Below are 120,113 nucleotides of genomic sequence, written 5' to 3'. Positions count from 1 at the left end.
ATCCTGGACTTAGTTGTTACTAATAAAGAGAAAGTGACTGAAAATCTCAAGACTTACATTTTGAAATCCATGAGTTCCTATAACAGGGAGAATAAACATCAAGTAGTATCCTCGTGACCAAAACAGAATGAAGGACAACTTGTTTGAAGAACACGAACTGCACGTGAATTTCAAGCAAAGCTGTTACTGTTAGACGACGACATTTTTATGATACATATGTGACAATCCTGTGTAGGAAAAAGACATAAAAAGATTTTGGTCATACACACAAAAATTGAAAGTAAGGACATCATTCATTCATAGGAATATATGGAGAACTGGAAGTACTTACCAATATTTGAGCACACTATGAGATAGATCACTGCAAATATGGATACTGACGAAAACAGGGCATCCTACCGATGCTCTGCTGCAGGAGCAAATGAATGGAGTTGCTACTAGATTTAAGTGCATTCCAGAAAGGTACCTTAGATATTGAGTTCCCAAGAAGCAGCAGCTGGCTTTACTGGAGAGATGTTTGGCAGCACAAATCATAGAAGAAATATTTAGCTTCCCTGGATTTTATTAAGGTGCCAATTTTATCTGCCATGATCAACAATACTCCTTGTTATTGGGGTTTCCCCCTACAGAATTTCCTTTAAGTAGCTTACACGGACAATGAACACTTCAGATTTCCATCCACAATCTATACTAATCCCACAGAAATTGCAAACATCTGACGCTTATAACCTGTAATGAAGGTTCAATTGAAATTCACATCTAAAACCAGCCAGTGATAATTGTTACTTTACTTTCACTAGAGACAACCTTTGGGTTACACTTGTAGGCTTTTTATTAAATGCCACTGTTGGATTAAAGGAAAAAGGAACTAGCTTTAAAGCACTCACACACACCCCCTCCTGCATGTGTACACTTACGCAGGTGAACTCATGAAGCTGAAGAATTGCATAGAGACAGTGGAGGAAGCCAAGGCATAATGTGTCTGCCTAAAGTCACAAATCCAGGGAAGTGAGTTGATCATAGGACCCCCTTGTCAGCTTGTTCTCTCTTATCAGCACAGTACTTGGGAGCAGTCAGTACCATCCATCATGGGAAGAGGGTGTGGGGCCAAGGGCCAGGGCCCTGGAGCTCGTCAGCCAGCTGAGACTAACTCCTGTAGAGTGGTGATGGCAAGAAGAACCTCCAACCTTATAGCTTTGCACCCATCTTATATGTTTTAGTCCATAGCTCCTGTCCTGTTCCACTGCCCCAAGACGCTATCTGACCAGGAATCATCAGGTAACAGCAGATGGGACTTTGATCTTCTCTTGATGGGGCCTCTTTCTTGGGTGGGTTCTTTTTTGCAGAGCTCAGCTACTATTATTCTCTGGACATCAAGGTGCTACTGGCAGCTGGTTGTCCAGACACATTGGCTTCGATGACTAATTTTATTGCATACGTACCCACACTCACACTTTCCTCACTCACACAAAGGAAATCTCACTTTAGAGAAAGCCATTTCTTCTACAAAGGAACAGCCAGAATTTCTTACAGACTTATGGTATTCATAAACAACTTCTTACTAACTTGTAACACTTAATATAGACCGAGCAGTTGCTACAAAACAAAGCTTACAGAAAGTTACAGGACTTAAAACCAGCAATAACTGAAAGTTACAGAACTTACATCTGCATTGTACTGGATTGAGCAGAGGCTTTGTACAACAATAATCTCAATGAAATCAATGATCAGTTGATCATTGTGACCCCTTTTGTTGGACAATACACATTTGGAATGACACAAAAGGTAAACCTGGCACAGATGATTTCTTGTCTAGTTCTTGTCGCTTTATGAAGAGAAAACAGACTAGCAGCTACTTCAATAAGTACATTAGCCCTTCTCTCCATGTGGCCTCTGGTTCTGCTCTTTAATTGTACAAATTTCAGACAAAACTAGAGCATAACCCGTAGCGCTGATAATGTTCTCTGAAGGAATTTGCTACGGCACTGAGAATGCTCAGAAGCACTGTAACTACCGAATAAATCCTGAAGACACAGCCCATGGCCAGGGGCAGATAACATGGCCCCAAGGTTCCCCCACACCCAGACCCTAACCCTTACTCCCCACAACACCTCAAGCCTCCAGTCCTGACTCCACATAGACCTCCTGACTCTCCCTCACACCCTCAGACCTCTGTCATGACCCCCTCGCCCCTCCCGCCACACGGTCCCAGGCCTGACTGACTCCCTTGACACCTGCTCATCCCACAGCCCAATGTTCTGCCCTGAGCTCACCACACAAATTTCTTACAGGCATTGTCCTTTCGCAACTTCCTCACTTCCTGCTCTGACCTCCCCGGTGGCAGGTGTGTGATAGAAAGCACTTGTAGGAAATTTAAGTTACTTTCACCCGCTGAGTACAGAGTACTTGTTCCAGCAGCTCGAGAAAATCACAGTAATGTGAGAACCTTGCCACATAGCTCTTAGTTCTACTTATCACGAGGTGGCACTGTTTCAGGCTTATCTACCTTAAGATTTCTGTCAGCTAATCCCGATAATGTCCAATGGACAGCTTTTCAAAAATGCCCAGCCTCTGGCAGCAGCTTTTGAAAACAATGGGTGCTGCTGGGTACTGGTCCAATTTAGGGCTGGAGAGTCACCCAGAACATTTATATCATATCTAGAGAGAAGACACAGTGTCACCAAAGTGAGTTTCAGAAACTTCAGACAAATGAGACAGACAACAAACCAGCATACTACATTAAATCAAGCTGCTGCCTCCTGCCATTGGGCTTGTCACTTGCCCTCTAGGTAAGATCATCATCTGGCTGTACAAAAATCTCATCTCTCTCAAGTTTCACTGAGACCCAGGAATGGTTACCGTATGTTGAGTTTTTGCAGAAGTGAGAAATTAGTTTATCTAGGTAGGATTCAACTGCTATCTTCCAACAGGAAGAAAAGATGGTTTATGGAAGGAATGGCGCTCTCCTATAGGGATCTGAATGGACAATGAAGAAACGCCTTTAAACCCTTTAATAGATTCTTAGTGTTAATAGTGTTAATTTCCTCATTTTCGACTTTGATGACCAGTTCAGTGAATTAATCTTTTAAAACGCTTTGGATCTTTCATATGTAACGAGTCTTTCTTTGCAACATCTTAGCTGCGTCTACACTAGCCGGCTATTTCGAAGTAGCCGTGCCAACTTCAAAATAGCGCCTGCCGCGTCTACGCATGCCAAGTGCTATTTCGAAGTTGAAATCAACGTAAGGCGGCGAGATGTTGAAGTCGCTATCCTCATGAGGAGATGGGAACAGCGCCCTACTTCGACGTTGAACGTCGAAGTAGGGCACGTGTAGACGATCTGCATCCCGCAACATTGAAATAGCGGAGTCCTCCATGGCGGCCATCAGCTGAGGAGTTGAGAGACGCTCTCTCCAGCCCCTGAGCTCTATGGTCGCCGCATGCAGCAGCCCCTTAAAGCTCCCCGCCCCCTTATTTCCTGTGCAGGAATCTGAGAGCTCGTGCAGGCAGCAGCACAGCCATGTGCACAGCCTGCACGGACCTCAGCAGCCCCAATCCAGCACCCTGCACCCCATGGCATCCAGCCAACCCCCCCAAGCGCCCACAGGGCACCCCCCCCAAGGGTACCCAGGGCTCCCAGCCTGCCAGCCAGCGGGGGAAGAGGCAGCAGGGCCCCTCCTGGACGGCGGCCGAGATCCAGGACCTGCTGGGGCTCTGGGGTGAGGAGGAGGTGCTCCAGATAATGGGGAGCAAGAGGTGGAACGCGGATGCGTTCGCTTGGCTGGCTGAGGGTCTGGCTGCCCGGGGTCACCCTGCCCGCACTCCTGACCACGTCAGGAGTAAGGTGAAGGAACTGCGTCAGGGTTACACCTGGGCCCGGGACGCGGCCAGCCGATCTGGGGCCGACCCCGCCACTTGCCCCTTTTACAGAGAGCGCAGGTCCATCCTGGGCCCACGGCACACCGCCTCCCCCCCGGCCACTCTTGACACATCAGCCGACGAGCCCCAGCAGGCCCCGGAGATGGAGTCCGCCCCGGAGAAACGCCCTGCACCCCAGCCCCCCCCCCCAGAAGCCCACCCCGGGACACCGGAGAAGGAGGAGGGGGAGTCCTCCAGCTATGGGGGGGCTCCACATCACCCTCCCGTCCCGCAGCTCCAGAAGGGCGTCTGCCCAATGGGTGTCCCCTGAACGTGGGAGCAGACTGTCAGGTATGTACCCCCCAGGTGCACACCCCTGGGGTTAAGGGGCGGGGACAAGAGACATGACCAGGGCCCTCCACACGCCCAGATGACCATGGCCCCAAGGACAGCAGTGGCATGTCCCTCAGAAGAGTGCATCAGCCCCTGCCCCCCAGCAGGACAGTGCCATGCCCCATCCCTGGGGATGGGGGGGAAGCAGAACCTAGGGTCCCCCGTGGGGGTGGGGAAACCCAGCAGCAGCAGCAGCAGCATCTCCAGGGGGACGGGGATGGGGAACCAGCAGCAGAGGGGTGGGGGGACAAGGGCCACAGGTCAGGGCCCACACTAACGGCTGTCTCCACTCTTGTTGCCCCGTGTTCCGCACCTGCACCATCAGAGGGCCCGGAGAGCACTGGCAAGGTGTCCGTGGACCCGGAGAGCCCACCGGGGCCATCCCAGCAGGCCAGCCCCTTGGCAGACCACAGGCCAGCCCAAGACAAGGCCGACAGAGGAGGAGCCACCCACAGACGGCCACGGACCCCCAGCTGCTTGCGACCCTCCACCGTCACCTGGAGGTGTCGGAGCGGCGCCTGCGGGTGGAGGAGTGGCGGCTAGAGCTCCAGGAGCGAGCACTGGCCTGGCACCAGGAGGCTTGGGGGGCCTTCATGCACATATTCCAACAGATTGTGCAGCACCTGGCTCCCCGCTGCCGCTCCACCCGCTGTGCCACCTGCCGCTCCACCCACCCCTCCACCGTCTGCCACCCTGGGGCCTGCTGCCAAGGGGGACCATGGGTCTGTGGATACCGGCCGGCCCTATTTGCCGGTTCTCCCGGCCCCCACCCAGCCTTGCCCAGGGCTTCTGCTGAGACTTGGGTCGCGCCCCCCCCGCCCCAACACCAGGCGCTGGACAATAGGGTGTGGGGCCGAGGATGTTGGCCCCCCCCTTTGTACATATTCCTCCCATGTTTGTAAATAGTTTTTGTTCTGCCCCCGCCATGTACATAGTTCTCCCCTTCCTTCTGTTAATAATAACGTTGCACTGTTTTGTTTCAAAAAACATTTCCATTTCTTTAAAAGAAAAGTGTGGGGGGGTGCTCTCAGGTGCTCTGTGGTGGGGGCAGGGAGTGTTGTGGAGGATGGGAGGGTGCAGTGGGTGGCTCACCAGCAGCTGGCCCTGCCAGCGTTCACCCCGCAGCCTGGTCAAAATGGGCCCACAGGGCCTCCCAGACCCGGATCCCCTCAGGGTCGACCTGGCGACTGGGGGCAGCGGGTGGCTGGACATCGGCCCTGCCAGCCTCCGCAGCCCAGCCCTGGAAGAAGGCCTCTCCCTTGCTCTCCACCAGGTTGTGGAGTGCGCTGCATGCGCCCACAACCTGGGGGATGTTGGTGGGGCCTGCATCCAGGCGGGTGAGGAGACACCTCCAGAGCCCTTTGAGGCAGCCAAAAGTCCGCTCAACCACCTGGCACGCATGGTTCAAACGCATGTTGAACCGCTCCTGGCTGGCTGTGACTTGGCCCGTGTAAGGGTGCATGAGCCAAGGCCGGAGGGGATACGCCGCGTTTGTGACGATGCAGAGGGGCAGGGTGGTGTCCCCCACAGGGCTGTCCTGCTGGGGGATGTAGGTCCCCGCCTCCAGCCGGCGGCACAGGCCCAAATTTCTGAACACCCAGGCATCGTGGGTGCTGCCAGGCCAGCTGACATAAATGTCCAAGAGGCGGCCCCAGCTGTCCACCAAGGCCTGCAGGACCACGGAATGGTATCCCTTCCTATTGAGGAAGCGTCCTCTGCCGTGCTCCAGGTCATGGATGGGGATATGGGTCCCATCCAGAGCCCCAAAGCAATTTGGGAAGCCCAGGCTGGCAAACCCCGCGATGGCGGCATCCGGGTCCCCAAGCCGTATGAGCCTGTGGAGGAGCAGGGCATTGATTGCGCGGACAACCTGCAGGGGAAGGACATGAGAGAGCACCGGTGAGGGGTGTGCAGGGTGTGTCCGGCCCTCCCCACAGGGCTCCCCTCCCTCCCCCTGGGTCCTCTTACCTCCATGAGGACAGCTCCAATGGTGGCCTTGCCCACACCGAACTGCTGCCCTACAGATCGGTAGCTGTCTGGAGTTGCCAGCTTCCAGACAGCGATGCCGACCCATTTCTCTACTGTCAGAGCACGTCGCATGGGGGTGTCCTGGTGCCATAAGGCAGGGGTGAGCCACTGGCAGAGCTCCAGGAATGTCTGTCGGCTCATCTGGAAGTTCTGGAGCCAGCGTAATTGTCCCACTTGCCGAGCACCAGCTGCTCCCTCCAGTCCATGCTTGTGGGGTGTCTCCACAGCCGGCGGCGTGTGCGGTTGGGGGGGGGGGGCTGGGAGGGCAGCAAGGTCTGGGGCTGCTTCTTCATCCCCTGGGGGCAGCTCCTCTTCCACAAATAAAAGATGGTCAGCTGCCTCCTGCATAGCACTGAGCAGGGCAGCTACTGGTCCTGCAGGGGCGGGTGTGGGGGCCTCTGGCTGCTGCTGCTGGGGGGTCTGTGCTGCTTACTTGGGGTGTGCAGGCTTGTGGCTCTGCAGACCGCGTGCTGTGCAGGCTGTGTGTGTCTGGGAGGGGCCCTTTAAGGGAGCTGTTGCCCCGGAACTGCTAGTCCACTCTGTGACCCTGTCTGCAGCTGTTCCTGGCACCCTTATTTCGATTTGGGCTGCTTTGGTGTGTAGACACTCCCCTGCAGCACCTACTTCGATGTAGTGCTGCCCAACGTCGACACTGAAAGTCGACGGCACCAGCCCTGGAGGATGTGTAGATGCTATTCACTGAAATAGGTTAATTCGATTTCGTTACATCAAAATAAACTATTTCGATGTAGAGTCCCAGTGTAGACGTAGCTCTTGGCTGCAGTCTCATGCACGTGAAGCTCTCTACCTGCTGTAGGACGAGCTTTATTTTTTTAACTTGTAGCACTGACACTTTTGACATTGACTTGTTTTTAAAATCCAGGTTGGGCTTTTTGGGGCTCACAGGATGGGGGTTGCTCTTTCCACTCTGCCCCACACATTCCCTCTGCTCTCAAAAACAGATCCAGGCCTTCTGGTGGCTTACTGCTAGATGCGCCCAGGCCCACCAGACTTTGGAGGAGCACCTGTAGAGACTTTTCCTCCCATAACCTAGTGGTGGACCCCATTCTTCCTCCCATTCCTTGACCCCAAACTCTGTGCTATGCTGCTGCCTGCTGCTCTGCTTGGATTTACTTCTGTGTGGGCATCTAACCCCAGGAACATCCTGTATTAACCCACCCATCAATATTGTACTTACTTTCTCCCCAGAGCTATTGCATCCTTAATGCACATCACCCAGTCACCATCCCGCTCACAGCAGTTTTTCTTCTTCTCATGGTCAGTGAAGCATAAAAATGCTGGTGGTTCAGTTGTGCACTCAGAGTGCTGCTCCTTAATTAAAAAGGCATTTGCATTTCTGTGGTCTATTTGTGGCGATGGTATCTGTGGTATTTCCCCATGACAGACACGAACACTGGACCCTCAACAAAAATGTGAACAAGCAGCCTCTGCCCTAAACCTGCCCTGTGACCCCCCCAACCTGCACTTTCTGTGGGGCTACTTTTGGGGCATGTTCTCTGCCTGTAGACACTAAGTTACTTCTCATACTACCTGGCATTCTTTTTCTTTTTGGCCACTCCTAATGGTAAGGAGCACTACCTAGCAGCCGCTCTCTCACAGAAGTACTTTACTTAGCCATGACCATGAGGCTCCTCCCTGCATTCCCAGCAGCACCTTTCTTTTTTTCCTCATACAAAAGTTCTTCTGGGGATGAACTAACTCTTCTGGGCTACCAGGCTCTCCTTCAGCCTTACAATAGTCCTGCTGTTGAAGCTGCATCATGCCAGCCACTTCCTCCCTTCCACCTGTGCTTCCTAAGATGAATAACAACAATTAATAAAATCAGGTCTTATGCAAAGTAACAGTGTAGCCTCTTCTAATTCCATCACCACCTATGACTAAATGTTCAAGATTCTGCATGCTCACACCAGGCTTTTGGCCTTTTTTATGACTCTGCCCATACGCCAAGGCCCTGATGCTGCTCTGTGTCCTCTAGTAATCCCTGCACATGGACTGGGAAACAGGCAGCTGAAGAATTAACTTGCAACAGTGAAAGAGGGTGGGTTTTTAATGTATTCAGTCATTGCTGGGCCCTGTTGGTACTTGAATTAAGACTTGTTCACACTGGAAACATGCACTGTGTTAACAATGTGTTAGCTGGTTGAGGTTAACATATTTTTAAACATTACTGTCCTCATTGACAGTAAGGGCTACATAGTCTTTAGCCTTCTGTTAAGCCCTTTCTAACAGGAAGCATTTTTTCCAGTAGAGACAGGTCCTAGAAAGGATTGCAACTGTATAATGCTCTGGCTGGCACGTTATCTGATGCAAAGCCTTTGGAAATACTAGGTCCTGTGCTGCTGCATAAATTGCAGGCGGCCATTGATGCAGGAAACAATGCAAGAAGAGATTCTCAAACTAATTTCATTTCCTGATTTTGGTTTTGTTGGCTCCATCACGATGATAATCTCTCCCATGCCATTTCCTGTGAGTTCAGCATCAGCTAGCCAGAGAAGTGAATTAAAGCTGTTGACATCTGAAACAACAAGACCTGAGGTAAAGCAAGACCTGAGGTTTGGCTTGACTCTGGTTTGCCTCTTTTTTGCTGTGTGCTCCAGAGCTGTGACAGGCAGCAGCATCGGCTGCAGCAACAGTGTGCTCTTTCTCAACTCCACATTAACTAAGCCGTCACCTCATTCCTTCCCACTGTGTGTTTCTGGCAACAGCATTTTCCCTCATCTCACTTACAGGCTGTGTCTAGCTTGCCGAGAGCCGTAGGCAAAAGATATGCAGATTGCTTAATGCATTTGCCTGTCTTTGCCAACAGTTCTGTCGGAAGAGGCTTTTCCGACATTTGGCCCATTCGCACGGGAGGTGGTGGACACAGATTGGCAGTGGAAGTGTTGGTAATGGGCTAGACAATATTGACCTTGGTGGTGTGGCAAATTCTCTGGTTCAGTCAGGTCCTGAGGCTGTTGGACTAGAGAGGTTCAATCTGTAATTTGACTTGAGGTTTGCTGTTCATGTAGATGAAGTTGCTTAACTTACATCAATTGCTAGCATAGACTAGGCCTCAGGGTCCCACTTGTGAATCAAGCCATTGGTTCTCTGTGGCAATTTTCAGAAAGGTGCCTTAAACCTGTTTTGTATTCCCACCCCACCCCCAACTTCCTCTGTCATTGGGAGAGTTCAGTAACAACAGTCACTTCCTGAATTTTATTGTGTGACAGAGGACAGGAAGTGACAATAGAAGAGGGATCATATTCTCAAGGGCCTAACAAGTGGGGATGTGCAGGGATCAGTTCTGTGTCCAGTTCTGCTCAATATTTTCATCAGTGATTTAGATAATGGCCTACAGTGACCACTCAGAGTTTGCAGACTATACCAAGCTGGGGTTGCAAGTGTTTTGGAGCACAGGGTTATTATTTGAAATGATCTGGAAAAATGGGAGAAATGGGCTGAGGTAAACGGAATGAAATTTAATGAGGACAAATGAACCAAAAGGAACAGCAAAGCTAAAACATAGGGCAGGGGCAGTGAGAGATGCTCCCCGGCTATCCCTATGAATAGGAGCTGTAGTGTGTGTGTGTTGGGGGGCGGGGGGGGGATAATGTCTCTGCTTCCAGGAGCCACGCAGAGCCAAGACAGGTGGGAAGCCTGTGTTAGCCCTGCAGCTGCTAGGGTCCCTTTTCAACCAGACACCTGACAACCCGAAGTAAGTGGGAGTCATTTGTCCAAAGAGCACACAAAATACAAACAGATTATACATGTAAGGGGTGATAAAGGGAATGGTGAGACAGTCAGGTAAAATGACATACCTGAGGCCATCCAACAGACCAGTAAACTAGTATTAAATAGAGCTAGGCCTGTGCTGAACAGTTCACATCCAAGTCCAAACTTCCCCAAAACCCAGGTATACAGAGGGAGGTGTGCCTTGCTGTCAGACCTCAGCCTTTGTAAGGATGCTGCTGGCTGGTGGAAGAGAAGATTATCCACACTTCTGTTCATAGCTGAAACATCTGTGATGTGCTTTGTTGTTAAGAAAACATTACTCCCTGCAAAGGACAAACACAGCAAGAGGACTTCTCTCTGACTGCATTCAAAGTAAAGATAGGTCACTTCAGAAGAGGCCAAAGATGAGTATTAAAGTGTGTGTGCCACATAACTGAACCTCCCTGCAGTTCTGGGGAGTTCAACAGTAAAGCTTTGCTTCAGGAGCACTTAAACAGGAGTTTGTAGCTCCCCTCACCTCCCTCCTGCCATGAGCTACTGGCTCACATGTAGTTAAATCTTTTACAACTAATTTCCATGTTTAAAAAAACATACAAAAAAAACTCCTTGCCCTCACTGCCACCCAGCATTGCATTAAGATGGACACTGGGTGCTAAATAATAATTATATGAAAGATGAATATAACTAGGCATACTCAACATTTAATTTCTATCTGAGCTCCAGGTTTGTCTGTAGCTAGTCTCCTACACGGAGGCTATGTCTGGAGTACAGGGATTTGTCAACAGAAGTTTTTGTCAGAAGATCTATTCCAACAAAACGTCTGTTGACAGATCGTGGACAAACTGTCAAGTGGATTGCACGAGCAATCTGCTCTCTCAACAGAGAGTAGCTGGACTGCCCAACCACTCCATTGGCAAAACGGCCAAACAGAAGCACAGAAGACAGGGCTGCCTGTTGTCCCAGAAGCCCTTTCTGTTGACCTAGGGCCTCCTGGAACGTCCAGACCGGCTTTCTGTTGACAGCTCTCTATCAACAGAGGTTACTCCTCCTGAGGAGCAGGGTACAGCTGGTGACAGAAGTGCTACGTTCTGTCAACTTTCTGTCCACAGAACATCTTGGGAATCTGGACTGTCTGTGGCTTTTGTTGGCCAAATGGCAGTTTTGCTGACAAAACCGTGACTGAATAAAAGCTAAACTAAGTACATAGGCCTCTAAAAGGGTATTGTAGTCACTGATGCCACATGAATGACCTTTTGAAATGGATGTGGTCTGAGGAACTTAAAAAGAATATATTTCTTCCAATTTTGTAGGTTGTGATTAATGTTATAGTTTCACAGTTTAGCAAGTGATTCTATTAAGGCTTGCAGCCAGAAAGGACATATAGAGTAAAACACTAATAAAAGGTTCTTTGCTCCTAAGAAGCTGTTTGCTCTGGAATTTACAGCAAAGCTTCTATGGGACTTCGATAGCAGCTACATCCAGATGTAGAAAAGAATAGTATTTTGGGGGATATGTAAAATCTGAGATTTTAGCATTTTCCAAGAGCTTGTCTAACTTGTGTTAGAGCTTGGCAAATGCCAAAATGGGTGATGGCAGCACATTGCAGCTTCCTTAAAATTTTCTCTTGACATGACAGTTGTTTCAGTATTCTTTTTCTGTCCTAAGCTACCTTGTCCTACTTCTACTGATGGCTGTAACTCAGTAATGTAGCAACTGAGGGAGGGATAGCTCAGAGGTCTGAGCATTAGTGGTCTCCACCCCCCGAACCTCCACTTTGTAAGTTCAGTCCTTGAAGGGGCTATTTAGGGATCTGGGGTTGGAAAAAAAATGGTGCTTGGCCCTGCCAAGAGGGCAGGGGACTGGACTTGATCACTTCCTGAGGTCCCTTTCAGCTCTATGAGATGTGTATCTCCACATTAAAAAAAATCAGAGTAGTGTGTGTAAAATTTAAAGTACTTTGGATTCCTTTGAGATTAAATTTATTTTGCTGGCTGAAATGCTTTTCTTGCATAAATGCATTCTGCCAAACACACACAGCTCATTAATAACATGGGCATTTGTGTTTATTAGGTTTCCAAGATACTCTTACTTCAGTACTAAGACCTTGATCCTGCTAATACTCAAACATGTAATACTTTACTCATGGGAACTCATTTACACACATGGCTAGTTTTAGGAACAAAACATCCATTTCACACTGCTATAATGGTACAATATAAACTTTGCTTCCTTCCTTTTATTTCTTATGGTTTTGGTGGAACAAAAGGATATTAAATTGTAATTGGTTTTGGTTGCAAGTGTTTTTATAAAAATCTAAAAGGAGAATAATACAGGCTGCAAAAAGAGATATTAAAGTTACTGTTGAACAGTAAACAGGGCCACCTTTTTATGCATGGACAGTAATATATTATTTATATTATAATAATGCGTAAGGGGCCTATTGTGGTAAATGTGCAAATAAGAAATGAAAGATAGGCCCTTCCCCCAAAAGCTTACAAGACAGTCACATCACACCCTAACTACAGCCATGTGGTACTCTCTAAAAGAACCCATCATTTTGCATGGGTTTTAATGTCTTGCGAAGTGCATTTCTAAGCTGTAGATATGAGACAACTTGACATTTTAAATATGCTATTGTGAAAAAGAGTTGGTTGTTATCTCTGAAAACTGAAACAAGAAGAGACAAACCTGTTCTCCTTCATGGCATAACTTTAAATAGGCTGTAACATTAGCCAATTTATTTTTATAATAATACATTTTAACTAGCTCCAGGCAGTGTAGTGGTATTCACATTATGTCTGCATATGAAAGAAAGGTTTTACTGAGTTAGATCCAGAGTGTTACTTTATTTACGAATTATTCCTCTGAACAGGTAAGCATACATTCACTGTTTTGGAATATTAGCCACAAGGCTGTTACAAATAGGAGCCATTCATCAGAAGAAATAGGATGTTCCATGCCTCCATTTGCCAGGTACCACATGATGACGACAAAAGAGACGGTCCATTCAATTTTCCTTTTACTTTTTTTCCATCCATATGTAAAATAACTTTTTTAAGCACACTGAGGCATATGCAGATGTGCACCATCAGTAGAGAAACATGCTGCTGGCTGTGAGAGCTCTGCCAATCTGCTGTATGTCTCCTGATTCTCTCCTGGGTGGCTGCTCAAGCACACAGCTTACAGGGAACACCGGTTCTGACCATTGGGAAAGTGCAGAAGAAGAGGCAAGAGAGGATCGGCTGAAGTTACACTCAGAACTCACCTTCCTGGTAACAATGAGGCTTCTTTCCCCTTTCTCATGCCATGGATGGTCACTGACAGGACTGATAACCACAGCCTGGCCTTCATTGGCAGACAGAACATCACAGGTGGGCTGGAATACTGCTACCCCTCCTAGGAAATTGGTTCGGAGATGGAGAGACACTGGCTAACTGCAGTTCTGCAGGTGCTAGCCAGGGGCATGCTGGTCTCGGGGAATCTCTGAAGTAGGCTGCAAAAATAGCTCCTTCTGAACTAGCTCAAGTGCTGCAGTGGCCACTCTAGACAACAGCCCAACACAAAAGTTCACGGCAGCCGCAATGCTGAGCCTCATGCAGCTGAGTTAGAGCCTAGCTGAACAGAGCCTGGCCTAGGCTTGCAGAGGTTGTTGGGTAGTGATGACAGACTGTATGAGGCCCCAGTTAATGGAGGCTGAGGATCCCCGCTGCAGGAAGCCACCTGGGCTGGGAGGCACGGATGCCCTCTGAGCTAGGGCAGCAGGCTCCTTCCCAGGGCAGAGCAGGGCGAGGTGCCTGTTTCATAGCCTGCAGTGACACAATCAACAGCCTGGCAGGAAACATGGTTTTCAACTGTTAACGATTCCTACTCCTACTGGACAAGATTCCTGCCATTCCTGGCTCCAGCACCCATACAGCCAGGTTGAGGCAGCTGGCCCACTCATCCACGTTTCAGGCGCAGCTTTTTATGTAACTCACTGACCCAGAACAGAAATATACTTCCCACATTGCTGCTTCACGTTAAGAAAATGATTATTCTCCATATACAATAAAGTGGTTGACTCCTCCTTTAAGTACAAGATCCATTCAATCCTGCAGCCAGCACCTCCCCCATACAGACAGGTAACTACTGAAAGAGACTACTTTGTTAGGGCAGGCAAAAAGAAAGATATAATAGGAGAAACCAAGGCATGCATAGGGCTAACAGCAGCTACTTGGCAAGCTCTCAAGCAAATCCTGGCCATGTGTTATTGAAGCGGAAATCTGCAAGTCATTTCTGGAGCTAGAGCTGCGGTTAGGAGGCATGAACAAAAAATCTGGGGAAGAATAAGGTTAATATTTTGCAGGTTTGCTCCCATACAGCCACCCCTGGAACAGCAAGAGTTCAGCATATCTATCTGTCTATCCATCTGAGGGTAGACTTATGCTTTGACTGTTCATACCATGTTTTTTCTTACTACACTATGTAGGAGATTATGCTGTGCAATAGCATAATAGCTCATGGCAATTTCTTGTATAAATTTTTTCCTTCAAAGGAAAAGTGATTTAATCATCCAGCTTTCATTAAAGAAACAGAGATCTGCTGCCAGTGTGTAATGTGAGTGCCTCGTTCCAAGGCAGAGTTCCAACACCTTCACTTGAAAAAAAGTCTGCTGCATTCATAATTCACAAAAGCACTGGCATCAATCCCGTTTCAGTAACAAAGGAAAAGAAATGTTCTTATTCTCAAAACATTTTCTCCCTCTTCTCTGAGCTATTTATGTGAGGATCGATCATTTTCCCAAGCTCAAATGTGACCACAATGTGTCCATGCAGCCTAACTCCCCAACCATGAAACCTATTTTCAAAAGAAAAATGCTGCGCTTAGAGGAACAATTTGCAAGCATCATACGTTTCTCAGATTTATCATTTTATTCACTGAACTGTGAGCAACATATTTTCAAAGGCAAAACACTGTCTTTACATTTTTCTCATACTTCACTCCACTTTTTTAAAGTGATTGCTAAGGAGTTTTACTACTGCCAGTGTTTTCAGTAGCAGCTGTAAACCTTATGGTAGTGTTAGAATTCCATCTCAGTTCATTTCCTTCTTTTTCTTTTCCTTGTCCACATCTTCCTTAATGTTATATGATTCTGCATGACTACAAATTTGAAGATATTTTAATTTCTTGCTCACACAGCTGACATACCAAACAAAATGCCGCAGCCTGATCTGGAGCCAGCTCTTCCTGCCAGTGGCTGAGTTTTTATACTGCACCCAGGGTATCTAAGCACCTTTACAAAGGATTAAAGGGACTTCATCTAATTAGGTGCAGCTCCTGCACTTTGCTGGTTCATGATACTGATTTGTTAAAATTGCTTTATTGCTCAGGAAGAATTCCCCCAAAGAGAATATTTTCAAGCTTCAGAGCTAATGACCTGTTCTAAAAGAGACAACACAGGATTCATTTTAAGAAAGTAATGAGCTACTTGTGGAATCAAGTGCTACTCAGCATGAGTAAGGGTGATGCAATCTGTCCCTATATTATGTGCTGATATAAGTGTTTTAAAAAGGCCTGAGATAGATAGCTGCATTGTACTGAAGTGGCTGAGAAATGCAGCACATTCAGTGAGGAAATGGATCCAGTTGAGATAAGCAGAAGCAAATTGCTTCCAGCACTCTACAAGAAATCCCACAACCTGATGCCAAATGGCCTGAAATGCTGTCTTCATACTTGCTGTGTTACAGTCAAAAATCCATTCTAGGACTGATAGCTGTAGACCAGGGTAAGCAACCTTTCCGAAGTGGAGTGCCAAAATGTGACCTTTTGACCTCTGTGACTTTTAAAGTCACTAACAGTCATACTTAACAACAGCTTCATTCATAAATAAATAGAGATGCAGAGCTTCACCATTTGAGTGGTGGTTGATAGCATGAGCTGGTCTTTTCTCAAACCAAAAGGCAGACCTCCCTAGCTTCCTGCTGCCTTAAATAACCAATTTACATCTTTCACTTCTTCTTCCTCATTACAAAGCATGGCATTTTTGGAACAGCCCCCAAATGGTGGTTTGGGGCTAGATGTCAGTGAAAGTTCAGTGAAGGCTGCAAGATCAAGAGGAAGGTGCTCCGAAAATCTGACCTACAACTGAATCCTGTCCCTGACACAATCTCTGCACCCTCTGGCCAGTCAGTGGGGAGTGTTGGGGATGGGGCAGAGGTTCAGAGCCTTGAGGAACTAGGCCCCGCCATATCTTCAAAGATATTTATACACTACTGTCCTTTGAAACCTAATGGGAGCTGGACATAGAACTCCTGTAGGCGTTTTTGAGAACCTCAGACTTGGCCTCTCTGTGCCTCGGTTTCCCTGTCAGTAGAAGAGGATAAATGGTTCTCTCACATTCCTTTCTAGTGAGCTATGACGAAGGATGGGTTTCCAGTCAGGACCAAATTCAGCAAATCACTTGAACATGTGCCGAACTTCCAGTCTATATCCCTGATGTCAAGGGCACATGATCAGGTGGTGGAAGTTGAGCAAGTGGGTTGAAGTGTGCTGGGGAATCAGGCCTCTGTTCGGAGACTGTGGGGAGTAGGGGAACACAAATATTTGAATAGTAAGTAATCATTCCAAATCACTATGTGTTGTATGTGGATTCACGTGTCACCAAGGAGAAGAGGCCACCTGCCTCTTGGCGAGTCTGTCCGTGAATATAAAGGCAGGGGGAAACAGGGCAGGTTGAGCACACAGAGCCAGGGAGAGCTGGCTGGGGGTGCCTGCTGCCATCCATAAAGTGAATGGCCCCAGTGAATAGGAGTCAGTCAAGAGAAATCTGTCTCCACTTACCTCTCGCAATAAGCGACAGGCCAGCAGAGTGCCCAGTGCCCCTCAGCAAGCCTTCAGAACTTACGGTCTGAAAGGCGTGAAGCACTGGCCAGGGGCAAACTTCCCTCCCCTGCCCAGGACTCATGCTGGCCAGCAGAACCTGCAACCCTTGCAAGTGCTTCCCTGCCTGTGGCAGATGCTCCCTGGGCCCCTTTTCCCAGCAAAACTCAGATATCACTGGCAGCTCCCTGCAACTTGTGCCAGGCTGCCCTGACGCGCTGCATAATGTGCATCGCAGCATAACTTTCAGCAAGCTCCCAGCTGCATGGGAGAGAAGGGGTGGGGCTGAGCTCCCATCTCACATGCCAATGAAAACTGGATTGCATGCCAGTCTTGACGCATGTGCCAGGGGTTGCCTACCCCGGCTTAGACCAGGGGTGAGCAAACTTTTTATGTTGGACCCGACTTTTCATCCATGCAAATAGTAGGTCCTCCAATTTCTCTAATGTAATCCAAAGCAACAGAAATTTCAGTTACGTTCATATAAAAAACATCGCTCTTTTGGCACATGTAAGAAAATAAGTCTGTAGAATGTAAAAATTTGATTAATCATATAAATGTGAATACACAGATGTAAAAAGAGTAACAGATTTCAACATTCTAATGAGCTGGATGAACCTGAGACCCAGTAGTCAATCGTGGTGCGTCCCCTTACATAATTTCATGTCCACAACAAGGTGGCCCGCACCCCACTTATAGCTGGAGAGGAGTGGGGCAGGATGCAAAGTATCTTCTGTGATTAAAGTTCTATCAATGTCAATTACAAAGTTTCTGGAAGTGCCTGAAGAGTTCTGGACACAAGTTAATGTTGGCTTGTGAAATCCAGTTGGGAAGCAGAGAGAGAGTCTGTCACCGGAAACGATCTCCAATGTCTCCATTCAGTAGGACTAGTGCTACAAAGGGGATTTGCTCGGCTCTTGCTCAAGAAATTCTCTCAGTGCTGAGACTCTCATCAACTATTGACCTTTCTTGACTGCTCCTCTTCAGTTAACATTAAGAGGCTTGTGGTGAAGCAATTCTGTAAAACCTGAAATCTTCACATTTCCCAGATACCCTGAACATATTTTGAGCTTGAAAACTGTATGGATCTTGTTGGCTGATGATCCTCTTCCAGCTAGGGCAGTAGACCAAGTATCCACACCAGTTTCTTTAGATTCATGAGCAGCTGTTGAGATCACTGACGACAAGTTCATGTTGACATGACTTTGACCTTAGCAGGAATCGAGAGTTTCTCATGAGTGGCTTTGCCCTTTTGGGTCTGAGATGACTTGGAATGTAGTAAGCACTCCAGAGGGAAGTGCCAAAAATTAAAAATTTTAGGCACAATATTTTAAAATTCGTCACATTTTGTCAAAATAATATAATCACGCCATTTTCAAGTATTTGCTGAGAAGCATTTTGACCACAAAAGTATGCAGAATTTATAGAGTTGTAAGATTTGTAGTAATTTGGCAAAGAATTTTTAAATTTTGGTTCAGAATTCCTTGAATATTACCAGGGTTCTGGGTGGCACAGCTCAGGGAAGGGCCAGGGCTGGGGGGAAAGAAGGGACTGGATGCAGAGGGAGTTGTAAGGGAGGAGTGGGGGTTCAGGTGAAGGGAGAATGCGACTCTGCACAGGAGTCCAAGTGAAGGTGACTAGAGCTCGGTGGTGGTAGTGGGGCCTTGGTGCGGGTGGAGTGAGGGTCAAGCAGGGGGTTTGGGTCCAAAGATGTGTCCAGATACATGGGGGTTGAACGAACAGGAGAAACAGCTTCTCCCAGTGACCCCTCCCCTCGTGCCTGAGGAGTGATGGCACCAGAGTGGGGAGAGGGGTTACTGTACAGGGAGCTTCTTCCTGCCAGGCCAATAACCCACATGCATCAAGACACCCCCTTGCACTCAGTCCTCTCATTGAGCCTCACCCCCTGCATCCAGATCCTCCACCCAACTGAGCACCCTCAACCCCCTCCCCTGGTGCATAGCGTCCTCCAGCTGGGCGAGGTTTCTGGCTGTTGTTCAGCCCTATTCCAAGCTGCTCTGTGCAGAGAAAGTGGGGGAGGAACTCCGTTTCCATCCTCCCCACCCCAGGCAGAACTTTTGCCTTTGTGTGGCTGAGGCATTCCAAGACACATGCCCCCACTGTGGTAACTTACCTCTGCCTTGGCTGCCGGAACAGACGCACCCATGCTGCCAGGGAGGGGTGACCGAGCGCTGATGCAGCTTCTCTGTGAGACAACGAGAATCTGCAGAGGGGACACGAATCTGCATGTGCACAGTGGTGCAGAGAATCCCCCAGGAGCAAATAAGTGATTTCCTTCGCCTCATGGGCTCTCTCCTGCGGTGTACTTGCTGGATCATATTTTGTATGTCAATATATTTAATGTATTTTTGAGCTCCTTGAAATAATTCCTAACGAACAGAAATCAGAATTTACGTCCAATCACAATGAACAATATGGAAATCATGTTAACTCAAACAAACACTAAAACAGATCTAACAGAAAGAATGGAAAAGGGAACCATGATGAAAAAGCTACAACAGCATAACAGGTTGAACCTACCTAGTCTGGCACTCTCTTGCCCAGCATCATCCATAATCCAGCATGATTTTAGTTGGCCAGACAACCACTTACCATGGGTGTGGGCAAGTTTCCTGTGGTGCCGGAAAGTTTGCTCACAGTCACCCGTCCTGGCTCTCAGTGTTCTGTGCTGCTGTTTAGCTCTAATTTGCCCCTAAATATCTTCTAAGAGCCCAGTAAGCGGTTGAAATGTGCTAGACACTATTGACCTCCCAAGGTCCGGGTCTGGTAAATGCTCTCATCCAGAATCAGTCCAGTCCCAAGGGTGCTGGACGAGAGAGGTTCAACCTGTATGACGCTTTAAGGGACTGCTTTAGAAATTGTAAGCAATTGTAAAATGCTGAATTGTACTGTAAAAAACATATCCACGCTACATAGCCTAATTTTAAGAATACATTTAATATAACAAATTTAAGGGTGGGGTATTCCAAAACCTTTAGTATTTATTATTCTAGTCTAGTCCTGCAACTCTGCTCTTGGTAAAATGATTTAAACAAAAGCAAAATTAGGCCTACATTGACCACTTTTAACATTTCCATCCCAAACGTTTTACCAAAACATCTCAAGGCTTTAGCACAATAAAACATAAAATCAAAATAAAAAGGCTCACCAGTAAAACCAGTCTTACTGATCAGAAAGTTAATAATAAATCATTAGGGTCAAACCATATTCCTAAGGTACATGAACTTGTATGCAATTTTCAGTGGTTGGACTTACACCTAAGAGGCTCAGATAAGAAGACTTTAAAATTATGTAATTAAACTAACAGTCTTTCATGTGTATTTTGAAGTATTTTCAGAGAAAGAGGAAGTTACTCACCTTGTGCAGTAACAATGATTCCTAGAGATGAGTGTCCCCATGGGTGCTCCACTCTGGGGTGTTGGTGAGTTCACACTCTGGCAATTGGAGATTCTTCTATAGCCGTGGTTCCCACACTGCATATGTGCAGTAGTGTCTCCTTGTGCTATCTGGTTCATGCATGGCATGGGCCCCTCTGTTCTTTCTCTACTTTAGTGAGCAGAGCAGGAAGCAGAGGAAGGAGGGAGGAAAGTGGAGTCCCCATAGGGGGGACACATCTTGAACAGCCATTGTGAGCGGAGAGGGTGAGTAACCTCCTCTTCTCCTTTGAGTAGCGTCTCCAGGGGTGCTCCACTCTGAGTGACTATAAAGCAGTAGTTGCACTTTGGCGGTGAGTTCGGAGCCCACTGATGATTACAACAAACAGAACTGCTTGACCCTTTTGTATAGGGAAGCAACTGAAGACGAAAGAGTGTAGTGCTGTGCAGACATGTTGCTTGAAGAACACTTCACCACCGCGCATATACCCGTAAGGGGTACATTCTTGAGAAAGGCAGTGGTGGAAGACACAGCCCTGGCAGAATGGGCAGTGACAGCACCTGGAAGGTCCTTTTGGTGAAGAGCGGAATGTGTGAATGCAGGTGGAAATCCACTTAGACAGCTGTTGAAACAAAACAGGACGGACCTTGGATCGCTCCACGAAGGAGAGAAAGCCTAGGAGACTTGTGCCAAGGATTTGTGCAATCAGTGTAGAGGCCCAACCGCCGACAAACAGCTGAAGTGTTCCACACCACATGCACAGGATCAGAGTGCGGCTTCAGGAAGAACACAGGTAAGTGGATCGGTTTGTTGATGTGAAATGGAGAGGGAACCTTAGGGAGGAACTTAGGATGAGGGTGAAGTGTGATTCTATCCTTGGTAAACACTGTACAAGGAGGTTTAGCCATCTGAGCGGCAAGCTCCCCAACCCTCCTGGCTGATGGGATGGCAACTAAAAATGAGACCTTCATTGACAGATGGAGCCAGGAACATGTCACTAGGGGCTCAAAGGGTGGCTTCATGAGATAACTGAGTACATGATTAAGGTCCCAGATGGGGACCAAAGGATGAATTGACAGAAAAGCATTTTGCAGACCCATCAAAAAGCATTTGGTCCAATGGAGCGGCATGTACCCTGATGGTATGGAGGGCTAGGCCTGACTTGTGCAGGTGCAGCAGATAGTCAAGGAGAACATGAAGAGGTGCAGTGTAAGGAGTTATAGGGTTATTAGCGCCCAACCACTGAGAGAACTGCATCCGCTTGTAGAGCTAAGACTTGCAGCTGGACTCTCATTTGCTGTTAACGAGAACCCTTTTCATCCTCTCAGAGTATGTGATTTCAGCATCCTGGATCTATGAAGAAGCCATGTGTGGAGGCGCAGCCTGAGTGGATTAAGGTGAAGGGTGTGGCTGAAGTCCTGAGACAGAAGGTTGCCACAAGGAGGGAAGGGATATGGAGTCGCCACTAACAGCTGGTACAGGTAAAGATATCAAGTTTGTCTTGGTCATGCCAGGGCTATCAGGATGAGACAAGCTTGATTCAGTCTGACCTTGACCAGAAGCTTGTTAATCAAGGGGATGAAACACGCAGAAAAGGGGTGCATCCCATTTCATGGAGAAAGTGTCCCTGAGAGAATGCCTATCCAGATCCACTCTGGAGCTGTATGGATGGCACTTTCTGTTGACATGGGTTGCAAACAGGTCTATAGATGCCTGGTCCCACAGCTGGAACACATGGTTGATGGCCATTGTGCTGATTTCCCACTCGTAGTGATTGCTGAATGAACAACTGAGGGCGTCCATATTCATGTTCAGTACGCCAGGGAGAAATGTGGCCACCAAGGTGATGTGGTGCTGAAGGCACCAGGTCCACAGTTTTATAGCTTCTGCACAGAGAGACGGAGATATCCACTCTGACAGTTGATATAATACATGCATTGTCTGTGAGGATGTTAACAGTTCTGCATGCAAGGTGGTGACAGAAATGCTGGTGAGCACAGCAGACTGCCCTGCGTTCCAGCCAATTTATGTGGAGCACTTGCTTTGTGAAGAACCACTTGCCCTGGACCATAAGGGAACCCAAATGGGTCCCCAACCAATAAGGGAGGCATGTGTAGTGAGGGTAATAGAAGGGGGCAGCTGGTGGAACAGCACCTCAGTGAGATCGGTGTCCGGACACGTCCACCACTGAAGGGAGGCGAGAAAGCATGGCAAGATGGCCACCGATTTGGACAGCGCGTCCCTGGCCAGGATACAGCATGTGGCCAGCCAAGCCTGGAGGCACCACGTGTGCAGTCTGGCCAGTTTGACCATGTACGTGGTGGCATCTGTGTAACTGAGCAGCTTCAAGCACACTGTGACAGTGGGAAACAGTTGCACTGCCAGGATAAGGTCCCACAGAGCCTGGAATCTTTGGCCTTGGCAGTAGTAGTGTTTATGTGGGCTCCAATGAACTCTAGAGATTGCATGGGTCAAAGCGCGGACTTCTTGTATTTTATGTGGAAGTTGAGGCTGAGCAGGTCACCTGTGGTGACCCTTACCATGAGCCCTTTTACAAGACAGTTTGTCCAGCTGCGGGAAGAAAACGACCCTGTGATATCATAAGTGGGCAGCAATGACTGCCAGAGCCTTAGAGAACACCCTGGTGTAGCTGATAGCTCAAACAGGAGGGCCCAATATTGGTAGTGGCGGGACACCACTGTAAAATAAAGGAAGTGCCTGTGTGCAAGGTGGATTGTGATGTGCAAATAGGCATCCTGTAGGTTAAAAGCCGAGAGCCGGTCTTTTTTGCCCAGTGCCAGGATAATGGTCATAAGTTACCACCCTGAAATGTTGATAGAGGACGTATTTATTAAGCCTCCAGAGACTGAGGATGGGGCCTTCACCCTCTGTTGTCCAGGTTAGGGAGTACATGAAGTAAAACCCCCTGCCCTGAAACTCTGCTGGGAATGGGTCAACGGCGCCCAGGTGGAGGAGGTGCTGCATCTTTTGCTCAAGTAGATTCTTGTGAGAAGGGTCCCTGAACAGGGACAGGGTAGGGGGCAGTTGTGGGGGATAGAGGTAAATGGGATGGAATAACCTCAGGCCACTACTTCCAGCATCCACTTGTCTGAAGCGATGGAAAAAGGGGGCACAGGTGGTGGTGGAATGGATGGCAACAAGACTGTGAGACAGCTGCAGTTGGAAGATCTTTCAGGCTTCTGACCTGGTGCTGTCAATGAGGTTTTTGCCATTACAACCTTTGCCATTGGTCGGGTTCATAGTGTTGTGGCTGTTGTTGGAACTGCTCCTGTGGTCTTTGGTAGGGAGAGTACTGACCCTAATTAAATGGGGGAGTGCATATCCCCAGTATGTGCAGCATGGTACAAGAATCCTTCATTGCTGAAAGACTAATGAGGCCTTGCACTCAAACAGGTGTTGCTTATTGAAGGGAAGGACTAGCGTGCTGTATGGGCGATGGTATGTATGCCCTTTATGTATGTCACTCATGAGGGCTCGGTGTTGCCGCTCAGGGAAGGAGGGAACCAACTCCTGTAGCTTAGAGTAACTGAGGTGGTCATAGTTAGCCAGCATGGCTGAGTAGCTCACAGCAGCAACATGCCTGATGAATAAACTTTGCACCCCACGACGTCCCACTTTTTGCTTGCCTTGTCCTCAAGAATGGAATGAAAGGACTTGGACTTATTACAGACAGCATCGACCACCAGACAGTCTGGTTGCAGATGGGCGAATAGAAACTCTGCATCCTTGGAGTCCATGAAATGTCTCTTATTGGCCCCCTTTTTCATGGGAGGAATGGAAGCCGGTGTCTGCCAGATGAGGAGGTGCAATTGCGCATGCGCAGTGTGGGAAACCACGGCTATAGAAGAATCTCCAAGCGCCAGTGCGAGGATGCATCAACACCTCAGAGTGGAGCACCCATGGGGCCACTACTCAAAGAAGAATGGGTATATGATTTGGAGATTTCAGAATAATGGTCTGAGAAAAATATAGCATGACAGATTATTTTTCAACTACATGAAACACATAGGAGCCATACATAGTACACGATTATTTATGGTAATTATGGAACCTAACTCTTCAGAAATGTTTAGATTCATGCACACAAAAACATCGACCGAAATGTTTCCATCAATCTTGCATGAAATAAGATGGAACAGTGGGACTTATTTCACATAAGGCTCTCTTGGTAGTAACCTTTTAAGCAAGTTTCGAACAGAAATTAAGTTAGGAGAAGGTGTGCTGACAACATCTGGTTTGGAACTCAACCATGAAACGTGATCTTGAGTAACAAAGATTTGTAAGCATGTAAATATATAAAAAAGTACCTATTAATTGTTTCATCTCTCACACCTTATTTGCTACTTCTCTGAGATCAGGATATTTGGATCTAGCACAAGACTTTTCTTCTTTACACTTCAAATTATTACTGAAGCTATGCCCTAATACTTATTGCATATTCTGTCTTCTGCTGTAGGGGAGAAAGCAGCGTAATGCTTGAACTTTCATACTGCTTTTTACAAACTTAATAAAAAAATCAAGAGCAGTATATATGATGTCATCTACAGCAATATTTTTAATGAATGGCCCGTGGACCAGTGCCAGTCCCTGAGATTTCCCTGATACAATTTAGAAAGGCAACAAATTAGTCCCTGGCAAGGTTGAGAAACACTGATCTAGAGGAAATTTAACATACTACCAGCAACCACTTAACTCTGTAAGTATTCTACCATGACTCTCAAAATCTTCTACAGAAAGAACACAACATTTTTTAAGATAAAACGAGGGCATGCTGATCTTAAGACCTAGGAAAACCCATTTCCAATTGGTTTTGAGCATTGGTATGACATAACTTTAAAAGTAGGTTTTGCAAAAGTTATTTTCTGAATGAAGTTTTCACTTCTGGATACTTTGTTCCTTTCAATATTAATTGATTATTAAAGCCCTTCAAAAAGAGATACCTGTGTAGCAAGCAGTCTTCATCTTTCATTGTTCTAACAACATCATGTGTTTATCTTTGCTCCCCTTGTTTAGGTCACTCCTTGTGTTATGTTTAATTTAAAGCCAGATCCTGTGGTTAGCCAAGTGCCATAAATGACTAGGACTCTCCACACCTCTAGAAGGCACTAGCCATCTTACAGAAGTGAAAGTTAGATCAAATACTGCAACAAGAGACTCTTTGAAGCTGGCTACCTGCCATTTAATCGGTGTATAAAGCCTAAATGATTTGATTGGAAACTAGGAAAGGTGAATTCAAATATTTTTACAATCTAGAGAAGTCACATAAACCAAAGAAATTTTTATTGCACAAAATAAATTATATAGAAAACAAAATGCAACAAAACAACTTATATTTGTAGGCTGCACAACAGATATTACAACAGGAATATATTTATTGCTTTCAGAAAGGAACAATTCAGTGCTAGTAAGCAGATTAGTTATGCTTCTTGCTCATCTAGATTTTTCATAGGATTAATTCAACTGGGCTAGAGGCATCTTGCCACATATGGACCATATACAATTGTAATTTACTATAGCAGTAATGAAGATGCTGTGGACACTTGACGTTAGCATGGAACACTCAATTTAACATCGTGGGTACTGAAGCAAACGTAGTGACAGTGAGAGAAACAGTTACATATCACATATATTTCGTATGAATTTTTTTAAAGGTCCATTTACAGAGTTTGAACGATTTACTGTTCTAAAAAGTAGTAGAGACAACTCCAAACAAACTCACTTCACTCTGCATCAAAATACAACACAGAGCAGATTATGCCAAAATGAAGTCTAGGACCAACTCAACACATAATTATTGAGGGGTTCACTAGTTCTATTGTGAATATGGGTTTATCATCCTTTTTTCAGGACAAACTTTTATTTTTTAAAAAAGGTTATAACTCAGCTGGAGAGAATATTCCAGAGTGACCTTTGGCAGAGATGGGAAAACAACAGGATTTGTTTTATACATTTTTATAAAAATATATAGGGTTGCAATATATATTTTGCATATATATTACATTTAAAACTCAAACAGGTTTGAGATTCTAAAATGCTACTTTGCGGACCTTGATGATGAGCTCTTTATAATTTAATAGGGACACACCATTAACAGCTATTTAACAAGAAATTTAAAAAGTGTAAAATATTTAAATGGTAAGATATTTTAAAAATACTGGCCACTTTAGGAAATCAAGAAAAACATAACTGCACATAGTAATGGTTTTACTGAGTATCTATAGTCTACTGAATGAAATCCTCTCATCATTTATGTAAAATGTTTATACACATTTAGGACTGCAATACTCTAAATTATTCTGGACTCCTGGTCTTTTACTTATAAAACTTTACAAAAATTATGGAATACTAACACAAAAGATTAAATATAACTAATATTAGAGATCCAATAAACCCCACAAATGCTAGAAAATACAGAGTTAAGGTGGGAACTATTGACTGTAGTCAGATCCCAATTACATGAATGTAAAAGCAAAGAAACACAATTAAAGTAAAACGCAGAGCTCTGACTCCACCTCAGTATCTCTTAGTGTGGCCCATTCAAAGTCCCATTGCGTGAAGACTCTGGTTTTACACACATGGAACTGATATGACAAAATTTAGTCATGTGTCTTTTAGAGTGAGCTGGTAGAATTAATTTGGAATGGGGTGCATGTGTGTTGCTGGGTTCTTTTTGCTAGTCAGATGTAATGCAGTACAAACATCAGAAAAGTGGGTTAAAAATAGCACGTCAGCCGTCATTTCCATTTCACCATTTTAATTCCTGTGGTTCTGTGAGATTAAATACCAATGTTCTTTTTTTTTGTATTTTCAAAAAAGTTGTCTAAAAGAACCATCAGTACAAATAACTCAAAAGGTGCAGTTTGTAACATGCATATGTTCCAGTCTCATTTTCCTATAATTCAAAAATATTGAGTTATCACGTGTCCCACTGCACTAGGAAAATATTTGTTTCACATATCTGGTACGTCGTTTTCATTTAGTGGGGAATTTTCTATTCAATACAGATGTTTAGCAAATCTCTTGTAATTTTGGGAAATTTTATAACTTGCAGAAACTATAAATGGACTAGGTAAATACTGTATACCTTAAAGCATCCATTGGAATGTGACCTTCACAATGAAATTTGCTGTATCACAACAAATACAATAAAGTAGGAATGTTATAAGGGAGGAAGAAAAAAGAGCACTGTCATATGTTATGCAATCAAATTGTTGATAACACAGACTTTTTTGTCACATGGTCAAATATACTTGGCTAAGTCCAGGTATAAAATGCATTTAGCCCAGCTGTAACAACTATACACCTTTGCACAGAAGAAACATTCCATACATCAACTGAATGCATTTGAGCACAAAAATAAAAATATTTAAGTGATTACCTAAGCAGCATTTTGTTTTTTCAATACATAAACATAGATTTTGGACTGATTACATATCTACAAGTGCTTTTCCTTTACAAAAATACATATATTCTTAATAGTAGGATAGACTAAGTCATTAACAATGACCTGGTATTTTTTTTTCACTTCAATTTGAATGATTTATAAGCTAAATTTTACAACCACAAAAAGGTTTATTTGTAATAAGGTGTTACCACTTTTGACAAAAAGCTTAAAATATTTTATATTTTTAAAGAAAATTAGCAACATAACATTACACTATGTTCTATAATCTCTAAGTATTGTGAGGGCTACTGTGTTAAGAAGTGATAGCCACTGACCAGATGCAAAGAAGAATTAGAACATTGTTACTGCCCACCACAAGCTCCTTTCTTATCCTTACTTGGATCACAGCTGATATAAGGACACTTAGGCCCCCATCCACAAATGCCATTTAGAGTACTCTCTACAAACTATTCAGTAATCAAGAATATCTAACATATCAGGCTTTGCACTGGAGTTTTTTAAAATGCAAAAAGTTTCCTTTGCGTTTGCATTTGGGACAAATTTACAAAATTATGCACTGCTTAATGTTTATTCCAGGAAGATTCCAAACCAGAAAAAGAAAATAAATAAGAGTTACTGCAAACTTTTAAGTCATAGAGTTAAAAATCTTTAAAAAAAAAGTCTAATTAGGACAATCCTGGAAAAGAAATGTAAGAGATTTCTCTTTTCTTTTTATTTATTACCGCATAGCACATAAACCACATAAAATAATCTACTGGTTTTTTTTTGCTAATCAACAGCCTGATGTTACTGAAAGCAATGCCATTTGCTTTAAAAAAAAAGGTATAAAATTTGTAAAATATACTTTAACATCTTTGTGTGATCCTCCAAGACTGTCCTTTTTAACCCTCCAAAAATCCACTGAGCTGCAGCTAGAAGACCCAAAAGCATCTTGTTGAATGTTTTGTCCTTCAGAAGGTTTATTAAATTGACAGTGCACTGAAGTATTTTACTAGTTCCCAGAGCAGATGTAGCACAGACATCAGTAATGCAAGCCTTTAGGATGCTGTTTGTTAACAGACATTACCCACAATTCAAAAGGGACTACTCTTTCTACCCATGACTGGGGAAGTCAATCTTTATGCTAATTTCCATATTTTAGCTGTTATTTAAAAGCTCATAGGTTTGCCAAATTGTAGTTTTGCAATAAATAGCTAAGACCAGTAACGTACGTTTGTTTGACACAAGATTTTATACCTAAACAGCTAAGACCAGTAACATACATTTGCTTGATACCAGATGCACTACACTTGACTACCTAGATGTTCACTGCACTCCTCAATGGAAAATTACAATGCTTTATTCCAAGCCAGTTTCTGGATGGCTGACCTTTGGTATTAAAAAGTCCCTTACAACTATTAGACAAGCAAATTAGTCATAAAAATATAGTCATTTTTTAAAAATAAACAAACAAACTTTGTGAATGAATTAAATGTCTGATAGGCAGATGCAGAGTAATTTATGTCAATCAGAACTCTGTTTTTCAGTGGAAAGGTACAGTTAGCAACTCTGATTATACTGCACCAAAATCCCTCAGACACAACAGCAACATCCACATTGCTAATCAACTGTTAGGATACAAAACACAGAATATCAACACAGAATAAATGCATTTTACTTTGACAGTAAACATTTTTGCTTCACCTTTGTTTGCAATGGAAAACAGACTACAGCCAGCAGCACAAAAATGGATTAACATTGTAATAATTTTATATACTGCACCTTTCTCTTTATCCTAACCCTGCTTGTTGCTCATCACTGAAAGGACAATAATAGCAGTAAAAACATGTTCATCCCATCCATCCTTTTACATGTCACATACTAAGCTCTCTTTAAAAGTATCTGCTAGAAAAAAAAAATATATACACACACACACACACACACACACAGTTTACTGTAAGAAAAAATACATATAGCAATATGAAAATTCAATCTAAAACCTCTCTTTGGTTAGTTAACAACCATGGAATCTTCATCTTCTGGGAATTGCCTCACCTGCAGACAAACACTAGAGCTGTATCTCTCTTTCTACAAATACAAGAGGCAGCTCACGTTTACAGGCTTTTCTGCACCCGTAATGCCATGTTTGAAGCTGTAGAAAACATGAAATGGCTCACTAGTAAAAGGTAAAAAAAATTCTTAATGGTAATGACTGTATTTAGAAGTGGCCATTGTGGACACACCAGAAGAATGTGTTGCATCCAAGGAAGTCCCATCAGAAAAAAAACCTCCCTCCTCCCACCCATCTGAGACATTTGGGACATAGTGAACAGTCCAGGGAAAAAATAGCTGGGAAGTAAAGATGAATAAGACAAAGGAAATATTCCCCCCTCTCTGAAATTAGTAGCATTAATCTATTCTAGGATCACTGTTTGAGGCACAGAAGGATGCTTTAGTTGAGAAGTGAAGATCGAGCCAACAGTGTTCTATGGAAATGTTGATAGACGACCAGGTGAAAAGCTTTTCAGATTTTCTCTGTGGTGGCTCAAGTTCTCTCATCCCTAAAAGCCATCATGGAACATGTTAAGTAGGCTTTGATCCCTTCTAGAAAGAGTCTATAGCTGGATAGGTTTTGATTAAACAGGACAAGATCCACCTGGCTAGGGTGGATTTAGTTGGCATAAGCCCAAGCCTTAAGGGAAAAAACTAAACAATATTTTTTCTGAATTGATCAGTTCTACTAAAGTTTATTAGAGCCGTAGCTGTTAGTCTGTATCCGCAAAAACAAGAAGTCCTGTGGTACCTTATAGATTAACAGATTTATTGGAGCATAAGCTTTCTTGAGGAAAGACCCAGTACATGTATCTGACAAAGTGGGTCTTTGCCCATGAAAGCTTATGCTCCAATAAATCTGTTAGGCTATAAGGTGCCACAGGACTGCTCATTGTTTTTCATGAAGTTTATTTTCACTATTCTTCTCACATATCAGATATGCCACGCATTCTTCCTCTCTAACTGTGAGGTATTAGACAAAATGAATGAATGACCTCTTCTGAAGTACTGACAGGTTAACCTTGTTCATGCACGCCTCTAAAGTAGAAAGAGCTTTTTGTCTTCTGAGCCTCTTCTGGCTGACATGACGCATAACTATTGTAAGGAAATAAAGGGAAGCATGACTCTACCCTGTTGATTAAAAGGGTTGGATTGTGAAAGGATGCAGCTCCTATGTTGTTTGCTATATTGGAAAATAGATGCATTTATTTTCAGGAGAGAACCTGCATTACTTTGGCATTTAAATTTGATTTTTTTGTGTGTGTCAGGTTATATATACCACAGCCATGACTGAACTAGAACATGCGCCTTCCCTAAGGCAAGCACTGAAGTCTCAAAGAGCCAGCCTGAAGATTCCTAAATCTAGGAAAATGATGCTCTTGAGCTGCCCCTACCCCCATTTTTTTAAAACACTTGTAGATTCCCAGGTGTGTGTTCCATCCTGAAAGGCTGATACCAGTGGTTTGGATTTTGGGATCTGGACTTCAGAAGGATGTTGCTACTAGAATATGGGCTACCCAACACCACAAAATGAAGCACTCTCTCAACAGTATTTGCTTGTTGTGACAGTTCCAGGCTCAGAAGAGAAATGTCTGATGTTCTAACAAGCGCAGTCTTAAGGCCAGAAGACCAGGGGACTGCAGTTATGCACAACAGAAAGATCACTGAATGGACTATGCTCGAGAGGGCTTCACAAAATTCTCCTAGCTGAATATTTTGTTTGTCATCAACTCATTCATTTCCCTTATCTAAGGCCACTTGGACTCTCCTGATCCCTTTCTTACTCTGAAGAATATGAAATAAATCCCCAAACTTTTGAGAGGCAAGTTCTATTGCTTCTCACTCCAAGCGTCTGACTGAAGCAGGGCATTCTTCTTCAGGTATGAGATCTCTGATGTTTACAGCTCTCTTTTGAGGTTGGAGATGGATGAAGAAGGGATGTGGAGGGGTCTGGAACACCAGGGTGTCTCTCTGCTTCACTATGTTCTGAACTTACACATATGAAAACAATTAGAATGAGTTAAATGAAAAGAGGAATACTCTGCTTCCTAGACTTACTTTGGATAGAAGGAAACTGTTTCAATCAAATTTATAGAGCTGGAAGGAGGGATTAGACTAATTTCCTGATTTGAACTTTCTTCTTGTGTTCCTGCTCACTTGTGGATAAGAATAAACACATCTACTTTCTTCATCTTGCCTGGAATGATAGCAAACACTTTGGCTAGTTCACCTAATTGGTTAGCACCTTATCTTGCTTTTCTCCAAACATGATTCTGCCTGTGTAATTTGAAACTCAGAGACTTGGCACTGCCATGTAGGACTTAAATTAGTTGGGGCTTGTCTGCTTTATGGCAAGCTGGGGCATGAATTTATCCTGTTTTATTTACACGTTTTTAGTGTGTAGTTGAGTTGGCTGTTGTGGTTTTGCTGCAACTCTATGGAATGCCTTTCTGTGGCTCCTCAGACCTTATCACAGATAGATTGCTTCAACCTCTGGGGTGATAGGGACATGAAAAGCAAATAGAGCAAAAGACTCAGTGGGTTGTCCCACTTAGGGAGAAAAGCCCTACAAATTTTGGTTCAGAATAGGATAACAGAGAGCAAATGATTTGGATTGCTACTGTCCCCAAATCAGCATTAACAGATAAACACTACAAAGGATAAAGTTGGAACCCCGTCTACCACTCTGTATTGAAGAAAGCGAATTAAAGAGTGTGCCCAAACTCTAAACTCTGATGGACAAGTCTGAACTGCCTCTGATATTTGCAAGAAGAGAATACTGTCAAAATATCTCCGATTAGGAAAAAGGATAAAGATCCAGAATTCAAGATGACTGCTTATGGGGAAAATACAATTGACTTAACATAAAGGTCATCCTTTTAAAATAGGTTCCAGTGTGTGGATACTATATATGTCAATATTTAAACTGCCTAATTAACAGAAAATATTTATTTGATGTCTGCTTGCTTCACTTGAAAGAAGGTTCTTCTGTGTATAGAACTACTATTACTGGAAGCATTGAGACCATTCATAATACACAGAAAAATATTCTCATTTAAAATGTATGAAGTGGATCTAGAAGATATTCTGTACTACTAATCCACCGTTTTCCTTTAAATAACATTTTCAGTAAAAGTAGAAGAATCAAAATAATTTAGAATACAAAATTTCATTAAAAGGCCACAGCTGCATTTTTTGTTGCACATTAACGGTTTCCAATCTGAGCATACCATACAATACTAGGGTCTGATCCTGAAAACATTTGAGTAATCCTTAATGCAGTGATGAATTTCTCTGAATATAAGGGGGCTCCTCACACAAATAAGAATAATTTACATGTTTGCAGGATTGGCCCTTTAGTCAAGGTAGCTGACTAACCATGGCAATCTACTAGATTTGTACAATACATACTTCTGAGAGCTTACAAAATTCCACTCTGTAAATTCATAATTTACTGCACATTAGAGGACACATATTCCATACAGATTTCTAGTCTAACAAAAGGCATTACATTTTAATTCCATTATTGGGCAAACTGGACGAAGAAGGCGGATGTAACTTCTGGATCTCATTTTAGGAAAATACCTCATTTTGTGGGATAGAGTTAAAGAATGTACAATTAGGGAAAATGTCTCATTTTAAGTCTGGTAAACCCCCACTGCAGTTGGGTAACACCAATATGGAGAACTGCAGAACAGTTTACTGTGGGCTCAGCTATATTCTGCCTTTCTGATTGACTTTTTGCAGTGGTGACAGTGATCAACCATGCCTGTAAGTAGTAATGTCCTTTTTTTATTTGAACACGTTGTGTGATTTTCATTGAATATCCATGTTCTAATTGCATTATAACCTAACTTTGGCACTCAAAGGTTTCTATACGTGCCCTCCACTATTCTTACACTTTTAATATGTTTAATTGGCACATTGTAACAACAGTGACAATCACACTACATATCTGCAAACATGTTACACCTAAGCAGTATAAGAAAAGAGGACTTTACTATAGCAAAGACAGCACTTGTGTTAAGTAAGTTGCCCATATATGTAACAGTTTGCTTGGTTTCTAACCCTAGGACAAGAATTAAATCAATCCACAAGCAGGTAGTATGCTGTCATATCAGAAATTCATTGTAGGTAGCTAGATTGTACATTTATAAAAGCACTGAAAGCTAGGATTTGCAGCTGAGTATATTGAAAATGTATCTGCCCTTAGTTTTTCTGCTTATAGTAAACACTTCACTTCCCCCCGCATCCAGTTATGAGCTGGATGAAAAAAAAGAAATGTTTCCAAATAAGACAAATTGTTGGCTCCCTGAACTGAGAATGCAGAAAAATCTTACAAAACATTCAAACCTCTATTCTTTGTCAGTCATGGGCCCTCAAAATCTTTTAAAAAGAATTTTGAGTGGCCATACTAAGTCACATTTAAATTTGTTGGTTGGGAGCAAAATTCTATGTCACATACTTAAGCATGGATGTTTTGTGTTAGACAAGGTAAGTGAGGGAACATCTTTTGTTGGACCAACTTCTGATGATTGTCACAGCCAAGTACAAGATGTAACAGACTGTTGAACATAAAGTTAACAAATATCAAGAGATCATTCAAGATAAAAAGGGCAGTTAGCACCTCTGCTGTGATAGGGCATATTGTTGCAATGAGCCATAAATCCAGGATCTTAACTGAGTTCATAGTTTTTAGTGTTGTGCCCAGCAAAGTTATGAATTTAAATTCTGCCAATCATATTCGAAAGATGTTGTGATGGCTTCCTTTGAGAACATGGAGTGATCATTTTGTGAAAACACGCTGACTCACAGGTAATATGGGGTTTCCATATTGGAACCTGTGAAGGGAATCAATAACTACAACCCATACTCAACGGGGATCACATCCTGAAAGAAATCTTTCCTGAACCCCTTCTTCTGGCCTTCAAACAACTTTCAACCTCACCAAGATCATCATTAGAAGCAAGCTCCCCACAAACAAGGACACACCAACTCATAGTGGCATCAAACCGAGAACAACAGATGCAAACCCAGTTGATGTATCTCCACTTCTATGATGAGTAATCCATAACACACCTTTCAAGATCCAGGAGTCTAACTCACACGACGTGTACTTCATCCATGTCATTATATTCCTCAATGACAACTGCATGTGAAATGACAATCACTATACTCTTAAACTGATTCACACAGAAAAATGATAAAGACAAAAAATCCCAAAACAAAAGGAAAACAAAAAAACAAACTCGATGCCCATATCATCCATGGCCAAACACCTTTCACAAAGCAATTATTCCACATCTGACCTATCCTCATCCTGAAAGAAAGCCTACATAATGCCTTCAAAAGTTGGAAAAACACACAGACTATGCTAGGCATTAAAAATCATGGACTGAGTAAAGATAATGGATTTGTGGTTCATTATAAACAATCTGTGTCCCAGTAGCCCTCCATTCCCCATGACTGCAAAGATATTAACTGCTTTTGTATGGTTTCTTGCAAGGAGTTATTGACTTATGTTTAGCAATTTGTTTCAGATGGTATTTAGCTGTGATACTATATACTTTTCTCAGTCCTGAAGAAGAGCTATGTGAGCTTGAAAGCTTATCTTTCACCTACAGAAGTTAAACCAATAAATATTACCTCACTTACCATTTCTTTCAAATATCCCGGGACTACATGGCTAATACAACAATGTGAACAAATTTTCTGCTCTTGTGTTTTTTAAAACAGCTTGTCCAAATATATCAAACCAGCAAATACACAGCTGAAGAAATACACTGTAACTGAAATCAACTAAAAATTAAACTTGACAAAATTGCTATTAATTTTATGACTGACTGAAACCAAGATATTTGAAACAAACCTTCATTTTAACTCAAAGGCACTGATACTCCATGGGGATCACACCCTGAAAGAAATGTCTTGGGAGCCCCTTCTTCTGGCCTTCAAACTTCACCAAGGTCATCATTGTCTTGAAAATACTCCTGGCATAAAAACAACACTTCTATGACATGAAGGATATAAAAATTATAAGGTGTCACATTTGTGCATACATGTAGAAAGTGTGGAATAACATCCTACTGCTACTTTGTAATAGAATTTAGTATGAGGCATATAACAATGATACGCAAGAGAAATTTGGACCCTGCTCCTGCATGCTGACCCACATGGGCATACCTCTGCATCTGCAAAGAGTATCACTGCATTTGTGAAAGCTCTGTTTAGGAGCCTAGATACAATTAGCACGCCAGAGACTTGCAAGAAGCATGCCATCAACTGAAAGAATAAGAGATGATTAGCTTTTGCAACCAGAAAGAGCAACAATCAATAACCTGGGCAAACTAGTTCCAATATCAGTCAGAACACTGTGCCTGTACAAAGGAGACTCAAAGTGTTTTCCATGGCACCCTGCCTCAGAACATTATGTGCAATCTTGATCTGCAATGGCAGGATTCCTTAACAGAATGCCCTTTTGTTACGTGGCTTTTGGAACACAAAGGTAGAAGCTGACTCAGTGTTCTCTGTAAAGTCAATAGCAAAACTCCCACTGACTTCAGGGGTCAACATTTTACCCATTGTGCATGTGTGTTTGCATGCCCTATGCATATAAACTGTACTGACATCAAACTCTATTGAAGCTATTTTCCATCATCTATCTTTTATACTTTGATCTTGTGGTCTTATATTTAAATTTTTTGTTTGATTTTCTAAGTACAATTGTACAAGTACATTCAATAATAGGTTCTGAAAATCAATTTGTTTCCTTTCTGTTGTATACATAAAATCATGTAAAAATAAGTAGGAATGCTGGTAGCTGTGCATGAAGTAGAAATTATACCAATTATTGAACAGTAAGTATTTCTGCAGAGATTGAAGTAAAAACAATCCACTTTGACTTGTAAACTAAGCAAATACAACAGAAGACTACTGAAAACATATGAACTATAATGCTCCCTGAAACAAACACTAGAAACCTTAACACAATTTTCTACACTAGAACCAATATGTGATACCTAAGGCGAAAATCACTTTCCCCCCCACCACTACCAGGTCTGAGAAAAAAAAATGCCTTGAACAGCTTGCATTATTTTCATCACACTGTGTGACCTATATCGCATGACCTCTGGTTTTATGGAACTAGCTTTAAGGTGAGACAGTAACTAATTAACATAATTTGCAAACCCTTCTGAATTACAGCTAACAGATATTTAATGCCATGAAAACTATGGTTTTTGAAATATGTTAGTTTGTATTATTTTACTTTAATATATGCTAAATTTAGACACATCTAAACCCAGTCCTTAAAAAGAAATCCCTAATCTGAATGGCAACAAATATCTATATATAGATATATATATAGATACACACACACTTTTGCCATATGAAGTAATTTTAGATAGGATTTTATGCTTCATGTTAAACATCTAAATGATTTTAACCTCACCTTTACATTGACTTTATTAAAAATAATGTAATTTGACCAGCAGCCATTATCCTAAATAGTTGTATATCAAATCCCGATTTTCAGACGTCATACAATTTTGCACTCATGAGGGCTATGATGCTATCAGGTGGTACTGGCAGAAACTATTTAGATCATTTAAAATGGCTCAGTTGAATTACTATGTTCTAATATTGTTGCAAAGATAATCTTAACTCACTGCAAAAGGACTGCTGCATACTCGTGAGCGAGCTATACTTGGACACATGAAAAACTTAACAAGGAAAATGTAGTGGCACAATCACCACTGTTCTAAATATATTTTCTATACAAAATATTTTAAGGTATAATCCTTAACTTTTGTACAGTTCTCTATCATTTATATAACAATCAGTAAAATAGTAAATATGTGACAACTGCACTATCACATGGAATGAGCATTCTGCCATTTTGCTAGTGTAATTAACATTAGGACCAGAAAACTTTGCTAACAGGCAGGCAAAATATTCTCTAGTTTCTGAATCTTGACTATACACGTCATGATTTTGGCTATGACTTGCAGCACAATTTTAAGATACCACAAATATCTTATGCACATTTCAGTAGCAGAATGGCACTTGGATTGCTCTAATAGAAACAACAAAGATGCAACTGACAATTTTAAGAAAGACAATGTCCTTATTTGCATGCTGAAAATCTGGTTGTGTCCTCTTAATCCAGGCACATCCATTCATTGTGCAATCTGTCGATGGGTAAACAAATAGTGCAGGATTCATCTCAGTGGGATCCGGCCCTGGTCTAACCAAAGTCAATTCTGGGTCGATACTGCAGTACCATAGGGTAAGACTAGAAACAGAAACAAAAACACAACAACAACAAACAAACGAACAAAAAAATAAAGAAGACAAACAAGGATAACATGAATGCTTCTTTTATATGAAATGCAAACAAAATACAATTATACCACACTGTAAGGAAAATTAAAATCTTACCTCCAGGGTTAACAACAGACTAATGTGGTTTTATACATTTCGATAAAATTTAAATCCACAACCAATTTTTAAAAACATAAGAAAAGTTTCTTACACCATGGTGAGTTAAGGAGTCAGATTATAATTACATCACCCATATACAATAATAGGCTACATAACTTAAGATGTATGTATGACATACAATAACTACATGTGTGATCCTAGAAATAGTTCATTTAATCCTGTGCTGTTAGATTTGACAAAAACATTCATAAAATGTGTTTATCTCACATTCATCAAATCAATTCTGAGATGACATGCTGGCCTGATATTTCAGAAGCAGATTCAATGGCTCCCATTATAACCAGTACTAGCCAAGGTAAGCTGCAGTTACTTAGCTCTTTTAAAAGTCAAGTCAACCAGAGTCACTTGATTTAATGAAATAAATAAATAAATAAATCAGGACTCCTATGGCACCTTAAAGACTAACGGATTTATCTGGGAGGAAGCTTCTGTGGGTAAAAATCACTTTATCACATCTATCTGACAAAGTGGTTTTTACCCACCAAAGCTTATGTTCAAGTGAGTCCTGTGCCACAGGACTCCTTGTTATTTTTCCAGATACAGACTAGCATGGCTACCCATAAGAGACTTGATTTCATGAGATGGGAGGATTGAAATCTCCTGAAAATAATTCCCTCATCTTCATATTCACTCAGGGCTACATTTTCAATAGCTCTCAATCTTGTATTAAAAAATGAAACACAGTCATCTAGATACATAAATTGAGGATCGCTGTGATTATAGAAGGAAGGTGGAACTTCTAGTTAAGTGTAGCTAAAAATTCCATCAGTCTGATGCTTTCCTTACTAATTAGGAATGGTCTATTACATCATCAGAAGCAAATGATTCAAATAGCCTTTGATTTCACTAGCAGAATGGACTACAGATGAGGTACAGACTTTTTAAATTGTGTAGGTGAAATTACTGAGAAGTTTTATAAATTATCCTTAGCAACAGAAATATTGCATTCTTTTTCACTCTTCAAAAACAACAACAGATGACTCTCAGAGACAAAAAAACAAAACAAAAAAACAAAAACAAATACAAAAAAAACACTTATGTAATACGCTACATAACCTTCCTGGCTATGGGAGAAAAAAGGGTCAGAAACTGGAGTGATCACAACTGTGGACTTATAGGTGTGGAATTCTTCAAAATCAGAGCAAAGATATTTATAAAACCCAGGGTATCTTGAACAGACAGAAGCATCTTGAGGGAGTTCCTGCTGTAAGTAGTAACCATATACTCAAATAAATTCAGTATCAGATTATTTAGTGTGAGATACGATTACAACAAAAAGGAGACCATCTCATTTTACGTTTAAGAATCTTTCACACTTCAAACTAATGCTTGGTCCTGAAGACTATGTATTTGCTTCTGAACGCAGGCACCTAACTTCTATTAACACTAACGGGAATTGTACATAAGCAGTGAGGACAATTACCCCCATAAAACTTAGTACAAAACTATACTGTTCTCAGAACTCCAGTGCACAAGCTCCGCATACTACTAAAAGGTTGAGCTAACTGCACAAATATGAACTGTGATGTGCAAACAGAAATGTTTTTCTATAACACCCTCTCACTTTCCAGTGTTCTGTCCTCTGTTACACCCAACTCACTCAACTTAAATCAGCACAACTGCAAAGTGTACTTTGTATCAGAATTTGACCTATCATTAATTTTGCTTCTTCACGTGAGAAAAATATTAGTCCATATTAGGATCATTTTTGAAAAAACAACAACCACTTTTAATAGAGACAGGCTCAAACCAAATAATGGAATGGGTCCAGATCCAAATTTGCAGCTTGAAATCTTTCAATACAGCCAAATTAGAACTCTTGATGTGAACAACAGAAACACTGAGAAATGTTTTATCAGATTTCAATTCCAACGTTCTAGATGTTTAGAGCTGGAGTTTTGTTTGATCTATTAGAGTAAGCCCATCTCCAAATTTTAAAGAAGTAAAAAGGAACACAACGCAATACAACATTAGAAAATCTAATATTTCTTTGCACTCTTAAAATGAACATAGGAATTGTTATAGTAAAACAGAACAATGGTCATTTGTTCCCAGATTCTTTGTCAGCAGCCAATTTTGGATACCTGAGAGAGGTATAAACTTCCATTATGTCCCTAACCATGCAGTACTACACATCATGATTATGTTTGCACGAGAGGTTTTTCCTGGCAAAACTAGGCTTCTGTTGGGAAAAACCACAGAGTGTCTAAACACCAAATGTGCGTTGTTGACAGTCTGTCGACAAAAGCCGGCACATATGCTGGCAGCATTATACCTCTCTCCAGTCAGGTATAACACCGCTTTCAACAGTGTTGAGTCAACAGAACATCAATGTGGATGCTTTGGTGCCCTTTTGTCGACAGGCAGGGCTTCCAGTACACTAAGAAGTCCAGTTTGAAGAGCTATTGGTCGGCCGTTCTGTAGAGAGAGGGCAGGGCAGTCTGGCTGCTCTCTGTCGACAGAGCGGATTGTTCTTTTGATCTGCTTTTATGTGTAGATGCAATCTGTCGACCGAAGTTTTGCAGGGAAATCCCTTCCAACAGTGACTTCTGGCGACAGAAGCATCCCGTGGAGACGTAGCCCCTGAGGGGAGATAAGGGAGAAAGAGATGATTGGGAGGCATCTTTTAGTATCCTACTGGTGATCATTTTACACACTGAAGCATGATAATAAAGAGCCTTTATTTTAAAATCACAAACCTTATAACTCCTAAGTATACTTCATTCATTTCATACAAGCTTTACTGAATGATTATTTAGAAGACTTAGACCTTATATGTAAGTTTTAGCCAGAGGAACACAGTGTTATAACCTCCACGAGGGTTTCAAATAAAATGTTGACAGGCCCTGTAACATGTACAGTCGTGAGTGCCTCTTACCTGATAAAAAGTGCCATCCTGTGAGGAGACTTGCGAAGATGAGCAGTTCTGACACCGAAACTGCGGAGGAGATGATTTTCTGATCAGATAAGAGGCATCCACAACTGGACACATACATTTATCATTTAATTATTTTTGTTTCAAATGAATTAAAATTATTTTTAAAGTAGGAAAGCATTTTCCAAGGGATAAATGATAATTGTTTCTTAGACTATATATAACTCTCTTAGCATTCACGGGTGTGTCAATAAAAGCTCACAACGAACAGTGTCATACACAAAGATAATGGATTTACCTGATCTTCATCCACCAAAGGAAAGGATTATGAACTAAGAACCAATTTTACTTTTGTACCATATTTTCACTTAAAATGAACTGAATCAGATCAGGGGCTAGACAACCACAAAAGAGCAAACCTCACAGGGCTGCCTTGCTGTAACTTTCTTAATAAATCCCCCCTCCCCAAAAGAAATTTCCATACAGGTTAAAAATTGGAGAGTTTGTTACCAAAAATATAAATTTCTAAAATATTTCATCCCCATGGGACTATCATCATGAAGAGACTTCAGAGATGACAATATCATACATTTTTATAATTTCTTTTGTTTTGTTTTGCAATCATGGTTTATTAAGGGTAATTTATAATATTCCAAATGAAAAGGAGGCTGCATCACCTGGAGATTCTGTTTGCCTATGAACATTCAATAAAATTGCACTCACGATTTTCAGTAACATCATATATACTCATGAAAACTTTTTTTTTTACATTTAAATTTAAGCTGGTGCAAATATGGACATTTGACCAAACAGTATAAATTATTGCCCTCAATTCAATACAATCATCAAGAATCTATGTGTTGACAAGAGCTAGTACTTTCAGACATAATGAAAGCATTCTATTACTGTTATTGCCTCATTTTTTCTCAACATTTCCTTAGAACATAAACAATGTTAACAAAATACAGAAGGTTAGTAAAACAAGTAGTAACTGGATTTAAGGGCAATATTACTCTTGGATTAAAACATTCTTTGATAGTGCAATACTGCATTCTTGATAGCCATTTTAATCTCAGGGCAATATTCTGTCAAACTCACTCAATATTTGCTATGCACAAATTATTTTTTAAATAGTTTTTCTAGATTTAAAAATAAAACTGTCATAGTAGTTTGTGAGTTGTTTGATCAACACTGTGCTTAATCCCATCTCCTCTGCCAGTGCCAGTGAGTACTTCTAAATCAGAGAAACAGAGTGATTAGTAAATTCCAGATTTCACTATCACTCAATATGTAAAACTACATCAGCACCTAATCTTAAATGAATCCACATACAGCTTCCCCTTGCACTGAAATATGACCATTCTGCACACAAAACAAAGCACTGCAAGACAAACTAAAATATACAACTACATATATGAATGAATTTATAAAATACAGACAAAATAAATACTACAGATGATAACATGATTTCTGACAATGAATGACCAAATGCGGATATTTAATGGTCCAAAGCAAATCTAAGGATTATTAACTCAATCTGATCATTGATCTTAAGAAATCCTTCAGCAAGACAGCTACTGTTTTGTACACAATGTATGTGGGTGAAATAATTAACTGTGCTATCTGTTCTGGACATTATTATATGTTAACTGTACATGACATAAATAGAGAACTAAGTAATGTCAAAATCATTAGATGACTCAATGATTTCTCAATGTCCTTTCATATTACAGAGAAAGCATTATGAATACAGATTGATTGGACACACAAGCGCCTAGACTTTGCAAGTTAAGAGATCATATTATTTTTACTGAAATTTCCAGGACAAGTAAGTGTTTGAATTCTTAAATGAAATACCTGAAACGACAGAGTAAGAACTTAGATTCAAACTTTGTATTCCTGCTAATTGTGAATTTCAACATCTGTATTGTAGGCCTGTTGTAGTGTTTCAAAAAACAAATCTTAGAATTTGTTTATTGTGTAAAAAAAAAAAATCTAGATCTTGACAGAATCCTTCAGCATACTTCCAGGAGTGTAACCAAGGTGCTTATTGTCACCTTTCCTGTTCTTGATCTCAATGGTCTGGATTATGCGGAGGACAGCAGATAGCCATCAAGGGGGAATTCAGTGGACACTTTTCAAACAGCTAGAAGACATTGATTCTACTGATGATGTCTCCTTCCTTTCACACCAACATGAAAGCATGGAAGAAAAGGTCGCACCACTAGACAAAACTGCCTTAATGACTGGGCTGAGCATTAACAAAGGAAAGACCAAGACAAGGAGAATCAACCAGTTCAACACCACCACCACCACACTGGGAGGGGATGACCAGAAAGATGTGGAGCAGTTCACCTACTTGGGGAGTATTACGTGCAGAGATGGAGGAACAGATAAGGATATCAGTGCCAGGACAGGGAAAGCAACAGCTGCATTCAAGACTCTTCATCCCATATGGAGTTCACAAATAATATATGTGAAGATGAAACTGCGGAACTTCAACACAAAAACATGAAGAGTGTGTTCTTGTATGGATGCAAGACCTGGCATACTAAAAAGTCCTCAAATCACAAGCTACAGACATTCTTAAACAGATGCCTGAAGTACATCCTTCACATCAAATGTCAAGGCTGTCACAAATGAGGAGCTTTGGAACAGAGCAGGACAAGAACCTCTTGACATTCAAATCTAGAGAAGAAAGTGGGGATGGCTAGGCCACTTTCTCAGAAAACCATCATCCAACACAGTCTGGCAAGGAAAACACAAAAGACTAAAATGTCGGACAACGTGTCAAAGATCTACTGACATTGAAGGACAACTACTGAGGTACTCTTGGAGTCAGCTGGAAGATTTGTCCTGAGACAGAATGAAGTGGAGGAGACTTGTACATCACCTATGCTCCACTCAGAGTACAAGTGTTTAAGAGTAAGAGAAAAAGAAATAATCTAGAGTGTATGAGAGATTATTTTTTAAATACAGATTTTATAAAGATCACAGAACACTTTTTGGATAAAGCCAGGATGCCATACAAATGCTATTTAAGAAATATATTTGTAGATAGGAACACATAATTACACGTAAAAATCATAAAAGTACTCACATTTTCTCCTCTTAGTCTCCATCTTGTCATATAGATGAATTCCATAGTATGATCCTTCCCCATGATTTCACCATTGCATAGTACATCCAGCTTAAATAAAAAATTAAAAGTCCAACAGATATGACATTGCTGCTTTAACTTCTTAATAATCCCCTCTGAGACTCCTAGGCTACATATACATGAGAGGTTTGTAGACAAAACTGGGGTTTTGTCAACAAAACTTCCAGAGCATCTACACATAAAAGCTGTGTCTACACTTGAATTCATCTTTCTGAAGAGGCAGACAAATGAGGGAAACTGAAAATACAAATGATGTGCATATTTACATAACTAGCATATCGTTTACATATTCTTCTTCTGAAAGAGTTTCTTTCGAAAGAAAAGCAGAGTAGACATGGCTCTTTTGAAAGTAAACTGATCTACAAAAGAACCATTCTTACCATAAAAGAAGGGAAGAAGGGTTCTTTTGAAGATAGGGTTTACATTCGAAAGAGCTGTGTCTACATTTTTCTTCTTTCGAAAGAAGAGTATGCAAATGAAGTACTAGATATGTAAATATGCACCTTATTTACATTACGATTTCCCTCATTTGCATGCCTCTTTCGAAAGAGGAATACAAGTGTAGCCACAGCCAAAATGCATTTTGTTGACAGAAACTGTTCACAACAAAGCTGTGTAGATGCCTGGGGGGCCCGTTTGTGAACAGAGGAGATCTAAAAATCGATCCACTTTTGTGTGCACACACAATCTGTCAACAGAAGTTTTGTCAGAACATCTCTTCTGACAGTAACTTCTGTAGACAGATGCTTCTAGTGTAGATGTAGCCCCAGTGAATGAACCAAATGTTGACTTACATATGTTGATAAATGTCAACGCAAATAAATTTCTCCCTAAAATATTGGTTCTATGATTCCCATACAGTTAACTAAGTAAAGAGAATAGCTTTACAGAGGGAACGTACACTGAGCGTGGCAGTACTCTTTCAGTCCTAAGGATATATTTTTGATGATTACACTTTCTTGCTTGTTAAAAAATTAAAGACAAATCCAAAAACGCAAACACCATTCTTCTTTAACTGAGGACTCAGAGCAAGAGATGGAAGCAATGTGATAAAGTGAGAGTCTACTGTGAGAAACATTTCTACAAAAATCACAATGGGCAGCTCCCATTTTTATTGTTTTTCAGATTTTATCTTCACTAGGCATTTTAGAAATTTAGACATTGTTTAGCAAAGGAGCTGCTCCACTGGCTAGTGAATATTGCTTCCCCACCTCACATGGGCAAACAGATGTTAAAGATCATGAGATGTTTAGTTATTACGGCAGTAGAAGCCATAGGAGTACCTAGACTAAGGAACTCGTCTCCTTTTCACATTACATAGTGAAAATGAAGGATCACTAATGAAACTGCAGAATGCTTTGGTGGCATCTAGTCATCACTTCTTTTCCAGCACTTATAGCTTTAGAGATCACTTTTGTTGTTACACATATAAAAGGAGGTGAAAAGGGAAAACATATACCTGTACATAAAACGACTGAAAAGATAATTAGTAAATAAGGATATGATTCTGTTAGGGACATCACGGATTCCGTGACCTTCCAGGACCTCTGTTATTCTTATGGGGCAGGGCTGGTGCAGCGGTCAGCCCTGAGCCACCTAAGCATGTGGCTGGGTTTGGGTCAGCTCTTACCACAGGAACAGTGGCAGGGCTGGAGGTCACCTCCAGAACAGCTGATGGCGGCTAGCCCCCAGGGCTCCTGAAATGTCTAGCTAGTGACTAGCCCTGAGGCACTGGAACAGCTGGCTGGGGATGAGGTTGGATCAGTCCCTGGTGCAAAAGCAGTGCCAGGGCTGGAGCAGCCACAAACTCCCAACAGCTCTCTATCTGTGCCCCCTGACCCCCAACCTCCAATTCAGGGTACTCTTGATATAACACAGGCTCAGGTTTGCTTGAGCAATTCACGGAAGCCTGGCCGCACCCTGTCCCTGACATTTACTGACAGGAGTCTTAACTTTATGGATAAAACAAAGGGATGGTCACTCCAAAGTTGAGCAACAAGCAATATTTATATGAAAGTGCCCTGACAATAACTGCAGTCAGGTGCTCCACTGGCTAAATGCCTTTCAATGGACATGACTCACTTCTAGGTTTAGGAAAGCTTGTATCAGAGACTGAATACTGCTTTGTATCCACTGATTGAGTCATTTAAAAAGTCCACTGGTTAGTTGAGGCTTAAATATTACATTTTGCATTTGGGTGAGTGTGTGTTGTGGCGGACCCCACTCCATGTTTTATGGAAAGTGGGTTATGAATATAAATATGCATAACTCAGAAATGCTTTGTACAAATGTACTTTGTGACCTATCATTTTAAATATTATACTCCGCTGGATCTGTAAACCCTATTTTTGTGAATGTAACATTTTTGTAGTTGAAGTTTTAAGTATTGTCTGCAGATTTGTGTTCCAAATGTTTTTCTCCACGAAAACCGCCACAGGAGGTATGGCTACGCTACTGTGAGAGTATGGTTTGTGAAGGGATAGCGGTACTTAGCCAATAAAGGGCCTTTAATGAGTGTCAATCCACATCTGAAAAACTTTGCCATCTATAGTAACAGAGAGGTAGCTGTGTTAGTCTGTATTCTAACAAAACAAATGAGCAGTTATGTAGCACTTTAAAGACTAACGCAACGGTTTATTAGGTGATGAGCTTTTGTGGGACAGATCCACTTCTTCAGATCTACAGCATTTCCAGTCCAGATGCAGTTATATAGCCCAGAGGTCCAAAAAAGAGTATTGGAATAAAAAAATGACAAATCAAATACATGGAAGTGAAGGAGGAGGTGAGTGGTGGGGGAAGTTAAGTATCTTGCCTGAGATAACTGCAAACATCAAAGGAATTCACTAGTATCTCAGGGAAGATTCTTAACTTCCCTCACCCCCTCCGTCACTTCCATATATTGGATTTGCCAGTTTTTAATCACAATTTTCTTTTTTTTTTTTGGACCTCTGTGCTACATAGCTGTGTCTGGACTGGAAATGCTATAGATCTGATGAAGTGGGTCTGACCCACAAAAGCTTATCACCTCTTAAACTATTTTGTTAGTCTTTAAAGTGCTACATGACTGCTGTTTTGTTTGTGCAAATCTTATGCACAGAGGCAGATTTTTGCAGGGTTTCGATCCCTTCTGGGGGTTGACTTCCTGGGTGCTGTGTTCTAGAACTGCATCCACCCAGAGCTGTGGGTAAAGTGTCTGCATTGCTCTGGGTGGTGGAGGGTTGTGGTAACCCGAACTCTGTGCCTTGGCTAGGGGAGACCAGAGGATATGGCTCAGCAGGAGAGGGTGGTGGGGATCCCCAAAGAGCAAGAAGTGTGCGTGTCAGTGGAAGAGCAGCATACTGGGGAACACCTCAAGGGGTGTTCTGTGACCAGACCCCATCATGTGTATGTGTGGGGGGAGGGGGACTTACCTCATATGAACTTGGAAGCTTTAATTTTAGACTGAGAAACTTCTTGATGGTTCCCACAGTCACTCGTGTAGAGCAGCGTATGAATTTCTTCATTAACCCCTAAAGAAACAAACCAGAAAAAACATGTTAGATATGTTAAAATTAAGCACCCCAACTCAAATGGCATGCAAGCAACATTTGATACAAAAATATGTATTACAGTTGGGCATGTTTACAAATTATGAAATATTAAAGGGTTACAAATCAATATCAGACAAAACATTACAAGACTGAACTTCTGATTTAAGAGACATTATACAGGAACACAGGCATCAGAAGGCTCTGTATAACAGGATGTTACCATTGTACGTCATGAGCAACATCACACCTATTGCTTCCAGTAAGTCCAGTGACTGGGATGAAATCTCTGATTGAACATATTTAATAGAAAAACACAACCTATGAAATGTTAATATTAAAAATTGGACAGATGATGTTTTCTGTACATGAATGCACTTTTAGAGAGTCCTGAATAAATGGCAACCAAATACCTAAGATTTAGTTATCTATTTTGCTGGGTACGTAACTGTTGTATTAACTTTTCCTTACTAACAGTCTGCCATAATTTTTGAACCACTCCTCTACAGTCGAGCTAATTTGCCTTTTTCCCCATGAGAGGTCAGTAGCCAAGCAGCTACCAGCAGATGAAAAAAATAAATTCTTCACTTCTTTACATGGGACCAGTTCTGGAAGGACACCCCAGGAAAATTACCAAAAGATTATTTGGTAATAAATATCCAACAACTGTGATATTTGGACTACATACAAATGCTTTCTAATGACTGCATATATTTGTCATGTATGCACAAAAATCTCCTTTTTTTGCAACCACAATTTCTCCAACATTCATCCTTATTTCATCTATATATTTTTAACTTGACATGTGAGGAACCACTGAAATAGTAATGTGATACAGACTGAGTTTGCTGGTGTACACTTGCAGATGGAACCCTGTAATGCACTTTTTCTGTCAGGTCCTTTTCCCAGCATAGCAGATACAGACGTTTTATGCTAAGATATTTGTCTGCAAAGAGAGATATAAACTGTCATAATTTTTATTTCCTAGTAAGCTAGACAGCATTGCTTCTATTAAAGTCAATTTTCTACATAAAAGCATTTTTTTCCCTACAAAGTTGAGAAACATTGCCTGACTTGAAAGTACTGATATCAGGTAAAAGTGGATCAGGTGTTAAAGTTAAGTTAAAGTAAAGTAGTTTATTTAATAGCTGGTCAATCATACGTATTCTATGGCTCTCCGGGCTCTCGGGTTTGTTATTTGGATTAAAAACTTGACTATACACAATGGGTGTCACTGGTAATGGAAAATAATTATGTTATCTCCAGTTCTAGTCTAAAAAGCGAGCAAATTTCTAGAAGGCATCTTTTAATTAATCCAGGGTAGCCTGGTGACATTTACACTGCCATACATTTCTTATTCAATAAATACAGAGATGTAGCTGTGTTAGTCTGTATTGTTTTATTCAATAAAGATGTAGTGTTTGGTTGGGTTAGTGTACCTCAATCTGCTAATGTTTCACATCCCAATTTAATAGTGCCATATGCATTTGAAATAGTAGCCCATCGTGTTCACTAGGTCAGTATAAAGAATCTGCACTCAGTTTTGCGCTTACTTGTTCCACGTAAATTCTAATATTCTTTGCATTCCTGCAAGGCTTTGATTTTGAAACAAGAAAGATATTCCTGGCAACACATTTATTTTGACTGTGACGATTCTTCCTAACCAAACTGTATACTTCCTCCAATCTGTTGCATCTTTTTTCCATTTCATAAATTGGTTCTTTGACATTTAAATTATAGAGTTCTTCTAGGTTGCCTGAGATTTGGATTCCCAGGTAGCTTACAAAATATATGGCTTAATTTGTTCTTTAACGTTTTCCGGAGCAATGACTTTTCGGAAGCTGGCAAATTCATAATAAGCACTTCAGATTTAACATTTACTTTCAATCCAGACACTTTCCCAAAGTCACTGACTTCTTTAGAAATTAATTTTAGGCAAATATTTAGCTTAGCTAAAAATAATGCAATGCTAGCAACGCCCCTCTGCCACGTTCATTGGATAAACTGGAAAGTCCCTGTGCCAAAGGAAGAATGGACATAAATCAGACATCAGGAATCAGAGTACACATAAACCTGCAGAGGGGAACACTTTAATCTCAAAGGACATACAAGAATGAACTTTAAGGTAAATATCTTGTTGAAAAGAACTTGAACACCAGATTACAAAGGGAAACACCTGAATTAGAATACATTTGCAAGTTTGAAACATTTAACCAGGGTCTTGGCGGAGATCTCCATTGTGCATTACAAGGACAATTTCCCAACCTTTGATATTTGCAGGAATGGCACCTATCCCACTTAGCTTAATGTACACTTTCCAGAGGTCCTATTAATGATAGGTGCTTTCTCACTGTTTTTCTTTTCTCTTTTTTTCCTTCTTCTTTCTTCCCCCTTCCCTAATTTTATACACACACAGACACAGACACTCTGTTTGCTAGTTTTTGCTCCAGAAACTGATGAAGTGGGTCTTACCCATGAAAGCTCTTTACTTCAAAGGAAACTTAATTTTTGGGGTGCTACCAGGACTGCTTTTTTTTTCTCTAAATATAGTCTGCCATTTCTCTCTCCTTAATGAATCAAGTTTGATCTGGACCGAGAGCATGGACTTTTGCAACCAGCTACCTAGAATTTTTGCTAAAATATTTACACCAGGGTTCAAGGTCCCCTCCATAACAGAAAAAAGGCAAAAGGTACCACTCAAGGGACCCATTAATACCTTCTTAAATACTTTGTAAAATTCAGCTAGAACACCATCAGATCCTGAATTTTTATCACTGTTCATGCGTGCTTTGCCTGTAAGATTTCTTCTTTAGTTATTTCTTTATCTAAAATTGCTTCATCAGTATTATCTTTGGCAAGCCTGCTACATACTGATATTTCTGAATAGCTTCAGAGCTTGGATTATCTGACATGCTGAGGCTTTTCTAATAAGCAGCAAGAATAGCACATATGTATAAGGGTGTGTAATTTTCTTTTGCTGATTGTTTTACTTAGTGGAATAACATGTTACTGTTGAATCCCTGTATGCTTCTGAGCCAAAAGACTCACTTTTATTTTTTCCCAAAACATCTGCTTTGGATACTTACAGGCTTCTTCAGTGACATCTGTCATGAACATATTCAATTTCCTCTCACATTAACTAATTGATGCTATTTTTTCCTTTGGAACCTGTTTTTATGACTGCCCGGGAACCTTTTTATCTCCCATTCTACCTCTGTTTCTTCTTGAGCCCTTCCTTCCTTCCATAGGTTCTGCTTATTCAAATGACCCCTAAATATAGCTTTACATGCCTCCAAGGGAAGATCTCTTTTTATATTGCTCATATTATTAATCTGAAAGTATTTAACAATGTCCTCTTACTTCTGGAACTCAATATTTGTCTTCAAGAAGAAAGCAGCCTATTTTCCAAAAAAGTGACTTTTTAACACCTACCCCACCTATCAAATACTTTTAGTGCAACATGATCTGACTGGGTAATGGTGCCAACTTGTGCAGACCCTGTCTGCTTCATTAAGGATTTAGACAGGAAAGAATAAATCTAGTCTACTGTGGATATGCATAAAATGTATAATCTTTTTACCCACGGATGAAGTTCTCTCCAATAATCCAAGATTGAGTTATTATCACAGAGAAATCAGAGAAATTGTACTTGTTTCCCTACCCCACTTAACTTTTTTGTCAGATGTCTCCCCTGACAGAATCAGTGTGGAACTGACATCTCCTCCAGGTATAATTTCTTACCTCTGAAGTGCTACAATATTTTAAAAGAAATCCTATTTTTCATGCTTTTAACTGGGAGACGCTGAGCCCACTTTTCTAAATGACCTAATAATTGTGCCCTTTAACAAGCAACATTTGTGCATACCTCTTCTTCTCTTTGGTTGAAGAAAAAATATCTGCTGAAACCAGTTATCTTCCATGCCTGTAATTCGCCCCCTTTGAAGCAGAATAATCTAGAAGTGGGTTTTTTAAAATTTGACCAGACCTTTTTCCATTTTAATTACACTATTCAGCTCACTGACATTCTGAGATGTTATTAAAAAGGGAGAGCAATTGAGAATAACTATTTTACTTACTGAAAACCTTGAAATTATTGTTCCTTTTAGCTGTTGGATGGCATGACCCTTCATGTTTCCAATCTCTCATTTTTGTGTTGCATTTGTGATAGTTTGCTTGAAAATGGCTTGATTTGTTTGTAAATTTCCTTGGTTATTACCTGGAACACTTCCCCTCTGCCTCCAAACTTCTGCCTTTCCCCGAGTTTCAATCCAAATCCAAGCTATCACTCTAGCACATAATCAGTCCACAAATGAGTGTTTTGCTAAATCTGAATACTCTGAACTTTTCAGATCTGAAGAAGTGGGTCTGTTCCACAAAAGCCTAAATTAATTTGTTAAATAAATTATTTTGTTAGTATTTAAAGTGCTACAGGACTGCATTTTTGTATATTCAGAAGTAGGTCCCTGCATCTACTATTATGCACAACAAGTGGGGGAAAAACTCCCTGCATCCTCTCTCCACTACTTCCAGATAGCTCAGAATTAACAATTCTGAAATTAAAATTGTTACATATAGTCGGATTTCTCCTTCGGGGTTTTCATAGAGTTCTTTAATTCTCTTGTGGTTCCTTCTCATTGTGCTCCATCAATGCTGTATGTTAAATAAAACCCCGAGATACACACATTCAAGTTACACGAAGCCTGTAGCCTGACTCCCAGCTTCCCCGTGGCTGGGAAACTGACCAGATCTTCTGCGCTGGTCAGTTTCCCTGCTCCTGTGAGTCTGGATCCCAGCTCTGCACTCCTTACAGGAGACAGGACACTGACCAGCGCTACTGCACTGGTCAGTTTTCTGGCTCCCCCGAGTAATGTGAAATTTGACTTATACGGGATTGCTCAGGAACACAACCTCCACGTAAGTCGAGGGTCTACTGTATGCTTTTGCAGCTCTGCCTCTCTCTCTCTTGCTTTGCAGCCATGTCTCTAGTTCAGTTATTTCATCTTCCAAATCAGCGACTTCTTTATTGCCAGATCATTTCTTGTGGCTTTAACCTCAGTAAGCAACTTCAAAGTGTCCACTTTGGTAGCCATGAGATTTTCTTCAGCCCTGATATTTCTACTTGATTTGGTCACCATGAACTTCTTTGGAATCTGAGAAATCTCGCCACACTGCAAACTGGAAACACTCTTGTTAACGAAACCCCATGCTCTGTTTTATGGTAGGAGTTAGTAGGTTCAGCAAGCTGATGGAGACAGTTTACTTTGTTAACCCCTTAGATTACAGGCTTCAGGAAGCTATTTTTGTCCAACACCCTGCTGATCCTCTACCACATTGCTTTTAGCTTTCTATTACAGCATTAAACAAAACCGACAAAGCAAATTCTTCAGACGTATCACTATTATGTAAGCTTTTGAAAAAAAAAAAAAACATAAATGAAGAAAATATAAAAGGGACATTAGCTAACAGGAAAGAGACACAGACGGAACACTTCCTGAAACATCCTTGATTCATAAGAGCAAAAGACTAAAATCGTTCACAAATAATTCAGTGAAAACTCCAAGGCCCCAAAGATGAAAGGTGATCTCTTACTGCAGACCAGAGCACCTCTGCAGATAATACTTTTCACTGAATCTGCAAAATATGGAGACCTGTCTCGGGAGAAAGAACCATTTTGTGCCACACATGACATATTAAGCTGAGGGAGGGACATGGAGAGACAATTCTGGTGATCCTGGGTCAGAACAAAGACTTTTCTACTGCATAAGAGCTTCAAATATTGAGCATGATTGTTTAAAACACACAGTTACACAGTAAAGCATTCTGTAGTACTTAGCTAGGTGAGTATTAACCCTTTTATGACTTTCTACAACAGTCTGATAATTTAACAGTGAATTCAGCAAAGATTCCTAAATAGCTTACTCCCCTTAGGAAGGGCTTAGACATGAGACAAAGCAAATGTCCCTGAGTACTGGAAGATTGGTAAACATCCCCCATCACGTCCATTTTTCAAATGGAGAAAGTAACTTGCTCAAGGTCACAGAACAAGTTAGTGTCAAAGCCAGGTTTAGTGCTCAGGAGATTTGGTTCTCAGTTCTCAAGCAATCCTTGGGTTAAAAACAACACACACTTTTTTTGGAGCCTGTTTCTGTAAGAGGACAAACCACAACAGGTGGTGATGTGATACATTGTAATATTATGGTGTAATATTATAATGTTATGGTCTAGTTGGTATTCCAATTCTCCTGTTTTACCACAACATGTGATAGTTCTATAGCTTCCTGAAATACTTAATCACAAATGAGTAATTTTATACAGTTAACTGTGAGTATTGTCAGGTTCTTTAGAAAGCTCCAACCAACAGAAGATTTTGTTATGGCAACAATGGAGATGGCTACAGGTCATGAACAATGCCAGATTCTCTCCCACCAATGTTTATCTTAAAATTGGCAGGAAATACTAAGCAGCATAGATTCCTTCCAACAACTCACTTTTACTATGTTATCCCCTGACTGTCCATTGTTGCGTAAACAATCAAGGCAAATAGCAATCTGAGGGTCACTCCTATGATAATCTTTATCATCTTGATTTTCATCGCCTTCTTCATCTACTTTGGCCTTGTCAGCTTTTGGACTTTCATCTGTAAAAACAAAAAATATCATATTCAGATCCCATACAACTGAAAGGAATGGTTTGCAATGCTGGAAAATGAATTAGTACATTCATGCAAACAGAGGCATAGATATTAAATCAAAATATATTTAAAACTAAATTCTCCCAAATGCATTAAAATGCTTTGATTTATTATTTCAAATGTGGTATTTTTCAAAATATTTTCTTTAAAAATGCTATTGGACTGAATTTCATTCTATGCTTTCTTTAAAAACTGCTTCATTTACAATCCCTGAAGATAACTACTGTAATTTTATATGTAGACAAAGGACGTTTACTTTACGGAAAGTGGTTAGGGAGGTGGCCAATGGTGATTGTGGAAACATATTTTTGTGTTTAATTCCTGTAATTAAAAAGGTCATATCTGAATAAATCAACCCCATTCAACTGTACAAAACTAACATGCATTAGCTATCTTGCACGAAAATCCTAGAGGTGACACAGTTCATTTTTGCCAGGAAGTAGTCTAGGCACAAATCAACCACGGGTGCAGACACAATATTAACTTAAAATTTACACACGCGCCGTCACCACTAGGTGTTTATACCAAATGTGTTAAATATCCTCCTGTAAAAATCCTCACTTTTTTGCAGTGAAGACAGAGCACGTTTAACTACACATTCTTATCACTGTTCCTTTTTATCACCCTTCACCCATTCCTTCCAATTATTTGTTATGCTCACTTGTTACGCTCACTTGTTACATCCTAATTTACAGAGTAAACGCTTCAGGGCAGGGATGATATCCTACCATGGATGTTACAGTATGTAGCACAACAGAGCCCAGCATCAGTGGAATCTTCCTAAAGCAGGGTGGACCTAAACTGTAATCCTGTCCCTATCCCCGCAGGCCTTGCCTCTGCATTGCCACTTCTTCACAAACACTGCCCCTTGCTTTGAAGCTCTGTCTCTCTAACCATTCTGCACCCCTTCCTCATCTGTCACTCACCCTCAGGGCTAGTAAAAAGGACAGGCCTTCCAATTTTAAAAGTGATGGGGTGATGGCCCCTGCCCCACCCCGCCATACTAGTACCCATAATGGAGCCCCAATCTTAACAGGGAACTCTAGGTACTTCTGTAATACAAATAACAACTAATCATGCAGCAAATTAAAATGGCATGTTTCTAACAGAATTAGCTTTTAACCAATTTGAAAGACAATATACAGAGTGGGCATCATATACACCTAATAGTGGCAACCTTGATGTCCATCTATTTTATTTTTGAGGATACTAGCACAGGGTGTTCACTGAAGGCACAAAACACTAATTCAAGGTATCAAAATTCATAAAGTGCTGAGACAAATTACAGAGACATGAGTAGCTGATAAAAACTGAGAAATGAGAGTGAAACTAGGACAACAGAATGGTTTAAATAATCTGAAGCTCTATCAACTCTGATTCACAGGCATGCCAAAATGGTTTATGAGATTAAACAAGTAACTTGAATGGATTAATTTTTTGCTTAGTCTGATATTCTATTAAATCGAGTTCAATTTAATGTCTTTGTACCTCAGAATACTCATACATGAATGAAAACAGTTAAAGTGTGAAACCAGGATCAAGTTTATGGAAACCAAGGTTTACCTGGCATTACCTGTGTCCTTCAGGGCAGGGGCTGCCATTATGGAGGGTGCAGCACTCAATGAAGGGGGTGGGAATGGCCGACAGCTCCTCCTAAGGCCAGCCTGGGGTGGGAGGGCCATGCTGCTGCTTTTGCTCCCCAGGGCAAGCACAGAGCAGCGACGTTATCTGGCTGGCAAGCTGCTTCACAGTTGTCCATGGCTGTTGGGGACACGCTTGCGGTCCCGCTGGGATCAGCTGAAGTATAGCTGTCCCTGCTACCTGAACCCTTCCCTTCCATTTATTTAGAAACAATCACATCCCATTGTCCTGGCACAATCAAACTCTGACCTTACTTTAAACTTTTGATAAGAAAAGTTGTATAACAACATTTAGTGGTCCTAGCTCATACTATTCTGAAGGAGTCCTTGAACAAATGGAGTCACAGGATGGATGGATATATAGACACACAAACTATTAAATATATCACAGACTCTCTCTCATGCCTAAAATAATTAACTAAAGTAATACAACTACACATTTTCAGACATAGTAGCTTTTTCACTTTGTATTCCCCTACATCCTAAATTCTATCTTAAGGATCTTTTATTACTCTTTCTTTCCAAAAATTTGGAGTATCTTAGATCAGAAACAAGATGACTTGATATCTGAAAGATATCACTAACCTCAGGCACATTTTCGAGTTCAACAAATCCAATTTTCATTTGTTCCTGATGCTCCTTTTACAATTCATAAATAGGACATATGGCATCAACCTACCAAGGAAAGTTCTGTGAAATTCCAGGAATTAAGCCTCTTTCTTTAAACAGATAAAAGTACATATAACAAGTATCTGTCTGTGGAGAATCCTGGGCTTCACAGCTTGCACAGAAATTAAAAAAAAAACAACCTTTGCACGACTTTAATTTTCCTTAGTTATCAATGTTAAATAATACAGGAAGCTTTAATTACGGAACTAGATTTCCTGTCAAGACTTTTCCAGCACAAGGCTAGGGAATTAACTAAATTCCAGTCAGACAAACAATCCAGAAACATATGCAAGAGAAGTATCTTTCAGGCCATGTGAGGAATTCAAACTTCTCTTCCAGACCTTAACAGTGCTAAGCTATGTCCCAGAAAAAGTTCTTGCAGCTATTTCAACTATGATCTTTGACTAGCAACTGTCCAGGCATCTGGTACAAGCCACCTACTAAAGCATGAATTGATGCATTTGAAGAAACCTCTTTTTTACTGAATCGCTACCCAAGACATTTCTTCAAGTCAAAAGACAAACCACATGTGGCATAAAAATCCTTCACAAGATCCTTACAGTAGGAAGCTGCTGCCTGTATCACGACACTTCCACAATTATTTAGAAAGAAATCCATACACTGAATTTCTTTTTAGAGAAGATTTCTAATCACTTTGGCTGTGTCAACACGAGCACAAATCTCTGAAACAGCCATATTTAGGAGATTACTAATGAGGCGCTGAATTGAATATTCAGCGCCTCATTAGCATTAGGACGCTTCCGGCTGCGGTGCTTTGAAAGCGCGCGGCTTGGCACGGCTACACAGGGGTCCTTTTCAAAAGGACCCCGCACCTCTCGAAATCCCCTTATTCCAAGGGATTTCAAAAGGTGCCAGGTCCTTTTGAAAAGGACCCCCGTGTAGCCACACCGAGCCATGCGCTTTCGAAGCGCCGTGGCCAGAAGCGTCCTAATGCTAATGAGACGCTGAATATTCAATTCAGCGCCTCATTAGTAATCTTCGAAATATGGCGATTTCGAAGATTTGTGCCTGTGTAGACACAGCCTTTCTGAGAGTGTAACTCATTCCAAATATTTCTGACATGTACACGTCTATCCAACTCTTTTCTGCACCTAGAAGCGTCTTGCAGATCTAAACTTCTCCAGTCCAACGCGACCCTTCCAGTAAGAGAAAGACCTATCCATGACTCTATGGAAGCCATTTTCAGTAGACTGAAAATTGCTTCTGTGGTGAACAGCCTTAACACTGATATTAATAAATTATAATGTATTCTTACAACATTAAGCCATAACAAATTTGTTTGCGCCTCTACTGACTACTGGCATGTAGTTACAAGCAGGTTATAACCAGGATACTTGGTGAGTATGACAAACATGTTGTGTTCTTCATTTTTGCTGTTTAGAGGGACCATCTGTCCTGTTTTTAAATGGACAGTCTCATATTTAAGCCCTCCTGCATGTTCTAGACTTCTCAAAAATGGGCAAGTTGTCCCATATTTTCTGCCCACTCCCAGCCCCCACCAGCTCTGGCAGGTCCTGCTGCTGGCAAGATCATGTCTCGCTTGCTGCCCGTCCACCAGTAGTGAGTGGGGGTAGGGTCCAGTGGTCCATGATGAGGATTGTATGCAAAGCTGGTGGCAGGGAAAAGCTACAGGTGTATTTACTTATAATTTAATTAAACTAGAAAGATCATAACATTCTTAAGTCATCATCTTTCACTCAAAGTCTGCTACCCTCTTCAAGCACTCCTGCATTCATCCTGTCCATCTCTATAAGCAAGCTGCTACAGACGCCTAAGAAGAAAAAGGTAACAACTGTTACCATCATGGAGAACAGGGCATCTAAACCTCAAAGGATATGCAATTGAATTGGTTGCATACAACGATATTGTGTCTAAATTTATGCCAACTAAGGTCTTTCATGAAAACCTTTATGTTCTGACCTTGATGATGGTTAGGAGATTTGTATACCTGTTATGGTTATGAATGTTGTATGTACATCATATATGTTAGAGTGCAGCTATCTGAAAGTCCATCCCTCTGTGTGTCTGTGAATCCATTTGTTCAAGAACTCCTCCTGAGCCATCAGAACTCAGACTACCAATTCTGGTATGCAACTTCCTCTTATCCTAACTTAAAGCAAGGTCAGGGTTTGGTTGTGCCAGGAAAATGAGGAATGCCTGAAATCTGTTGGTTTTTCAGAACATGGAAAGGGAGGGGCACAGAGAGGAAGGATGACATACTTCAGACTCACCACTGGGCGCAGCAAGTGCAGAGACCAAGTGCAGGGAACACCAATACTGCGGAATGATCTGTGGGGGCCTCTACAGCAGAAAACAGCAGCCACCTGGGGATGGAGCTCTCCATGCTGCTGGCCACTGGACAGTTTAATTGCCCTCTACCATAGCTCTCACCCACAGCACTGGACAGAGCCCCCACTTCCCACACCCAACACCCTGACCTGACTTCTGCAGCCCTCACCAGGACCCAAGCAGCACTGGGTACATTTGCTAGCTCTTATATAAATATATATGCAGGAAATTGTTGTTATAACTGTGATGCAACTACAGCATCACCTCAGAACAGGGGATGAAGTAATCAGGCAGGGAAGAGCACCTTCCTGGCTAGCTGTTCACATGATAAAATTTCAAAATACCCATCCAGCGTCCAGCCAGGAAGATATATGAAAAGGCATTTACACTAAAAAGTAAACTAAGGAAGTTTCTACAGCTCTCAGTAACCATGAAATAATATAGCCTGAAGAAAGAACAACACACCCTTGTTAAAGAGAAAGATTTGAAGTGAAGGCTGCCCAAAAACTAAGGGCCAGTTTTCAGGGAAATTGTTCAGAGGCAATAGGCAACTTGTATTAGAAAAGGGAATCTAACTAATCTAACTAATACAGAAGTGTAAAGACAGACTGCAACTTTATGTTCTGTGTAACCTGTGTTTGCTCTTCCTCCTTGTTTCACCTTTGAATCTAAGATTTTTCTATTCAACAAACTTTTATTTATTATCATAAGCAAGAGTGTTGTACAAACTGCGTAGCGCATGTGTACCAGAGTGAACGCAGTTTCATTCCTTCAGGGCTGACGAACAGGAGGAGAAGACTCCTGAGACTCTGGCAGCTAAGAACTTGGAAAGACAGATTTGGGGGAGAGACAACACTAGAAGAGCTACTGGGATCACTCCTGCAAGGAGTTAGTAAGCAGGGTTTAAATCTTTATGCAGTAGGCTGGCTACTCACGTCATAGGTCTGAGCTCTTATTGAACAGCAGTAAGGTACCCAAAGTTACAAGCCAGGTGGTAACAGGACCCCTTACTGAACCAGGTGATCCCCAAAATGTTACGACCACCATAGAGCAGTGGTAAAGCTAAGCAACATTTCAGCCTAGATTATAACTGTGACTTCATCATGGTGAGATGGAAGTAGCCAGCCCCTTTATATTCCACACTTCTTTGATTTACAAAGAAAAGAAGTCCACCAACTGAACTATATTTGATTAACAAATGACCTATTTGAAGAAGATCTAGAAGCATGAACTGCATAAAACTATTTTAGTCATACAATCCTTCTATGACTGTATATTTACAATGACTGATAATTTACAATATTATCTCCATGACACTGCTATACTCCTTTATACTGTGAATTTAATGTATCATTATGATGAGTCAATAACAGTTCTGTTTATCTTTAATAAAATTAATACATGAGAATATTCTCTGAAATTTATTTTATTTAATATGTACTTCTAATTATATTTGGTACTTTATAGTGGACTAGTAAAATTTTACTGAAATTGTATTGTAGGCTAACATTAAAATACTTGTATTATGAGGAAGGGAAAAGAATAAAGTTGCCCCTGTAATGATTGCTAAATGTAAAAGCACAAAACTAAGAAGGAGGGAAATGCTGTTTTTTCAATCTGCGAAGAAGATATTTAAAACAACAGAAAGTATACTAAAAATGTACCTCTTTGAAACAGATGATCCTCATACAGCATAGTAAATTTCACTTTGGATTGACAGAACCTCTTTAGATGCCTTACAAAATATAAAACGGGCTGTGGCAGCCAAACCATGAAGTCAGTTTAGAGAACACAAAACCTCCTGGATTTTCTGCACTACTTGTTAGCTCAGTAAAGGACTCTCAAAGAATATTAAGACAATTAACGCAAGAAAGCCATTCTGGAATCTATATAAAGCAGTTGTTTAGCACTTGTAGAAAAACATTTTTGTTACTCTTCAAATCTAGTTCTTGACAACCTCCCACTTAACAGCTGGTCAAATTTGGTAGCAGAAATTAATCTGTATATAAAAGACTCATGTAATTATATGTTTTACCACTGGTGCATTGTAACGAGGATCGAAGTAGAAAAGATTAAGAATTCAAATCAGAAAGTAGTACGAATCTCAAAAAATAAGGATAAAATTGTTAGATTTAAAATTGACAGTTGCTAAATACATAAACCTCAGGGTACCATACAGTTATGCAAAGGTGTAATTTTGTGTGCCTGTGGAGTTCCAGCCACTGAATTCAACCAAACTGTACACAAACACAAGTATTTGCAAGGAACTGAGGCCGATGGAGGAGCCATTACTTAAAAGATACATCTTTCATTTTATAGCTAGAACAACAAAAAATTACCTTGTCCATTTTCTTGAGGTTTGTTTTTCTTCCAAAATTCAATCTCTCGCTGAAGCTCCTCTAGTCAATATAAAACAAAAATAAAGTGATGTTTCAGATCAACAATACAGAAATATCAGTAGAGATGCTGCTTCCAACAGCATAAAAGAGGTAGCAAAACTAAATCAAACTTACGTTCTCGAAGTCCAGGCACCAGCTTAAATATAATTTCCTCTAATGTGTTATCCAGCCTTTCAAAGAAAAAAAATAACAAAAATAATTTCTTTCAAAGTGATATCTATGCAACATTTGAGACACACTGCAGAACTCATTAAAAGCAAATTTTAAAAAGCCTCCTAAACAAACAGTTAAGTAATATTATAACAAAATACTCCTTTTAAGTAATGTCGTTCACTACTCAATAGAACTCAAAATGAAAAAGAAAGAAAAAAAAATGAGAAAAATATCTTTACACTTGTCTTGCCCATCCTCTGACTGAATTTGAAACAAATCACTGCACAACTTCAAGTATCATTATTTTAAAAAAAGTACAGAGATGGGGGTTGGTGGAGGAAGAGGATATAAAAACATTCTTATAAAACATTCTTAGTATTTTTTAATTTGTCACATGCAAATGATTGTGTATTACTGTTAAGGGACTCACTTTATATTTGAAAAAGGTTATTAGAATAATGGTAAAATGTTACAATCCTCACAATTTTAAGATGGTGGCCACTATAGCCAACTTTAAATAATAAATTCACTGACAGTAAAATTTCTCTAGTACATTTCTGATTAAGACGTTTTTCATGTCTAAAGAACATTGCTATAAATTATTACAATTATAAGTACTTTTAAGATGTCTATCACAACACCCTCAAGATACCAAGAAACAAAGGAATGAAAAACCAGACATTGAAAATAATTTAAAGCAAGTTGCAACCCATCAGAAAAATAATTACAGGGTTAGGATACACTGCGCTAGCACATGCAAAAACACATTGGTTATGTCTACACTTGGTAACCAGGTGATGGAAGACTACTAATGAAGTGCTGCGCTGAATATGCAGTAGTTCATTAGGCAAGTTCTCCCCTGCGACAACTTTGAAGTGTCAAACTGTGAAGGCCCGCAGCTACATGGCATGCTGGTACTTCGAAGTTGCCGCAGGGGAGAATTTGTCTAATAAAGTGCTGCATATTCAGCACAGAATTTTATTAGTAATCTCCCATCACCCTGATTACCATGCCTCCTTCGAAGAAGGGGGCAAGTGTAGACATAGGCATTATGTTCTATGAAGGTGATAGTTTGCATCATAAATTTACAAAAGGAAGGCTACTTACGCATAAAGGTAGCACATATACTTTTATTTTGATGTGCATAAACAGAGTTCACAACTACCTTGTACTGAAGGTGTTTACTTCTACTATCACTTCCCTGAATCTGGTTAGGAACTCAGTTTCCATTATACTGTTTTTATACATTAACCAAAATACAATTTTCTACAGTAATGACATACAAATAACATTCAGATTACATATGATTGTATGGGTTTTAGGTTTGAACAATACCAACTATTAGTAAAATAACAGCTTCATTTCAAATACAACTGCATCACAGAATGGTAAGCCATAGGATCAATTTTAGTGCTGATAAAAAGGGAAGTACAGATTGGAGTAAGTAGTATAATAGCATAATTTACACGGATATTGCATTTAGTGGACATATGAAATGAATGTACTTTACACACCAAAGGACAGAAAGACAAGTATGAGAGCAAAAAGAAAAAAGTCAAAAATAAAGCAAAGATGATTCCATTTCCCTTTATCATTAAGCAGTTAGCAAAGAGCTGTAAAAAAAGAGGTGGTGGGGGAGGTGAGGTTTGCTTTTAGACCTACTTGTTAGGTGGTTTGTTTGTCTGTTTGTTTCCCCTGCTCACCCTGCTTTTTTGCATCTTCAGTTTGGACATTCATTAAAAATCTTAATTCCTGTTCCAGCTGTTTTGCTGGGATCTCAGCCTTGGGCTCCACCTGCTACAAATCCCACAAATGACACAAAGCTAGAATAGCTGGCTTCAAGCTACTTCTTTTTCACTTCTTCACACAGAGGGTATTATGGAGGTGGGACATACTAGGAGTGAGTCTGAGCACACAGGGCTCTGCCAAAATGCTGATTGGTTGAAGCCAATATAAGTTAGAGGCTGCTCTAAATTATGTTGGGAATCCTTTTGGCCATCAGCCAGCAGATGAGTCTTCTGATGCTCAGAAACCTTCACCTAATTTCAAACCTAAACTTGAAGATGACCAATTTTATATCCATTTGTTTTTCTGCCAACCCTGGACATTAACTTAAAAATCTCTTCCCTGCCCTGCTCTGCTCTTTATACCGCTGATGTATTTATAGAGAGCAATCATCTCTCCCCAGGTGCATCCTTGGAATATCATGGAAGGACAGAGTGACAAACACCGCCGTCCTCGAGCAAGCTGGAATCCCAACCGTGCACACCCTCCTCAGGCAGAGATGGCTCCGCTGGCTTGGCCACGTCCACAGGATGAATGATGGAAGGATTCCAAAAGACATTCTGTATGGTGAGCTAGCCTCTGGCAAAAGACCTCCCGGACGCCCCCAGTTATGCTACAAAGATGTCTGCAAGAGAGACCTCAGAGAGGTAGATGTCGAGCTGGACAACTAGGAAGAACTAGCAGACGACCGCGGCAGATGGAGGCAGGGGTTACACAAGGGCCTTCAGAAGGGCGAGATGAGGATCAGACAGCTAGCAGAGGAGAAGCGAGCGCACAGAAAGCACACTAAGGACTTGCCAGACACCCACCACATCTGCAAGAGGTGCAGCAAGGACTGTCACTCTCGTGTGGGTCTTCATAGTCACAGTAGACGCTGTAAATGAAGTCCTCAATTGAAACTATAAAGGGCGCGATCCATAGTCTATGCAGACTGAAGGATGCCTACTCATCTCTCCCCACAGCCTTTGGTTAAGTTAAAGTAACCAAGCCTCTTAAAAGTCTCCTCTTGTAAGGTAGACTCTCCATCAGTGCTCCCTCTAAGCTGAGCACTTGGCTGGCAGCCCAGGAGAAATTCAAGTGCTGCCCAACTGACTGGCAGAACACTCACAACTGCCCATGTAACCCACACACCTTTTGGGCATGGTTCACTGTCCCATGCAGTGGCACCTACACCACTTACAGAGAGAAAGAATGAGTGTCCTCTACAGCCTTGGTTGTGAGTCAGCTACTTTTAGCTCAAACTATAGAGCAGGAGGCAGGAACCTTTCAGAGGCAGAGCGCTGAATGTTGACCTTTTGACCTTTAAGTATGGTCCCAGCGCTGGTAATACTTTGTAAAGTCACTAACAATCCTACTTGAAAACAGCTTCATTAATAAATAAACTAAGATGCAGAGCTTCACTATTTAGATGGTGGTTGATGGCTTTGGCTGGTCTTTTGTTAATTCATATGTGGCATGGCTTTGAGCAAACTCCCGGCTGCCTCACGTGCTGATGAATATCGGCTCATGTGCCACTCTTGGCACCCATGCTGAGAGTTTCTGACCCCTGCTACAGAGGCTCATGCACTAAGCTCCAGAGGTCCCAGGTTCAAGTCTGCCTGACGGCAGCTACGCCCAAAACAAGCAGCATGTGTTGCTATAGGTGGTGCACACCTACATGTGCCTCAATGCACATAAACAAAATTTATTCTGCAGAAGGATGGAAAAAATTAGAGGGAACATTGCTCCATTCCTCCGATTATCCTTGTGGTCCTTTTCCGTACCTGCTCCAGCGTGAACTCGTCTTTCATAAACATGGAGGACCAGAATTGCATGTAGTATTCCAGACTAGGTCTCCATACTGTGTTGGACAATAGTAATAACTAAAAACACTTCCCTATCTCAGCCGGAAATACCTCATTCCTTGCTTCCTCAGACTGCATTAGCTTTTCCATGGCTGCTTTGCACTGGTGGCTCAATACATGAATCAGTACATGCAGGGCTGTTTCCTTCTTTGTTGCTTCCAAAGAATATGTCCTCAGCTTACCACAAACACCTTACTGTTAGTCCCTAAGTGCATGCCTTTCCTTTTTACACTATTAAACATAATTCCGTTTCTATTACTCCAGTTTTCATCATCATCCACATCCTCTTGTACATTTCAGTCCTCCAATGTATTGCCTACAGCTCCCATCTTTGTCATCTGAAAATTTTATCTGCACACTCCTGCTTTCTGTGCCAAAATCATTAATGAAAAAAATTAAAGATGACTGGTCCCAAGACTGATCCTTTAAGAACTCTATTAGTGACCTCGCTTGAGCTTGAGAGAGTACTCCTTTCAGTATAACACACCGTAGTCTCCCTTTTACCCAATTCCTTGACCACCTTTCAATTTTTATATCAACCCCATCTTCTCCACCTAAACCACATGGAACTGTTATGAAATCCAAGTAGATTAGAGCTACTACGTTTCCTTTGTTTAAGAAATCAGCTTGGCAAAGGAAAAGATCAGGTTGGTTTGGCACCATCTACCTTTTCAAACCATGCTACTCCAATTGTTTACTTCTACGTTCTTTCCTATTTTCTCTTTCAAAATTTGTTCCAAGACCTTGCATATAATCAAAAATCAAACTAATAATCCTATAGTATCCTAAATCACATTTCTTCTGTCTTAAAACTAGGTAGTATATTAGTCACACTCTTGTCATAGGGTACAATCCCTAAATTTAAAGGGTCACTAAAAACCCTTGCTACTGGGCATGCAATTTCATATTCCTGTTCCTTTAATACTGAAGGATGGAGATTATCTGGGCTCCCCAATTTGGTCCAGTTAAACTGTGAGTTTGACTCCCACCTTGGATGTGGTCATTCCTACTTCCATATCCTCATTTCCATTAGCCACCCTGCCACTAACCCATAAGCTCTTCATTATCCTTATTAAAAACTGAGGCACATTATTGGTTTTGGTGTTGGGCCATGCCTAAAAACCATCTTTAACCTCCACCTCTCTTTTCAGTGTTTAGCAGTCCGTCTACTTCTTCTTCTATTTATATGGCTAAAAAACCTTTTAATATTGGTTTTAATGTCCTTTACAAGATCCATATCTGTTTGGGTTTTGGCAGTTCTCTTTTTCCCCTACACTTTCTACCTTCAAGAGGCAGATATCCTTGTTGATTCATATACTTTCTATTCCTTCCATTCTCTGCTTTCTCTTTGTAACCTGTTTAAGATGCTTCATCATCCAGTTTGGTGTGCAACCCTTCCCCCCAATTTTTTTCTCTTTGTTTGGGATGCAGATTTCAGACAGTTCCTGCATCTTTAAGTTAAATCATGGATTGCACCTCCCTGATCCTGCATGGCTGGGACCTGAACTGGTCCCAAACAAGAGAATTCGCTGGACTAGAGGAGGTTCCTGCTACTGGCCCCCAAATTTCTGCCACCCATCCCCCCACTTCCTCCTGTCCCTCACTGGACTGCTTGCCCATCTGGTGCTGGGTGGACACCCCGGCCTAGGCTGCTGGGGGATGCTGGCTCTGGCTCCAACCCTGCTTCGCTGCCCCCAGCCCAGGCTCTGGCCTTGTACTGCTGCCAAAAAAACCTGCCTCTGGCAAGCCAGCTCTGGCATGGTGTGGCTGCCCCAGGCCCTGTGGGAATGCCAGGGAATACTGTCTTGGGCCCTGTGTGGCGGCTCCACCCCCATATAGTTGGAGGGTGCAGCAGTCCTGCCTGCACAGCTGCCTCCTGTGTAAGAGTACTAAAACAGTGCCACTGTGGCTTAATAACCCAGTAGAAGCAGCACTGAAAGACTAAAAAGGCACCGTTTAAAGAATGGAAGTTAAATCCCAGTGAAGAAGATAGAAAGGAGCATCAACTCTGTCAAATGAAGTGTAAAAATGCAACAAGTAAAGCCAAAAGAGTTTGAAGAACAGCTAGCCAAACCTCAAAAAAATACATCTGAAGCAGGAAGCCTGCTAAACAACCAGTGGGGCCACTGGATGATCAAGGTACTAAGGGAGCACTCAAAGATAAGGCCATTACGGAGAAACTAAATGAATTCTTTACCTCAGACTTTACAACTGAGCATGTCAGGGAGAGTCCCAAATCTGAGCCATTCATTTTAGGTGACACATCTGAGGAACTGTCCCAGATTGAGGTGTCATTAGGGGTGGTTTTGGAACAAACTGATAAACTTAATAGTAACAAGTTGCCGTGACCAGATGGCACTCACCCAAGTGTTCTGAAAGAACTCAAATGTGAAACCGCAGAACTATTAACTGTGGTTTGTGATTTATCCTTTAAATCAGCTTCTGTACCTACTGACTGGAAGATAGGTAATATGACTCCAATATTTAAAAAGGGCTCTAGAGATGATCCTGGCAATTACAGACCGGGTAAGACTAATGTTAGTACTAGACAAGTTAGCTAAAACTACAGTAAAGAATAAAATTGTCAGGCATGTAGACAAACATAATGTGTCGGAGAAATGTCAATATGGCTTCTATAAATGGAAATCATGCCTTATTAATCGACTAGAGTTCTTTGAGGTGCTCAGTGGGGATACAACAGACACAGTATACTTAGATTTCCAGAAAACCTTTGATAAGGTCCCTCACCAAAAGACTCAAGTAAAATATGTTGTCATGGGATAAGAGCGAAGGTCCTCTCATGGACTGAAAACTGGTTAAAAGAAAGGAAACAAAGGATAGGAATAACTGTTAAGTTTTCATAATGGAGAGAGTTAACCAGTGGTGTCCCCAAGGGTCTGTACTGTGGCCAATCCTATTCAACTTATTTGTAAATGATCTGGAAAAATGGGTAAACAGTGAGGTGGCAAAATTTGCTGATGATACTAAACTGCTCAAGATAGTTAAGAAAAAAGCAGACAGTGAAGAGCTTCAAAAAAATCTCACAAAACTAAGTGACTGGGCAACAAAATGGCAAATGAATAATGCTGATAAATGTAGAGTAATGCACATTGGAAAAAATAATCCCAAGTATACATACAAAATGATGAGGACAAATTTAGCTATAACTACTCAAGAGAGAGATGCTGGAGTCATTGTGGATAGTTTTCTGAAATCATCCACTTCATGTTCTGCAAGAGTCAAGAAGGCAAACAGAATGCTAGGAATCATTTTAAAAGGGATAGAGAATATGACAGAGAATAACCTACTGCCTCTATATAAATCCATGGTATGCCCACATCTTGAATACTGAGTACAAATGTGGTCATCTCATCTCAAAAAAAAATATATTGGCATGAGCAAAGGTTCAGAAAAGGGCAACTAAAATGACTAGGGGTTTAGAATGGATGCCATATAAAAAAAGATTTAAAAAATTGAGACTTTTCAGCTTACATTAAAGGATACCAAAGGGGGACATGATAGAGATATATAAAAGTTAATAAGGAAAAGTTATTTACTTATTCCCATAGCAAAAGAACTGGAGGTCACCAAATGAAGTTAATGGGTAGCAGGTTTAAAACTAACAAAAGGAAGTTTTTCTTCATACAGCGAATAGCAGGCCTGTGGAACTCCTTGCCAGAGGAGGTTGTGAAGACCAAGGCTTTAACAGGGTTCAAAAAAGAACTACACAGATTCATGGAGGTTGGGTCCATTAATGGATATTAGCCAGGATAGACAAGAATTGTCCCCCTTGCCTCTGTTTATCAGAAGTCGAAATAGATGTCAGGAGAGGTATGGCTGTTGTGATTACCTGCTCTGCCACTTCCTCTGAGGCTAGATGCACCTTTGGTCTGACCCAGTATGGCTGTTCTTATGTTCCCTTAATTTTTTTTCCAAAGTTTCTCCTTCTGAAATTGAAGATCCTACTTGCAAACCTATTTTCATTTACCCATCCATTTAGCTTAAACTAAATTAGATCATAATCACTTGATCAAGGTTATCATCTATAAACTAGTCTTCTATGAGGTCCTTGTTGCCAATACTAAATCTAAATTGCATCACCTCTTGTTGGGGGTGGTTTGGGGCTACTTTGTGTTTGGGTTCCTGGAACATGTAAAAAATTGCCATGTGGTTCCCCCAATGAAAAAAGGTTGGCCACTGCTAGGCTAGACAACATTGACCTCCCATGGTCTGTCAAATTCTCTCATCCAGCACAAGTCAGGTTCTGAGAGGTTTAGAGGTGTTCAACCTGTAGTTTCTGTAAAAGTTGGAGTATTTTAATAAATTAATTACACGCACTTTTCCCTGAATCAAAAAAATTATGTCCAGAATTGCACAACACATCATATGTAAATACCAGCTCTAGCACTGCTTTTACATTTTTATTTTTAAGGCAGGATGAACTACATGAGCAAGCAATTCTCCACTACTAATTGTGTGTCACAATGCAAACTGACAGACAATTCATTCAGGTTTGCTGGCGTCCATAGAGTAGGATACAAAAAGTGTGCGATTTTTGGGGCACACATAATTTTAGTTAAACAGGGAATGTGGGACAGGGCTCAAAGAGATTTTAAAAAGTGACATCCCTCAGAAAATTAATTTCAATATTCAATATTGGCAAAGAACTTCCATTAACCTTGCAATTTAGACAGCCCCTGAAATCTAATAATGGAATTATATATTTTTAAAACATTAACACTTATACCATGTACTCAGATGTTAGTTTATAACAACAGAGAGGGAGCCGTGCTAGTCTATATATTATCAAAACAAAAAAACAGTCAAGTAGCACTTTAAAGACTAACAAAATAATAATTATAAATTATAAATAAATCAATTTGTTAGTCTTTAAAGTGCCACTTGACTGCTTTTTTGTTTTGTTAGTTTATAATGATATAGTACCTATAAGATCTAATTGGTTCAAAAATGTAACAACATAGTTTACTCATATCACTGAGAAAATTTTTTCCAAACACAATAAAATCAAAGTGCAATTCATTTTTGTTAAGACTTTACTCTTTGTTTAATACCACTGCACATAAAATATTATTCCATTCTTAAACATCTCACAGAATATCACTGTTTCTGCAATTCTAGCTTGTGGTCTTAGTTTTTCTCTCCCTCACGCTTCCTGCCTAGAGCATAAAATTACTTTTACAAATCAGATTATAACATATTTCAGAAATGTATTTTTCAGACCAAGGGAAATTCAGGGAAATATTTCTGCTATATTATTGTTTTTCACGTATAAGTAGCATTGCTTGTGCTACACACCATTTTCAGAGATGACACAGAGCCCCGGAGTCACCCAGGGAGTATGGCAAGGGGTAGCAATATGAATACCTATAAACATATTACATATATATTTTCATGCCTGCTGCCCTCAGAAGCCTAGAATGAGATGCTCAATAACCAAACTGGTCAGATCATCTGAGTATCACCCTGTCTTTTTTGTATGCAATTTAAACGTGTCATTCTCCCATGAAGTGCTCTACTTACAAACACTTAACCATAAATCCATAGGCAGCTGTAGCTGTCACACAGAAATAAGCAAATAAACAAATCTGGTGAAATTAAGAAACAAAGTTCTATTAGTAGAGTATCTGTTACAAAATAAGAAAAACTCAGCCTACTTCATTGGCGTAAAAGGCTTTTTTTAAAAAAGCTCTGACAGGAAGCAAGGACATAGCTGCTGGGCAGAAAGAGAAGGTAGGTAGGTAATCCATCATGCTTCCTCAAATATTACCATTAACGTTAATCTACCATTTTAAGCATATGAGTCAGACATCTAAAACAGCTTTTCCCAGGTGATATTAGATCAATTATAGTCACTTTCACCATGCAAACCATACCCCAGAGAATAGCTTATTTCTTGTCTGTCAATTTGGTTTCTTCAGATCCCTCTGAAAGCACAAACAATGGGTAAATGTCCTCTTTTCAGCAAAAAGAAAACAAAAAACAAACACAAACCCATCAACATAGCTCCCACTGATCTCACAGAAGTCCCCTGGGGATTGTTACTTGGTGTGTTGATCAAACCACTGATGCCCACCCTCCTGCCCTCTGGGGTTCCCCAGCCTTCCATCCTACTTAGCCAGAGCCTCTGGTCTCCTCAGCTAAGGTACAGTGTTGGGGTTCCTGCCCCCCAGCAGAACAACACAGACAACTCAGCTCAAGAAGGGCTCAGCTATAGGGTGACAATCCCAAGGGGACTTCCGTGATGTAACCTATCATATAAAGTACATAGGGTAGACAGCACACCGCTGTATAGAGGGAGTGAGCTGTTTCAGTGTCACTGTAGTTTTGCAGGGGGGCTGTTACACCAACTCTGTGCCTTGGCTGGGGAGACCAGAGCTTCTGGGCCAGCAAAACACCGTGATGGGGGACCCCAGAGGACAGAAAAGTGGGCTTGGTGGCATGATCTACACACTGGATGGCAGCCTCAAGGGGACCCAGGTGATCCAACCTGTCACATCTCCCATCTAGTCAACTACGAAAGTGGGAAGACTATGCACTTCTAGATGCTAGAGTCTACTCTACAGTATGTCTATGCTGCAGTGGGAGTGATCTTCCCCGCCTGGGTAGACAGACTCACGTTCACTTAGCTTGAGCTAGCGCAAGAAAAATAGCAAGAGTCGTCTTGGGCTGGCCACCGGAACTTGGACATAGGGGACTTGCTCCTTTTCTGAGTGCCAGCTCCACAGCTCCCATTGGCTGGGAACCACAACCAGCAGAAACTGTGGCGGCAATGCCTTCCAGCATGAGGGCAGCATGTGGAGCCTCCCTGGCTGCTCATGTGCCTAGGGGCTGCAGGGACCTGGCAGCTTCTTCCTAGGAGCTATGGTAAGTGGTGCTAGGGATCCACACCCTCTCCTGCACTCCAGCCTCCTGCCCCAACCAGAGTCCCCTCCTGCACCCTCTCTCTCTGTCTCCGAGAGTCCTCCCCCTGCACTCCAATTCTCTGCTCCAGCATTGAGTACCCTCTTATTCCCCAAATCTCTTAACCTTTGCCCCAACCCAGAGTCCTCCCCCCATCCTGCATCCCAAACCCTGGAAAGGGCAGGTGGGAAAGAGCAAGCAAGGAGCGGAGGGGGTTTGGAGCAAGCAGAGGGCTCGGTTTTGTGTGATTACAAAGTTGGCAACCCTATGAAATGTACACATACCTTTAGATGCTACAAGAACTGAAACTAGATATATTCTTTGAGCTGCTTAGAAGAGCATATGGAATAGCGTTTTTTTCTCATTATAGGCCATCCTCCATCAAAATATTGTGGATAAAGTACTGAACGAGGCAATATTTAGAGTCTTTCAGAGTATTTTCAGTTAGCTCCAGGGAGCTCTCTTGTAGACTAAGAATGCTGCTCACCTGTGTAGTTGGCCACTCCCCCTTCCCATTTTTTAAAAAATTGTGACACTGAAGCTGTTCAACTGAGTCTGGAAGAAATTTCTTCCCTTCAGGATTATTAGTTTTCATAGCCCTCTCCACAACAATTCTAGCCACAGAGGAAACTGGGGCTTCTCTCCCACTTGGGTCAAAGGCTGAAACTGCAAGCTGTCTGAGACTAGGACAGATGCCATGACCAAGAAAGTTGATACAGTCCACACAAGGACAAAAAAAAGGGAGAACCTGCATTTCTCCCTATTATAATTTGGCAAGCCCTGTAGTCACCAGACAGAAAAGAGTTGGTTTCCCAAATCTTCAGAGTCATGCAGGGATGGAGCTGTAACCACCACTGCAGACCATGGGAAAAAAACCCACTGGAACAGCCTCTCTACTGGGGACCATAACCCCATAAACATTGTGTAGGCAAATTCTTATTCTCTTTCTGGCAAGACCCAGACTCCTCCATGATGAGCATATTTTAAAGAATCCGCAAAATGGGTACTAATCTTCTCCCCAAAAGTTCCCTTCAGAAATAATATAATTATGTAGACTGGACCTTGATATTATTCAAGTCCAGTTCCCTGCACTGAGACAGTGCAGACCCGTGGTGTCCAAAAGAAATTTAATGGATTGCCACTCCCTCTCCAACACCAGATTACTCACTGGAGCTGCCCTGGGCTGAAGCCTGTGCTGTGGCAGCTAGAGCCTTCCTGGGCCAGAGGAGCTGCCTCCATTGTGCACTTGTCCCATCATGCAATGAGTGGCCAAAGGGGCACCCCACGTGTGGTTCCTCAGAGCTGCACTTCTCCACACTGTGTTGCCCTGTTCACCATATGCTTACTGGACACTGCAGATCTGGACCATCCCTGACAGGTGCGTGTCTAACTTGTTCTTAGAAACCTCCACTGGCAGAGATTCCACAACCACCCCAGGCAATGTGTTCTAGTGCTTAACCACCCTTAGACTTTGGACATTTTCCCTAATGTTTAAACTAAATCTCCCTTGTCACAAAATTTAAGCCCAGTTCTTATTGTCCTGTCCTCAGTAGATAAAGATAAGCATTAAAGCCCTGCAAATACAAGAATATCTGCGAGTAACCACATCCATGGATTTTTTTGAAGATACATATAGATATTTAGAACCCTATAATTTACAGATATCTGCATCCATGGCTCATTTTTACTGACATGGACATGGATAACATTTTTGTATCTGCACAGGGCTCTAGATATCACCCTAACAACTTTTTAATGCATTTCACAGCTGTTATCACGCCGTTCCCCCAGTGTTCTCTTGACTAAAATAGCTTTTATTTTTTTCCTTCAATCTTTCATTGTAGATCATGTTTTCTAGATCTTTGATCTTTTTTTGTTGCTCTTCTCTGGATTTTCTCATTTGTCTACATCTTTTGTGAGTGCAGTTCCCAGAAATGGACACAGTATTCAAGTTGAGAATGTATCCATGCTGACCAGAGTGGAACATTTTCTTCTAGTTTTATTTCAAAGCACCCTTCATTAAATAATCCAATCTTGACAGAAATGTGAGAGAGAAAAAAGAAAAGCATACATATGCAAAAAAGTCTTTAAATAGTTATCTAAAAGAGCTCTGATAATGGGCTGGAGACAAAGAGACACAACCAGAGCCCTTTACAGCACAAGTGATGTCACCAGTTTTACTTTTCTCCAGCTCCCTCTGCTGGTAAGAGTATTTGTCTAAGCATAGGTAGATAGGTGGACGAGAACAGGGGTCAGCAAACTCTAATTCTGACTCAATCTTTCATCCCTGAACTTAGCAGGCACCTCAACCTGTCTAACGTAATCCAAACTGATGGAAATTTCATTTGTGTTCTTTTATTAAAAAAAAAAAACAAACTTTCCGAATGTGTAAGAAAATACGTAGAATGTAAAAGCTATATTAATTGGTATGTAAATGTGAACACATATACATAAAAACAGTAACATATTTTAATATTTTAAGTGAGATGGATGAGCCTGAGACTCAGCAAGTGATCATGTTGTGCGCCCCCCTTATGAAATGTCATGCTCCCCCTACGCCTGAGGAGGCTCACCCCTACACTTTGCGCAACCCTGGATGAGAGAGAGACACTGGCGAAATTACTCTGCAGTGTAAGCCGTGATGTTAATTTATGTAGATGCCAGTACAGTGGTGACAGCATCAGAGACAGAAAAGAAGGAAAGACATGAAAGGTGGACAGGACTAGGACTGGTGTAAAAGATAAAGTGCATTTTTAAAAAAAGTAAGATATCCCATATTCTCTTCATGAGGATTATAGAGATGAACTATTGTGGTCTTTCAAACAGTGTATGGGATTCCATATTTTATACTGTCTCCCTCCACAACAAGTATAATGCCATGTGGGAAACTAGTTACGTACTTAAGTTTGAATATTGTGTAGAGGTAGCTCTGTTGGTCTAAAATGGGTCAAGGAAAACTTGTTCAATAAGGCAGATAGAACAGAGAATTTAGGAATTAGAGGTTTATGTCTGTAACTTTATGAAATATATTTTCACATATGACAAAACTCTTGTAAACAATTTTTTCCTGAAACTTTGAATTCTTCTAAGGAAATCAGATGTTGACACAAAGGTGACAGGCAACTTATGTAGATGATAGAGAGAAACCAAGAAAATTGCCCCTGGGAATGGAAGCACAAACTCATTTGTCCATGCTTGTAAAGACCGCTCCCCCCTCAGCAAAAAAAAAAAAAAGTGACACAGAAATTTGGCAATTCTGTTGGCGTTTCAGGTCTTCAATAAATCAAGTACAATACCAATATTAAATGATAAACTTTAATGATGTAGATGGGCCTAGATCATGTAATCATATTATATATATGAATGATTTGTATGTGATTCCTGGTGAGGCAGTTATCTGAAAAAAGGAAACTTTTTAGTGATTGGGTTTGAAATAGTACCCAACAACTAAACAAGTTCATTCTTGAATGTCTGAATTACAAATGAACAACATATCGGAAGAGTTCACAGGCCATATTAAAAACAAAAGTCAATTTAAGTATATACATTGGGCTAAAGAGCAATGGACACATAACAGACTTAAAATATAACAACAACAAATTTTAAAAAAAGAAGCCTAGAAGGGGAATTAGTAGTTTTTGAAGAGCTTTCTAGAGAATATGTAAGAGTTGTGTCAGGACTCCTTTTCCAGTTGCCAAATAGGCTTAAACAGATATCAGAAGTATTTTTAAAGACCTTTCTCTTTTAAAATGAATGTATGCTAAATGGAGGTGAGTCAAACTACAACGGTCAGCTTTTTTCCATGCACTTGACAGCAGGGAGTAATTTAAGGGAGCAGGAATTGAAACTTTTTAATTGACAAGTTTGCTGCTGGTGGTTTATGCTGCGTATTCATTTTGTTTTATATTCAACTAATATAAAGGGAATCTAGAGTTCACCCAAGGAATCGGCATTCCCGTAAGTTAAAAAGAGTAAATTATGGAATTTTCTAAGAAAATTAAGTTATTAAAAAGATTGTTAAAAATTTCCAATATAGCCATCTTTTGTTTAATTTTGCCATACCTTAACATTTCTAGTGGATTAGTCTCATGTACCTGGTTACCACACCGGGGGCAGTCATTGCTGTCTTCAAAGTGCTGAACAATACATGTTTTACAAACTGCAACACAGAAAAAAACTGTGCATTAGATAAAAGTGTACATCATTACAGTGTAACTTTTAGATCAAGAGAATATTATTGCTCACATGTGGCTTGAAATTGAAAAAAACAGACTAATGCTGATTGCTTCTGGTAGCAGGCATAAAAAGAGTATTCTTTAACATAAGGGATTACAATACACCATTGACTTACTGTTTTCTGTTCCCCAAATATATGACTAGCTGTGACCTGCTGAGATATTTTAACATTAAGCCAATACAGGATAGAAGAGTATTTTTCATAATTATACAATTTTGTATTATTGTTTTACATTCCTCTTAACATACACAGGGTAAATTCATGCCACATAAAAAACATAAAAACTGGTTCAGGCAAAGTGCATGTTGGCGAATCTGCACAAAGCAGGGGCCAGCCATGGCTTTGGAGGATATGAAATGCAGGTAAGTTTGATAACAGAATTATTTTATTTATCCTTGAAATGCTGGTGACTGACAAACTAGTCATTTACTATTTTCTAAAAGGGTATAAAGAAAATTGCAAAAAATTCTTCCACAGCTTCAAGTGAGCCATTTTTCACCCCAGACACATGGCTTTTAATACCAGTGATGACAGAAGCACTGGGGAACATTCAATACTTGAATCTTAACACCAAAATAATCAGAGGAGCACAGAGATTGCTTCAGGAGACACCATCATCAACATAAAGGTCTACAAATTTATATTAAATCAACCACTACTGAAGTTTTAAAATCAGAAACTACTGCACTGTAGTTGTTTCCAAATGTGCTTAATTGCAGATTTTAGCATCATTAGTATGAAAAAGGGAACACAAGTTGGCAAGAACTAATAGGTCTGCTGTTACTGAGTTGTTAAAATGTTCTGGATGCAGATTTACTCTCTTCTGTTTATTATTTTTCTGCTGAATTGAAATGTGAACTGCAAATACAATAACTCCTCATTTAACGTTGCAGTTACATTATTGAAAAAGCTGACTTTAAACAAAATTATGTTAAGTGAATCCAATTTTCCCATAGGAATTAAAAGATATAGGAAGTGAGGTGTTGGTTCCAGGGAAATTCTCTCTCTCTAAATTTTAACCAAGTTCTAATCCAAGGATTATCTGGGGACCTGGTTATGAGTTCCCTGAACTTCCCCCAAAGCAACCCTGTTGTTATTGGATGCAATATTTCCCAAAGAATACCTTGCTGCACAGGCATTGACTTTCCAAAGTGTCGGCACCCCCAGCTCAGGTACATTACACACTCCTCCCTCTTCCTCCAGCCTCCTGAACCCTGCAAAACAGCTGACTGCTACAAGTGTGTGTGCGTGTGCGTGGGTGGGGGGGAGAATGTCTAGGAAAGGAAGCAGGAGGCTGTGCGCCACCCATGTGCAGCAACCAGCATTTTGGTGACATTCAAGGGGTTTGGCAGGAAGAGGAGAGGAGTGACAATGGGGTGCACAGCCTTTGCCCTCCCTCCTAGGCCTGCTGCCCACAGTAATTACCTGGTTGGTTGGGGGAGGCAGTGTGCCACATCCTGGCTCCTAGACCTCTTCTCCCAGAGGTTTCTGAACAGCACCTAACAGGTGATTGCTGCAGGGAGGAAGGAGGAAGTTGCTGATCTGCAGGACCCACCAGAAGGAAGGAAGCACTGTGCAGAGGAGAGTTGATGGGGGGCTGCTGGCCCATCTTGGTTCCAAGCCCCCACCTGCTAGCCGGTGGCCAAACAATGCAAACACTGTGCAACTTTAAACAACTATGCTCTCTATAACAAAACAATGTTAAATGTGATGGCATTATGTGAGGAGTTACTGTGCTTTAATAAATGGACCGAAAAACTATTTCTGGAATAGTTGTCCAAGGAACTAAAACCACTTCTGAAACAAAAACAGTGAACGCTAATAATACAGAGCTCTTTGAAGCAGTCCTGAAATCTTCAGAAAACAAGTATTTCAATATTCTAGAAAGGCAGCCTAGGAGAGTCTAACACAGCTATGGGCAACCATGAACAGTGGGTGGGCTGCAAGAGCGGCCCTCCTCCACCTCAATGAGCCACAGCAGCTTGCAGCTCACCGGGGTTCCATCCGAGGGCCCCCTATGCCCATGCATCTCTTGTGCACTAGGGCACTGCAACCCCATACTTCCCTCCTCCTCTCCCTCCTTTCCAGCACTTTTGGTGTATACAAAGTGCCTGATTTGTGCTCCATCCACATTCCTCCCCTTCCCTCCCAGGGCTGGACTTCCACCAACTGCCGATCTGCTGTGTTCTAGTACTGACAGAGACGGGGAGGAGTGGGAACGGAGTGCAAAGCAGGAAATTCGTGGCTCCTCTGAAAGTACTGGGAACTGAGGGGAGGGAGGCATAGGAAATCCAGGGCTCCAGTGACGCAGTGCATGAGAGGGACAGCCAAGGTCTGCAGGCCAAAGGTGGAGCCCCAGTGGGCCACAGGTTGCTCACCACTGTCTTAACGCCTGCATTCTGGGGAACAGACTTTAACACCCACTGACTGGCTCTCCTAATTGTAAAGACTGACTTTCTACGGATGGATGGCTCTAACAGCCAGGCTGCACGGCAAGTCTCCCACAACCCTACTGTAGGGAGCAGGCTCTCTTGCTTGCAAGTACAGCAACAGGGGAACACCTGCTCCACGGCAGGCTTGTGAAACATAAGTGCAGAGAAGAAAGCAGATTCCATCAAGGAGGCACAGTACAACCCTCAGGACACAAATGAACTTTCATTATCTTGGGTTGTATAATGTAAAGTGTTAATAGGGAACAGCAACAAACAGTAGCCACAGAGATTCACTACACAGCTCTCATTACAGCAATCCACACTATTTTAACACTTCTGACAATTTAAATACTGAACTTGATTTTCATTTGTTTGAAAATACATGCACAAAATAAAAGTGTCCTAAAGAGCAAAAATTCTTCAAGGGACTTAACAAGAAGAGATGAACAAACTTGATATTCTGGTCTTGTTTGCTCTTGCCTTCATGTTTTTATACTTAAAAACTGGCTCCATGCTCTCTGCCACACTTGGAAGCCAGGAAACTGACGAGCACAGCAGTGCTGGTCAGTTTCCTGGCTCCAGCAACTGGAGAAGAGCCAGGAGCTGCCTGGTTCCCAGTTCCCTGCCACTCACAATTTCAGTTTACATTAATCCAGTAGTGCGCAAGTCAAAATCATATAAATAGAGGTTCTATGTATATGACTTTTACATCGATAAATAAGAAATCAACATGCTAATTCTAGCACTCAGAAACTTTGCACGTGGACTTTTGATACCTCCTGTAGGAATAGGTCCAACAACTAATATTTACATCCGTTACAGGTATGATCTTATTCCATTATTCACAATATGAAAAACTGCATATTTTTCTGGACTTATTCCTTTGAAATTTCTAGAGTAGGGGGAAAATCTCTCAGCAGCAATTTAAAGTGACAACTATAACACCTTTTACAAACATTTATATTTACAATATTAGGCTAGGACTATACTACTGCACGGGGTTTTTTTCATGCATGCATGAAATGGCACTTTCTGGGGTCAAAGTTGGCCCCAGAACACCTTGCAAACGGTGAGGATTAGGGAAGGTCAACAGGACAAATCCCGTTGCCCTTCTTTCATATAGACAACTATAGTAGTCGACCGCTGATAAATCAATTTTAGGTATGTAGCTAAAATTGTGTATCGGCAGTCCACGTCAATGTCTAGTATAAACACAGTCAGAGATACACACATGCTGCAGTTTAATTGTCTTGTTTAACAGTACAACACAAAACGACAACCAACACAGTCGAGAAAAATAAACAAAATGCAAGGTGGGTTGCTGAATTTTGAGACACGTGCAATGCATGTCAGTCAAGTGAGAAAACCATCAGACAAATTTGGTTTTGGCTGCACCATGATACTTAGCGCAAAAAGTTATACAAGTGTCACAACATTAGGAAGTTGTTTACTTGTACCTGTATATGATTTTTACATGTCAGTAAATCAGACATCACTCTAGGTGACTTATCACAATGTAAAAGTACCTACCTGCGTGAGATGCCTTTCATTCACCAACAAACAAAACATCCCATTTGGGTGCTCTACTTTATCTTTCTAAAGGGTAATTATTAATACTGATAGTCCACTTTCCACTTTTAAACCTTTGCACTGACCTAAACAGCTATGCATATACGTGTCAGTGTTGCTGGTCACATCAACACTAAAGGAAAACAACATGATTGGCACTATTTACAAAGACCAGGTGGGCGAGGCAATATCTTTTATTAGATCAATTTATATTGGAAAAGGAAACAAGCCTTTGACCTTCTACAGAGCTCTTCTTCAGCTCTTCCTAAGCTTTAAAGTTAGTCTCTTTCCACAACAGAAGTTGTTCCCCTGCCCCCACCAAAAATATATAAAATAAAAAAATAAAAAATTACCTCACCCTTTTTGGGTTTCTAACATGCTGGGATTCATAGAGCTACAACAAGAGTACAAACAACTGTATTTACATACCATTTTAGTCCTTTATGTCAAAGACATCTCAAGGGGAAAAACCTCTCTAAGAAAACTTTTACATGATAATCACGAAGGTATCTAAGCACTGATTGTAACTAAGTACAATCTCATAATGGAACAAGACATTTGCCTATATTTTAGATATTGCATTTTACACTGAATTAGTATTCTATTCTATAATCAGAAATTTTCAACAGAAGTCTCATGGTAGGGAAAAACCCCATCAGAATCAAAGTTAAATCAGTGGAATGAAAGCCTAAAACTCAAAGACAAATTGGAGGCAGTTCTCAAAGGCTATTCCAGCCTACATTTCATTGGAGCAAAGGAGAGGGCACACTGAAAGAGCCAAGGATCCACACAGTATGTGATCCTCCAGCCCTGATTCAGCTCTCCCTTATCCACAACTAAGTAACAAGACAGGTGATATACAGAAAAGCTTCTCTGTAGATACGCTACTTTATTAAACTTTTACCTCCTTATAGATCAGATTTTAAAATAATCCTATTTTTAGAAAAATGTCCTTGTGAGAAAGCTTAAAATTATAATTTAAGAACACTTCACTTGCTCAAGGGCAAAAATAAAGTTGACTGTTAATCAGCTACTCACTTGCACACAGTGGAAAATTCCATTGGAAGATCAACTGTTTCCCAAAATTCACTGCAGACTTGCACAGGCTCTATCACCCTTCTGAAAATTGCTCAGTCATGTTCCATTTAAACACTCCCTTGCTTAGGTACTTGCTCAAGAAACAAACCTACTGTCACAATTACAAGGAGCAAAGACACTCAAATTAGATGCGCCTCTATTTACAAATGGAGGTGGCTGGATGGTAGGGTATTCTCCTGAGGGACTCGCTTCATTTCAAAACTAGACAGGCTTAACGATTGTTGGGATACATTGGAAGTCAAATTTATTTACTTAGGATTCAGAGGAGGGAGGGGCATAAAAGGGACTGAGGTTTGTTTCTAGCTGGTTGGCAAAACCTGTAGGAATTCTGATGTGGATAAAGTCTTGTTGACAGATTCTGGCAGGACACACTATTAATTTCAGAAGGTAGGTTTATAGTTATAATTTACATCAAAGACAGAGTGCTAAATACATATATTATTAGTAGTAGTATTACCATTACCATCATCATCATCATGTAATATGCAAAAAACAATTTTGAAAATTTTGGCCCAGGTAAGTTTTCTGTGTGGAATGGCATCCTTACACCATGGTAAAGCTAGCACTCAATTTTACTGAGTAAATATTACGTGCTCTCATGATGAGGATATCAAAACAAAAAGCAGTCAAGTAGCACTTTAAAGACTAGCAAAATAGTTTATTAGGTGAGCTTTCGTGGGACAGACCCACTTCTTCAGACCATAGCCAGACCAGAACAGACTCAATATTTAAGACACAGAGAACCAAAAACAGTAAGCAAGGAGGACAAATCGGAAAAAGATAATCAAGGTGAGCAAATCAGAGAGTGGAGGGGTGGGAGGGAAGATCAAGAATTAGATTGAGTCAAGTATGCAGACGAGCCCCTATAGTGACTCAGAAAGTTCCCATCACGATTTAAACCATGTGTTAATGTTCCGAATTTGAATATAAATGTCAGTTCGTCCACTTCTCTTTCTAAAACGGAGCGATAATTTCTCTTCAGTAACACACATACCTTGGAGGTCATTGACAGAATGCCCCATTCCATTAACATGTTGACTAACTGGTTTGTGGAGCTGGAGTGTTTTGATGTCTGTTTTGTGCCCATTGACCCTTTGTCTAAGGGAGTTAGAAGTCTGTCCAATATACAAAGCATCTGGGCATTGTTGGCACATGATGGCATATATGATGTTAGTAGAGCAGCATGAGAAAGTGCCCGTGATTCTGTGAGTAACCTGGTTAGGTCCAGTGATGGTATTTCCAGAGAAGATATGTGGACAAAGCTGGCAGCAGGCTTTGTTGCAGGGAAAGGTTCCAGGACTGGTGTTCCTGGGGTATAGACTGTGGCTGTTAGTAAGGGTCCTCATGAGGTTGGGAGGTTGTCTGTAGGAGAGAACAGGCATGTCACCCAGGGCCTTCTGGAGTGTAGCATCCTGATTAAGAATAGGTAGGAGGTCTTTAATAATTCGTTGCAGTGGTCTGAGTTGGGGGCTGTAGGTGATGACCAGTGGTGTTCTGTTCTTGGCTTTTTTGGGCTGATCTTGGAGTAGCTGGTTTCTGGGTATGCGTCTGGCCCTGTCGATTTGTTTTTTTACTTCTCCTGGTGGGTAATTCAGGTTTATGAATATTTGGTAAAGTTCTTGTAGTTTTTGGTCTCTGTCAGTTGGATCAGAGCAAATGCGATTACACCTAAGAGCTTGACTGTAAACAATGGATCTAGTCACGTGTGCAGGATGGAAACTAGAAGGGTGTAGATAAGTATAGCGATCAGTAGGTTTTCGTACAGTGTGGTACTGATCAGGCCATCCTTGATTAGTACTGTAGTGTCCAGGAAACGTATCTCTTGCATGTTGTAATCGAGGCATAAATTGATGGTGGGGTGTAGATTGTTAAAGTCTCTGTGGAATTCTTCTGGAGCCTCTGTACCATGGGTCCAAATCATAAAGATGTCATCAATGTATCTTAAGTAGAGGAGTGGTAATAGGGGACGAGAGCTGAGCTGAGGAAAAGTTGTTCCAGGTCAGCCATAAATATATTAGCATATTGTGGGGCCATGTGGGTGCCCATAGCAGTTCCACTAATCTGGAGGTATAAACTGTCCCCAAAACGGAAATGATTGTGTGTGAGAACAAAGTAACAGAGGTCAGACACCAGATTGGCTGTGGTGGCATCAGGGATGGTGTTCCTGATTGCTTGTAATCCGTCTTTATGTGGAATATTAGTGTACAGAGCCTCTACATCCATTGTGGCAAGGATGGCGTTATCAGGAACTTTTCCGATGTTTTGTAATTTCCTCAGGAAGTCGGTGGTATCTCGGATATAGCTGGGAGCGTTGGTGGCATAGGGGTTGAGGAGGGAGTCCACGTAACTGGATAGTCTGGTGGTAAGGGTGCCAATACCTGAAATGATAGGACGTCCAGGGTTTCCAGGTTTGTGGATTTTGGGAAGTAAATAGAATAATCCAGGCTGCGGCTCAGATGGTGTGTCTGAGATAATGAGGTCTCGAGTAGCAACAGGGAGTTCCTTCAGTAGTTGTTGTAATTTCCTTTGGAATTCCAAAGTGGGATCAGCGGAGAGAGGTCTGTAAAATGTGGTGTTGGAGAGTTGTCTTCCTGCCTCCTGTTCGTAGTCTGACTTATTCAGGATGACAACAGCACCCCCTTTGTCAGCTGGTTTGATTATGATGTCTTGGTTATTTTTGAGACTCTGGACAGCATAGCGTTCAGCATAGTTGAGATTGTGTCTCATTTGGCATTGTTTGTGTATAATGACAGACTGAGCACGGTTGCGGAAGCATTGTACATAGAAGTCCAGACTTTCACTACGACCCTCAGGGGGAGTCCACATAACTGGATAGTCTCTATGTGGACTCCCTCCTCAACCCCTATGCCACCAACGCTCCCAGCTATATCCGAGATACCTCCGACTTCCTGAGGAAATTACAAAACATCGGAAAAGTTCCTGATAACGCCATCCTTGCCACAATGGATGTAGAGGCTCTGTACACTAATATTCCACATAAAGACGGATTACAAGCAATCAGGAACACCATCCCTGATGCCACCACAGCCAATCTGGTGTCTGACCTCTGTTACTTTGTTCTCACACACAATCATTTCCGTTTTGGGGACAATTTATACCTCCAGATTAGTGGAACTGCTATGGGCACCCACATGGCCCCACAATATGCTAATATATTTATGGCTGACCTGGAACAACTTTTCCTCAGCTCAGCTCTCGTCCCCTATTACCACTCCTCTACTTAAGATACATTGATGACATCTTTATGATTTGGACCCATGGTACAGAGGCTCCAGAAGAATTCCACAGAGACTTTAACAATCTACACCCCACCATCAATTTATGCCTCGATTACAACATGCAAGAGATACGTTTCCTGGACACTACAGTACTAATCAAGGATGGCCTGATCAGTACCACACTGTACGAAAACCTACTGATCGCTATACTTATCTACACCCTTCTAGTTTCCATCCTGCACACGTGACTAGATCCATTGTTTACAGTCAAGCTCTTAGGTGTAATCGCATTTGCTCTGATCCAACTGACAGAGACCAAAAACTACAAGAACTTTACCAAATATTCATAAACCTGAATTACCCACCAGGAGAAGTAAAAAAACAAATCGACAGGGCCAGACGCATACCCAGAAACCAGCTACTCCAAGATCAGCCCAAAAAAGCCAAGAACAGAACACCACTGGTCATCACCTACAGCCCCCAACTCAGACCACTGCAACGAATTATTAAAGACCTCCTACCTATTCTTAATCAGGATGCTACACTCCAGAAGGCCCTGGGTGACATGCCTGTTCTCTCCTACAGACAACCTCCCAACCTCATGAGGACCCTTACTAACAGCCACAGTCTATACCCCAGGAACACCAGTCCTGGAACCTTTCCCTGCAACAAAGCCTGCTGCCAACTTTGTCCACATATCTTCTCTGGAAATACCATCACTGGACCTAACCAGGTTACTCACAGAATCACGGGCACTTTCTCATGCTGCTCTACTAACATCATATATGCCATCATGTGCCAACAATGCCCAGATGCTTTGTATATTGGACAGACTTCTAACTCCCTTAGACAAAGGGTCAATGGGCACAAAACAGACATCAAAACACTCCAGCTCCACAAACCAGTTAGTCAACATGTTAATGGAATGGGGCATTCTGTCAATGACCTCAAGGTATGTGTGTTACTGAAGAGAAATTATCGCTCCGTTTTAGAAAGAGAAGTGGACGAACTGACATTTATATTCAAATTCGGAACATTAACACATGGTTTAAATCGTGATGGGAACTTTCTGAGTCACTATAGGGGCTCGTCTGCATACTTGACTCAATCTAATTCTTGATCTTCCCTCCCACCCCTCCACTCTCTGATTTGCTCACCTTGATTATCTTTTTCCGATTTGTCCTCCTTGCTTACTGTTTTTGGTTCTCTGTGTCTTAAATATTGAGTCTGTTCTGGTCTGGCTATGGTCTGAAGAAGTGGGTCTGTCCCACGAAAGCTCACCTAATAAACTATTTTGCTAGTCTTTAAAGTGCTACTTGACTGCTTTTTGTTTTGGTAGTATATAGACTAGCACAGCTTCCTCTCTGTTACTATTCATGATGAGGATGTTGGTCTTTGAGCCTGATTTGCAAGGACTATACTCTCTCTGCATGTAAGATATCCCAGAGAGCTCTCCTGATCTCTATTGCTCAGAAGGCACAGGATGCTTTAAAACCACGGCTATTACTCACAACAGACATCACACTGACACCATTGTCCAGATATCTAAACATTGTGAATGGCAGAGTAGCTGCATCTACAGATTCTCTACCATAAAGAGCCAATAAAAGTAGGTCTAGTGAAAAAGGAGAGTCAGTCCTTGCTCACTCTTCAAAGCAAAGAGAATCCAGGCTGAGGAGATGCCATTCATCAACATCCTCATCATCTGTGTGTGGCTTTATTTGCTAAATGGTAGGCCAGGTTCCTAAAAAGTCAAAAGCATTAATACCCTTTTGCGCTGGGAGTATAATACTTACATTCAGAGGCACCCTCTGTAATCCATCATAGCTTAAATTACTAAAGTATTACGATTTAGGCTTCAAGAACTCTGAAGGCTGACTGGGGTTAAAAAACTGGGAAGTGAACACCATTCCCAGCCCCAGAAGTTTCGGACACCTTCCATTATCACAAGAATTGGTATTTTTGGCACACAGATCAGCAGGACATGCTTCACTGCAACAGATTCCTCCGGTGCTGTATCTCCCAGAGTGCTCTTCTCCATACCGAAGAATTCTCAAAAGAGAAGTAGTGTCTGTTCTTGGACAGTCACCATTCTGTTGTAAAACAACAAGAAGTCCTGGGGCACCTTATAGACTAACATATTTTGTAGCAACTCAATTTTCCAAAAGGAGACTGACTCCCACAGGGGAGACTATCCACTGTGTAAAGCTGTAGTCAGCTCCAAGCGCAGAAACTCAAAAGTGAGTTGTCTTGTGCAGGTGACTCAGCTCTAGTGCACACAGAAAATTTCTCAGCTGGAAGAGCTTGGCCTATTTCAGAGTCTTTCCTTTCCACAGTTCACTTCAATAGTTACCATATTACTAGAAATATTCACTGGATATACTAAACTATAATTTTAAGTAGAATATACTGCCAGAACCATAATAAACCCTTTTGAAATATTTGACTTCTCTCTTCCTCAATTAATTCTAGGGCCCAATGTACTCCACATGGAGATTATTCAATGGTAATAATGTACATCCAAGCTGAACATCCTTAAATACTTTATAGTCTTTTGTGTTATACATTAAAAAAAAAAAGTGGTGTAATCAGGAGGAAGCATTACAAGGAGAACTCTCTAATACGGGACTCTCTCGTCCGGCAACATCCATAATCATGTGTGTTATTCTTGTTGTGTCTGTCTGTCTGCCTGGGCAAGGCTCTAACATGTTCCCCCACCCACCTCACATTATGCTGGCCAGAGTCCCTCCCTCCAGCCAATGCAGGGCCTAGCCCAGCCCCTCCAACAGAGCCCACCTCTGCACTGTGCCAGTCACAGTCCTTTCCCTGGACAGCAAGGGGCCCGGACCAGCCCTGCCCCCACATCCATGCCAGCTCCAGCCCCTCCCCTGGCCAGCACAGGGCCTGGCCCAGTTCCCCGAAGGAGCCTCCGCCACCCACCGGGGGGGCTGGCCCCCAACAAAGTCTGCCATACATCATGACTGTGCCACCCGCATCCCCATCCCCTCCCCCAACCAGCGTGGGGCCCAGCCCAGCCCCCCAACAGAGTCTGCCCCATACCATGCCATCCCCAGCCCTCCCCCACCTCCAGCCAGTACTGGCCTGGCCCAGCTCCCAAAGGAGCCCCTCCCCTGGCCAACGTGGGGCCAGGCCCACATACTTCGGACATGTATTACAACAAGTTCCTCTCTAGAACTTTCTTCCAGCCCAACTTCTACTTGCAAGCAGAGATGCAACAGGGCCTCTAGTCCAGCATGATTTTAGCTAGCTGGAGGACTGCTTATCATGGGTGTAGCCAAGTTTCCCATGGCCCTATAAAGTTTGTTTACAGCCACAAGTCCTGCCTCTCCATGTTCTGTGCTGTTATTTTGCTGTAATTTACCCCTCAATGTCTTCTAAGAGCCCAGTAAGCAGTGGAAGTGTTGGTAATGTGACCAGACAATATTGACCTCCCAGTCTGGCAAATTCTCTCACCCAGCACCAGTCAGGTCCCAAGGGTGCCAGATGAGAGACGTTCAAGCTCCGCTTGTTGAGTGGGTAATTTCAAAAGGGCTACTTACAGGTATGCAGGCACTCAGTTACTGTGGTGGGCTTGATAAGGTATCCTTTACAGATGTAACAGGTGATATGAGGATTGAAATCTTTCACCAAGTGCTTCCTCTGGGTAGCCATTCGTGGGGCAGGCAATGGTGGCTGAGCGCTTTTGGCCCGGGGCGCGAGCGTGACAGCTGGAAAGGATGTGGTTCACCGGAGCTGCTGTGTGCAACTGCACCTGCCCAGGCATTTGATGGACATTCCAGACCCTTCACGGGGACATCATTCATAACGCCTGCTCCTCTGGGGGCAAGGCCTGCTCATCTCTGCAAGGCACGTGAAAGGAGAAGCAGAATGAGGAGGATGACCCAGCAGACAGGTGCCAGGGTGCTTGGCCGGGCGCAATGCCCACCACTGCCTCTGTGCTAAGTGCTTTAGGGACAGGATCCAGCCAGCGTCCCTGCCCCCCTGAGCTTGGTTAGTCTGAGCGCCCGGTGCAAGGCGACAGCCCCCGGGGAGCAGGGGCGGCGCTCACGCTGCCGGGAGCCGGGGAGGTTGCCAGTAAGCTCTGAAGGAGGCTGAGAAGATCCCAGGAGCCACACGCTGGGCTCACTCCTCCTCCCCCGCCCCAAGAGGCACAGCCCGTCACCAGGCCTCGCCGTGGGTCCCGGCGGAGGGAGGCTCCCCCCGCTCCGGTCCGGCCCCCTCCCCCGGCCTAAGCAGAAGAGGGGCTCCCGCACCGCCCGGTAGCGGCCGGGGCAGCACGGCCCAGGCTCGGGGCTGCGGTGCCCCGTCTCCGTCCCCCTTTCCCCCCCCGCGCCGTGCACCTGCGGCGCCTCCTGCCCCGCGTCCGGCCCCCGAACGGTACCTGGCGGCGCCCATCCGACTCGCGCCGGCACCAGCCCCCGCCGCGCTGCCCAGCGAAAGAGAAAGGGAAACAGCGCGCGCCTCCCGCCCCTTCCCGCCGGGCCGCCGCGGCCGGTCCCAGCGCTGGGCCACAGCGAGCAGGCGGGACAGGCGCGCAGGCGCTGCTCCCACGCCGAGCCCTCCTGCGCCACAGCCCAGGCGGCCTCTCTCGGGGCAGGGCGCCCTGCCTGCCCGCGGGCCGCCGCTCCCAGGGCCCAAGTCCTCGCCGCCGCGGGGGGAGCTGGGCCGGCGGGTCGCTTCGGAGGCGACGGGGGCAGCGGGGGGCTGGGGCTGCTCAGTGGCATGAGGGGAGGAGAGCGGTAGTTGGCGCCAGGCTCAGGGCCCTGCGCATCACTGCCCCGGCGTTTCCCGCCCTCTCTCTCGGGGCACTTAAAATCGAGGGGCCCCACATGGCCCGTGCTGGGGCGCGGCCCGGCCTGCCCGACCGCTGCCACTGAAACCAGGCGTCAAAACTTTCATCCGCCCCCCGCGCCGGGGGAGTCCAGGGAAAGCGCCGTTCCCGGCAGCAAAGCACTGAAATAAACTAGGCTCAGGTCCAGAAAATACACTCACCTCGACTGGGCCTACTCGTGGCTGTACCATTAAACATACATGAAAGCATTGCCCGTTGCCAGCTGCTTCCTGATTTACATAAACACGGGGCTTCTATCAAAGGTGGGAGGGGGCTCGTGGTGTGTATTTAAACAAAACAAAACAAAACAAACCAAGACAGTGATGCCTGGGAGGGAGACATAAATTAGGCAGAAGCTGCTGCAGATAAAAACACACCCAAGCAATGCTGTAATTTTTCTGTAGAAGCTGTGACTGCCCTCCTCTAACTAGCACCTGTTGCCTTGCGAAACAGTCACTTTGTCTTGAGCCACAGTCATCCTCTATATTGTAGCTATGCTGCCCCAGCAGAAGGTTTTTTTAACACCCAGCGCTGATGTCAGCTCCAGAGGGGTGGAACCTTTACGCCCAAGTGCAGTCCCACTACTTCAGTCTGATTGCAGACTGGGTCAAGTATTGTTCAAAAGAAATCTTACTTACAACTGAAATCATAGTGTAGTGAGAGTGTTGGATTTTTTCAGTGAGTCCTTTAAATTATAAAAAAACTTTCATTTTTGAGACTTCATAAGTGAAAGTTTGCTGAATAGTAATCAAATATTATTTTGAACCAAAACAAAACAACCCCAACAACCTAGTACGTATTAAGAACATAAGAATGGCCATACAGGGTCAGATGACAGGTCCCTCTAGCCAAAGGGTCAGCAGCTTTTCGGAGGCGGGTTGCTAAAATTTAACCTTGTGACCTCTGCACTCCAAGTGCCTGTGATACTTTTTTAAGTCATTAATAGTCTTACTTACAACAGCTTCATTGATAAATAAATTAAGAGGCAGAGCTTCACTGTTTAGGTGGTGGTTGCTAACATTAGCTGGTCTTTTGTTAATCCACAGGTGGCATGACTTTGAGTAAACTCCTTATTGCGTGGGGGACAAGGGGCAGGGCTGAGTTCCCGACTCACATGCCAATGAAAATGAGCTTGCATGCCACTCTTGGTCCCTGTGCCCAGAGGTTGCTGACCTCGATATAGCCCAATATTCTGTCTTTTGACAGTGGCTAATGCCAGATGTATAAGAGGAACTGTACAGAATTGGTGATCAAGCGGCCTATTCCCAGCTTCTAGCAAGCTATCATGTAACAAAAATGTTGGTCTTCTGCTATTCCTGTGGTTTGCATTCTAGCAAGTTTTATTAAGATTAGAAAACACAAACTTGTACAAAGGAAAATAAGCAATATAAGAAGGTATTTGTTAGATCACTAAATTGTTTAAAAGAGTAGAAGCAAACAGTGAAATAAAGTCCTAACTACTTTCAAATATTTCAATTAATAAAACACTACAAGTTAATGAATAAAACATTATTTCCTGTAATTTTAACAACTTTTACCTTTTTTACCAAAACAGATGGGTATTGATTCCAATTATGGAAATGGATTGGGGAGGAATCAGTAATTTTTACAAATAACAATATGATTAGAGTCAAATTACAGATTTTAAACATAATTAAAACCAAAATTGTTAAGACACAAGGAATTTCAGCTATTCGAAACTGGAAGTTTTAAAGGATATAGATGTCTGGCATTTTTAAAAAAATAACATTGAAATGTTACTCTTTAAAATCATTATGCCCTTTAGAAAACATTCCTATAATATAAACGTATGTCCTTTTTCATATCTTTTTTTGACAAATTGAATATTTCCATTTGCAATTAAGTTTTGTCAGTGTAACAAATAGGTTTTTTTTCAGAATTATCATGTGGGTGGCTGTACTGCATGTGAAATAAAATCTATAAGCATCAGAGTGCAATAATATATCTCTGGCTATGTCTACACTAGCAGCATCTGTCTACAGAAGTTACTGTCAGAAGAGATGTTCTGATCAAACTTCTGTCAACAGATTGCGTCTACACAGATCATCTCTGTGGACAAAAGGGCCCCCCACAGCATTTACACGGCTTTTTTGTCCATGGTGTCTGTTGACAAAATGCATTTTTTGTGTAAACGCTCTGCGAGTTTTGTCAACAAAACTCTCATGTAGCCGTAGCCTTTGTGTGTAAATAAGCAGCTGCTGACAGTCTCTTGGCTGTTTCAAAATAATTGAGGCTGGGAGGGTTGCTTTAAAAGAAATTACGACTGGAACCTAATTTTGAGGTCTTCAAAAACTTACTTGGTTTATAAAACCTCTTGCCTATTATACTTAGCAAAGACCTTCTTTTAATTGTTTATCAAAACAGTTTCAAATAGTAATTGATGTTCAACATTCCTTTCAAGCATAGCTGTAAAGGTGGAAATACACTGTTGTAATGACGTCTAGCCTATATAATATTTTAGAGCCAAACTGCAGTTGTGTGAACTACCTACACAAACATGACTGGTTGAGATACTCATAAACAACAAGAAGTCTTGTGGCACCTCATAGACTAACCGATATTTTGGAGCATGAGCATGACATACAGACTAACTTGGCTACCCCTCTGATAGTTGAGAGACTCATGAAATTCATTAAACACAAATACAAAGTACTCCAGTTAGGAAGAAAAGAATGAATGCACACAAACAAAATGAGAAATCACTCCCGAGGAAGCAGTACTGCAGAAAGGGACCTGGGGATCATAAGGAATCACAAGCTGAATATGTAGTGTAACACTGCTATATTTAAACAAAACAAAAAACACAAACCAGCATTCCAGAATATATTAGGAGTGCTGTATTTAAACACGAGAAGTAATTCCATTCTACCCCTTAATTGAAGTATTTGTGCACGGTTCTGGGGACCACATTTTGGGAAACAGTTGGACAAGTTAGAGAAAGTCCAGAGGAGAGGAACAAAAATGGTTTAAGGTCCAGAAAACATGGCCTATGAAGAAAGGCTGAAAAAAATTGGTTTGTTTAGCCCAGAAAAGAAAAAAACTGAGCGGGGACATGATGCCAATTTTCAAGTACATAACAATTGTAGGCAAGGAGGAGGAAGAAAAAATGTTCTCATTAATCTGGGGACATGAGGAGACCCAGTGGTTGAAAATTGCCACAAAGGAGGTTTAGGCTGGGCATTAGGAATAACTGGAATAAATTGCTTACAGAAGTTGTTAAATCTCCATCATTGGAGCTTTTCAAGAGCAGGTTAAAAAAAACACCTCTGAAGGATGGTCTGTAATGGGTCAGCAATCCCCAGCACTGGTGCCAAGAGTGGCAGACAAGCCAGTTTTCATTGGCATGCAAGGTGAGAGCTCAGCCACGCCCCTCCTCCCCCATGCAGCTGAGAGTTTGCTCAAAGCCTTGGATTAACAGAAGACCAGCTAATGCTACTAACCACCACCTAAACGGTAAAGCTCTGTATTTTAATTTATTTATTAATTAAGATGTTGTAAATAGGACTATTAGTGATTTTAAAAAGTATCACCAGCACTAACATCATACACAGAGGTCAAAAGGTTAAATATTGACACTCTGTCTTGGAAAGGTTACTGACCCCTGGTCTATAATACTTAGACCTGGCTTGAATGCAGGGTACTGAATTAGAAGACCTCTTGATGTCCCTTTCGGTACTACTCTGATTCATAAGCCAAGGCTTTTAAAATCCCTTTTTATAAGGAATACCAATCACTATTTAATATTTTGGTGTCAAATGAGTGGTTATTTTTGCATCATAAGAAAAATAGAAGAATCAAGAACAATAAATTGCATTAGTGCTTTTAAATATATATCATATATCCAGGGCATCAAGCACAGAGGATGTAACTACATCCCTCAAATCCTAATGAGGAAATTAATGCTGTCTTAAGGTTTTCATCATCTTTAGACACCTGATCTACTTTCTGATTGGCTTGCTCATTTTTCCATAGATGGCAACAACAAAAGCATATCCTGTAATGCACTATGGTTTTAGCTAGATACTGCAATTACTACTTTGTAAAACAGTCTACCATGTGGAAAACATAAACTGCATCCCAAAAAGTATTAAAAGGTGAGGTGCAATTTATTGCAGTCCTGTCTAAACTTGTAGTACCCTGACATACATAATCATAGAATCATAGAATACTGGGACTGGAAGGGACCTCGAGAGGCCATCGAGTCAAGCCCCCTGCCCCCATGGCAGGACCAAGTACTGTCTAAACCATCCCTGATAGACATCTGTCTAACCTATTCTTAAATATCTCCAGCGACGGATATTCCACATGTACAGTAATTTCTTGCTTTCTATAGAAAATTAGTATTTTAATAGCATATCCAGGTCAAATTACAGAAGAGTGAATAACACAACATGTGAACTACAACAGCTCCTTTAACTTTGCTCGTTACAGCTTCATTAACATTTTAAAAAATGACAACACTTAAGTTTTCTACTGTGTGTCAGGAAACAGAAGACATGCAGAGGAACTTCACCTTTCTGCCTCGAGACCTGGCAAGTTTAATGCTAGTCCTGCTTGGTGGACCCTCTGAAACTAACTTGCGGCCCTCTAGTCCTGGACCTCTGGTTGAGAACCACTGTCTATATTAGATCGTTAACCCATCCCTTCGGAAACTAGATTATTTCTACATTCTATGTAAGAGATAGCCTGATGCAATGGCAAGACATATGCCATATTCTGCAAAGAGGAGATGGGATGAATCAGCCAAGTAACATTAGAACGGCAGAGGAACTGTGATGTATTCTTTAAGGGTGAATTTGCTACTACTTTTTTTCTCCTACTCAGAAAATGTCCTTGTCCATACTACCACAGGCGGTTGACTTAAGTTACACATCAGCTACGTGAATAACAAAGCTGAAGTCCAAGTACTTAGGTATGATTCCCATGGTATCTTCACAGCAATAAATTGACATCTGACAGTCTCCCATCAACACCATTTACGCTTCTCATTTTGATGGAGTGTCAGATTTGACAGGAAAGTGCTCAGCAGTTGATTTATTATGTTCATGCATTACATTTATAAATTAAATCGAATAAATTTATTTACTAGATGTGATAAATCGACCTCTGCTGGATTGATCACTGCCCATCAATGTAGCCCATAGTGAAGACATACCTGAAGTTGCATGGTAAACTAGGAAGACGGTAAGGGCTGGGTCACAGAGTATAGCCTGGGGGCTCTGAGTAGTGTGGTCCCGGTAAGTAGTAGAGTGTGCATTGGGGCATACGAGCTTGGAAAAGAGACGATTAATGGGTGATATGATTGAGGCCTATGATTGGTGTAAAAAAAGTAGGTAAGAAAGTGCTATTTACTCCTTTTCATAACATAAGAACTAGGGGTCACCAATTGAAATTAATAATCAGCAGGATTAAAACAATCAAAGGGAAGTATTTCTTCACACGGTGCACATTCAACCGGCGTAACTCATTGCCCAGAGGACATGATGGCTAAGACTGTAACAAGGTACAAATAAGAACTACATAACTTCCTTGAAGGTCTATCAATGGCTATTAGACAGGATGAAAAGAAATGGTGTCCCTAGTGTCTGCCAGAAGTTGGGAATGAGAAACAGGGATCACTTAATTATTACTTGTTCTGTGTATTTTCTCTGTGGCAGTAATTAAGAACATTCTCGGGAGCTATTTAATTGAAAAATAATTGTAACTTTGCAATTTATTTAAAACATATTTTCATGATCATTTTATTTATCTTTTATTATTTTATGCAATACCCTCACAGACCCCCAGGGGTCTGTGGACCCCAATTTGGCAGAGGCCTAGGATATTAGTTCTCAACCTATTTTTCATTGTGGGCTGCATATACACAAACCATTTTCTGGACTGCAGGTTGAGAACAAGAATGTTCCTTACCTAACTCTCCCCACAAACACCTATGCCCAGTGTCCACCCATACACTGCTCCACAGAGTGGGGGCCAAGAGGTGGCAGAGGGGGATGTGAAGCAGGCAGCAGGAACCTGGACCTCAGAACCCCCTGTGTGGTTGAACAGCAGAAACCCAGACTCTGGACCCCACTGCAAGGGGATCTGCAGTGTGACCCTGGACCCTGACTCTGCCTGTCTGGGAGGCAGCCTATCATGCAGGCTGGGGGCAGCTGGTAGCTCAGAGTCCAACCCTGCTGGTTCACGTGGCTCCCAGGACCTCAGAGCCCAATCAGCATGTTCACAGGACAACCAACAAGCCCAGACGCTGGAGACTGCCATGCAACAAGGCAACTGGGCTCTGGTTCATGGCCTTTAGCGCAAAGCTGATCTGGGCCACAGCTGTGTGCTAAATCTCCTGCCCTCGTGGCCCAGCCATAAGGCTGGACCTATTAATACATATTCCAAGAAACCACTTAAATGTTGTAAATCTAACACCTCCGCAGTTGTAGGACAAAAGAGCTTAGTATGTCACAAACTATTGTAATGAGCTATAAAACCAGTGTATCTGTTGAAATATGCACGTCTAGTAAATGTGTACGTACAAATGTCTGTTTTCTGAAGATGATGTGCAGAACACCTTTGAGTACAAGTACGAATTAATCAGATAATGAGTGATTATGCTATGAAATTTGTTTGCCGGTGGATGACAGGGTGATTTTATCTTTTATCATTTTTTGAGAGAGTTCATATGAGAGCAGGGTTCACATGCGTGATTGTTACTTGGGCATTTGGCACACTGAATGAGGTACATCACATATTGTGATGGGCCATGGATCTTAAAGATGTGTTGGGCAGGAAAGAGGGATATTGATCATTATAGCAAGGGAATTAAGTGTCTGAGTCTCACTGACTTTCAATGAGAGTTGGTCTTCCAACTCTTAGACAGTTAAAAAAAGTGTCTTAAATCAAACTTAAATCTACATTTTATCACATAATATTAGACAGCCTTCAATTTATTTGCACTGTGTGGGAAGACTCTCATTCACGAGAATGTCCTTTTTCCTGCTTATTAAAACAGTAGACTTCATTGCCGAAAATTTCTGAATTTACTAAAGTAGACAGAGAATCTGTCCCCTGGCTGAACAGAGAGAAAATAAGGCAGATCAAGGTACTTTGACCCTAGCTTAATGTTCCTGTATCACGCTTTGATTAACAAGTTGGCAGAGATATCGAGTAAAATTTTGTATAAATTTATACTTTGTACACTGAAATCCATGGGATGACATGGAATAAAAGTCATAGAAGAACTTGGCCCTCTGAGAATTAGGAAAAAAATCCTCATCATATTTGCCTAAGGCTTTAGACTGAAATGTGAAGGCCTTTAAATGCTTTGGACTCTTATAACAGATATTAACAAATCTGAGTTGCTTTGGATAACATTTTACTGGAATCATCTCTTGAAACATATTAATAATTTTATCCAATATATTAATGGAATAAACCTAAGCAAAATTGATGTTTTAACTAATTTCCTGTCTGACTAATGAAGTTAGAGGAGAACGCAGGCTCAGGATTTGAGTCGGAAAATTATTCTCAAATGAGCAGTCATTCACTGCCCGTGACTTGGCAGTTGGCACCATATGCCAGTTGTGAACTCACATTGGCCTAAAAACTAACAGGACTGGTTTCTACTTTGTATCAGCAATAGAATAATAAACTTTCGTCTCTAAATTTCATATTATTAACTGTGTGAATTTTCCAAGAATAGGATTTAGAAAACCAGATTCTCAAGTGTAATGACTATTCTGTTAAATTTTATGGTCTCAGAGCTAAGAAATTAAAACTCCTATGGAAGGTTTACGTTACCAATTTAGTCAATCTAATTTACGTTCCCCAGGGATCTGAAAAGGTTCTTACTCTGCCCCTCCATGCAATGCAAGTTTCATACTAGTGATCCACAATGGTCCTATATTGGCCAGATACACCCTCCTGCTGACACAGTTTACATTTCTCTTCAAGGTGAAGTAATTATGCTAGTGGAAGAGGGCTCTCCTGTCAGCAAAGTGCATTTTCTGTTTTGTAGTTGTGCCCTTAGGATCACAAATAATGACTTTGTCCAGCCATACCACCTCAAGTCGCAAATTTGTCCGCTACCATAAACTAAGCAATGGAGGTTACTATTTCCATTAAGGAAAGCCCTGCTGCTGCATGAAGTGGTGGTAATACTTCAAAAGGTGGCACTCATCCTTCTGCTTCTTTACTGAATAAATGCCTCATTATAGTCCTACAGGGCACAGTACTGCTGGAGGTTCCATCTTTTGGCTAAGATGTAAAATAAAGCTTCCATCTACATTGCTACTTTCCTGGGCTGCAATTTTCTGGCCCATGGTGTGAAACCCTCTACCCCAGTCCCCCAATGCAACAAGTTAGAGCGCTGCAAAGCATCAGTGTAAATGGACTCCCAGCACAGTTCTTCCACTTTAAAGCACTGCCGTGGCTGTGCTTTAATTTTAGAAGTGTTGATGAAGCTTATTGTGGTCATTAAAGATCTGGTGACACTTTTCTAAATTGTGTCCTGATTATAGCACAAGTTGAGTAATTACATTCTGCTGCCTCAATTTCCTGTGTTTTATTTGGAAAAAAACAATCTAATTTGTCTTGCGAAAAAGTGTTGTATGGCACTGTGAAGGCAGAAAAGCTGTCATGTTCTACTAGAGAGAGAGAGACCCATATTTCAGTGGCATGTAAGTGATGCTTATGTACTGTGATCTATGAACTACTTATAGTTACCTGGCAGGTAAGATACAGCGATGTCCTTATTTTGGTATGTTAATTCTGGGTCACCAAAGAATGTTGTATGAGGTCTTAAAGTTGGACCACACTGGTCATTAATGTCATGATGAAAAGTATGTACAGACATTAGGCAAAGAGTTTGGCATATACATGGACAAATTATTATTTTTAAGGTCTGCATAAAGGCAGGGTTGATAAAACAGGTTTTCTGCCAGACAAGAAATGTTTATTCACCAATCTCCCTGATGCAATGCAAATTAATCATTGTAAGAAAACAATGAGAGCCATTTATATACAAAGTCAAGTGAGATGCAAAGACAACAGGTAAGAACACACAGGAGAAATGAGTGAGGAGAGGTTATTCTGCCTCTGAGAACAATGAGCTTTGGGGGACCTAAACAAAAGGCAAAGAAGACAACCCTTTATCCTAGGAAGCAAAATGAGATCACAAGTCTCCATTGGAAATGCTGCAGATGATGTTGGGTGAGATAAGATTTCTTTAGACAGAGTTAAGTATGTTTAGTTTAGTCTCTAGACAGCATGTTATGATTTTATTTTCTATGTAATCCTCTGTTTCCATTATTCTTAATCACAATCTTTTGAACCTTTCATAATAAAAGTATCTTTGTTTCCACTATGAATATAACTAAGTGTGGTGATATTTAGCAAGAGTCTGATCCTGAGCTAAATTAGACAAGCTTCTGCATACACTATTCCCTTGGGGATAATCAATCTAGTATTTCTCTAAGTGTTCAGCGGAGAATGAGCAGGGGATTGCTTCAGCACAGCTCAGGGACAGGCATTTACTTACTGCTATCTACAAAGCAAAGTAAGAACTAGCATTGCCCAGTGGTGTTAAGAGAGCTGAAACACAGCTTAGCACAAACATGTCTCCTTCACACTGGAGGCAGGGAATAGCAGGATGGTGTGTAGTCCTACATACCCCAGAAACTGTCACATACCTATAATACAGAAGCCCTCATTCTATAAAAATTTACAAACATGCTTTTGTTGCATGTAACAGAGGTAGTCATGTTAGTCTGAATCTTAACAAAACAAAAAAGCAGTCCTTTATCACTTTAAAGATTAACAAAATAATTTATTAGGTGAATACTCTCTAACTTCCATGGATTACTCTCAGGCATAAAGCTAAGTCCTTGAAAATTAGGATCATAGACTACACTTGGGATTCCTACATGATGTAAAGAACAATATATAGTTGAGTTTTCGCAATTCTTTTACATACCGCAGCTGGGATACTAAAGTAGATAAGGTGGTTTTTATTTGTCTAGTTTTATTTTTTGCATGCATAGCAGTTTAATACGGTATAAATGCTACTTTATGCCTTACTGCTCTTTCTGCTCCATACTGTATAAATCCATAGCCTTAAAGGTCTTATTATTTCTGGAATCCAAGATGTAAAATGATTTACCTCACATGGAAATGTTTCACTCTAATATTTTTCTAACTCAATTAATACAAATTAACGCATTAGTTAAACATCTTTCAATAAACCTGTCATCTAAAATGGATGACAAAGTAGTGATTAATGTACAATACCATGACCTTTCAACATTCCTATGTCATCTTTATGCTCTGCTCAGTTATATATATATGCGTGCATACAGACACATCAAAAACTCAATTATTATTTAGCTTGGAACAACAGATCTGATGTTTTTCTTCAGTTATATCATCAGCTAATACTCTATAGGTCTAACTAAGTATGCCTTGCTTATCAATCTGCATAGCAAACCTCCTTGGTTTTTTCCCGTCTAACATTCTTCCTTATTAGGATTTTAGGACTAGAAAACATAATTATTATGAAACAAGTGACCTTTTTCACAAATACAGAAAACTTGATTACTTTTTTGTGAGAAATTTAGCTTATGAGCACTTGTTGACACATATCATAACATGTAGTCTATTCATATTATCTTAATTGTGCCTACTGATTAAGTTACAACTAAATATAAACCCTTAGTTTTATTTCTCCTTAGCTGCAGAAACTAACAAATTAACAAGATTTACCTCTACTGCTGAGAAAACTAGAAAACTGTCAGATGTTTTACCATCATCCTGTATCTTATCACTCTTCAGAAATGCCAGTGCCAAAGTATGTCTTCATCAACCACAAACTGAAAGATGATTATTTTGATTAATTGTCTTCTAAGGTTTTATGTGGCTACCAAGAGAAGTCATATCAGTAAAACAGCCAAAAAATTAAATAGCTAATGACAATCTGGCAACTTATACTTTTGTCTGAAATTTATTTTGCCTCCTGTTGTGAGTTCTCCCTGTTATTTCAATGAGTGTTCTGCATTGTAAAATGGAAGAGAAAAACATTTTTAAATAAATTAACATCATTCCAAAAATAAAGAAATTAGTATGGAGACAGAGTCAGGGATATTATCTGAAATTACTTTTAACATTCCTTTAAATATAGAAGTGGATTTCAACTTGCCATTGACCTTTGAAATTGTACAGTGGCTTTCCACGGAAAACATGCTTGCTTGTTTTGCATCCTGTTTGGAAGAAGTGAAGGTGTTCATGCAGGAAAAGGGCTGTGAATATGCATAGCTGACAGATTCTATGTGGCTACAGAAATTTCACTTAATGGTGGACATCACTTCATATTTAAATGGCCTTAACAGAAAACTACAAGGACAGGGAAACAGAGCTCTTTTGCTTTTAGAAGAGGTGCTATCATTTGAGCAAAAATCAACACTGCAAGTGACATTGAGACAGGTTTGCTGGTTCATTTCCCATCACTGAAGCAATTCAAAGAGGCAACGAAGTATGAGCATAGCGTTGTGAACCTAAAAAATATGATACTGAAAAAGCAAGAGGCCTTCGTGAGGTGATTTCAGGAATTCAGAAAGGAAATGGCAACTTTGTCATTTGTGTTGAAACCTCTTCAAGCTGATACTTCTGCACTCAACTTTTCAACATTTATAGGAGTGGACCGACCTGAACTGGGACCAGCAGATTTGCAGGACAAAGACATGTGGACTGCTAAATTTAGAGGTGTGGTTACTGAACTGGATGATTTAGAATGACAGAAATCTACCCTGGCACTTCAGCACAGATGGATTGAAATGCTTGATCTTAAGAAACAAGACCAAATTGTGTTTGAAGTTTGGAATTCTTTACCAGATGCCTATAGTAACATGAAGAGATACGGGATCCTGCCCATCTTTGGGTCTACGTACCTGTGCAAGCAAGCGTTTTCAAATATGAATCTCATAAAAAAGCAAACTGAGAAGCCAACTGAATGATGAAAGTCTTGAACATAAAACAACTGCCTACTCTCCAAAAACTGACTTGAAGAGCTTACAAACTAAACAGGTAAGACAGGCAAGCATGGGAGAGGGAAAGATGGCTACAAAAAAGATTAAGTAACTTCCACATGGTCATCAGAATTTTCTACCAGGAGCTATAAGGAGGGATAGTACTATACGAGGAATTAAATTCAGCTCTTGAATACTAATCCAGTGCCTTGAGCATAATAGTACTTCTCTAAATTCATGTAACTCCTGACCTAAATTAGACAACCTTTGAATCACTAGAAAATACTGTACCTGAATGTCCCAAATTTCACTCAGAATAATGAGGTGAAACATTCAAGCCTTGAACATTTTCAGAGATTATTCATTGCCAGTTTCAGAGCAGAAGTATTAATGATCAGAAATCAAATCAGAAATATTAATGAAGTATTAATGATCAAATCAGAAGTCTCTCACTGGTCTCACAAGAAAACAAGGAAAACAGCCCTGAGAAATTGCTACAGTTGAAGACAAAGACACTGATTCTCCATTGCCTTGTACTAAGTGCAGTAGTTTATATCTATGCAAAATGAAACGAAAACACCATCATTTTGATTTAGTAGCATTTTACTTTCCACTGTGCACAGTAGGTGCAAGACTATGCAGAATCTAGCCCATAGACTGCAAATCTAACACTATTTTTCTTATTAACATAAGCAAGGCTGTTTACACTGTCTAATTCCATACATAGTCTCTACAACTTCCAGACACTAGTTATTTTTATGCATGTACAGTGTAATTAATCTATTTTCACTGGCAATGTGATGATCCAGTTCATGCATGCAGAACTGATAGACTACTTCATAGCTAAACATGCATTATTGAAAAGGAAATAAAAATACATTAGTCTGCTCATTTCCAAACAATGTTTTATACAACATAAAAAATGTCTGAAGCAGAAATATTGTCTCATTTAGTATTTTTAATCAACAAAGAAAATGTTCTGGGACAAATTAAAACAGTGGTAAACAAATTTATACAAACACATACATAAACTCAGCAAACACCTCCACATTAATAACGAAATGGAATTAATGGAATAATGAATAGATGTACAGGTTGAACCTGTCTAATCCAGAGCTCTCTTGTCCAGCAAACTCAGTAATCCGGCATGAATTTAGTTAGCCGGGCAACCACTTATCATGGGTGTAGTCAAGTTTCCCATGCTCTCCATATTTACAGCCATCAGCCCTAGCTCTCTGTTCTGTGCTGTTATTTAGCTGTAATTTACCCTTATATGTCTTTTAAGAGCCCAGTAAGCAGTGGAAGCATTGGCAGTGTGCTAGACAATACTGACCTCCCATGGTCTGGCAAATTCTCTGATTCAGCACTGGTCAGGTCGCAAGGGTGCCAGGCTAGAGAGGTTCAACCTGTACATGCACAAACTATGAGAACAAATGAACCAGTCCTACCTCATAGGTAAACAGGATGAAAAAACAGCTTAAGTACTGGCCCAAACCCTTGGAATAAGGGCAAAGTACACTGTATACTGTACACATCATGCCCCTGCTCATGGAATTTGCAGAAGCCGCCTCTATGGGTGTTTCTAGGGGTGTAGTTCCCACTCAATGAGGCACACCCATGCTAGCTCTCATCAAACTATCATGCTAAAAGCAGAGAGCAGCCATGGCAGTGTAAGTGGAGGGCAAGGCCATCCTTAGGATTTATGGGATGCAATAGAGTAGAGGTTGAACCTCTCTAGTCTGGCACCCTCGGGACCTGACTGGTGCCAAATGAAATAATTTGTTGAACCACAGGAGGTCAATATTGTCGAGCACATTACCAACACTTCCATTGGTTACTGGGGACTTAGAAGAGATTTAAGGGTAAATTACAGTTAAATAACAGCACAGAATACTGAGAGCCAGGATTGGTAGCTTTAAACATACTTCACAGAACCACAGAAAACTTGGTCACACCCATAATAAGTGGTCATTCAGCTAACTAAAATCATGCTGAATTATGGATGTTTCTGGATGAGAGAGTTCTGGATTAGAGAGGACCAACCTGCACTATTAAACAGGTGCCCCTATGGTCGATGGCAGATGGAGGGTAGGGAACATCAATTTGTTAGAGATGTGATTTTATAATCTTTAGCAACACATGAATGAAATAGTTTTAAAACAAAGTTTAAACTCAGGTCCTGTAGACTAACACAGTAAATTCAGAAACTGACAGCCAAGGCTTGGGAAATGCCTTTTAAAGCCAGACTGTCCAGCTACGTAGACTCCCTCTTCAAACCATACGCCACCAGCGCTGCTAGTTATCTCTGAGATACCACTGACTTCCTGAGGAAATTACAAAACATCGGAAACATTCCTGACAATACCATCCTTGCCACCATGGATTTAGAGGCTGTCTACACCAATATTCCACATGAAGATGAATACAAGCGATCAGGAACACCATCCCTGATGTTACCAAGGCAAATCTGGTGTCTGACCTATATAACTTTGTTCTCACCCACAATTATTTCCAATATGGGGACAACTTATACCTCCAGATTAGCAGCACTACTATGAGAACCTGCATGGCCCCACAATATGCTAAAATTTTTATGGCTTACTTAGAACAACGATTCCTCAATTCTCATCACCTAGTACCTCTCCTTTACTTATGCTACATCGATGACATCTTTATCACTTAGACTCACAGTAAAGAGACTCTGGAAGAATTCCCCAGAGATTTTAACAATCTGCATCCTACCATCAATCTCAGTCTTGACCATTCCACATGAGAGATACATTTCCTGGACACTACAGAACAAATCACTGATGGACATATCAACACTGCTCTCTCCTGGAAACCCACTGACTGCTTCACTTACTTACATGCCTCCAGCTTCCATCCAGCACACACGACATGATCCATCATTTATAGTCAAGCCCTTAGATACAATCACATCAGCTCTGATCCTACTGACAGTGACCAAAAACTTCAAGATCTCTACCAAGCATTCATAAAACTTAATTACCTACCTGGAGAAGTAAATTGACAGGGCCAGATGAATACCCAGAAACTGACTATTTCAAGACAGGCCCAATCAGGTCAATAACAGAACACCACTTGTCATTACCTATAGTCCCCAGCTCAAACCCCTGCAACACATCATTAAAAACCTACAACCTATTCTAGATCTCGATGCTGCACTCTGGAAGGCCCTAGATGACAGGCCTGTTCTCTCCTATAGATAACCTCCTAACCCAATGAAGATTCTCACTAGCCATTACAGGCTACACCACAAAAATACTAATCCTGGAACTTTTCCTTGCAACCAACCCCACTGACAACTTTGTCCACATATTTATTCTGGGGATACCATCACTGGACCTAACCACATTAATTACAGGATCATTGGCTCATGCTCTTGTACCTCAACCAATATTATATATGCCATCATGTGCCATCAATACCCCTCTACAATATACATTGGACAAACTGGGCAAACACTTCGTCAAAGAATGAATGGACACAGAGCAGACATTAGGAATCTCAATACACATAAGCCTGTCAGTGAGCATTTCAATGGAGTGGACCATTCTGTTGAAGACCTGACAATATGGCTACGTCTACACTAGCACATTACGTCGAAGTAGTTTATTTCGCAGTAAGAACATCGAAATAGGCTACTTTGACGATTATCATCTACACGTCCTCCAGGGCTGGCAACGTCGATGTTCAGCGTTGAAGTAGCGACGGGGAACATCGAAAGGAGCCGCCCTGGAAGGAAATGCAGAGCGTCCACACACACACAAGCACCCTCTTTCAAAATAAGGGGCCAGGACAGACCGCGGACCGGGTCACAGAGCACACTAGCCCTTCTGGGGCAGCTGCAAGCCGCTCCTTTAAAGGGCCCCTCCCAGACACACCTGCCCTGCACAGCACAAGGTCTGCAGAGCGGTAGCCACTCTCTTGCAGACCAAGTCACAGCAGATATGGATGCCCAGCAGCAGCAGCAGGAAGTGGAGGCTCTCCAGGTAGTCATCTGGGGGCAAGTGCCCTGCTAGGTGCTGCCCGGGAGGCCTCCCAGTGGCTCCTGCCACAGGAGCCCACCCCAGAGGCAGACAGGGATGCCCCTGACCACTGGGCTCCCCTCTTCCTCCCTCACCAGCTGCTCCCCCGCCTCTGGAGCTACCCCACCAGCTCCGAGTGGTGGGAGCAGCTCATCATGCAGGAGTGGGATGACGATATGTGACTCCGGAACTTCCGCATGTGCCGGCAGACCTTTCTCGAGCTCTGCTGGTGGCTCACCCCAGCACTGAGGCACCACAACACCCGGATGCGGCGTGCCCTCCCCATTGAGAGGAGGGTCGCAATAGCTCTATGGAAGCTGGCCACTCCAGACAGCTATCGCTCCGTGGGACACCAGTTTGGAGTGGGAAAGGTCACGGTCGGGGTCGTTGTCATGGAAGTGGGGTGGGGGGGCTGGGTGTGTGCTGGGGGGGGAGAGAGGGAGGGGCCGGGTGTGGAGCTGGAAAGGGACAGGTACCGGGGAGGGACGGGCTGGGCAAGTGGGGTACCTGGGGAGGTGTCTGGGAGGGGGGTCTGGGGGAAGGGCCCTGGGGCACCCTGCACAGCCTCACAGGCACCTGTGTTCCCTCCCAACAGGTGGTCCGTGTGCTTAATGCCATGTAGCTCCAGAAGGTTGTCTGACTCGGGGACCTGGACACAGCCATCGCCGGATTCGCCTCCATGGGGTTCCCCAACTGCTTCGGGGCCCTGGATGGGACCCACATCCCCATCCGCGCCCCAGACCACAGTGGAGGAAGATACATAAACCGCAGGGGCTACCACTCCGTGGTCCTGCAGGCCATGGTGGACAGTCGGGGCTGCTTCCAGGATGCATACGTGGGCGAGCCCGGCTGCACACACGATGCCCGCGTTTTTAGGAACTCGGGCCTGTGCCGCTGGCTGGAGGTGGGGACCTACATCCCCCAGAGGGAGATCCCTCTGGGGGACACCACCTTGCCCCTCTGCCTTGTGGCGGATGTGGCCTACCCCCTCCAGCCCTGGCTCATGTGCCTTTATGCCGGCCACCTCAGCGCCAGCCAGGAGCGGTTCAATGCCCACCTGAACCACACCTGCCAGGTGGTGGAGAGAACAGTTGGCCGTCTGAAGGGCCACTGGAAGTGCCTCCTTGCCCGACTGGACATCAGCCTCCAAAACGTCCCCCAGGTTGTGGGTGCGTGCTGCACGCTGCATGACATCGTTGAGAGCAAGGGGGAGGCTTTCGTCCAGGGGTGGGCGGTCAACGCCGGCACGGGCTTCCCCCAGCCAGCTGCCACGCCCACCATGAGGGGGTACGGGTCCGTGAGGCCCTGTGGGCCCACTTCGATCAGGGAGACCCCTGAGCACCTCCCTGGCCTTCCCCAGAAGACCCCCCCCACACACAGCCCGCAATGCCCGCACACTGCCCCCAACACCCGCACGCCACCCCCCCAACAAGCACATGCCTCCAGCTTTTTGGAAATAAACCTTTTTTTTTTTAAACTGGATAACTTGTGTAAATCAACAAAGAAACTGCAACTAATCTACAAAAAGGGGACCAACTAGATACAAAAAGGGGGACAACTATATACAAAAAGTGGCCAACAGCCGAGCCGTCTGCCAGGCCCCCATCAGTCCAGGGTGGGGGTATGGACGGCTCGCAACCCCCCCTGCCCGTGTCCCTGGTCCCCAGCATGGCCGGCTGGGGGCTGGGAGGACTGGCAGGTAGGGCTGGGATGCCTATGCTGGCCAGTCTTCAGCCCCAGTGGGCTCTGTGGAGCTTGGCGGTGGTGAGGCGGGTGGGGCGGCAGGTGGGGCAGCAGGAGGCGAGGCAGATGGAGCAGCAGGGAGGGCGGCCCGGGGGGCAGCGGGGGGTGGGAGCCAGGTGACGGCCTCCCGGATCGACCCAGCTATGCCCCTGAAAACCCCCATAAAGTCCTCCCATGCCACCCACCGCCGGGTGGACTCCTCCCGCTCAAAACAGAGCCTTTCCTCTGCCACCTCCGTCTGCCGCCAGAGAGCTGCCAGGAGCTGAGAGTCCACCGGGGCCATCCCCAGAGTCCGGTGGTGGCGGGACCATCCCGCTGGCCTTGGGGGTGTCTCCGGGCGCTGGCGGTGGCTGGCCTCCAGCAGGCTGTCAGGGACAACAGAGGGTGCCTGGCTGCCTGGGGCGTCGGATGCTGCAGCTGGAGAGAGGGAGAGAAGGAGGGGAAGGCTGTTAGTACAGTGCCCTGGCCCGTGGCCCATTCTCCCCGCCCCCTCTTGGGTGCTGGGTCTCTGTCCCTGTCGGTGGGTTTGATGTCCCTCTTGGCTGTCGCCATGGCATTGTCCCCCCACCCCCGGGGTCAGGACTGAGTTCTATCCATGGCCGTGCCGCTGCCCTGGGACTGTACGGTGTCTGGGCATTTGTGGGTTGGGGTCCACTGGGGTTGTGTGAGGCTCCTGGTCGTGGCTGGTGCCCCTGCCCTGTGGCCCATGGGTGTGTGCTCTGTGGGTTACGTACCTGACCGTCCATTGCCGCGGTCAGGGGAAGCCTGGTGGGCGGATGCCCGGCTGGTGCTCCGGGAGGGGAGGTCGATGAGGAGCCCCCCCCCTCGCTGCTGGACCCCTCCTCCGCTGTCCTAAGGGGGGGCTCCTTGGGTGGCTCTCGGGGTGCGGGGCTGGCCTCCGGGCCAGACTCCGGCTCCAAGGCCTGCTGGGGCTTGTCAGCCGTGGTGTCAAGGGTGGCCGGGGGGGGAAGGAGGTGTCCCGGGGGTCCAGGATGGCCCTGAGCTCCCTGTAATAGGGGCAAGTGGTGGGGGGAGCCCCAGACTGGCTGGCCGAGTCCCAGGCCCGGGAGTACCCCTGCCGCAGCTCCTTCACTTTACTGTGGACATGATCTGGAGTGCGGGCAGGGTGACCGTGGGCGGCCAGGCCCTTGGCCAGTCGGGTGAACACTTCTGCATTTCGCCACTTGCTCCCCATCACGTGGAGCACCTCCTCCTCGCCCCAGAGCCCCAGCAGGTCTTGGAGCTCGGCCTCCGACCAGAAGGGGCCCCGCGTCCTTTTGGCCCCCCGCCTGGCTGCTGGGGGTGCCTGGGTCCCCTCAGGAGGGGAGCCCTGGGGGCGCTTGGGGGGGGCTGCCTTGAGGCCATGGAAGAAGGCAGCGGGGATTGGGGCCTCTGAGAAGTGTGCAGGGCTAGCACGTGCCTGTGCTGCTGCCTGCACGCTCTCAGCTTCCTGCCACAGGAAATCCAGGTCGGTGGTGCCTGTAAGGCTGCTGCGCGGCAACCATAGAGCCCCGCAGGGGCTGGAGAGAGCGTCTCTCAACCCCCTCAGCTGATGGCTGCCATGGAGGACCCCACAATTTTGCAGTAGCGAGACGTGGATCCTCTACACACACACACACACCCCCTACATCGACATTGAACGTTGATGTAGGGTGCTATTCCCATCTGAGGATGGGAATAGCGACTTCGCCGTCTCGCCGCCTAATGTCGAAATAGCACCCGGCGTGTGTAGATGTGACGGGTGCTATTTCGATGTTGTGCTGGCTACTTCAAAGTAGCCGGCTAGTGTAGATGCACCCTATGTGTCCTACAACAAAGAGACTTTAAAAGCAGGTTACATTGGGAGATTTGTGAACGGGGGTTCATACTCAAATTTGACACATTAACACTTGGTATGAACAAAAACAGCAAATATCTCATGCAGTTCAAGGACTGCTTCCCCTCCTTTGATGTTTGTAATGATCTCTGGCAAGAAACTAAACTTCCCCCACCTCCTTCAGTGCTATGTATTTGATTTGTCAGTTTGTATTGCAATTTTTTTGGGCCTTTGTGCTATATAACTTAGTCTGTACTGGAAATGCTATAGATCTGACGAAGTGGGTCTGTCCCATGAAAGCTCATTACCTAATACATCATTTTGTTAGTCTTTAAAGTTTTACATGACTGTTTTGTTTTTTTTTAAATGGCTTTATTACCACTTGAATGGTTCTTTCACTGGTTCTGCTAATACGTCTGTCACGCTTTTTCACTCTAAGTTAACTAGATCCTCTCCAGAGGAAGCAGAACAGGGATAGGAAGAGGCATATAGGTAAGCACAGCTATGGCTGAGAGACAGCTTAGCCACCCCAATAATGTGCCTGTGATTTCTGATGGATGTGCACTTGGGACAACTAGCCTGTCTCACAGCTCATATTGCTGCAGCCACATTCTATTTTTTAACACACTAGCTTGATGACATTTAGCAGACAGGATATGTCTGCTCGAACTGGGAATCATGCTCTCAGCACCACGTTTAGACACAGCCTGTCTGTACAGAGGCAGTGGCAGCAGGGTAACTTTCCACAGCATCATTTCCCCATGAGAATGTAATGAGTACGGAAATGTTGACTATATCAGCTTTATCCTACATACAAATGCCATGCACACATTAAAACTGCTCTGAAAAGGGGGTCATCCTGTCAGGGGACCACAGGCTCTTAAGATGTACTGCTTCTCTTTTGCCTCACGCCTTTGGAGTTTACACTGTGGGCCCAGGGAGCACTCCTCTATTTCTGAATGCCTTTTGAAGGCTGTGAGGGCTTGATTTCTCCACCACAGTAGAAGCAGAATGATCATTCAGGAAGCCTTGGCTTGCTAAACCCAGGGTTACAAGTTCAATCCTTGAGGGGTCCATTGAGGAGTTTGGGGCAAATTGATTAAAAAAATCTGCTGGGGATGGCAATCGGTCCTGCTGTGAGTGCAGGGAACTGGACTCTATCACCTCTTGAGGTCTCTTCCAGTTCTATGAAATATGTATGTAATTCTGAATTTCAACTTGCAGAATTTCCATTCCCCTCTAGGGGTTTTTCCAGAAGGGGATGATTTGGCTGTCTAATTTGAACGCCACCTACTCTGAATTTTTTTCTCAAGGGTGTAGAAACTCTGAGCATTAAAGCAAATTCTCTGCTTTCCACTGAAGTAGATGACTCATTTTACTATTAGCACGTGGGCATAGAGAAAGAAAGAAAGCTTTTCACACAAGTTTCCAATATTGTCATGGCATAACATCTCTTCAGGGGCAGATGAGGACTGTTTGACAGCTTATATTTTTTCAGATCCCAAGTGAACAAAAGTAACAGTAGCCACCATAAACTGTGTTCCCAGAACAACTTTATCAGTAACTTGCCCTGCTGTTTGGTGAATGCTGCTCGTAAGTAGTTTCAGTTTCACTGCTGAGAAATGTCTCAGATAATCTTTCAGATCTCCTTTCTTTTTAAAAACTCTCCCCCCAAGATATTGTTAGTAAGGAGAAAATGAAGGCACACATTTAAGGAGAATTTTCGAAAGGTTTTGGTGTGAGAAAATAGCGAATTCAATTTTTCATTCATTATAAAATGTACACAATTTTATATATGCATGTTTTATGCAAGTAACATGAACAAAACCCCACCCCTATTATGATGAAAGCCTGCTTGGGTTAAATATAAACTTTTGTTTGAAATGGGCCAAATTCTACTTCCTTTACATGCATGCCCTCCACTGACTTTATCAGGACACTTTGCTTGAGTTTTCAGGGACCTCCTGAGTCACTGAATCCAACCCCCAGCTATTTTAGGCAACTCCTTCATATAATCCCATTCATAAAGTTAACCAAGCACCATCTTAAAACTAGCTACATGGTCTGCCTTGTCTACTCCTTTTAGAAGGCTATTCCAGAACATCATTCCTCTGATGGTTAGCAACCTTCTTTAATTTCCAGTCTAAATGTTTTCATGGCCAGTTTATATGTGCTTGTTCTTGTGCCAATATTGTTCTTTATTTTAATTATCTTTTTCTCCCTCCCTGCTCTTTGCCTCTTTATGTTCTCCATAAATATTATGTCCCCTCCTACCTTTTATTTTCCTATGCTAAGCTACCCATGCTTTTTGAGTCTCTTTGTAATGCAGGCCCTCCACTACTCTGGTTATCCTAGTGGCCCTTCTCTGCACCTTTTGTCTTCATTTTTTTGAACCTTGGAGTCCAGAATTGTACACAATATTCCAGATAGAGTCTTACCTGTGCCTTGTACAATGGAATTCATAGTTCTCTGTCTACCGGCCACTGCCTTGCCGTATACATCCTTGGATCATATTTGCCTTTTTCACAGCTATACCACCCGGGTAGCTTTTTGTCCTCCTGCAATCAACTAATACACCCAGAACTTTTTTTTTTTGTTTTGTTTTCCATCACTTCCAGCAGATGAGACCTCATCTTTGAGCAAAATTCTTTTTATCGGCCCCTAAATGCACAGTCTTGCACTTTTTACTATTATTTTTCTTCTCATTTCTATTACTCCAAACCACAAAACAAGCAGGATTTAGACCACATTCATAGAAAAACAAAACCAACTCCAAAAACCCTTAGTAACTTTCTGAATGCTAACATACTATTCCTGCCTTACATATTAATAGCAGACACAGCATATATTTAGTTCTATGTCGTACGATTAGGGTGCTTTTCAGAACAATTCTTTTCTGGAATAAAAACACATGCTATTTATTTAAAATGTTATAGATTTGTTGTACTGGCTTGAAATCTACAGTACATTTTAGAAAAAGAAAGGGAGAGAAGGAGATCGTGTGTGTGCAAGAACTCCTCCTAAACAGTAGAGATAAGCCCATCAAATTTAGTATGCAGTTCCCTCGTCTCATACCTTACAGTAAGGTGAGGGTTTGATTATAGCAGGACAATGGAATGTGCCTGGAATTCGTGTGTTTCCCATAAAATGGAAAGGGAGGGGCCTGGTAGGAGGGACAGTTATACTGCAGAATGACTATAGGGGGGCAGTAAGGGGCCAGAGATGGGACCAGGAAGCCATAACCCCACTGGGCCAGCAGGGGACTTCGTCGGAGAAAGGGACCGTGTGTCCGTGTGTCTCTGTCCCCCAGCCAGGGGACATGTACCCCTCTCCTGGCTGTGCCAGTTGCAGTGGCCATGGGCAGGTGCTTCTTACCAGGCCCCAAACTGCTGTGAAGAGAGAGGGCTGGCGTTGTCCTCTCTCCCCACTCAGCCTGCATATTGAACCCCCCTCAGCCTCAGCTTCTCCCCCCTGCACCCCTGAACAATGATTTAAAGGAGAGAGAATGTATTTAACTTAAGGACTTGAGCAATGCCAAGTAAATCTTCTAGTATAATTCCTATGTAAAAAGGGACAGACTACTATTACAGCACATTTAGCTGATAAATGCTTCAGCTCTCTCACCGATCAGCGTTACTGGAGAAGCAGCCTGTAGAAGTCTTATTAGAAGCATATAGTAGCACCGTTATACAGAGAGGGAAAGAATTGCCGGGCTCCTGGGCAAGGTTGGAGAGGGAGGACAGCTCTGTGCACCCAGAAGGAGGGGGGCCTCAGGCAGAAGGGGAAGAGCTAGGGCCACCAGCCCTCAACACTGCCCCTGCCCCGCTCCCCCAACTCAGACCTTAGTGCTGTCTGTGGTACACCACCTGAGGTTCTGGTGGCAATTTAAAGGGCCCAGGGCTTCATCACTGCTGAAGTAGTGGTGGTGGCAGTCAAGAGACCTGGGCCCTTTGAATTGTCAGGTCCCAGGGCAGCTGTTCCTTCCCCCCACCACCATCAGCAGTCCGGCACAGAGATATAACATGTCCCAATACCAGATAATTACTAATGTGGGATGGCGACCACTTTTACAAACTGCACACTTTTAAACAAACACCAAGTAAATATAATTGCTTTCCCTATACCAAGCTACTTATACAGCTGGAACCTCTCTAGTCTGGCACCCTAGGGACCTGACCAGTGCCAAACGGGAGAATTTGCCAAACCACAGGAGGTCAGTATTGTCGAGCACATCACCAACACTTCCATGGCTTACTGGGCTCTTAACACATTTTGGGTAAATTACAGCTAAACCACTGCACAGGACACTGAAATCCAGCACTGATGGCTGTAACCGAACTTTATGGGACCATGGGAAACTTGGTCACACCCATAATAAGTGCTCATCCAGCTAACTAAAATCATGCTGGACTATGGATGTTGCTGGATGAGAGCGTGATGGATTAGAGAGGTTTAGCCTGTAGTAATACTGCAAATCCCAGAGCATTTGTTCAGAGTGTTAAACTTGCCTATCTAGAGAAAAGAATGAAAACAAAAATTTCAGATCAGGAAAATTACCTATCTAAGATGCACTGTGGTCATGTGATGGAACATATAAATCCTGCACTAGAACTGAAGGGCTTAAGGAGTAGCTCTGACCATTTGCACTGGAAGAGGATGCACCTGCTAGAGGTGGAGTTTAAGGGAACCAATCAGTTCAGAAATGGCCTGAAAAGTCAGGAAGAAGGGCCTACCTTGGACATTCCTGAAGAAGGGTGCTGCAGAAACCGTCTCTAGGGGCTTGTCTACATTAGCCCCCTCCTTCAAAGGGGGCATGTAAACGAGCCTGAGCAGGCAATAGCAATGAGGTGCTGCACTGCACATGCAGAGTCTCATTAGCTTAATTCTCACCGCATGAACTTCGAAGTTGCAAACTTCAAAGCACTAGGAAGCCATGTAGCTGTGGGCACTTCGAAGTACCTGTGCAACTTCAAAGTGGCCTTACTCCCAAAATGCACGGCGAGAATTAAGCTGATGAGGCACAGCACCTCAAAGGAGGGGGCTAGTGTAGACAAGCCCTAGCAGAGGAGGAGCCTGCCTAATGAGCCCAGAGGGACTGAAGGCACATTTGATATATTTTCTCTTATAACTCTGTGGCAGACTCAAAACCTTTGGCAAATGAGTGGGTGGCAGGGGCACTCCTGGATGCTGCGTGTTTGGTAATGCTTGTAAGCCTGGGCTGCAATTCAGTAGAGTGGAATGGCCTGAACTTCACTGCCAATTCCGCAACTCATTAAGAAAGGTTCAAAACCCCTCACCTTTTAGGCTCACCCCTGTAGGGACAAATGGAAAGAAAGGATTAATACTTTTACAACCCCTGCCTGGGAAAGGGCATCTGTGGTGGTGTCAACAGCCATACTCAATATCCTCCTGGATATCCTGTCAGACTAGAAGGAGAGAGGACTGAGCTAGGATTGCCAGGTGTCCAGTTTTCAATTAGAATGCTCAGTTAAATAGGGATCCTGGCAGCTCTGATTGGCACCACTGGCCAAGCAGTTAACAGTCCAGTCATCAGGGCAGTGGGGCTAAGGTAGGCTCCTTACCTGTTGTGGCTCTGCCTGGCTCCCAGGAGCAAGCACCAGGTCTTACTCTATTTCCTACACAGAAGGGCAGCCAGGGCCCTCCACTCATTGTCACCATCCTATGTGCTGGCTCTGCAGTGCCAGTTGACTGGGAACCATCATTCATCTTCTCTATAATGATGGTGATTGCAAAAGCATCCCCTATCAAATGTCAGAGGGCTAGCTGGGTTAGTCTGTGTCTGCAAAAACAATGAGACGTCCTGTGGCACATAGTAGACTAACAGATTTTTTGGAGCATAAGCTTTCTCTGGCAAAGACCCACTTTGGCAGATGCATTGGAATGGTCATTACAGAGGCAGGTCTAATTATACTGGCTCTTGAGAAGAAGGCAGTACCAATCAAGAGGAAGGCTAAATTTGACAAGGTCAGTTCAGTCAGAGATGATGTGGAGGTGTGAACACCAAAGGAGGAGAAACTGCTTTTGCAGTTGGCCAGCCATTCCCAGTCTTTGTTCAATCCTTGCTTGATGGTGTCAAATTTGCAAATGAATTGCAGCTCTGCAGCTTCTCTTTGCAGTCTGTTTTTGAAGTTTTTTTTTTGTTGCAGGATGGCTACTTTTAAATCTGTGACTGAGTGTCCAGGGAGGTTGAAGTGTTTTCCTACAGGTTTTTGTATGTTACCATTCCTGATGTCTGATTTGTGTCCATTTATTCTTTTAAGTAGAGACTTTCCAGTTTGGCCAATGTATATGGCAGAGAGGCATTGCTGGCACATGATGGTATATATTACATTAGTAGATGTGCAGGTGAAAGAGCCACTGATGGTGTGGTTGATGTGCTTAGGTTTTATGATGGCATTGCTGAGTTGGCACCATGGTTTGTTGCAGGGGTTGGCTCACTGGTTTTTCACTCTTAAGCTGCGTCTACACGTGCACGCTACTTCGAAGTAGCGGCACCAACTTTGAAATAGCGCCCGTCGCGTCTACACGCGTCGGGCGCTATTTCGAAGTTAACTTCGACGTTAGGCGGCGAGACGTCGAAGTCGCTAACCTCATGAGGAGATAGGAATAGCGCCCTACTTCGACGTTCAACGTCGAAGTAGGGACCGTGTAGACGATCCGCGTCCCGCAACGTCGAAATTGCTGGGTCCTCCATGGCGGCCATCAGCTGGGGGGTTGAGAGATGCTCTCTCTCCAGCCCCTGCGGGGCTCTATGGTCACCGTGGGCAGCAGCCCTTAGCCCAGGGCTTCTGGCTGCTTCTGCGGCAGCTGGGGATCTATGCTGCAGGCACAGGGTCTGCAACCAGTTGTCAGCTCTGTGTATCTTGTGTTGTTTAGTGCAACTGTGTCTGGGAGGGGCCCTTTAAGGGAGCGGCTGGCTGTTGAGTCCGCCCTGTGACCCTCTCTGCAGCTGTGCCTGGCATCCCTATTTCGATGTGTGCTACTTTGACGTGTAGACGTTCCCTCGCTGCGCCTATTTCGATGTTGGGCTGAGCAACGTCGAAGTTGAACATCGACGTTGCCGGCCCTGGAGGACGTGTAGACGTTATTCATCGAAATAGACTATTTCGATGTCGCAACATCGAAATAAGCTATTTCGATGTTGGCTGCACATGTAGACGTAGCCTTACAGACCTTGGCCACTTTGACTGACCTTGGGAGGCAGGCCACTCTTTGCCTACAGACAGCCCATCAACCTTAAACAAATTCTCACCAGCAACTAAAGACCACACCACAGTAACTCTACCTCTGGAATGAATCCTTGCAACCAATCCCTGCACAGGGGAGTTGAAGATGTTGCTGAAGTAAAATTCAAGATAGCTATTTTCTGTCTGATAACCACTGATGACCTGGGAAGCAGAGCATCATTTAAATATTTCCTGAAACTGCTCTAAATTAGGGACCAGGTAGTTTCCTGTGGTTTATAATGTATAAGCTTATAATGTATGAGAATCGGGTCCACTGATTTACTAGAGAATAAAACTTGATCATGAGTTGAAACATTAAAATTCTAAGATTCGAAAAAAAATGGGGGTGAAGGGGGACTTGATATCCTTTCCGAAAATTGCCTTCAGAGAAGGCAGGCATACCTGCTAATGACACTTTTATGGCGAATACGCATTTGTACCACCTTCAGGAAATTATGAGATATAGCCACAAGATACTTATTTTTCCTAGACCTTACATCTGGCACCTTAGGCTCAAATACATGCTAAGAATTTACGGAAGCATAACATTCTTTAAAAACAATTTACAACTAACTTTCCAGAAGAATTCTGGGGGTTTTCTTTTAAAAACGTTCTGTATCTTACTTGCAGTTTTTTGTCAAATATCATCACCTGGCACAATAGATACTGTAAAATACCATTTTTCTTTTACATGTGTTTTTAGAAGGAAAAAATCAGTTGTGACAGATTTAATCTCCTAGTCACAGTAAATAGTACATATTGGAGACAACAATTTTACATCCAGCCAAAGTGTCAGATAAGCATCATATACAACAAAAAATGCCTATGTTATAGTTTTAAATTCACATTGAGATTAACAGATTATATGAAGATAGTACCTGGTGTTGATTTAGATATGGACAATGTTTTGCTTCTAAGTCGTTAGGTATTATCTGTTTGACTCATGAAAGGATACAAAAGGTAACTTAAAGCTACACACATATATTTAAGGGAACTTTGTTTTGATTAGATTAGTCTTTTTGAAAAATTATAACCCACAGCAATCTTGAAGTTTAGGCTCTGTTGTTCAGCAAGGCAACATAATTTTCTATATAAACAGATATTTGTGCTTCATTCGTGTTGGATTAACATAAACAGGATTATTAAGAATTATAGGTAAATTGATGCAAAACACTGTGTGTCAAGGTTCCATGTAATTGAGCACTCAGTCAAAGCTGAATGTGCAGCCTTTTGTTCTGACTTTTGCACATATGAGGTGCCATGCGGTTTCTGGGCCTGTTTCTGCTACTCCCAAAATAGAGGGATTATTGCTGAGTAATTGAAATTCCTGTCCCCACAAATAGGGGCTGAGCATATTGCCTTTTCAAAATTTTCAGCACCTGCTGAAATAAGAAGGAAATTTTTGAGGCTCTCACCGTAACAAGAGAGCATCTAACACTCTTCAGATCACAGTGCTACACTTAATTAGGCTCCTATCTGCTCTTAGCAATCAGTTTGCATCTCATAGGCTATGTCTACACTAGCCAAAAACTGCGAAGTAGCCATGCAAATGGCCATTTTGAAGTTTACTAATGAAGCACTGAAATACATATTCAGCCCCTCATTAGCATGGGGGCGGCCGCGGCACTTCGAAATTGACGTGGCTTACCACTGTGCAGCTTGTCCAGACGGAGTTCCTTTTCGAAAGGGCCCCAGCTATTTTCGAAGTCCCGTTATTCCCATCTGCTCATAGGAATAAGGGGACTTTGAAGTAGCTGGGGTCCTTTCGAAAAGGAGCCTTGTCTGGATGAGCCGTACGGCGGCGAGCCGCGTCAATTTCGAAGTGCTGCGGCTGCCTGCATGCTAATGAGGCGCTGAATATGTATTTCAGCGCTTCATTAGTAAACTTCGAAATGGCCATTTGCATGGCCATTTCGAAGTTTTTGGCTTGTGTAGACACAGCCATAATGATGCAAATGCTCTTCTACTATGCATACTGTCACAAAAGTTTCACAATGCTCTTCCACGTGATTTGATGCATAAACTACTACTAGGAGAACTGATTTATCATCATGGAGTTTAATTTCATTTATATACTAGGAATACCAGGTTTCATCTTAAAAGTGTCCCTATACTCTTCTTGCTATCTCTGTTGTGAATGCCTAAAGTGTATCAAAGTCTACCTATATAAGAGGGGTAGACGAGTTAGTCTGTATCTTCAAAAATAACAAATATTCCTGTGACATTTTATAGACTGACAGATATTTTGGAACATAGGCTTTCATGGAAGCGGGTCTTTGCCCATGAAAGCTTGTGCTCCAAAATATCTGTTAGGCTATAAAGTGCCACAGGAATTCTTGTTGTTTTGAAGGTCTACTTAGACATTTCTTACAACTTCATGGAAGAAAAAAGGGGTTGTGTGGTATAAACACCAGCTAAAATCACTCATCTCTGATTTCTTTTCTCTCCATCTCCTTTAATAGTGCTTCTCCCAGGATTTGCAATTTAGCAGTTCAGCTGGAGTCTAGTCTAACATTTAAATGAAATGCCCTGGTGTATGAAAATCTCCATTATATTGCCGTAGGAATATTGCCAGATTACATCTCCACTTCATTTCTGCTGACGCATAGTTCTTTATTCAGACCTTTGTGTCATCTTGTTGCAGAACCCTTTTATGCTGTTTTGCCCTGCATGCCATTAACAGACTCCAGCTGGTACAAAATGCCAGAGCTGGAATGCTGCTTGGCATCTAATAGTAATGGCATGACTCCAGTTTTGAACAGCAGACACTACATAAGTGTTCTTATTTAAGAGCACAGGAGGATGGGCCGACGTAATCTCCAGTATGTCAGGAGGCTGTGCAATGCCACCCTAACAAGATTTTCATCAGAAAGGTTAAACAAAGAAAGCAAACATTTGAAATCACCAAAGGAAGCTTTATCTCCAAACCGTGCTGAAAAATAAGGACTTTCCAAAGGAGGGGTGACTGACTCTGGGTAGACATCTTGAAAGGCCAAAGTATACTAAAATTTAGCCTTACACTTTAAATGGCCAAGTTAGTGAAATGATGGTCACTCATAAAAATGAACTAACTAACTAACTACAGCATTACTAAATCCCTTCTGTGAGTCTAAACTTTCCTTGGTATGTTTTACGTACTTATGACAAAATCTAGCTGCATTGGTAATGCTCCATTTTCATGCTGAATGTGGGTTCAGAGCTGCAGAGCATTTAAATCCACACATTTTCTTTTCACAATCTTGCTATAAAACAAAGCAAACATTGTTCCCTTCAGAGACTCTGGTAGGTGAAATGCAGCATATTTTAGACTACGACACTATGCCAATATCTTCTTCAGTCACAAATGGTTAGTTCAACTACCTCTTGGTTTTACATCTTGAAGAGATGGGGTAAGAGGTATTACCCAGCCCCCTTCCCATTCCCTTGTATACTTTTAAACAACACACAGTATTCAACCAGTCATACATAACCCTATTTTCTTATGAATATTGTTGTTTCTGCTCATCTGCTTAGTTGCTTAAATCTTTGCCTGAAACAGATTTGTGTCATCTTGTTAAGACTATTGTTGCAGAACCTTTTTATGCTGTTTTGCCCTGCATGCCATTAA

At 42.4% G+C, this 120,113-nt stretch overlaps 1 protein-coding gene across 4 annotated transcripts; it reads right to left on the bottom strand.

The window, feature by feature from the left end:
• Positions 1–25,544: 25,544 nt before the first annotated feature.
• Positions 25,545–89,353, bottom strand: PCGF5 (polycomb group ring finger 5). Of its 4 annotated transcripts, XR_012646307.1 has the most exons (11): positions 89,176–89,353; positions 88,334–88,633; positions 76,261–76,357; positions 61,610–61,665; positions 61,436–61,495; positions 54,275–54,423; positions 47,670–47,768; positions 44,200–44,289; positions 41,103–41,162; positions 37,173–38,015; positions 35,719–35,732 (listed from the first exon to the last, which is right to left on the bottom strand). XR_012646307.1 is itself a non-coding variant. In XM_075000365.1 (10 exons), exons 2-10 carry the CDS (start codon positions 88,443–88,445, stop codon positions 37,968–37,970), a joined length of 771 nt encoding a protein of 256 aa, XP_074856466.1. In that variant the 5' UTR covers positions 88,446–88,633; positions 89,176–89,353; the 3' UTR covers positions 25,545–37,967. The 4 variants fall into 4 exon arrangements, 3 of the variants coding, with proteins under 3 accessions (XP_074856466.1, XP_074856468.1, XP_074856467.1); XM_075000365.1 differs by having other exon boundaries at positions 25,545–38,015; XM_075000367.1 differs by lacking the exon at positions 41,103–41,162 and having other exon boundaries at positions 25,545–38,015.
• Between the last annotated feature and the right edge of the window lie 30,760 nt (positions 89,354–120,113).

Source organism: Carettochelys insculpta, chromosome 7, assembly GCF_033958435.1.
Source record: "Carettochelys insculpta isolate YL-2023 chromosome 7, ASM3395843v1, whole genome shotgun sequence".
Lineage (NCBI taxonomy): Eukaryota > Metazoa > Chordata > Testudines > Carettochelyidae > Carettochelys > Carettochelys insculpta.
Note: the sequence above shows the minus strand (reverse complement) of the source record. Positions and strands in the feature narration are given on the sequence as shown.

What these genes read in the sequence shown, in the direction of transcription:
- PCGF5 (XM_075000365.1), bottom strand. Translation starts at nt 88,445, where the DNA reads ATGGCTACCCAGAGGAAGCACTTGGTGAAAGATTTCAATCCTCATATC. An exon ending in CAGGGGATAACATAGTAAAA is followed by an intron (nt 47,769 to 54,274) that starts GTGAGTTGTTGG and finishes TTGTTTCTTTAG; the next exon opens with GGGTTAATGAAGAAATTCAT. An exon ending in AGGATGGCACTTTTTATCAG is followed by an intron (nt 38,016 to 41,102) that starts GTAAGAGGCACT and finishes TTCTGTTTCTAG; the next exon opens with TCTTACCCTATGGTACTGCA.